The 121,896-nt window shown below is 43.3% G+C and overlaps 2 protein-coding genes and 1 long non-coding RNA gene across 5 annotated transcripts; 2 read left to right on the forward strand and 1 right to left on the reverse strand.

The window, feature by feature from the left end:
- Nucleotides 1–40,299: 40,299 nt before the first annotated feature.
- Nucleotides 40,300–47,233, reverse strand: LOC142144618 (uncharacterized). Its single transcript, XR_012689751.1, has 2 exons — nucleotides 47,196–47,233; nucleotides 40,300–41,311 (listed from the first exon to the last, which is right to left on the reverse strand). It is a non-coding gene; the product is annotated as an uncharacterized LOC142144618 (long non-coding RNA).
- On the forward strand, nucleotides 47,159–58,003 carry RDH13 (retinol dehydrogenase 13). The gene is made up of 7 exons (XM_075203706.1): nucleotides 47,159–47,412; nucleotides 49,707–49,825; nucleotides 50,512–50,667; nucleotides 53,740–53,844; nucleotides 54,760–54,972; nucleotides 55,941–56,042; nucleotides 57,707–58,003. The coding sequence occupies exons 1-7, from the start codon at nucleotides 47,348–47,350 to the stop codon at nucleotides 57,931–57,933; spliced, it is 987 nt and encodes a 328-aa protein (XP_075059807.1). The 5' UTR covers nucleotides 47,159–47,347; the 3' UTR covers nucleotides 57,934–58,003.
- Nucleotides 58,004–70,467: 12,464 nt separating this feature from the next.
- SLC30A6 (solute carrier family 30 member 6) lies at nucleotides 70,468–102,407 on the forward strand. Of its 3 annotated transcripts, XM_075203707.1 has the most exons (14): nucleotides 70,468–70,612; nucleotides 71,364–71,450; nucleotides 74,332–74,416; nucleotides 75,011–75,053; nucleotides 76,590–76,655; nucleotides 78,611–78,691; nucleotides 79,214–79,249; nucleotides 79,602–79,696; nucleotides 85,149–85,197; nucleotides 88,138–88,257; nucleotides 90,893–90,995; nucleotides 92,066–92,113; nucleotides 93,759–93,827; nucleotides 101,538–102,407. In XM_075203707.1, exons 1-14 carry the CDS (start codon nucleotides 70,559–70,561, stop codon nucleotides 102,048–102,050), a joined length of 1,449 nt encoding a protein of 482 aa, XP_075059808.1. In that variant the 5' UTR covers nucleotides 70,468–70,558; the 3' UTR covers nucleotides 102,051–102,407. The 3 variants fall into 3 exon arrangements, with proteins under 3 accessions (XP_075059808.1, XP_075059810.1, XP_075059809.1); XM_075203709.1 differs by lacking the exons at nucleotides 70,468–70,612; nucleotides 71,364–71,450; nucleotides 74,332–74,416; nucleotides 75,011–75,053; nucleotides 76,590–76,655 and adding exons at nucleotides 77,317–77,502; nucleotides 77,597–77,765; XM_075203708.1 differs by lacking the exons at nucleotides 70,468–70,612; nucleotides 71,364–71,450; nucleotides 74,332–74,416; nucleotides 75,011–75,053; nucleotides 76,590–76,655 and adding an exon at nucleotides 77,317–77,502.
- Nucleotides 102,408–121,896: the final 19,489 nt, after the last annotated feature.

The raw sequence follows: 121,896 nt of genomic DNA on the forward strand, positions 1-121,896 counted from the left end.
TTATTGCAGACCAAGTGCACCCCTTCATGGCAATGGTGGCCTCTTTCAGCAGGATAATGCACCCTGCAAACTGCAAACAATGTTCAGGAATGGTTTGAGGAACATGACATTAAATGTGTTGACTTAGCCTCCAAATTCCCCATATCTCAATCGAGCATCTGTGGTATGTGCTGGAAAAACAAGTCTAAGCAATGAAGGCCCCACCTCGCAACTTACAGGACTTACAGGATCTGCTGCTAACATCTGGTGCCAGATACCACAGGACACCTTCAGAGGCTTTGTGGAGTCCATGCCTCAACGGGTCAGAGCTGTTTTGGCATGAGGGTGACCTACACAATTTTAGGCAGGTGATTTTAATGTTGTGGCTGATATGTGTGTATATACTCTTGATTCTGCGCCTGAAAGGGTGTGTTTTTTTTTATCCTAAACCATAAAAACAATCACCTATTTATAGTGATAATATATATATAAAATACTTTAAGTGCATGTAATCTATTCTCTCTTTTCTTCATCTGATGTCTCCAGTGCAGGTGTGTGGGAAGCGGTCAATCAGTATAACATTTGTCCTTGCAGGGAAGAGATATATTTTGAATCTGGAGCAGATTAAAGGCAAGTATTGGGAGTTTGTATAATATTAAATCTGGGTGTGAGTGAATCTGGGGAACGTGTGTGTAATGGTGAATGACACCCTAACCAGCTCGCTCCTGATCTAGAAGTTATTTGTTATTTTTGTGAAGTAAATTATTTTGTACTCTGTTTGTGTGTTCATGATAGCTGAGAGAAAGGATGTGGTACATTGTGGTGAAGTTGATGATAGATTTGTGTTCATATAGTGATTGACAGGTAAAGGTGGGTTATTTAGTGTATTTGCTAAGAGATGTGTTTTACCTAGGTGGAAGAGCCTGGTGGAAAAAAGGGAAGTCACATGAGTAGCTATAACAGGCTTCTCATTGGCACACACTAGGCGTATCAGTGGAGAAGCCCTAGATAGCACAACCTGATGGTCAGAAGGTTGTCCAATAAAAATGTCTCTTAGAATATCTGTATTGTAAAGTATTTGGTGATGCACTTGTGACATGAATTAAAATTGTGGAAAATGTGCAATTTGTAGTATTGTACACTCCAATAATTAAATATTAATTATTGAAAGTTATTATTAATTTGCAGAGCACCTTTATTAATGCATCCCTACCAGTGGTCAATGTGGAGATTCAGAAGTGCTGGTATGGAAATTTCAAGTGAATGGGCGGTTACCTACGGACCACCCAGGCCCCCAGAAGCTTTAGTGATTTTGATACTTAATGTTCTATGCTTTTTAACACTATATAGTATAATATGAAACATATTAAATGATGCAAGGTTAATTCCCTGTGTTTCCCACCTTTCCTGTGTCTAATTACATAGTAACATAGTAACATAGTTGATGAGGTTGAAAAAAGACACCAGTCCATCAAGTTCAACCTATATTGGATCTCCTGCGATCCCTCGCTTATATTTGAAATTGATCACGATTAAGCAACCGCCAATCTGTTTCAATTGGGAAAAACCCTCCAGACTCAATATTGCAGTCCTATTTTTTCCCTATATCCTCTACTATCCTTCATTTTAATTAATGGTCGTATTACTGGATACACTTTTCCACTAAAATTTTGTCTCTTTGCTAAACATATCTATTGAATCTGCCATCACAACCTTCCCTGGCAGTGAATTCTATATCTTGACTGCCCTTACTGTGAAGAACCTCTTCCATTGTTGGTTGTAAAACTTCCTCTCCTCTAACCTTAGGGGGTTATCGCGTGTCCTGTGTATAGTCCTTGGGGTAAAAAGTTCCCATGAAAGTTCTCTGTATTGACCCTTAATGTATTTGTACATAGTAATTATATCTCCTATTAGACACCTCTTTTCTAAAGTTAACATGCCTAAACTGGCTAACCTTTCCTCATAACTTAATGACTCCATACCCTTTACAATTTTGTCGCCCTTCACTGAACCCTTTCTAGTTCCAAAATATCTTTTTTATAGAGTGGTGCCCAGAACTGTGCTTCATATTCAAGATGAGGTCTTACCAACAGCGGCAAAAATTACACTGTCTTCCCTTGCATCTATGCCCCTTTTTATGCATGCCAATACTTTATTTGCCCTTGCAGCTGCTACTTGACTTTGAGCACTATTGCTAAGTCTACTGTCTACGAGCACTCACAAATCCTTTTCCATTGTAGATTCTCTTAAATTAATCCCATTTAATGTATAGATTGTGTGCTTGTTTTTGATCCCTAAATGTATAGCCTTACATTTATCTATGTTAAACCTCATATTCTATTTGGCCGCCCAATCCTCCAGTTTATTTAAGTCCCTCTGTAGAGAAACTACATCTTGCTCTGATTTTATCACCTTAGTGTCACGAGCCGCGGCGGTACTCACGGCCGGACGCTTCTACAGTAGCGCTGCTGTAGCCGGGCGCATGCGCGTAACAGGCAGCCTGTGGGCTGATTTAATGAGGAGGCTGAATTACAGACATTAGCCTGCAACTGTGTATTTCAGGGACAAGCCCTGATTGGCCCTGCTCTGTACTAGTAATTAGCCTGCAGGAGTGTTTTCAACTCCTGATTGGTCTGTGTCTGTATTTAAGGCAATGAGGTCTGCTGCCTCATTGCCGGTTATAGCTTCTGTTGCCAGTCTGCTGACCTGCTCTGTGCCTTGTTCCTGTCTGTTGAATATTCTACTGATTACCCGTGTATGACCCTTTGCCTGGATTTGGACTTTGCCCGTGTTTCTCGTGACCCTGACCTCTGGCTTGAATACTGACCTCCCTGTCTGCTCGTGACCCCTGACCTCGGCTTGTCTATTGGAACTGCTATCTGCTGCCGGCCCTTGACTTCTGCTTGGACTCCACTCCGCTTGCCTGGGTTCTCCCCAGTCGGCACACATTTCACAACCCTCTGTCAGTCTGCAGCCCAGCTTGTCCCCACCATCAGGGGCTCCAGTGAACACCTGACTGGCAGAGTAGACTCCGGGTTGTGTTGTGCCGGCTGGAGGGGTTCCTAACACTTAGAGAGTTTAGTGTCATCTGCAAAAATGTAAACTTTACTCTCTAAGCCATCACCAAGGTCACTAATAAAGATATTAAAAGGAGTGGCCCCAGCACGGAACTTTGAGTTACTCCAATTAAAACTTTTGAACAATTAGAAAATGTTCCATTTATCACAACTCTCTGTTTCCTGTTCTCTAACCAGTTTTCGATTCAAGTACAAATGTTGTTTCCTAGACCCAGTTCCCTTATTTTGTAAACCAACATCTTGTGTGGCACTGTATCATAGGCCTTTGCAAAACCTAAGTAGACCACATCTACTGTGCTGCCCCGATCTAAGTTCCCACTAACTTCCTCGTAGAAACTAATTAGATTAGTTTGACATGACCTATCCCTCACAAATCCATGCTTATTCTCACTAATAATCTTATTGTGCACCAAGTAATCCTGAATACTATTCCTTATTATACCTTCCATTAGTTTCTCCACTATTGATGTCAGGCTAACAGGTCTATAATTCCCTGGTTGTGATCTCGTCCCCTTTTTAAATAATGGCACCATATCTGCTAATTCTCCATTCCTTTGGTACTGAGCCTGATGAGATTGAATCTATGAAAATTAAGAATAGCGGTCTAGCTATTTCTGAGTTTAGCTCCATAAGAACCCTTGGGTGTATGCCATCTGGACCTGGAGCTTTATTTATCTTAATATTCTTCAGTCGCCTTTGGACTTCTTCCTTTGTCAGCCAAGTATTAATTAATGGTATGGTTTCATTTCCGTTTTTATGTATTATTCCTACCATTTGATCCTCTCTAGTAAATACTGAAGAAAGTGTTTAATACCTCTGCTTTTTCCTTAGTATCATTTATCAATTCACCGATTTCACTTCTTAGGGGTCATATACTATCTTTTTTAATCCTCTTGCCATTTATATACTTAAAAATCTTTTTAGGGTTTGTATTACATCTCCCCTGTGTTCTTTCCAGCTCTCTCAAATGTCCCCTGTTACTTCACCTTTCCCTAATGTCACCTGTGTTCCCACATCTCTCTCAGGCCTCCTTTGTCTACTTACATTTTCCCTCATATCTTGTGTCTCTTCAACTTTCCAAAATGTCTTCCCTATGCTTCTTCACCATATTCACCATATTCTACATATGAATATATTCACATATGTTAATTTTAGAGTATTATAGCTATGACGTTATGATGTTATAGACTTGCAAATTGAACTTATTAGAACACTCACATGCAATTTTGTTTTGTCTAGATTAAAGCTATTGAGATCTTTATTATTTATAGTAATTAAAAAATTATAATTTTCTTAACCTACCTGTTTGCCACTGTATTGTGTATATTGGTAAGAACAGTTTTAACACTTGTTTTTTTCTTTATCTAGATGGTTATTTTTAATGGGGCATTCAGTGATTTATTGTAGAAACATTGGCCCTGTGGCTTCATAAATGAACATTGTTGCTTTACTCTTGTAATCAAGTATTCATTGGTAGGCACCTCCATTTTATTTTTTATCTTTCTTACTAGACTTTCTCTATGCATAAAAATATGATCACATGGATAGTGGTAGCTTTAATACAATATGCTGCAACTGTGGCGATTATAATATATAGTATGCCTCACAGTTGTGGCTGTGATATACATTATGGTGTATGGTGGTGACTGTAAAATGCAATATGATGCATGATGGTAGCATTATGGTATCCTGGGAGGGGTTGGGTGCGCATGAACAATGAATAGAAATCCGACAACGACAAGCCCTACAAATAAAATTCGAATTTATGAAAAAATGATTTAAAAATAAACAGACTTACCTGAAACCCAACGCTGCAGATCTCTGATGGGACCACCATGCTGACAACAAGTTATTCCGAATTGACAGGTCTTCGGCACTACAGTTTGACGTCATTGCGACGTCAGTCAATATTAATTTAAAGCGGCAATGTCAAGTTAAGTGTTTAAACACATAACCTGAGGGGTCCCGACATTGCCGCTTTAAATTAACATTGACAGATGTCACGACTAACAGGGGGGGCCTCACGGGGGAATGGGGGCCCCCTTAGCCCAGGGGCCTTCATTCCCTTAATCCGGCCCTGGGTTTCAGGTAAGTCTGTTTATTTAGCAATCGGTTTTTCATAAATTCGGATTTTATTTGTAGGGCTTGTCGTTGTCGGATTAGTGGTAAAAAAAAAGAACACCACGCTTGAGAGAACAAGTAGCTGTATAGCAGGGGTTGGCAACCTTTTTTCTATTAGTGTACTAAAATCTAGTCAATATAGTCAATATATATATATATATGCATTTCACTATGTCTTATTTTATGATGCTAATATCATATTTATAGTAATGGGACCAGCAAATAAACATTCATGTTATGCCACACAGTAGTGCCCCCACTTTGTATTGTGCCACATAGTTGAGTCCAGAATTCATATCATGCCTCATAATTAATAGCAATGGGGCCAGCAAATAAACGTTTATGTTATGCCACATAGTTGTCTCCCCCCAATTTATAGTATGTCACAGTTGTCCCCCCAAATTGTAGTATACCACATAATTCGTGGCATACTATGAATTGGGGGGACAATGTTTGGCACACGTGCCACGTCTGGCACGGCCCCGATGGTTGCAGACCCCTGCTCTATAGAATGGGCACTGCTCACCTCTTCTTTAGATACTCTTCCTTCCACATGTCCAGCAAGCAATTTATACAAAATATGCAACTATTACACGGAACACTGGTGGCTGTGCTGTATAGTTTGCTGCTCAATGGTGGCTGTGATATATGCTGCATATGCTTGATATTTCAAAGAAGTGCAATCAAATAACAAGCAGCCTCATTTGTAAATATTACAAAATATTGCTATTAAAATTACTTCTCCACTATCCTTGCCCAGGTCATGACAGGGTTTATCAATAAAATCTTGAACGGAGCCTCTTTTGATGCTGTGACGACCTTGGCCAATATCATTATTAGACCAAACTGGGCAGAGATCCCGCTTCCTGTTCTTATTGTAGACCAATATCATTATTAAATGTTGATCTTACAATTTACAGAAATAAATTCCCATCTTCCCTCCTTAATACACACAGATCGGGTCGGGTTTATCCCTGGCTGTCAGGCCTTGGATATCACAAGACAAGCCATTGACTTAATTATTCTCTGTGCTCAAAACACCATCTTTAATTATGCTGCCTGGTGCTGAAAAAGCTTTTGATCACTTCTCATGGACAGTCATGTCTAGAATGGGATTCACTGGAAAATTCCTTGATGGAATATTAGTTTTATACTAATTCCCAAGGGTAACCATATTGACCAACTATGTAGCTTCATCTCCTTTTCAGATCTCAAACAGCATGCGTCGGAAATGTCCCCTTTCACCCTTAATATTTGCACTATTAATTGAGCCCTTAGCTGCAAAAATATGCTTGAACAAAGCTATTTAAGGAATTAAAGTGTAAGAGACACTACTTACCTGTCCCTCACTCCAGCTCCCGGTATGTTGGCTGCAGCAGTTCTTTTCTTCCACTCACGCTGGCTGTCAGTCAGGCGAGCGTTTTTTGATTGGGGTTGCAGTCATGTGACCACAGGGAAGGGAATTTGAATCCCTGCACTACATAAGATGGTTCTGTACACTAGATCAGTGTCAGAGCAATAGGTTTACCCACTTGGCCTCTTGCTCTCTTGAATATGTCACGCTTCAAAGTAAATCACAGCAATGGAGCCCGGTATGTGATGAAGCATAAAGGTGTTTATTGTTCAGAAAATACAGGTACATGGTATGAACCAAATATAGCTGAAACTGCACAGTAAATTCTGCAGACGAAAGTAGAATGGAAGGTAGAGAGATATCCAGAGCAGTTGTGTAGCAGCAGGATGTGGAGTCCAAGAGCACAGAAGCAGCAGGGAGAACAAACCATAAGAAAGACAAAGAAACAATTATGACCAGCAAGGTATACTAGAAGTGGCAGATAGAAGTAGAGACACCCAGGTGCAAGAGATAATTGGTGCAACAAGTTAACCCCTAGTGATGAAAGGAAAGGCACAATAGCAGCACCTCTGGTGAACAGAGGCACTGATGATAATACATAAAAGCACAAGTCCAAGGTCCAGGAGGCAGGAGCTGCCAATGCAAGCAGAATGCAATGCAGAAGGCTGCAGATCCTGACAGAATTCTTGTTACCTGCAGTGAACAGTGTGCTTTCAGTGTATGACCCGGCTCATTTCCTGACTCTGGCATTGGATACTCCTGTTGTACTTCGCTTCCCACTAGTATTTGTGGACTCAGATTGCCGACTAAAATTACAGACCCCCCTTGTATCGTTTTAGCCTACATGTGTACCAGACCTTGGCTTATTGACTACATTAAATGGAACTTGCTGCTATTCTCAAACCATTATCACGTTAGAAGGCGATCCTAAGGGCCATGACCTGCGAACCTTCGGCAGCCAGAGAGTTCGTTAGACTCTTCTTTGCCGCAGGGGGCATGACAGTCTGCTCAGACTTGAAACACCGACTTGTAATGAATCCGACCAGTACTCCCTCTTCTCGAGGTCTTCTGGAACAATTAGTGGAACGGGTGGGGTACAATATGCTGACGCTTGGGATACCGACACCTACAAAAGAAACTTGAATAATTAAATAACGACATGATGAAAATATACACTTACTTTTATAGTGACAGTATTGATTTCTGAAGGGTCTGGTATGCGATGGCTGGTAATTCTGAAGATGCTGCATGCAGTCGCTGGATTGTGACTTCAGGTAAGTAACGGACGTTTTGTGCAGCCAAACCCTAACCATAACCATATGATTAATATACCTCTTTAAATGTCTTCGGTGACGTCACAATCCAGCGCTGGCATGCGGCATTTTTGGATTTACAAGCCGTCGCATACTAAACTCTTCGGAAATCAACGCTTGGCCCATTGCTTACAAACACCGGCCATAGCCACCGAAAAACCAATGCAATTGGGGCACTCTCGCATTACTCCAGAAGAGAGAGAGGCAGAAGGCTTAAAAATAAATAATGCCTTTAGTGCGCTGAGTCTGGCCATCTTCTTGGAAATTGACCCAAGCACCCGGGAAACAGCAAGGCCTAACCAGGTTTGGAGAGGCTGTGTTAGGCGCCACCTATGGCTCTCCTTCTATCATGAAAATGATGCTCCAGTTCCCTTCTGGCCAGTCATGCTCCAGTTCCTTTCAGGCCAAGCTTCTCTTTCTGCCTTTGATTCTGGAATGGCTGGCAATATTATTTCGGCTGCCACAGTTGCAAAGTTTCTGCTACCCACTGTTCCCCTCAATCACCCCATTTCCATCACCGCTATTGATAGCAACAAAATAGCGGGAGGAACTGTTCAACTTTGTACCTCTGCTCTGTCTTTGCAGATTGGGGCATTACATATGAAATCCATTTATTTTTTAGTTATCCCCAAAGCTTTCAATCCTATTGATTTGGGCCTAACGTGGCTAAGGGGAATGTTAGAAAAAAGTAATCATTCATTACACCATTCTTGTAATTAGCTTATCAAACCTATTACAGTGAACTTCCTCAACTACATCAGCTGGGCTCTCACACTCACACTCAACATAATCAAAATACATTTTTTTTACATTGAAAAGATTTATCTTGGAATTCTTTTTTTCTCCTGCAATCCACAATGAAGAACTGCGTGAATTTGCATTGCCAAGAAAAACATATATATATTTTAGGGCCAAGTTCCCTGCACCATATGTGCATATGTGCCCTGAATTAGTCATATAAATGCAACAATGGTAGGCAACAGCGGTCCTCCTGACAATAATAATCTACTCCCCTCATAGATCTCTTCTTAGTAATTCTGATGTCAGAGGGACACACAGTCTATGTATACATTTAGGGCTAGATTTACTAAGCTGCGGGTTTGAAAAAGTGGGGATGTTGCCTATGGCAACCCATCAGATTCTAGCTTTCATTTATTTAGTACCTTCTACAAAATGACAGCTAGAATCTGATTGGTTGCTATAGGCAACATCCCCACTTTTTCAAACCCGCAGCTTAGTAAATCTAGCCCTTAGTCTATGATTGGATGGTGATGTATCCTCACCAGTTTGACAATTCAGTCTTAGGTAGACCTACTGTTTGGGCTGTTGGTGTTCTGATCTCATATTGTGATATGATGTTTCCTTGCTGGACTGAGAGCTCATTTACACTTATACACATTAATTGTTATTTTCACATGCAAATAAATAAAAAGATGATTAAAAATAGGACAAATAAGTTGCAATGATGCCATTTCCACCATTTCGCACTAAAGTTTGAAAATTTCAGAATGCAGCACAACCTGTTTCTCATGCATAAAGCCTAAGGCTACATCTACACTGGTGGCAAGATTATGTGTTTACGATAAATGTGTGTAAACCCATCATTGTGCCAAATGAAACAGTAACTTATTTTCATTTACTCGTGTTGCATTGTTCTATTTCAGTGTATCTTACTCGTGACACTGTACTTGAAAACTGACATTCACCTCCATGTGATTGCATTATAAATGCAATGAGATGTGGTTAAGAAACGTTTACTTGATAAAAGATAACATCTTCCTGTTTTATCACAGATACATGATTAAAAAGACACAGACTGTGGGGTGGATTCAATTTGGCGCAAGGTGCAGCTGAACGTCACCTCGATGTTCAACTGCACCTATTGACGGATATTATGGTAGGAATCTCCGCTTATTTTCTTGCGCACTTCTATGGGGTGCAAGAAAAAATGAGCAGGGATTTCTACCACAACATCAGTGTGATGTGTCTCCATGGACATTCCGGAAACACCTTGCACCAAATTGAATCTGCCCCTAAATGTACACATCTAAACACATACTGAACATATATTAAATGCGTACATGCATTAAATACTCATTCAAAAAGCAGTTTGTACAAAGCCTAAGGGGTATATTTATCAAGCGGCGGTTCTGAAAAGTCAACGATTCTCGGCGGAGAGAAAAGGAGGGGTGGCAGTTTTCTTAAAAGTCTCCAGAGACATTCTACTGAGTTACAGCTCACACACAAACAGGAGAGGTCCATTGCTCCATTGCTAATAGTCATTGCTGAAATAGAAATAATAGGGCTGTCAGAGTTATTCAAAATCTGCAGTCACATTGTACTGTGTTATATAGCTCACACAGGAGAAGTCCATTGCTTCATTGCTAATTGTCATCGCTGAAATAAAAAATAATAGGGCTGTCAGTGTTGTTCAAAATCTGCAGACATATTGTACTGTGTTATATAGCTAACACACAAACAGGAGAGGTCCATTGCTCCATTGCTAATTGTCATTGCTAAAATAGAAATAATAGGGCTGTCAGTGTTGTTCAAAATCTGCAGACATATTGTACTGTGTTATATAGCTCACACAGGAGAGGTCCATTGCTTCATTGCTAATTGTCATGGCTGAAATATAAATAATAGTGCTGTCAGTGTTATTCAAAATCTGCAGTCACATTGTACTATGCCATAGCTCACCCAGAAACAGGAGAGGTGGTAGTGTTCAGTGCTGAAACAGAAATTCAAACAATAGGGCTGGCAGTGTTTTTAAAAGTTTACCATGACATTTTACTGTGCCATAGTTCACTCAGAAGTAGGAGAGGTGGCAGTGCTTAGTGCTGAAACAGAAATTCAAATAATAGGGCTGGCAGTGTTTTCTAAAAGTCTCCAGTCACATTGTACTGTGCTATAGCTCATACAGAAACAGGAAGGATGACAGTGTCCTTGTCACTCTCCAGTCTTCATCTTCATCATCATCATCATTTATTTATATAGCGCCACTAATTCCGCAGTCTTCAGTCACATTGTTCTTGTCACTCAAGTCTCATTCATGATGATACTAATCCCTCTACCTCATGTGCTAATGCCTATGTTCAAGTGCATAGTGGTGTTAAGTCAGGGAACAGAAATGTAAATAAAAAACTTGCACCCTTTTAAAGAGGGCTGACTCATCTGCATCACCACTGGGTGTCTTGTGAAAGCTAAGTTTTTTCCTAGCAGCAGTTTCCAGAGAAACTGAAGGAGGAGATGTCGTTGTGTCATGTACAACTTGAACTGTCAGCTTGCTGACCAGGAGCTCATTGCATAACTTGAGATCTGGGTCAGTTGGAAAGAAAGAGAAGACATAGCTCTTAAACCTAGGATCAAGCACAGTTGCCAAAATATAATGATCCGATTTCAAGATGCTGATAACGCTTGGATGCTGGTGAAGCGAATAAAGTACTTAATTTACAAAGCCAACATAGTTAGCGGAATTGCTTTCTTTTTTAATTTCCTCCTTTAATTTCTGTAGCTGCTTTTCAAAAGTCTAATTAGTTGAATCACTTGACTCAAGCGAACAGTGCCTGCACTCTCTTCACAGGTGACTACTTTGAGTAGTTTCAGCACCTTGCACAACACGGAAAGTATTCTCCAAGTACATTCCCCCTACATTCTAATCTTCTTGCAGCTGCTGCATTCTCCTACATGCTGTTGCAGAATGCCGAAAATAACCCTAAATATTTCAGGGCACAGACAGCATTTCCTGCATGTCACTGTCATTTTTTAAAAAGTTCTGTACCACTAAGTTGATTGTGTGAGCAAAACAGGGAATGTGATTTGAATTCCCCCTGCTGTAATGCTCTAACAATATTGATGGCGTTATCAGCAATCATATATCCTCAGGTGAGTCCAAGTAGAATAAGTCATGTTGCAATGACATCCCTTAGTTTTTCAAACAGGTTGTCAGCGGTATGTGTGAAGCAGATAATACACAGAGTAGCCTGCCTCTGAAAGATCTGGCGTTGTTTGTTAGATGCTGCTGCTGTTCCTGCTGCTGAAGGCGGTTTGCCAACCCAGTTGGCTGTTACAGTCATATAATCTTTAGTTTTCCCAGTTTCACTTGTCCCCATAACTGTAGTTAAGGTACAGTGGGTAGAATGGCATTTTGTAGCCCAATAATTTTCTTTTTTGTAACCTCCTGCTATAGGTGAGGAATTTCTTGTCTAGTTAAATGGTGTTGAGATGGAATTTGGTACGGGAACACAGAATCTAAATTAACTGTCTTATTCCTGCTGCATTAATAGTGGATATTGGACGCAGATCTAATTCTTATATAGCCGCCATGGCGCCTGTGATCGCTTTGCGACTGGGTGACAGCTTTCATACTTGCTTCCTCTTGAAAAGGATTGTTTAACAGTCAATTGTTGTAAACTAGTAGTAGCCTGTCACTCACCGTACCGTGAGTGCCTCTTCCCGGACATTTAGGAACCGTGGTCGTCCTCCATCCTGAGGGTCTGCGCATGCGCAGCCCTTTCCTATACTTCTGTGTATGTCCCTTTAACTCAATTGGCAGATCAGGCAACACTTCCTATATTAAGCACCTGTGGTCAACACCACGTTGCCTGATCTTGGAGTCTCATTCCCTATGAGTCTCTGAAGGTGTTCCTGTATTCCTCGTGTTTTCAGCGCTGCTGATTCCTGTGGTTTCCAAACCACTTCTACCTCTGTGGTTTCCAAACCACTTCTACTACTGTGGTTCCCATACCACTTCTACCATCAACTGTATCATCGTGACTGTTTGCTGATTCCTATCCGCTGCCTCCATGCACTACAGTCTTCCAAACCACTTCAACGCTACTACTTATTATTGTGACTGTTTGCTGATTCCTATCCGCTGCCTCCGTGCACTTCAGTCCTCTAATCCACTTCATCGCTATTATATTTCACTGTGACTGTTTGCTGGTTCCTACCCGCTGCCTCTGTGCACTCCAACCGTTACCTTACATCCACTCACCTGTTCCTCATCAAGTCAGTGAGCTGATTCCTATCCGCTGCCTCCGTGCACTACAAGCCTTCAGCCTGCAACTCGCCTGTGTTCATTATCCTGACTGTTAGCTGTTGTCTATCCGCTGCTTCCGTGCACTACAGCCTCCAGCCTACAACTCGCCTGCATTCATCATCGGGATTGTTAGCTGATGTCTACCCGCTGCTTCCGTGCACTACAGCCTCCAGCCTACAACTCGCCTGTGTTCATCATCGTGACAAGTTAGCTGATTCCTATCCGCTGCTCCTGTGCACTGCAGTCTCTTCTCAGCTCTTCTGTGTTTCCTCGAGACTGCTGCTCTCATTGCCATTGGCTACTCTCCGTGATCAACAGCTCCTGGTCTGCTCTGCTATCCCGTGTGCCATCGCTACTGACAACTATTGGTTGCTACTGGTTACCTCCGTGTACCGCAGAGTCCTGCTGCTGCTGAGCGCGCTATCATCCATCTACTGCTGATCCGCTCACCACGCCTTAACGTGTCCCGCAGGTCTACCCTCCTGTCTGCATTGGATTTATATTTCATCTACTACTCCTCTGCTGGATCATCTCCACTCTCCTGGGTTCTGCGTGAGTCCAGTTCCACGTGTTATTGATTCCTGTGGATTCGTGTCCCTGTTGGTCTACTTATCTGTGCGCTGCACCTACTGACCGCTGCCTCAGGTATCCCTGCACTCCTATTTGACTACCTGCTTCTGAACCACGGTATGCATACTTCTCATTGACTGTGCTGGTGTATTGCATATCTTGCTGGACTGTGTTGGTTCTCCTCTGGAGTCTGCTATACGCTGAGTCTATTGCCATCATTGACTGTGTTAACTTGTGCTGGACTGCTTCAAGAGACTTCCTATATTTGCAGACCTGTTCAGTCATTTATATATATATTGTGCATGTTACTGTGGATCGTATATAAGGTGCCTGTGTATATCCTGTGTTGCAGTCTCTCCCCGTGCACCTCCTCACATATATATTCAGTGGTACAACTTGCTAGTAGCAGACCACTGATCCCTGTTTCCGGTATCACCTGTTCCAGTATCCTCTCACATAGCAGTGGTACAACTTGCTATCGCAGACCACTGACTCCCCGGATACCTCCACTTGGATTCCATTCCTTCACTCAGACAGCGGTACAACTTGCTATCCGCAGACCGCTGACTCTCATCACCTCCTCGTTTCTGTTGGACATTCCTCCTCACTATAGCAGTGGTACAACTTGCTATCGCAGACCACTGACTACCTACACGTGTCCTTGTCCTACAGTTCCTCGTGTACTATTACCTCCATATTACCAGTGCTGCTAGTCATAGACTTTCCTGAGCATCTCATCATCTGCTGTTTCCTGTTCCGTGATCACCCCGCTACCAGAGTACCCTGTTACCATCTACATTGCTCTGGTAAGCCTACCACCTGGTGATCCCTGGGTAAAGACTCCTAGTGCCCGTGACAGTAAGATCAGGCCATGACAGACCCAGATACGGAACCTACAGCCAAAGAGATGCTGCAGCATCTGGTCAGCCATGTAGAGCAACAGGATGCCCGCCAACAGCTGTTACTTCAGTGTTATCAATCGTTAACCTCCCAAGGAACATCTGGACAGACAGTGACAGCTACTACTGAGGCTCCTGTGCTTTCCTCCGTTTCCCCAGTGCCATCCCAGGTGTCTACAGCTTCTACGCTTCACCTGCCTACTCCGTCAAAGTACGATGGGGACCCCAAAACTTGTAGGGGTTTCCTTAACCAATGTTCAGTCCATTTTGAGCTCCAACCTCAAAATTTTTCTACCCATCGTTCCAGAGTGGCCTATCTTATCTCTTTGTTTTCTGGACAAGCCCTGGCTTGGGCCTCCCCTCTGTGGGAAAGAAACGACCCAATATTGCAAGATAGTGCCAAATTCATTGCTACATTTCGAAGTGTGTTCGATGAACCAGGTCGTGTGACCTCCGCTGCTTCCAGCATCCTCCGTCTGCGACAAGGATCTCATACAGTAGGACAGTACGTCATTCAATTTAGGATCTTAGCCTCTGAACTTCAGTGGAACACTGAAGCTCTAGTTGCCGCCTTCTGGCAGGGGCTCTCCGATAAAATTAAAGATGCACTGACTACCCAGGAGCTTCCTTCGTCACTTGAAGATCTGATCTCTCTTTGCCATCGTGTTGATATGAGATTTCGTGAAAGAGAGGCTGAGAAAACAACTTCGGCTAAAACACCTCTTCGTTCTAACCCTCAATTTCGTCCAGTTTCACCCTCTGTGATTCCCATGGAGATAGGACGTTCCAAATTATCTTCAGAGGAGAGGAAACGAAGAGTAAAGAATAGACTCTGTATCTATTGTGCCGATTCCACTCATATGCTCAGCTCTTGCCCTAAGAGATCGGGAAATGCCAGGCCCTAACTAGTTCTGGAGAGGTGAAGTTAGGGTCCCTGGAGTCCTCTCCATCTTCCATGAAATCTAAAGTCTGTGCCTTTGACGTTACGATTTCCTGTGCTACCAAAACCTTTGAGTCACAGGCATTGATTGATTCCGGAGCAGCAGGAAATTTTATTTCCAAATCATTAGTAAATCAATGGTCTCTACCTGTGATTATCTTAAAAACACCCATTACTGTGACGGCTATAGATGGATCACGTCTCATCAACGGTCTCATCACTCAGAGTACGTCTCCAGTAACCCTTCAGATTGGTGCCCTGCATCATGAAGAAATATCGTTTTTAATCCTTCCTGTTACGACAAGTCCAATTGTCTTAGGCCTTCCATGGCTTCAGTGTCACTCTCCCCAGATTGACTGGCGCACCCCTCAAGTCACGTCTTGGGGGTCTGAATGTCACCATCGTTGCCTTTCCCAAGTCATTCCTCTCAAAGTACAGCAATCTTCCATCTCATCTACCTCACCGGGACTCCCTCCTCAATATGCTTCATTTACCGATGTTTTTGATAAAGCTCAGTCTGAACGTCTTCCTCCTCATCGTTCTTGGGATTGTCCGATCGATCTTCTACCTGGCAAGACTCCACCCAGGGGCCGGGTCTATCCACTCTCGTTACCTGAAACTCAAGCTACATCTGAGTATATACAGGAGAACCTCCAGCGTGGGTTTATTCGACCTTCCACCTCTCCCGCTGGAGCTGGGTTCTTCTTCGTTAAAAAGAAGGATGGATCTTTACGCCCTTGCATAGATTTTCGTGGACTCAATGCCATTACTATCAAGAATCGGTACCCCATTCCGCTGATCACTGAGCTATTCGATCGCATCAAGGGAGCCCGTATCTTTGCTAAGTTGGATCTTCGTGGTGCCTACAATTTAATCAGAATTCGTTCCGGTGACGAATGGAAGACAGCGTTTAACACCAGAGACGGGCATTACGAATATCTGGTAATGCCTTTCGGGCTGTGTAATGCCCCCGCTGTTTTTCAAGGATTCATTAATGAGATCTTCCGGGACTTATTATATGTATGTGTCGTCGTCTACCTGGACGACATATTGATCTTTTCACAGGACCTGCCTTCTCACCACCAACATGTGGCAGAAGTCCTTTCCAGGCTACGGAAAAATTCATTGTTCTGTAAATTAGAAAAATGTTCATTCGAATTACCCCAGATTCCATTCTTGGGGTATATAGTTTCCGGAGTTGGCCTGAAAATGGATCCCGACAAGGTGAATGCTGTACTACATTGGCCCCAGCCAACTACTCTTCGTGCCATCCAGCGTTTTTTAGGTTTTGCCAATTACTATAGACGCTTCATTCAAGACTTTTCTTCCATTGCATCTCCTATTGTGGCCTTGACTAGGAAGGGGGCTAATCCTAAGCAATGGTCACCTGAGGCTCTTCAAGCCTTCCAAATACTAAAAGAGTCCTTCTCTTCGGCTCCAATCCTTCGACAGCCTGATGTGACACTCCCCTTCTTCCTGGAAGTAGATGCCTCTAATGTGGGCTTAGGAGCTATTCTCTCCCAACGCTCGGAACAGCAAAAATTTCATCCTTGTGCCTTTTATTCTCGGGGTCTCCTGCCCGCAGAGAAGAATTATACTATCGGAGACAAGGAGTTACTGGCTATCAAAGCTGCATTAGAGGAATGGAGATACTTACTGGAAGGAGCTCGCCATCCGGTGACGATCTTCACAGATCATAAGAACTTGTCATATCTCCAGTCTGCCCAGTGCTTGAACCCTCGTCAAGCAAGATGGTCTCTTTTCTTTTCCCGTTTTGAATTAATAATAACCTTCAAACCAGCTGCCAAGAACAAAAAAGCTGACGCTTTATCTAGAGCTTTTATGACGTCCTCTGATATAGAAGAGGTTTCCAACCATACCATTCTAGACCCCAAATGTATCTCACTGGCTGCTTCATCCACCAAAACGCTACCATTTGGGAAGACCCTCGTGCCTCCTACTCTAAGGAGGAAAATCCTTTTGTGGTTCCATGCCTCTCGTTTTTCTGGGCACGCCGGTGAACACAAGACCTTTGAGATTCTCTCTCGAAGTTACTGGTGGCCTTCAATGAGGAGAGACGTCAAAGAGTTCATTGCTTCCTGTGAGCTATGTTCCCAGTTTAAATCCTCCCGCAGAACTCCAGCAGGGTTGCTGCGACCACTACCCATTCCGTCCAAACCGTGGACCCATATTAGTATGGATTTCGTTACTGACTTACCACCTAGTAAGAATCATAACACTATTTGGGTGGTGGTGGACAGATTTTCGAAGATGGCTCATTTCATTCCTCTGGCTGGTTTGCCTTCCTCATCCATTCTGGCTGAACATTTCATTAAAGAGATCTTCCGTATTCATGGATGTCCGTCTGAGATTGTGTCGGATAGAGGAGTACAATTCGTTTCCAGATTCTGGCGAGCCCTTTGTAAAACCTTGGGCATACGATTAGCACTCTCATCTTCTTACCATCCGCAATCTAACGGACAAACTGAACGTGTCAATCAAGATCTTGAGACTTTTATAAGGATGTTCTCATCAGCCAATCAAGACAACTGGGTAGAGTTGCTCCCTTGGGCTGAATTCGCCCATAACAACATGTATCATGAGTCATCATCCAAAACTCCATTTTTTGTGGTCTACGGTCACCATCCGTCTTTTCCGGAATTTCCTGCCCTCCCGCCCACCCAAGTTCCTGCGGTGGAGATTGCTTGTCAGACCTTTAAAAATATCTGGTCTCAGGTCAAAACCTGTTTAAAGAAGTCATCTATCAAATATAAATCTTTCGCAGATAAGAAGAGGCGGGCTATTCCACCACTAAAAATTGGAGATCGTGTCTGGTTATCTACTAAAAACATTCGTTTGAAGGTTCCATCTATGAAATTCGCTCCTCGTTTTATTGGTCCATATAGGATCATTCAAGTAATCAATCCAGTATGTGTGAAACTTCTTCTTCCTAAGAATCTTCGGATTTCCAATGCCTTCCATGTGTCTTTACTCAAACCTCTTATCATCAACCGTTTCTCAACTCCTCCCTCAGCTCCGCAGCCAGTTCAAGTTCATCAGGAGGAGGATTTCGAGATTACTGAGGTATTGGATGCAAAAATTTCGCGAGGAGTCCTCCGTTTCCTCGTTCATTGGAAGGGCTTTGGTCCTGAGGAGCGCTCTTGGATCAAAGCTGAAGATCTTAATGCTCCTGCCCTTTTGAAGAAGTTCTACTCCAAAAATCCGGACAAGCCCGGTTCCAGGCGTTCTGTGCCCACCTTTAAAAGGGGGGGTACTGTCACTCACCGTACCGTGAGTGCCTCTTCCCGGACATTTAGGAACCGTGGTCGTCCTCCATCCTGAGGGTCTGCGCATGCGCAGCCCTTTCCTATACTTCTGTGTATGTCCCTTTAACTCAATTGGCAGATCAGGCAACACTTCCTATATTAAGCACCTGTGGTCAACACCACGTTGCCTGATCTTGGAGTCTCATTCCCTATGAGTCTCTGAAGGTGTTCCTGTATTCCTCGTGTTTTCAGCGCTGCTGATTCCTGTGGTTTCCAAACCACTTCTACCTCTGTGGTTTCCAAACCACTTCTACTACTGTGGTTCCCATACCACTTCTACCATCAACTGTATCATCGTGACTGTTTGCTGATTCCTATCCGCTGCCTCCGTGCACTACAGTCTTCCAAACCACTTCAACGCTACTACTTATTATTGTGACTGTTTGCTGATTCCTATCCGCTGCCTCCGTGCACTTCAGTCCTCTAATCCACTTCATCGCTATTATATTTCACTGTGACTGTTTGCTGGTTCCTACCCGCTGCCTCTGTGCACTCCAACCGTTACCTTACATCCACTCACCTGTTCCTCATCAAGTCAGTGAGCTGATTCCTATCCGCTGCCTCCGTGCACTACAAGCCTTCAGCCTGCAACTCGCCTGTGTTCATTATCCTGACTGTTAGCTGTTGTCTATCCGCTGCTTCCGTGCACTACAGCCTCCAGCCTACAACTCGCCTGCGTTCATCATCGGGATTGTTAGCTGATGTCTACCCGCTGCTTCCGTGCACTACAGCCTCCAGCCTACAACTCGCCTGTGTTCATCATCGTGACAAGTTAGCTGATTCCTATCCGCTGCTCCTGTGCACTGCAGTCTCTTCTCAGCTCTTCTGTGTTTCCTCGAGACTGCTGCTCTCATTGCCATTGGCTACTCTCCGTGATCAACAGCTCCTGGTCTGCTCTGCTATCCCGTGTGCCATCGCTACTGACAACTATTGGTTGCTACTGGTTACCTCCGTGTACCGCAGAGTCCTGCTGCTGCTGACCGCGCTATCATCCATCTACTGCTGATCCGCTCACCACGCCTTAACGTGTCCCGCAGGTCTACCCTCCTGTCTGCATTGGATTTATATTTCATCTACTACTCCTCTGCTGGATCATCTCCACTCTCCTGGGTTCTGCGTGAGTCCAGTTCCACGTGTTATTGATTCCTGTGGATTCGTGTCCCTGTTGGTCTACTTATCTGTGCGCTGCACCTACTGACCGCTGCCTCAGGTATCCCTGCACTCCTATTTGACTACCTGCTTCTGAACCACGGTATGCATACTTCTCATTGACTGTGCTGGTGTATTGCATATCTTGCTGGACTGTGTTGGTTCTCCTCTGGAGTCTGCTATACGCTGAGTCTATTGCCATCATTGACTGTGTTAACTTGTGCTGGACTGCTTCAAGAGACTTCCTATATTTGCAGACCTGTTCAGTCATTTATATATATATTGTGCATGTTACTGTGGATCGTATATAAGGTGCCTGTGTATATCCTGTGTTGCAGTCTCTCCCCGTGCACCTCCTCACATATATATTCAGTGGTACAACTTGCTAGTAGCAGACCACTGATCCCTGTTTCCGGTATCACCTGTTCCAGTATCCTCTCACATAGCAGTGGTACAACTTGCTATCGCAGACCACTGACTCCCCGGATACCTCCACTTGGATTCCATTCCTTCACTCAGACAGCGGTACAACTTGCTATCCGCAGACCGCTGACTCTCATCACCTCCTCGTTTCTGTTGGACATTCCTCCTCACTATAGCAGTGGTACAACTTGCTATCGCAGACCACTGACTACCTACACGTGTCCTTGTCCTACAGTTCCTCGTGTACTATTACCTCCATATTACCAGTGCTGCTAGTCATAGACTTTCCTGAGCATCTCATCATCTGCTGTTTCCTGTTCCGTGATCACCCCGCTACCAGAGTACCCTGTTACCATCTACATTGCTCTGGTAAGCCTACCACCTGGTGATCCCTGGGTAAAGACTCCTAGTGCCCGTGACATAGCCTTCTTCTTGGTCTGCTTCCAGGTTGAAGATCCACCCCCAGCAGCAGGAGCAGCAGCAGTGGGCCTAACACTCAAGGATTCTTCTGATGAGCCTGGATAGGGGAGGAGTCATCTTGCCTTAGCAACTTGGATGCAGGACTAACTCCGATCACTTGTGAGGATATTGATGATGAAGGTGTTGGGAGTGTAGATTGCATGTGATGGGATCTAGCTGAGAGAAGGGACGTAGCTGATGTTGCTTGTTGTTATTTTTTAGCATAAGTTTCTGATTTTCACAAAAGCTTTCCATGAACTCTCTTCAAATGGCGTAACATGGATGAGGTTGCTAGATAGTTAAGGTCCCTACTTCTACTGACTGTGGCTTTACAATGCTACAAATGGGTAGACAACTGTTGTCAGGATTTGTGTAAAAATAATTCCAAAGATAAGAGGTGGATTTTTTGGTCTTATACCCGAGCATGACAATGGCTTTCTTCTTATCACTGGCAAGAACTGCTTCCACTGGTGCATGACTTGCCAGAGTAGAGTTCATTAACAGCACTGTTTGCTTAGGTGCCTAAAGCCCATTGTTAGCTTGTTTTGTGGGGGGCCTAACAAACTTCAGCCATAAAGTTGTACTCCTTGTCGCTGGAGCACTTACTTTCTTAAACTGTACATGTCCTTTTCAATATCTTACATAAGGGTGGGTGGGAGGGCCCAAGGACAATTCCATTTTATACCACTTTCCTTTTCTGCCACTGCTGTGTGGCAATGTTTCCTAGATGTTGTATGAACTGCTGTGTGTTTGTGTTGTTGCTCTTTCGCTTAGCATCCAGCCAGCATGCTGCAGTCTTTGTTTGAAAGTGTATGAAAATAATATTGTGACCTGTCAGGTGTTCAAAATTGATTGTAAATGATTGGAAATTAGTGAACAAAAAAAAAGCTAAATTATGTAATTTTAGCATATTTTAGCTATTTTTTCTAAAAAATACAGATCCAAAACCAAAGCCAAAACATGCAAGGGTGGTTTTGCCAAAACCAAGACACAAAGTTAATCCATATCTGAAACCAAAACCAAAACACAGGGGTCAGTGAACACCTCTAATTGAAATACAGTGTTATGATTATATTGAAAGCCTGCCACCTAGTGGTCAAATATCATAACTTAAAAGTGAATTTGTACTGCATGCACATTACTGTAAACATACACGTTTTTCTGTATCGGTCATTAAGTTGGTCACTAGCATTTGCAATGTGCTACTTGCTCACCGATTGGGACAAAGATGTTCTGATAGCCCTCAAATTGGAACTGTAACACCTTATTTGGGAGGTATGCTGTTCATCCCCAACCAGCCCAGGCTATGAGTGCTGGTGTTGGAAGATAATGATTGACATCTCTACCTCTTGATTATAAGCTTATGAGCTTATGAGTATGCTGCAAAATATGGGTGCTGCACTATATCCTTTATAAATGAAGGATAATATCTAAAAAATAAAAAAATATGTTTATTTGAAAGAAAATAGCCTATATAAAAAATTTTCATGCCATTGTTCCATATGAAGAAATCTGGAGGAATATCATCATCATCATCATTTATTTATATAGCGCCACTAATTCCGCAGTGCTGTACAGAGAACTCATTCACATCAGTCCCTGCCCCATTGGGGCTTACAGTCTAAATTCCCTAACACACACACACACACAGACACAGATGGAGACAGACAGACAGACAGACTAGGGTTAATTTGTTAGCAGCCAATTAACCTACTAGTATGTTTTTGGAGTGTGGGAGGAAACCGGAGCACCCGGAGGAAACCCACGCAAACACGGGGAGAACATACAAACTCCACACAGATAAGGCCATGGTCGAGAATTGAACTCATGACCCCAGTGCTGTAAGGCAGAAGTGCTAACCACTACGCCACCATGTTGCCCTACCATAATAAAACAAGGTGCAGGTTGTCATAGCCAAGATAATTTTTAGCCATATAATTTTGTAAATATGTGTTTGTGAATTCATTCCTAGAAATAGTGTGACATGGCTCAGAGGAGCTGTTTAAATCGATCTGTTTGATTATGTTAAATTCCCCAGAGGGTGCTGGTAGATAAGAGCCCAGATCCATTGTAGAACCTTGTATCAATTATGACACATCGCAAGTGAAAGCCTTTGAAAATATCTCTTTCAGGACAGTGAAATCTAACACCCATCTGGGAAACCCAGACATGCTGACTTCACAGACAGGGTTATATGTGAATGACAAATTCAAGCTGAATAGGGTCACATGAAAATATGATATCATTTTATCCAATATCATACTTACAAGGAGCATGTGGGGTATGCAGATGAATGGGAACTTATGACCTGTTGTGTGGAAGTAAAATCATGTTTGTGTAAAGATGCCCCCGAAGCCGGTGCCCGAGAAGAGGGCGAAGATGTCCGACTTTGCTGCGCCCCTGGAGGGGCTGAAGAGTCCCCTGGTGGCTGAGCCCTACAAGCGGGTGAAGAAAGAAGGTTACTCACCCGCCCAGCGCTCCCGCGGTGAGTATCGCTTCTTTTCCCCAGGTTCTGGCAGCGGAGGAAGGATGAGCCAATCAGGGCTCATCTTTCCCCGCTGGCCAATCGGCGGCCGGATACGCGAGCCAATCGCGGCTCGCGTCCGGCCGCTTAAAAAGATTGGCGCAGCGGCGAGCCAATCAGCACTCATGGCGGCGCCTGCTAAAGACGTCGCGCCGGCGACTATATAAGTCGCCGGCCGGCGCCATTTTGCCAGAAGTCCGTCGGCGGAGAAGAAGGAGGACGTCTCTTCAAGACATCCAGCACCAGGAGCAGCGGCAGTGGCGACAGGGGGCCCTGGTGAGGGCTGCGAGCTACCCTGCCACCCGAAGACTCCAATCAAGCCTCTGGAGCAGTGATCGCCGGCGGGGAGCCCTTGTCAGAGCTGAGAGCACCCCCGCCTTCAGAGCAGCAGAGGAGCCAGCGCTGAACGGGAGAAGAGGCGCCGCCGGCTGGAGGGTCTGGAAGACCCGGAAAAGAAGGCAGAAGACGGCATGGCAAGCTGAGATTCCTGCGCGGAGCAGGTAAGTAGCCTCAGCATCAGGTCGGGCACTAGGCCCGTGGCCACGGTCGAGCATAAGGCCCGTGCAGCATGTAATAGGGGCACAAGGCAGGGAATTGGGCATTAGGCCCCTATATAGTAGTGGGCCAATAGGCCATAAGTCTTAAAGGGCACAAGGCCCTGTTAGAGAGGCAGGGGGGCTCAGAGCCCCAGTGGTAAAAGGGCACAAGGCCCTTAGGTAGTGGCCTAGAGGCCATAGGAGAGGCCACAGGGCCTGGTTAGGGGGCTGAAAGCCCATAGACTGAAGGGCACAAGGCCCTTAGTTAGATAGAGAGGCCTCAAGGCCTAAGTAGGCAGGGGCTAGTGCCCCTAGGTGGCAGGGCACAAGGTAGTGGGCTCAGAGCCCTGAGTTAGAGAGGGGGCTAAGGCCCGTAAACAGAGCACAAGGCTCTGTATGTAGCTGGGCAGAGGCCCATGGTGTGTAGGGCATAAAACCCTAGTGGTGTGACACTGTATTACTGTATCTTTGGGTGTGCTACATAATTGTGTCCAGGGGCAAGACGTCGGGCCCCCATTGGAGGTAGGCTCTTGTTTTTTTTCTGTGTTTTCCTGTACTAACCCGTGCTGTGGGGGACAAGTGTAGTTACCAGCTTACACATAGTCAGGGAAGAACATGCGTAGTTTTCCCGTCCCTTAGGTCCCTGGGGTCACGCTGGTTCCCAGAGGGGGTGACTGAGTGAGTCGGTGGCAGTGCAGCACACCTTGAGGCAGTTCCAGGGGCGGACCATGGTTCTGGTTGAGGGTCCCCAAGCCCGAGTTCCGTGCAGGTTATCCTGTGGTTCTGGGTGTAAAGACACGTGTTCGATACCCGAGTACAGGCAGTCGGGCGGTTCAGTTCGATCGGCTGTTCCGTGCGGCAGTCGGCCCGCGGGTTAGTGTGCTGTTCCAGCGAGCCTCAGTCAGGCCTGGTGCAGCCGGTCCTTAGGGTCCGTGGGTGACCCCATAGTAAGGAGACAGTTTCCTTGGTTAGACCTGGGTGACGGGGTTAGGAACTGCCCTCCGGTATAGTCCGTGAACACCGGCTGGTGTTCCCCGTAGTGCTTAGTGAGTAGTTCCGTTAGTGCACCACACCTAGTTAGTCATAGTTGTTTGACTTAGTTGCGTTGCCGACCATTAGAGCGTTGTTAGGGTTGGGCCGCTGTTGTAGTCAGTTTAGTGTTTGTGGGTGCACACCTTTAGTCTCACGGTTAGCGCAGAGGGAGGCTGTGTGTTCCTTGTCATCTGCAGGTGTCGGGGAGGTGCAGGAGAACCGGATCGGAAGTGGGAGTGTCCCGGTGAGTATCACGCTCGATTCCCTCTTTTGGTTAGGCCCTCACCGGGAGGTGTACGGGGTACTTGAGGCGGGACTGTTCATGGTCTCAAGTGACTGTAGTCTCCTGTGCCTTGGCGAGAGCAAAGTGAGGAGGCGGCAAGTGAGCTTGGACTGAGAGTGTCCTTGTTCATTGCCGTATTCTCGGACAGCCCTTACCTGGTAGGCACGGCCGTAATCTCTGTCTCTTTCTTAGAGGGACGTGGTTGGAGGTGACAAGGGTTGCGGCTGCTGATCTTCTGGGATCGAATCGCAGCTGGGATATCGGAAGCGGACTGGAGGTGACCATCGTTTACAAGGTAAGTTCTTTTGTGTTGCGTCTGTCCTGGTCCCCGCAGGCGCTACATTTGTATGCCATACTGGTGAGAAGTTAGGACAGGATAAATAAATCCTGACTAGAAAAGGTTTTTGTCAACAGGAGTCATAAAACACTAATTTGCATTCACAAAGGCCCGTTTAGTTCTGACATCACAGGAAGGGGGGCTGTGGGCCCTGCAGCCTGGTCTTAAAACTGCACTGTAACTAAGTTTTTGTTCACTTTTGGGAGTCAATCTGATATTGAAGAGTGTCCCACTTTCCTGCTTCTCCCAGCACCAGAAACTTGATTATACGTGAGTTATCAATTCTGTGTTTTTTCCTTTTTTTTTTATAAGAAACAATTGCATTATATTTGTATGTCATTTTACTGTTTTATTTTAAGCATTGTGGATGTATTTTGTTATATGTAATATATATATATATATAAAATTACACTTAATAAGTTCAAGTCTCTGTGTTCTTACGAATTCACGCGGCAGTTTGATTAACTCTGATTAAAGTAAATTGTGCTAGATTAATTCTAAAGCACAGTTGGTACGGCAAAGCTAGTGTGTGCCATAGATAGGAAAGGATTTAATCATTGTAGACAGACCAGGGGGTAAATGTATGAACATGCGGGTTCTTCAACACCCGCGTGTTCAGCGTGTTCGGCGATTAAATTTTAAGCGGCGCTGCATTGTAAAGGGAAGTTTCCCTTTACAATGCAGCGCCGCTTGAAATTTAATCGCCGAACACGCGGGTGTTGAAGAAACCGCATGTTCATACATTTACCCCCAGGTCAGGGGCAAATGCAGGATTTTTAAGGGGGGTTTCCAAATAGTTGAAATCGGAACAAAGCAAAAATAAAACATAAAAAATACTGTACATTAAAACAATCTAAACCCATCATTAAAATGAGTATTGACACTCCACATTAAAACTAACATTGCTAATGGACATTAAAAAAACGAACAACGAAAATAAACAAAAGACATTGATACCATGACACAAGTTTGGACTATATATATATATATTATATTCTATATTTATATATATATATATATATATATATATATATGGGCTAGTGGTTAGCACTTCTGCTTCACAGCACTGAGTTCGATTCCCGTCCATGGTCTTATCTGTGTGGAGTTTGTATGTACTCCCTGTGTTTGCGTGGGTTTCCTTCGGGTGCTCCGGTTTCCTCCCACACTCCAAAAATATACTAGTATGTTAATTGGCTGCTATTACAATTGACCCTAGTCTGTGTCTGTATGTATGTATGTATGTATGTATGTGTCTGTGTGTGAGTGTGTGTCTATATTAGGGAATTTAGACTGTAAGCTCCAATGGGGCAGGGACTGATGTGAATGAGTTCTCTGTACAGCGCTGCGGAATTAGTGGCACTATATAAATAAATGATGATGATCATGATTATATGTATATGTATATATATTAGTTATTGGGCTACAGGGTGAAACCAGGTACTGCCCACAAGCAATATTGTATAGTGCTTTGATTAATAGACCAAAGACTCAATTTCTGGTGAGTCTGCAGGGTATGCAGAGCTGTGCGATTATATATAAATATTGTATTATAGGATTAAAAAAAGTAGAGGATTCCTCTACTTTTTTAATGATTGTATCCTCTAATGAGGATATATTAAATGATTCCTTGCCTTGCGCTTTTCACCTTCTAGGCACGCCCCCAATGACACACAGACAGACCTCCAATGGTATGGCCACACCCCTTTGGCAGTGCGCTGCTGCTGCGACACGTGATTTTTCCTTCTAGTTGACTATAGGGGGGCCCCATGAAGTTGCTGTTCCGGGGCCAAAAATTTCTCTTGGTGGCCCTGTGTACAGGTCTCTCTCCCTACTCTACAAGTGACACCTGGTGCACCCCAGTATTCCAATATACCCCAATATTATTATATCTCCACCTTACACCCCAATATTATAATACACCCAGCTTACACCCCAATCTAAGTACACACCTTACACCCCAATATTATAATATACCCTTCTTCCACCCCAATATTATAATACCTCCACCTTATACCCCAATATTATAATACACACACACCCTACAGACCAATATTATTATACCTCCATCTTACATTCCAATATTATTATACACCCACCTTACACCCCAATCTAATTGCACACCTTTCACCTCAATATTATAATACACCCACCTTACACCCCAATCTAAGTACACACCTTACACCCCAATATTATAATACACTCACATTACACCCCAATCTTATTACACATCTTACACCCCAATGTTATAATACACCAACTTTACATCCCAATCTAAGTACTCATGTTACATCCAATTATTAGAATACACCCACCTTACTCACCAATCTAAGTACAAACCTTCCACCCCAATCTAAGTACACACTGTACACCCCAATATTATTATACCCCCACCTTACACCCCATTATAATACACCCACTTTACACCCCAATATTATAATACACCCACCTTACTTCCCAATATTATAATACACCCACCTTACACCCCATTCTAATTACACACCATTGTCCTATAGATTGTAGGAATTGAATGATCTCAGAATGCAGGACCCCTACCTGCAAGGTCACTGGAGATGTAAAACAGGAGATGATGCCACCAGGGATACGACTCCCATCTACAGCTGTTAGAAAGATGGGTGGAGACATCTGGAGCAGAGGAATGGCTAACTGCTTGACTAACTGAGCCGACATGAAGTTTCCTGCAGCTCCTGAGTCCAAGAGAGCAGAAGTGTACACAGAATTTTGAGACAGTCTCAAAGTCACAGGGAGAACACAGTCTCTAGCTTGAGGAGGACAAACCATAACTCCTAACAAAACCGCCTCACTTTTGGTTAGGAGGGGGCCTTTCCTGACCTCTGGAAGCAAGATTTCAGATAGTGGCTGGAAACACCACAGTAGATGCACAGTTTCAGCTTGACCCTCCGCTCACGCTCGGTGGGCGAGAGCCGGGCTCTGCCCAATTGCATGGGTGCTTCTTGAGGAGGAGAACGAGATCTGATTTGAGGAGTCTGATGTGGTTTGATATACTCTGAACCCCTTTTCTCTAAACTTCTTTCTCGGAACCTCAGATTTATCCAATTGCACAACGTGATCAGTTTATCTACATTGGTGGGCAAGTCTCGTGTGGCAAGCTCATCCTTGATACTGTCAGAGAGACCTTGCCAAAAGGCTGCCACTAGTGCATCATTGTTCCATGAAAGTTCAGATGAAGGGGTTCTGAATTGGACTACATATTGTCCCACAGACGATTGGGCCTGTCGCAACTGCAGGATGTCAGCAGCGGCAGATGATGATCTCCCAGGCTCGTCAAATATTCTCCGGAATATGGTTAAGAACTCATTGACGTTGGACAAAATGGGATCAGACTTCTCCAGGCTAAGGCTTGCCCTGATAGAAGGGAGATAATATAGGCAGTTTTAGTTCGATCTTGTTAGGAACTCCCAAGTCAGTACAGTGAAACTCGGGAACTACTCTGAAGGCCAGGTGTTCGCTGGAGCCCCTAGTGGTGGGGACAGACTGGGCTGCGGGCCGACCGAGGGTCGAGTGACGTATACTGACTTAAAGGAGTTCCCAGAAGTGGAGTGATTGGCGGACTGTAGTTTAAGTAGAATCCTAGGTCAAAGGGTCACAGGCACAGATGCAATATCCAAAGACAAGCGAAGGGTCAAACACACAGGCAGAGAAGCAGAATCCGAAGTCCAGGCAAAAGGTCGAGGTCAGAAGAGAAGGGTCACAGGTCCAATAACAAGCAGGGGTCAAAACACGGGTAGTCAAATCCAAGGTAGCAGGAACCAAAACAGATAGCACAAGCAGGCAGCAGGACTGAGGACAGAACGCTATAACCGGCAGTGAGGCTGCAGACCTCACTGCTTTAAATACACAGAGGGACCAATCAGGGCTTGCCCCTGAAGTATACCCACTTGCAGGCTAATGCCTGCTAATTCAGCCCACAGGCTGAATTCAATCGTAATTTACAAAATGCGCGTGCGCGCCTGGCTCTCTATACCGCCGGGACGCCGCGCTGCAGGAGCGTCTGACCGTTGCCTTAGCAACGGTCGGGTGCTGGGTGGAAGTGACGTCCCGGTCGTCAAGGTGACGGCCGGGACGCTAGAGGAACCAGGAAGCGAGCCGCGGCGGCTCGTAACAGATCTGTAGGAAAATTAGCCGGCTGTAGCTCAAAGTCAATACTGCATTGGTTCAGGAACCCTCTACAGTTCTTTGGGTCTCCATTGTATTTGACTGGCATAGGAAGAACCAACCGAAACAGTGGACTTGGTACAACACTGGCACTGGTACTCTCTAAAGGGATTTGTATAGGTGTCCGTGTCAATGCAGTCTGAAGGTTTGCCATACAAGCAGATAGCTCTTGCAAATATTTCATCACTTGTTCCTGAATAGTTTCCTGTTTTTCTATGCGTTCAACTAGACTTCAGACTAAGTCTGTCCTTGGGGTATGTTCCCCTGTCGGATCCATTAGGCTAGTGCAAACTGTCACGGCAATAGGGTTTCTGGGATCCATTTCGGGACCCCAGGGACTAGCTGTGGCAGGAGTGTAGAGGAAACTGGGGGGCTGGATGAATGTTTTGCTCATAGAGCTTGCTTGAGTCCTGTATACAGGATGGAGGAGGATGAACCATACAGAGGACAACCACTGGACTCAGTACACAAGCAGGTGCAAAGAAGGTGAATCCACATGAGGAATAACTAACCAAGGAATTTATTTCAGCAGGGAATGAAACTGAACTCACACAAATGGTCAATGGTTGTAATTCACATAACATGAAGTTGAATTCACATGAATGGTTAAAGGTTTGCAGTTCATATAGTAGCAACAGATGAAGTTGAACTCACACGAATGGTTAATGGTCACTGAGAGATGTCCATAACATAGCAGCAGGTTGAGGCAGAATACACACAGAGGTAATGGTGGAGATCTGTACACAGCATGAGGAGAAGCAGTAATCAGGATGAAGCTGAATACACACGAAGGGTAGAGCTCTGTACACAGCAGGTAGTTTGGAGCAGTAAAACAGCAACTGTAGATTTGGAACTAGGAAGTGTTGCACTGGCAGCCTCCAGTGCTGCAGACAGAAGTCATGCTTGTCCCAGGATAAAATGTTGCATACGACCAGGAGGAAGATGTACGGTAATATGGTACCGCCGAGTGGTGTAAGCAGGGCTAAGACCTCGATTCGTGACAGTAGGCTTGTAAGCAGGTCTGTGTGTATTACCCAGTATTGTTTTATTGTTTTGCTCCCAATTGTAAAGCGTTTCGGAATATGCAGGTGCTATATAAATGATGATGATGATGATGATTTAGTCCGTGCACTCGCACGCATACAACTATGTATGTATCCTCTGACAGATTAGGTAGCTACGCTGTGTTTATTCCTAAGTCTTTGACCATTAGTAATTTCTGTATCCGCAGGGCACGTATTTTACCCACAGCTTATGTACACAGAGTGCTGGGAGAGTGCCTACACCTGAGACGTTTCCTCTCGGCATTTCCAGGGGGCACTGTAGGAGTACATCACAATATGTCACTAAACAAACAGCATATAACGCCATGAGCTGTATGCCACAAATACACTACAGGGGCCGCATGGCGTGGCCACACTATATCTCTCAGTAATAAGCAGTAATAAGATGAAACTTGACACAGATCTGTAATAACAAAGCAGCATTATACACGTGTTACATGCTATAACAAGCATATCTGATAATAGCACAGGAAGAAGGGCTGCATATTGCCCATCACTGGTCTATAATTTCCTCTTCTCACAGCTGTAGTGGAAAAAATAACTTTCTCTTTATATTTCTAGATACCCCACCCCACTCTGTGTATGTAAGATACAAGCTCTCGATCAGGGTGCAGTTATGAAACTTCTGCCAACTAAAAGTGAGGAAAGTTTTGTTGTAGCTTAAATATGGAGAATTCAGCAGTTTATCAGCATAAATTATCCAAACTCTTTGTATGCACTGGCAGAGCAAAGGGTGATGTTGTTCCAGGCCTTCCACCTGTCCTACACGGGGGCTCTGTTACAGGTCCATCTTCTGCAAGCTCATCAATATTTCATGAACTGATTTGTGTCCTGTTACTTTCTCTTTTCTCATGTTCCAGCCCTTGTGTGATGGTTGGAGAACACTCGGTGCAGTGGCAGCTCAATTGAAGTATAAGAATCAATGCAGTGCCAAGCTCGATCTTGCTAAGATCATGTGAGAACCGAGACATGTTGTAAGGAGAGGGAAAGAGTGGTACAAGCAGATGGTGAGGGGGCAAGAGGGGTACAAGCAGGTGAGGAGGGGGCAAGAGGGACAAAAGAAGGTGAGGACGGGGAAAGAAGGGCAAAAGCAGGTGAGGATTAGGCGTATGGGGGATGACAATGTAAGGATGGGGCAAGAGGGGTACAAGCCGGTGAGGATTGGGCATTTGGGGTAAGAGAATCTGAGGATGGGGCAAGCGGGGTACAAGCCGGTGAGGATGGTGCATGTGGGATAGGAAAATGTGAGGATGGGGCAAGAGGGGTACAAGCCGGTGAGGATGATGCATGTGGGGTAGAAAAATGTGAGGATGGGGCAAAAGGGGTACAAGCTTGTGAGAATGGGATGTTTGGGATAGGAGAATGTGAGGATGGGTAAAGAGGGATACAAGCGGGTGAGGATGGGGCATGTGGGGTGAGAGAATGTGAAAATGGGGCAAGAGGGGTATGTGTGGGGAGAAGTCATTGGAAACTTTGTGAGGACATCTCGGCACTGAAACAGGAACATCTCATGGACTAAACCTGCTTACTACTCACATCAGGCAGTGGTAGTCATTATTCTGACGATGAACGCCGACAAGATGTACCCGACATGATGACACCGAAGCTGTAGTTCCCGACAGAGTGCTCATACTGACTGCTTCAAAAAGACACATGAATCGTTTCCAACCAAAGAAGATCCGGGCAGGCTAAAATGAGGTCACTTCAAAGGGCGACACCATGATTTGCGCTGTTAAGGTGGTAAGTTAGGGAGGTGCCGCCTCCCTAAATTGCCACATTAACAGCGCAAAATTATGTTTTTTTTTCGTCAGAATCGATTCATGTGTCTTTTTGAAGCAGTTGGTATGAGCACTCTGTCGGGAACTACAGCTTCGGTGTCATCATGTCGGGGTACGTCTTGTTGGCGTTCACATTGCCACAAAAAAGTGTAAAGTCTACTGGTGTATACCATTTGTGTACCGGTGTATACCATCTGTCTACTGGTGTATACAATCCGTCTACCGATGTACACCATCCGTCTACCTGTGTATATCTCCGGAGGGCTCTCCTTTCTGACTTAGTCTTCCTAGATTGTGGAGCAGGAGCTGTGTGTTTCAGCTGAGGGACTGATGTTGGGTCGATGTGTGATCGTTTCCACAGAAGAATTTGGCTGCCTGCCTGGTGGAGAAGCCCCTGCTTGTCATGATTACAGGAATCGGGGAGTAGACCGCAAAGAGGATTGAGAGGTAATTTCCTGCTCTCTACAGACTGCCCCCGATCTCTGACAGAGCCTCCTCCTGTCCATGCAAGTCTCATTCATATACACAGTCTCCAACTTCTACACCAAATTAATGTACACAAGGACACACACACACACACCTCAGACTAACTCTTAATGCACATACATCTCCCCTCCTCCTAATACACAGACCTCAGACTACCTCCCAATACATAGACATTCCCCCTTCCTATACTACACAGATCTCAGACTACCTCCTAATACCAAGACATCATCCCTCCTCTGAATGACTGTCTCTGTCATCCTATGAGTTTGACTATCACTCTAATAGTTAGTATGTCTCTCACCATCATTTTATGAGCTTTTCTCTCTCTCTATTTAGACAGTCTTGTGTGTCCATTGCAATAGCACCTATTGGCTCTCTCTATCCCTGTTTGTCTCCCTGTCTGTCTCTCTAACACTCTATGTCACTCCTTCTGTGTAGATGTCTCTGTCTCTTTCATATGTATCCCAGTAATCAGGACTGGCATTCTGTCATCAGCTCAGTGTCTCCCCAGGATCTAACCTGGGCTGAGAGTACATATCATTAGTGTTCAGGTATGTGTATTAGGATCATGGGAATATGTAGGTGATCTGCCCCTATCTGCCATCATATCCCTGTACAGTAAGATCTCAAAGGTCAGGTGCTGGGAGGATGTGTGAGGGTATAATATACAGGAAGACATTATACACCATAGTCTATGAGAACTCTCCATTCACTATGCAATAAAGGGCTTGCGTAGAGATGTAAGCAGGAACAAGCGCATTTTTTACGTGAATCTGTTCGGTCGGGCACAGTCGCGTATGCACCGAGATTACGTCACCAGTAATGTGGGTATACTTACGCACCACGATAGTCTAGGAAAAGAGTTGATGGACTCATCAGGTATGTCCTCAGTCCCTCACATCTTCCACTGTTGGTGAATCCACTGCTTATGTTCTGTTTAATCTATATATTCGTACACAACTTCCTGTAACAATTGAGATAGGATAAGGAATTCTGTTTATAGGATCTCATCGTTACATGGTGATTTCTCTGGTCGGAATTATTCTTTGTATAAAATTAAGTTGGCAAAGTGAAATGTGTTACTGCATTGGGAAATTACATCTCAGGGGTAAAACAATTCTTAGAAATGGGCATTTTATTGTACATGCGTCATCTATGCTCCATGCCTGGGAAAACCCTTATAACCTTGTCGGTTAGCATTTGGGTGTATTGCACTTTGTAAAAAGAAATTCACCACTTTGTATTTACAATTCAGCTTTATTTTTTCTTTCTAATAACATGCTGATAATTCAAGTAACAAAGATTTAACAGAAGTCTTCCCCAGCTCCAGCGAGAATCTGTGAAGTTAATAGGCCCCGACGAGATTAACTTGCCACAAACCAAGACCGGAGACAAGAAGCCCAGTCTTATCCCTCCAGCACGCAAGACAACCAACATTTCCAGCCTTCCATTAGCTGGAATGAAATGTAACTTGCCAACTGTACCTGGCAGTAACCCATCTCCAGCAATAAAATTGGTCCACATTGTTTAGTTGACCACAACTAAACAATTTGGCACCATTGCTCATGCAGACCCTGTGGGTAAAATGACTCAACATGATAAGTCTGAGAGCAAATTGCCTTCAGCAAATGACCCCAAGATTAGCCAATACTCCTCATCTATGGGAAACATATGATTAACAAGAACGCCTGTGAATCTCAGGGTCTTATTTTCAAACTCACAAGACATTTTTCTGAATGCAAGAAAGAAGATCATAAACCAGATGACGGCTTTTTGTTACCACATGAGCAGGCAAAGGAGACAGAGTGCAAATTATCTCCTGTCCTGGCAAAAGTAGATGTTTCTAGCAAAACTCAAGATCAGAATCAAAGAAGCGCCTCAGAAATTGAAGGTGAAGAAAGATTCTTGTATGGAGACGAGGAGAAGAACACGGACTCTGAGATAGCACCATCTAGCCAAACACCCACTGTACATCCTGACAAACAGGAGTTTGAAAAGATCCATGATCTGCTAAAGACTATTGGACTAGATATTGGTGTAGCGGAAATCGGCAAGCTTGCCGTCCGAACACAAGAACGGCTTCATGGAAAGAAGTATATACCTAAGATGTCACAAGCTTCAACACAGCAGCCACAGGGTGGGACTAACGCCAGTCCTGCTGCTGACCCCAAACTGAAAAGCCTCCTGCTAAATCAAAGAATAAAGATAGTGACCCTGCTCAACCATCAACAAATATGGAGCAAACTGCAAAGCCAGTTAAATTGCTTAAAGAGCAGACGCCACCAGTACCCCAACCCTCAGGACCTACCGTCAAGGAGATACCCCCTCATTAATGCAGATGCCAGTCCCCAAAGAGCAGACAATTTAAGATGTGAGGTATAGTGTGAGGTACAATATAGGATGTAGGGTACAATATAGAATGTGGGGTACTGTATAGTGTGAGGTACTATATTGGATGTGGGGTACTGTATAGTGTGAGGTACTGTATAGTGTGAGGTACAATATAGGATGTGAGGTACCATATAGTGTGAGGTACAATATAGGATGTGAGGTACCGTATAGTGTGAGGTATAATATTGGATGTGAGGTACTGTATAGTGTGAGGTACTATATAGGGCGTGAGGTACAATATAAGATGTGGGGTACTGTATAGTGTGAGGTACAATATAGGATGTGAGGCACGGTATAGTGTGAGGTACAATATAGGATGTGGGGTATTGTATAGTGTGAGGTACTGTATACTGTGTTAGGTACAATGTAGGACATAGTTGCCTACTCTCCCGGAATTTCTGGGAGACTCCCGAATTTTTGGAAGTCTTCCCAGACTCCCTGTAGACCAGGGCAACCTCCCGGTTGCTAAATACATCTATATTAAAGTGGCGGGGCTTACAATGCGAATCCCACACCATCATGGCGCCCTCTGCTGTAATTGGACAAAAATTTGGCCTAATGACGCAACCCCACTGGGTCTCGCTCCCAACATGCCCACCGGCCCCAGATCTACCGGACCACCTCTTGCCAAAGTTGGCAAGTATGATATAGGATGTGGGGTACTGTATAGTGTGAGGTACTGTATACTGTGTGACTATGAGAACATTACCCAGAATCCCCGGCTGCAGCGGTAGCTCTGTATACTGTGTGATTATGAGTGTAATACCCTGCAAATCACAGGTATATAACTGTATGTAGTCATTCAGAAAACTGTGGTTCCCCAGAGTGCCTCTGGGAAGTTAAATGCAAATTGTGTCGGCCATTTTTGGGTGGACAGACTGTAAACCAACTCTCCCGGAATATCCGGGAGACTCCCAAAGTCTAGGTAGGTCTCCCGGACTCTCTGGAGAGCAGGCAAGTATCCCGCATACTGCTATTTGATGGCCAAAATGATGCCATTTTGGCTCCGTCCCCCGCTACAAAATGCAGTTTTTGTCGCCGAGATGGGGCCAAAATGACACGATTGACCGTGTCATTTTGAATCATCAGAAAATGATGATTCATTTTCTGTCTCTCTCTTTTCCTTCTCCCCCTATGTGTCTGTTTATTCAATACAGCCTTGGGCTTGTGTTTCCCCCTCCAACCCATTCCCCCATTACTATTTGAAGTTTTATTGAATGTCTTGCCTTAATTTATGGACCCTTCCCTATTTTTGTGTCTGTCCTCAATAAAGCTTTGGGCTTGTGATCTCCCCACCCTAACCCTCTCACCTACCGTACCCTCACATCCATTGCTTGTTTGAATATGTTATATCGTTTAAGTTTGTATGGTTAGTGCAGTACTTGATGTATAGTATATGATGTCATATCTTGTACTACAATGTATGAATGATTGTTTCATGGTCTACTGTGTACACTTGAATGTAATGTATCGTGTGTTTTTTGTACCTTTATACAAATAAAGATACTTTTTCAATCAAAAAAGTAGCTGTTTACTGTGATTATGAGGACATCAGCAGTAGCTCTGTTTACTGTGTGATTATGAGGTCATTACCCAGCTGCAACAGTAGTGCTATATACTGTGTAATTATAATATCATTACCCAGTTCCCTGGTTGTAGAGACACAAGACAGTTACTACGTAGAGTAGACAGTGACATCTATGGACGGATTTACCGGTTTGCCTCGGGCACTATCCGATTGTAAGAAGAAGATACCTGTGGTCACCTACAGAGAAAAAAGCATGGATCAGACAGTGAGAAACACTGCCCTCCTCAGTACACTACCCCCACTGCACAAACACCCCCTCCTCCTGACCCCCTGCACAAACACTGCCCTCCTCAGTACACTACCACCACTGCACAAACACCGCCCTCCTCCCCCCTCTTCCTCGATATACTAGCCCCCTGCAACAGCATAGGCACAGACACCACCCTCCTCCTCCTAGTCCACAACACCAACAGCCCCGTCCAGCTGGCCCCCTGCCTCCACAGCCAACTCCTCATGTTGGCACCCTGCGGCGACACCACCTGCACCTACATAGATCTCCTCCTCGCCCACTGCACCAACAGCCACCACCTCCTCCTGCGTCGACACCACCCACGCCAACTCCCCACTCCTCTTGCTACTTCTACCCAGCTGCAGCGGTACTTGTACTGGTACCACCACCAGCCTCCACCTCCTAGCCCCGTGCACCAACAGCCCCCTCTCCACTTAGCCCCCAGCACGCTTTGCACTGGCACCCATACTCCACTGCTCACTCACCTCCTTACTACACAACATGGCGTACCGATTTTCTTTTACTAATTTTATTTTTTGTCTTGCTGTTTTTTTGTTTCCCGGGGGGAGGGGTGTGGGGGTGTCTTTTAAGAGTTAATTTCTCTTGTGGTTACTCAATGATTCCTATGGATGTGTAGAGATCTAAAAACAAGATCATCTTAGAGTGAGAAACTGAAAATACAGGGTCATAAAATGGAAGTAACAGCAAGAAATGCAAACTGAAAGGTCAGCTCAAAGTAAAGGATAATGTGTAGATATTATCCCATGAGAAAAGTTATTTACAATTATTATTCTGTGGTAGAACCTTAATGCACATCAGCATGCATTAGACATATATGAAAAACCTCCTCCCCCTCTCTGTTCACAGAACTTGTTTCCATTAGCAGACAATACTAGTTTCCAGCTCATTTGTATGGTGTTACTTAGTATTCTCTATGTCTGGTGCATGTAGATTTGTTTACAGGAGTTGACCATACTACTTGTATGCTTTGTGGTGGATGCTTTAGGTTATGTTTTAATCAAACTTGCCCTACTTCTGCATAGATCTCCCGCACTCCCGGGAGAGCAGTTGGTTTTTCTTCCTAGTGAAGTGGGCAGGCTGGGGTCCTCCATGATGTGAATCAGGGCAAACCGCTTTGCCACCTGGGTGATATTGACGCAGCTGCGTAAATGTATTGTTTGGGCTGTACGAAATAGACACGATTTGCCGCCCCCCTTCTTCCTCACACTTAACCACCCCTCCAGGATATGCACAGATTTTAGTGTTAATTAACATTTTAAGTTAAAAAGTACTTGGATATACCCATGCTGTATATTTTGCTCAAGGGGTGCTTATGTGGCATTATTTACCAACAATGGGTCTGGTAACTCCCCAGTCATTGTCTCCTGTCCATGTACTAGGATACCTCACCCCTATCTTTAATTCTACTGGAACCATACTCAAGAAGGGCACTGGGAGTAAGTATAGCAATTATCATAACAAGAGTGCAGAATGTAGAACAATGTAAGTAAGGCAGACAAGAGGTAGAATGATTCTGACCTATGACAGTAAAATCTTATATATAAAAATCATTGGTCTGCTTGTCTGTCCAGTTATACATTAGGCCACCCCTGCACCGATTGGGATGAAACCACCGCGAGATGGTCCAATTGGATCCTGGCCAGGTTTTAGGGGGGTTTAGTATCGAGTAGAACCTCCTGTTGGTGTACGCTGGGCAGAACTTTGACCTGGCGAGCCTGTTCTGGGCTTTCCAGTAGATGGATTTCAATAACATTTAATATAAAAACAAAAACGAAACTGGGCAGCCACCTAATGGGTATGTTGGAAGACCTGCTAAGCTGCTAATTATTTTTAAAAGGTTGACAGTTACATCCAACTCATTGATAACTTAATAGCTTGAAGATTTAAAGCCAGGCAACGCCGAGTACTTCAGCTAGTAATTAATAAAACAAGATCTATATTCTTTCGATTATTTGCAGAATTATCTTTTTTTTCAATGCAACAGCTTTTGTCTCTCAGGAGTTATTGTGGTGGGCACAACGTGCAATGAAAATTAGAGTGCACCACGGTTGTGCACAGCAAATTTAGACTCGGACACACACATAACTTATAATTACCTGCACTGAAAAAAAGATGTAGTTAGTGACACACTATACAATTAACCGCTGGTGGGATTATGATGGCTCAGTTGCAAATTGCATTACAAGTTACTTCATGCTGATATGGGTGCAAAATTAAGTTTATTATGCAGGGACCCTTCTTATTATCAGATGTGGTGTAATAGACGTGATGCTAGATGCATTTTTTCCCCCCAAATTTGGACATTTTTTTAATCATAACAACTGTGAATATGTAATAATTGTCAGGCTAAAAGAAATGTAGGTGTTCAATAAAGCAATCCTAATATATAGCACATGGTTCCCATAATATATTGGCAAATTATGTCATTACCTTTTTTTAAAAAAAAAAGTTAAGAGGATAGAAGGATATCATTTGTTTTACAATGCTCAGTTCAGCGGGTATACTTTATGCATTTATCTAATATTTTGACATGCTTGTAGGACACAAGAGGAAAGCGTGAAGGTCTCTTCCACACAGGTCACATATAGACATGTAACAAATATCTAACATACACTGGGATAGGGGGGGGGGGGTTGAGTCGAATCTTATCTTCCATGTCTGGTGGCTTGTAAACAAAAAATGTGCAACATAGACATCAGTGTGTCTGCCCAAGTAGTGGTCCTACACGTGTAAGTTACTGTACATTGTGAATTATTGTGCACCAGTTTCACAGAGAGGCTTATGGCATGGTATCAGCACTAAACAGATTATTGAATCATTTACTTAGATCACTTGCAGTGCAAGACAATGGGGTATATTTACTAAACTGCAGGGTTGAAAAAGTGGAGATGTTGCCAATAGCAACCAATCAGATTCTCGCTGTCATTTTGTAGAATGTACTAAATAAATGATAACTAGAATCTGATTAGTTGCTGTATGCAACATCTCCACTTTTCAAAGCCAGTTTAATAAATATACCCCTATGAGTGTGCTGGTCCAGCAAGCTGCCTGGATCAGTCACCCCCTCCTGGGTCCTCCATTGCTGGGGAGGAACATTGGTTGACATAGCAATTACAGGTAAAGTTCAGACTTGATATACTAAAAATTGAGATGTTTTTGAGAAAATATCGTAGGCAGAGCAACAATAAGATGTAATAATTTTAGTGGTGAAAGATATAACTAGTTTATAACAACTCTTACCTCTCAAATATACAAAAAAGTTGCTTTCAGTAGGTTTTGTTTACATCACAATATGTATTTCTTATAATATATTCAATTATTATTATAATTTAATTGTTAGGCGCCCCAAGGTTTCCGCAACGCCTTACATAATACAAACAGTAGACCATACAGGGTAAAACATTACAGAACAATAAACACAAAGTACCAATGCTTCAGAAACTCCGGGCAGACATATGGAGTGAGGGCGGAGCAGAAGAGTAGGTATGGAGACAGGAGGGGAGAGGGGCCCTGCTCATGCGAGCTTACATCCTAAGGGAGGGTGGACAAAACAGGCACGAAGGGAGGCAATGCATGCAAGGGAGAAGAAGGGACCAGGGGAGAACAAGCAGAGTGGATGAGGAGTTAAGTGGATGGTTGGTAGGCTTTCAGGAACAGGTGAGTTTTGAGTGCCCGTTTGAAGGAGTATTATACAGTATATCACAAACCTCAGCCATCTGTGGTATGTAACCAGGGTCGCACTGGCCTGCCGGGGAGCTGGGATATCCCCCAGTAGGCCCCGACCCCTGTAAACTCTGCCCTCTTCGTTGGTGGGGGGGGAGCAGGTTTTTAAGAAAAAAATTTGAATGTCATCATGCCACGCCTGACATTCAGTGAGGAGCGGCGCAGAGATGATCCAGTACGCAAGAAAGAAGACAGAAGAGAGAAGACAAGAAGGGAAGAAATTAAATAAGTCAATAGTAAGGTAAGTAAAAGAACGGAGACAAGGGGAGGAAAGCAGAAAGGCACAGAGTGATGAAGAAAAGGGGCTCAGCTCTGGGAGATGTAAGTCACAAGCACTATTTTAACTTTTCGTTAAACAGTTGCGCTTTCAGCAGGGCCCTGCAGTTAGAGACAATACTTGACAGACAGACATTCTGTTGAAGATTTCCACGGGCAGCATTCCAGAAGGGTCGTAGTCCTGAGAGCGGAGGCAACCTGGGAGGAAAAAACAAAAACGTCAGTGTGAGCAGAGGGTTGGTATGTAAAGAGATTATGTTAATAGATATAACAAGTGGAAATGGATAGGACAGCACTAAATACTTTTGTAGTGAACAGATAATTAAAATAGAAGACAAGATGATTTCAGTAGGAGAACAGTAATTAATGATGGAGAGTAGAGGTTATTCCTGCAGTGGCTATTTGAATGGATTGTAGGGGACATGGCGACTGGACGCCTAGCAGACGAAACAAAAGGAGAGAAACCTGGGCATCTTAGCTTTTGGTACATTAACAGGAAGGAAAGCACTTTTTCCTCCTGTTGCCTAACTAATAATATTGTCTAGCTACGGCCCAAACACAACACCCACAGAAAAAAGAAGCGACTCAAGAATCTGTGGGCAGCACAGTGGCCTAGTGGTTAACACTTCTGCCTCACAGCACTGGGGTTGTGAGTTCGATTCCCGACCATGGCCTTATCTGTGTGGAGTTTGTATGTTCTCCCTGTGTTTGCGTGGGTTTCCTCCAGGTGCTCCGGTTTCCTCCCACACTCCAAAAACATACTAGTAGGTTAATTGGCTTTGTCAAAATTGACCCTAGTCTCTCTCTCTCTCTGTCTGTGTGTATGTATATTAGGGAATTTAGACTGTAAGCTCCAATGGGGCAGGGACTGATGTGAATGAGTACAGAGAGTACAGCACTGCGGAATTAGTGGCGCTATATAAATAAATGATGATGATCTTCTTAGACTCCATATCAGCTTCCAACGAATAATGCCAGAGTCCAACAAGCCAAAATCACAGAGCCAAATATCCATGCCCCAATCAATGCATTGTACAGGACCACCTCTCCCAGATACTCCATCTCCATCTGCTCTGCCAACAGGAGCAATTCAGATCACGTATTGCCAGCTAAGAAGCCCTCAGTAAGCAGCATTTCACAACCTTGGTCACCCAAGCAGAGGCCAAAGTGGGCCTTAAGGAGGCTTCTGCTGTCCCAAAAAAAAGTACTTAAGGTTGCCCTCGACATTATGGTTCGCACCATCTTTAAGCATGGCTGCATTAGGACTTGGGATGGTAGTTGTCTTGGACAACCGTGCTACAGGTGCGCCCACCTTAGGAGGTGTTTCACATTTACCAATATCCTCAGAGGGAAGAAGTAAACAGAACTGTAACCTACGGGGAATCCTGGGACTTCCGGTCTGGCAAGTTACAAACCTCACCCAAGAAATCATCCAGCGGAAGAAAAAGGACAAAAACCTGTGCTTTTCGACCTCTGCTTAAACAGAGAAGGCTTTGCCTATCTCTGGGAAGTCTAACACCTGGTGCACAGAATGCATCAGCTCCTTCACCCCCTGACAGTAAGTGGTAACTTAATGCCCAAAGCAGGAGTCCTACAGTGAGAACAGTCAGAGACTGGCTCATACTCAGGTTGGGGATGTCACCACAATCCTGCACATACACTTAACAGATTCCAACATTCTCTCCAAAATTGAGGAAACCAAAACCAGGCTGCCGCCACAGGAAACGCAGGACCATGGCAGCATGTCAGTAAAATGTGTGATGGGCAGCATGTCAGTAAAATGTGTGCGTGTGTGAGATGGGCAGCATGTCAGTAAAATGTGTGCGTGTGTGAGATGGGCAGCATGTCAGTAAAATGTGTGCATGTGTGAGATGGGCAGTATGTCAGTAAAATGTGTGCATGTGTGAGATGGGCAGCATGTCAGTAAAATGCGTGTGTGAGATGGGCAGCATGTCAGTAAAATGTGTGCGTGTGTGCGATGGGCAGCATGTCAGTAAAATGTGTGCGTGTGTGAGATGGGCAGCATGTCAGTAAAATGTGTGCGTGTGTGAGATGGGCAGCATGTCAGTAAAATGTGTGCGTGTGTGAGATGGGCAGCATGTCAGTAAAGTGTGTGCGAGATGGGCAGCATGTCAGTAAAATGTGTGCGAGATGGGCAGCATGTCAGTAAAATGTGTGCGAGATGGGCAGCATGTCAGTAAAATGTGTGCGAGATGGGCAGCATGTCAGTAAAATGTGTGTGAGAGATGGGCAGCATGTCAGTAAAATGCGTGTGTGTGTGAGATGGGCAGCATGTCAGTAAAATGTGTGTGTGTGAGATGGGCAGCATATCATGCCCCCCCCCCCTCCCGGGTCAAAGAGAAGAAGTCAATTTTGGCCCGGTTCAACGGCCCAAGTCTCAAATGCTTGGTGACCAGCCACCTACTATCAATGACCGCAGATCCTCCCTCTCTCCCCCCCTCCCCCTCCACTCTTTATCTGAGCCCCGGTGTCACATGGAACACGCACCACGTGACAGGTGCCATCCCATGAGGAGCAGTGCGCGGATGAATAAGCTAAGTGATGGGCAGCAAGTGTGCGTGTGATGGGCCGCATGTCAGTATAATGTGTGTGTGTGTGTGTGTGTGGGAGATGGGCAGCAAGTCAGTAAAATGTGTGTATGTGTATGATGGGCAGTATGTCAGTGAAATATGTGTGTGTGAGATGGGCAGCATGTCAGTAAAATGTGTGTGTGTGTGTGTGTGTGTGAGATGGCCAGCAGTAAAATGTGTGTGTGTGTGTGTAAGAGATAGCCAGCATGTCAGTAAATTGTGTGTGTGTGTGTGAGAGCTGGGCAGCATGTCAGTAAAATGTGTGAGTGTGTGAGCTGGGCAGCATGTCAGTAAAATGTGTGAGTGTGTGAGCTGGGCAGCATGTCAGTAAAATGTGTGTGTGCGAGATGGGCAGCATGTCAGTAAAATGTGTGTGTGCGAGATGGGCAGCATGTCAGTAAAATGTGTGTGTGTGTGAGATGGGCAGCATGTCAGTAAAATGTGTGTGAGTGTGTGTGTGTGAGATGGGCAGCATGTCAGTAAAATGTGTGCGTGTGAGAGATGGACAGCATGTCAGTAAAATGTGTGCGTGTGAGAGATGGGCAGCATGTCAGTAAAATGTGTGCGTGTGAGAGATGGGCAGCATGTCAGTAAAATGTGTGCGCGAGAGAGATGGGCAGCATGTCAGTAAAATGTGTGTGTGAGAGATGGGCAGCATGTCAGTAAAATGTGTGCGTGAGAGAGATGGGCAGCATGTCAGTAAAATATGTGTGTGTGAGATAGATGGGCAGCATGTCAGTAAAATATGTGTGTGTGAGATAGATGGGCAGCATGTCAGTAAAATGTGTGTGTGTGAGATGGGCAGCATGTTAGTAAAATGTGTGTGTGTGAGAGACGGGCAGTATGTCAGTAAAATGTGTGTGCAAGAGAGATTGGCAGCATGTCAGTAAAATATGTGTGTGTGAGAGAGATGGGCAGCATGTCAGTAAAATGTGTGCGTGTGAGAGATGGGCAGCATGTCAGTAAAATGTGTGCGTGTGAGAGATGGGCAGCATGTCAGTAAAATGTGTGCGTGTGAGAGATGGGCAGCATGTCAGTAAAATGTGTGCGTGTGAGAGATGGGCAGCATGTCAGTAAAATGTGTGCGCAAGAGAGATGGGCAGCATGTCAGTAAAATGTGTGCGCGAGAGAGATGGGCAGCATGTCAGTAAAATGTGTGTGTGAGATGGGCAGCATGTCAGTAAAATGTATGTGTGTGTGAGATGGGCAGCATGTCAGTAACATGTGTGCGTGTGAGAGATGGGCAGCATGTCAGTAAAATGTGTGTGTGTGAGAGATGGGCAGCATGTCAGTAAAATGTGTGTGCGAGAGAGATGGGCAGCATGTCAGTAAAATATGTGTGTGTGAGAGATGGGCAGCATGTCAGTAAAATGTGTGTGTGTGAGAGATGGGCAGCATGTCAGTAAAACGTGTGTGTGAGATGGGCAGCATGTCAGTAAAATGTGTGTGTGGGAGATGGGCAGCATGTAAGTAAAACGTGTGTGTGAGATGGGCAGCATGTCAGTAAAATGTGTGTGTGTATGTGTGTGAGATGTGCAGCATGTCCGTAAAACGTGTGTGTGAGAGATGGGCAGCATGTCAGTAAAATGTGTGTGTGAGATGGGCAGCATGTCAGTAAAATGTATGTGTGTGTGAGATGGGCAGCATGTCAGTAAGATGTATGTATGTGTGAGATGGGCAGCATGTCAGTAAAATGTGTGTGTATGTGTGAGAGATGGGCAGCATGTCAGTAAAATGTGTGTGTGAGATGGGCAGCATGTCAGTAAAATGTATGTGTGTGTGAGATGGGCAGCATGTCAGTAACATGTGTGCGTGTGAGAGATGGGCAGCATGTCAGTAAAATGTGTGCGTGTGAGAGATGGGCAGCATGTCAGTAAAATGTGTGCGCGAGAGAGATGGGCAGCATGTCAGTAAAATGTGTGTGTGTGAGAGATGGGCATGTCAGTAAAATGTGTGTGTGTGAGAGATGGGCAGCATGTCAGTAAAATGTGTGTGCGAGAGAGATGGGCAGCATGTCAGTAAAATATGTGTGTGTGAGAGAGATGGGCAGCATGTCAGTAAAATGTGTGTGTGTGAGAGAGATGGGCAGCATGTCAGTAAAACGTGTGTGTGAGATGGGCAGCATGTCAGTAAAATGTGTGTGTGTGTGTGAGATGGGCAGCATGTCAGTAAAATGTGTGTGTGTGAGATGGGCAGCATGTCAGTAAAACGTGTGTGTGAGATGGGCAGCATGTCAGTAAAATGTGTGTGTGGGAGATGGGCAGCATGGCAGTAAAATGTGTGTGTGTGTGTATGTGTGTGAGATGTGCAGCATGTCCGTAAAACGTGTGTGTGAGAGATGGGCAGCATGTCAGTAAAATGTGTGTGAGAGATGGGCAGCATGTCAGTAAAATGTGTGTGTGAGATGGGCAGCATGTCAGTAAAATGTATGTGTGTGTGAGATGGGCAGCATGTCAGTAAGATGTATGTGTGTGTGTGTGTGAGATGGGCAGCATGTCAGTAAAATGTGTGTGTGTGTGTATGTGTGTGAGATGTGCAGCATGTCCGTAAAACGTGTGTGTGAGAGATGGGCAGCATGTCAGTAAAATGTGTGTGTGAGATGGACAGCATGTCAGTAAAATGTATGTGTGTGTGAGATAGGCAACATGTCAGTAAAATGTGTGTGTGAGATGGGCAGCATATCAGTAAAATGTATGCGTGTGTGAGATGGGCAGCATGTCAGTAAAATGTATGCGTGTGTGAGATGGGCATCATGTCAGTAAAATGTGAGCGTGTGTGAGATGGGCAGCATGTCAGTAAAATGTGTGTGTGTGTGTGAGATGGGCAGCATGTCAGTAAAATGTGTGCGTGTGTGAGATGGGCAGCATGTCAGTAAAATGTGTGTGTGTGTGTGTGAGATGGGCAGCATGTCAGTAAAATGTGTGCGTGTGTGAGATGGGCAGCATGTCAGTAAAATGTGTGCGTGTGTGAGATGGGCAGCATGTCAGTAAAATGTGTGTGTGTGTGTGAGATGGGCAGCATGTCAGTAAAATGTGTGCGTGTGTGAGATGGGCAGCATGTCAGTAAAATGTGTGCGTGTGTGAGAGGGGCAGCATGTCAATAAAATGTGTGCGTGTGTGAGATGGGCAGCATGTCAGTAAAATGTGTGTGTGTGTGAGTGAGAGGGACAGATTAGTCACTCATGCCCCCCTCTCTGCCCAGCACCTTCACAAATGTACCCCCCCATATGCCCTGTAGCTTCAGTCACACATGTCTGACTCACGCACTCTAGCTCCTGTCACATTACCCCTTCCTCTACACCAGTGACTCCAGGAACAGACAGAAATGCTGCAGCTCCTGCACTAACTACCATAGGATTCCAGCAGCCCACCTACACTGTGTACCATGTGACCGCAGCTGACCGCAGCGGTCACATGACCCTGTGATGTCAGAGTGATGTGTGAAAGTACCTAAGCTGAAGGGGATTTAGCCACTACCATACAGGAACGCACAGGCTGCATCCAGGATTCCGGTCACTGTGAGAACCAGGTCATGTGACTGCTGCAGTCACATGACACAGTGCAGTCACATGACACAGTGCAGGCACCTCCCAGTGACCTCTGCCTGCTGGTTACATAGAGCTCATTCATATTAGTTTGCAGATATGAATAAGTATGTGGTAGCTGCTTCCGTGGTCGGGACATTGGTGGGGGGATCGATCCTTATAAAGTTAGTATTGTTTTTTTGTACTGTATTATTTGCATGTTAAGCATCCACTCTGTTCAGCACAATAACCATGTTTACTAAGGGACGTAGTAAAAGGAATGACAGCTACAGTCTGCTAAAAGGAATGCCAATAGACTACTATGATAGCAAATTGAAATTTTATGTATATTTTAAAAAATCTTCTACTTCTTAATTATATTTTCCACACACTTATTGCTAAGGTATATGGACATGTTTTACATGTGGCATTACAGTCGATTGCTATGGAATGACAGCTGTTTTATACGCCATGTCAATGCAGAAATATCAGTAAAAACTTGCATTTCTCAGAGCCTATCACACACACACACGCACAGACTTTTACTGACATGCTGCCCATCACTTATCTTATTCATCCGCGCACTGCTCCTCACATGTAGGGCGGCACCTGTCACGTGGTGCGCGTCCCATGTGACACCGGGGCTCTGAGGGATGCAAGATCCAAGCATGTGGGCAGTTCTGTTTGCATTACATTGCAATCTTATCAGAAAAGAGAGCCTATGTTGTACTTGAGATAATATAACCTTAATCTAGCAATTGAAAAATGACAAATCCAAATATGTTCTGCCTCCTGATGTGGAACTACAAATCCAAGCATGTGGGCAGGGCGTGCCATGGAATTATCGTAAAGTTTAGGATAAACCTTATAAATGTACATATAACTTGCTACTGTGTTAATATATCATATTTAAAGTGTAAGAGTCCTGTGACTCTGATGTATAATATTAACTGTACAAGCCATGTTTTTGTGAACAGGATTAACTGATGTAGTGCTTTCTTTAGAAAAGACCCATTACCCAATTGTAGTATAATACAACTGACTGTCTGACCCAAGAAATATTTTTTATTTGGGACTTTTCATGACTCTGATGTACCTATGCAAATTGTAGTAATGTAGTGGGGTACGGGTGTTGGGGAGTGCAAAGGGATTAGTGTGTATGAGTAGGGGATCTGGGAAAAATGCAAGTTTTTACTGATATTTCTGCATTGACATGGAGTATAAAACAGCTGTCATTCCATAGTAATCGGCCGTCATTCCACATGTAAAACGTGACCAAGTACATTAGCAGTAAGTGTGCGGAAGATATAATTTAGAAGTATACGTTTTTTTAAAATATACATACAATTTCAATTTCCTATCATAGTAGTCTATTGACATTCATTTTAGCAGACTGAAGCTGTCATTCCTTTTAGTATGTCCCATTTACTAAGCATGGAGACTAAACTATGTTATATGCAGGCTTGTAATGCATGTCACATAAGTAATGGTTACATTTGACCGAATTTTGTAACAAACCTTGTAACACTTCTATGCAACCTATTTCAGTAACTAAGCTATTCATAGGAAGCTCAACCTAGTTATACCTGTTCGCTTGACACTTTTTCAGAGTGCGCTAATCAGCTAAATCACATAAGGGGAGTTAAAAACATCTTAACTCCACTGGGTACACACTACAGGGTTTTCAGACGATTATCAGGTCAATCACCCGATAAACCACTGGTCTGCCTGATATTGGATTAGTGTGTACACTGCCAGGATGATCGATTGCCGTTCCAAAGCACATCGAATCATTTCATTTGATTTTTAAACTGAACTAAAAATCTTGTACAGCAACGGAACAATATTGTTCCAATCCTGCAGTGTGTATGCACTCACTATCAGGATCTCCATAGAGTTTACAGTCATGATTTCACTATCGCCATGATCGCATAACCACTACACAGCATAACATTCTCTACTACTCCCCTCCTATGCCACTTTCTAGGATGGGTATGCAATGCCCATCCATGTATTATCAACCTTAAAGCATTAAACAATTGTCTTTTATCGAAATTAGTTGAATATCACAACAGTGATTCAATTAATTCTGTTGTTTTTTGGGGGGGTTTCTTGTTCATTTGTTAACTGTATATCCCTTCCCTAAAACCTTGTTAAAAAATTCAATAAACAGTTTATTTAAAAAAGGAAACAAAAAGCATTCTAACAGTAATCAAATAATTCATTCAAGTTATATTTCATGTGTCATGCATATGTTGGAACTTTAAAAATAAAAGTTTACCATGAAATGCTTTCCAATATGATGTCTTCAATAACAATATAATTTTGTTCTCATTGAGCATAACAATATTTTTCTTGATAACTTGAATTTTTTTTTTTTGTATACAATTGTTATAATTCAATGATGAGCATTGCTTAGTGAAAAATGCTTCAAGGATAGTCAAACCCATTTGTATGTTCTTGTATTTCATTTTCTCAGAGACTATACAGGTGGTGGTCTCTGCCCAAGCAAAGCAACGATAGTAGGGAAGACGGTCATAATAACTGGAGCTAATACAGGCATTGGTAAAGAAACGGCTTTGGAACTTGCAAAAAGAGGTAATAAGTTGTGTAGCTGCCCTTATAGGGGATGTACAGAAGTAAAAATCGGCGTACCAAACATTCTGTTACTCTACTATATTTATAAGGAGAAAGAATGCCATGTCTCAGGAAGCTCCCTAACTGCTAATCACTTCATATAGTAGAAGCACAATTAATTATTATTCATTGACAAAACATTAAAGATGTTGTCCAGTGGGTAAATTATAAATAACATGGACAGTGTTGGCTATGTGTTATGTCATTACCGAACAGCAAAAGTCCAAGAAAATATATATCTTTGTTTTACTTTGCAAAATGCAGTGATCTCAACATCTCAGAAAACAATAGTTTTTAATTTTAGTCTGCAGTGCAAGTGTAGCAATACTTTGGGATCTTTTCTCATGGGTACAGATAATGTACCCACCAATTTGGCCATGGACTAGGAATCCGATTCAGAAACTATACTGTTAGAGATCTAGGGGTAAATGTATGAATCTCCGGATTCTTCATCTCCGGCGTGTTCAGCCTCTTCAGCGCTTAAATTTTAAGCGACGCTGCATTGTAAAGGGAAACTTCCCTTTACAATGCAGCGCCGCTTTAAATTTAAGCGCTGAAGAGGCTGAACACGTCGGAGATGAAGAATCCGGAGATTCATACATTTACCCCCTAATGTTTGTTTTCTCTTTCTTGACATCAATGTAAAGGTGGAAGAATAATTATGGCATGTCGGGACATGGGAAAGTGTGAAGATTCTGCAAGAGAAATCCGAGGAAAAACATTAAATCACAACGTGTTTGCCAAACATTTGGACTTAGCATCAACTAAGTCTATCAAAGAATTTGCAAAGAGCATACTGAAAGGTAACATCATTTTAATAGCAATGATTTTGTACAGGCAGAATATACTATTTTGATCAAAGTAATACACTAATCTTTTCTTCACATAGAATAAATAACACGTTGTTAAATTCTGGGAAGCACTTGTATATATGAGAAATTCCTAAAATGGCACTATTACAATCAAGAGTATAAAATATAGTTTAAGAAAGTGTCGTGACATTATTATTAAGCACAAGATAGTCAGATGTAAATATCAGCTCACTGTTTAGAAACAAAATTAAATATCAAAACTTCAATAACTAATCTACATCTCAGGAGACTTTAGACACAACATTTTGGTGATTATCCCCTGTGATTAGCTCAAAAGTATTCTCTATCACAGAGGCCTCTAAAATGACAGATGACACCATGTTAGTGTATTGCTTCTCAAAATGACATCATAAATCGGTGTATTCTAGCACACCAGATAACCATAGACCACAGATTCAAGAAATATAATATTATGATCAATAAGATCAACATTATATTGTTGTTGAAGATGTCATATTGGAAAGTAACTTGTGGTCAACTTTTAATTTATTGTCCAGTTTTTATGGAATCCCAAAGCAGTACACAGTGAGTAATGTCATACATCGCAGCAGATAGTAACATGAAGCAATATATGTTGGTATAATGGCACATGACATCATATGGCAATATACGTATAATGCGGTATACCATGACACTAAGCAGCATATTGTGCCATACAGCAGTATATAGTGACATCATATGGTGTAAGTGTATGATCTGCCATAATATAGAATAAAATTATATAAAGGCATTAAGGCATCACATAGCAATATGTACTGGCTATGGTACAAAGGATATGTCAGGATGGACCTTGCTGGACTCTGCACACATTGGTTTTATTTGTGCATGGGGACATAGCTTGACATGGGAATGGATTGAGGATAATTTGGGGTGGAGTCTGAACAGTTGTCCTGTTAAGGTTGGGGGCACAGGTGAAAGTGTGTTAGACATTAAGGTCCATCCTGGTCAATATATGTGGGATCTGTCAACAAACTGTGTTTGCAGTCCCTATTAGAATAAATCATTTAAATCTGGCACAGCTACATCTTATCAGCATCATCATTTATTTATATAGCACCAATAATTCCGCAGCGCTGTACAGAGAACTCACTCACATCAGTCCCTGCTTACAGTCTAAATTCCCTAACATACACACACACACACACACACACACACACACACACACACACACACACACACACACACACACACACACACACACACACACACACACACACACACACACACACACACACACACACACACACACACACACACACACACACACACACACACACACACACGTCAATTTGTTAGCAGCCAATTAACCTACCGGTATGTTTTTGGAGTGTGGGAGGAAACCGGAGCACCCGGAGAAAACCCACGCAAACACGGGGAGAACATACAAACTCCTCACAGCTAAGGCCATAGTCGGGAATTGAACTCATGACCCCAGTGTTGAGAGGCACTTTTTTTAAAACTTACCTTTTCCCTGATGATACTATTCACACTAATACACTTTCACAACTGTCCCAATCTCCACTCTAAGCCACACTCACTCCTCTTATTTCAGCTGTGCCTTCTTCCACTTAGAATTTAAGTTCTCCAATGAGCAGGGTCCTCCATACTCTTTGTTTTCATGTCTGTATTTATTTTATCTGCCTTGTATGTCCTTGTTTTATGTATATTCCTGTTTTATGTCAACTCTACATCTCTTCTCCTGATCTCTCTTCCTCCCTTATCTCTCGTGTATCTGACTGCCTCTCTGCCATCTCCTCCTGGATGTCCTCCCGCTTTCTCAAAATTAACATCTCCAAAACTGAATTCATTGTCTTTCCTCCCCCCAAACTCCACTCCCACCACAACCTCTCTATCGTTGTTAACAACACCACCATCTCCTCTGTTACCCAACTCCGTTGCCTGGGTGTCACCCTTGACTCCTCTCTCTCTTTTGCCCCCCATGTCCAATCCCTTGCCCAAGCCTGTAGACTCCAACTTCGCAACATAGCCCGCATTCCGACCCTTCCTCTCACAAGACGCCACCAAAACCATCATCCATGCACTCATCATCTCCCGCCTCGACTACTGCAACCTTTTCCTCACTGGCCTCCCCCTCTCTCATCTCGCCCCCCTCCGCTCTGTACTCAATGCGGCTGCTCGACTCATCTTTCTCTCACGCCGCTCCTCCTCTGCCTTGCCCTACACTGGCTCCCCATCCCCTACAGAATCCTCTTCAAACTCCTTACCACCACTTACAAAGCTCTCTCCCAGTCTACTGCCCCCTACATCTCCGACCTCCTCACCATTCACACTCCTGCCCGATCCCTGCGCTCTGCCACTGACCGTCGCCTCTCTTCCACTCTCATTACCACTTCCCACTCCAGAATCCAAGACTTCTCCCGAGCTGCCCCCTACACTGGAATGACCTCCCTCGCTCCATCCGTCTCGCTCCCAAGCTGTGCTCCTTCAAATGAGCACTTAAAACTCACCTGTTCCTTAAAGCCTACCAATCATCCACCTAACCCCTCACCTACTCTGCTCGCTCTTCCCTCTCTCCCCTGGTATCACCGCTCCCTCTTGTGTCTGTTTCGTCCACCCTCCCTTAGGATGTAAGCTCGTTTGAGCAGGGCACTTCTTCCCTCGTGTCTCCACTCCTGTTCTTCTGCTCCGTCCTTACTCCATTTGTCTGTCCCGGAGTTACTGAAGCACTGGTACTTTGTGTTTACTGTTCTGTACTGTTTAACCCTGTATGGTTTACTGTTTGTACTATGTACGGCGCTGCGGACACCTTGTGGCGCCTAACAAATAAATAATAATAATATGTATGTTCCTGTTTTATGTATGTCCTATTCTCCCTACTCTACAGTGCTGCAGAGCACTGTGGCGCCCTAATCTACGCTAATAATAATAACAATAATATGCAAAACTGCAGCTATGGGTTAACAGCAACATTTACTAACAACATTGTGTACCAAACTTTTAGTTATGATATTTTATTTTAGTTACTCTTGTTGCTTTTTCTAGAGGAAGAACACATAAACATTCTCATAAATAACGCTGCGGTAATGAGGTGCCCTCACTGGAATACTGATGATGGCTTTGAAATGCAGTTTGGAGTTAACCATCTGGGTAAGCCTTTGTAAAGTCTGATGTCAAAGTATTTGAATCGGGTTTGTATGAGGTTTGAGTTTATATTGTGAAGGTGCCATAGTACCGAGATCTGTGTAAGAAGTATGTTAAACTATAACCTCCAGCCTCCTATGTCAAGTATTGGCTAGCAGTGCATGCTGGGAGCTGTGTTATAAAAAATGTCTGGAGAAAAAAGTGCTTTCTGCATCTATCTTTGGCTTTTCATATAGGAACAGCTACACTTTGTTAAATTTTTACACTACATCTGCTCATTCAAACATTGTCATGTTAGTGTTTTTATTATTCAGGTTACTCCCATGTGATCTGAGCTTCAGAAAAAATGTGAATACATGTTTCTATTATTATATTGACACAATTATATTGTATTTTACACAACACCTAATTTCATATGGTAAATGTTTTCTGCTGCATCCAATAAAAAAGCATGATTCATTTTTCAAAGAGAGGCTATACCAAATTCTTGCTATATTAAATTGAAATGAGGTTTGCAGAGGTTTATAAAACAAGAAGATACAATGTCCTGCACAGATCCCCATTTCCCTACATATTACCATAAGTGGGAGTTATCGTCTTTTAATTTTTTGTTGAGAGATAATCAAATATTAGACGGAGGCTTTGATGGAACGGAGCCTGTATTGGAAAAGTATTTTGAAAACTGGTATAATACTTGTCATTAAAACTAAAATACACTTGACAAATCCTTTCTTAGGCATTAGAGTAGCTTTGTTTTAATTTGAAAGAGGCATTTATATTGTTTTTAGTATATAAAATACTTTGTTCTTATAATGCTTTGTATTTTTTTATGTTACTGTTTGACAGTTTAAACTTTGAATTATAATAACATAGCTATTTGACGCTTATTGACACTTGCAATGTTCTCATTGCTGTCCACAGGTCACTTCCTCCTAACTAACCTGCTGCTAGATAAGATGAAGGTCTCTGGACAGTCCCGCATTGTTAATGTATCTTCTTTAGCTCACATAGCAGGAGATATGGACTTTGAGGATTTAAATTGGGAGAAGAAGAAATATAACACAAAAGCAGCTTACTGTCAGAGCAAGCTTGCCAATATTCTGTTTACAAATGAATTGGCAAAGAAACTACAAGGTAATGTAATGTAAATGTCGGTACAGGAAGGAGGTGACAATCCTGTAACCTTTAGTCTCTATACTGAGGCAAGAAATGTGGAAACACAAATAGCATTGGGACAGTCCACATTTGATCACACCAAAGGGTACCTCTTGGTCCACACATCTGTTGATGGGACAAGGATGTGATCCATGGGAGCTTCATCAACTGTGTACAGGTAGTAATTGTCCTTAAGTTGTCAAGAAACCCAGACAATTCTCCTTCTTCACAGAGATCTGGTAACAGCTATCCTGTACAACCCTAATTTTTATGATCTATGAATTTAATGCATTTAAGCAATATATGAATGATTAAATTAGGTACTTTCAATGTGCCACGCTTCCACTCACAAAATATATTTATTGAAGTGACTTTTCTTAGATTAATTAGCTTCTCCAAATGGAATATTGGTTGTTAAATTTTTAAAGCCTCTGTTTATTTGTTTTTTGTTATTTTCCCACAAAACTATTTTTATTATAGCATTGAAAGGAAAAAGAAAGGAACACTTCATATGTGGTAATAAGAAACATGATATGAACATAGTACATAGGAACAGAATGTTTCTCAATTGTCGAGGGACAATCTGAGCATGGTTATACCGGTGGGAGCACATGGTCAGGGTCCCATTTGTATACGAAGACAATACATATATAGGAAAACAGTCCAGTTTCAAAATCCGAGAGGATGAGGAAAAACAAGACTAAACCTACAATTAATAGATAACAATAACTTCAACCTAGACCTTAAACTAACACTAGGGGTTAAATGTATGAATCTCCGGATTCTTCATCTCCGGCGTGTTCAGCCTCTTCAGCGCTTAAATTTAAAGCGGCGCTGCATTGTAAAGGGAAGTGTATAGAAAATATGTAGAAAGAGAAGAAAGTTAACGTAGAGTAATGGGCAGTTGTGTTTCTTTGTTAATAAGTTTAAATAATCTTTCTGTATAGGAACAGAAGTTACGGCTAACTCTCTACACCCAGGAGTTGCAGATACTGAACTGGGCAGGCATACAGGACTGCACAGATCTACATTTTCTAGCACAGTATTAGGTAAGATAAATTGTATGTTTTTTAAACAATGTGCACGTCATTAAAAAACAGTCTGTTTTTATTTTTTGTTTTTGTTACATAATACACACGTCCCAACGAACTAGTAGAACCAAGTTAAAAAGACAAACACACACTGCCTGTGCCCCACTTTCAATTTATTCTCTAGGCAATAGAGCCTGGATAATTTTGAAAACAAATGAGCCAGGGTTTCGTTGGAAGCTGACTGGCAAAGCTGTGCCTACAACAGCTCACTTCTCAATTCTCAGTTTTTAAATTCATAGGATAACTATCAGACATATCATTATCACGATTTATTTATTAACCTACCAGTATGTTTTTGGAGTGTGGGAGGAAACCGGAGCACCCGGAGGAAACCCACATAGACACGGGAAGAACATACAAACTCTGTGAATGTGATCTGAAGGTTGGGGGGCGCTGTCAATCTTAAATGAACAATTAAATAAAAAGGAACAGCACAAACCTCCTACAGATTCTATAACCAGCCTGCACTGATTATTATAATGTTAAAATTAGCAACATAAAGTCCACTTTTTTGTAATGATAACCAGGTTCCAGACTGGTTAATGCAAAGTAGGTGCATCTATTAGTGCTGGGGATCTTCCAGAATGAATGGGACTCATGGAGTGATGACTCTGCCAGCCCTGTGGTCCCTGTATAATGACCATGGAGTCCATACAACCTTTGTGCATTACACAAAAAAGCTAAACACACCTGCACCTCTTATATTTACTATTTTAATTGAACATAATACATACACTCCACACTGCCCTTATTAAAAAAACACTAAAACAAAATGTGGCTATAGTCTTCTGTTCTTGATCAGATGTAGACCGGCTCTTACTGCTTCCTAATCCAAAGTAGAAAAGAAAAATAGTATCTCTCCTACTGTGGAACTAAAAGTCTAAGCACAACAGCTGGAGAGACACAGGTTACCTAACTCTTCTATACAATACCTTTAAGGCAATATGTGGCACTCCACCTGTTATCAAACTACAAGTCCGAGTATATAGCTTACCCCAAGGCACTATGGTATTATTACTCAGAAGACTATGATCGCTTCCTGCTCTGGCATAGACACAAAATGTGCAAAAGGCTGTCATGTTCATGCCCTCCTCCACAGAGGAAAAGTCTTTTATCCCGAAAACTGGAGACTGAAAGCTAGGGGGTCCTTTTACCTGTATATAGCTTACCCCAAGGCACTATGGTATTATTACTCAGAAGACTATGATCGCTTCCAGCTCTGGCATAGACACAAAATGTGCAAAAGGCTGTCATGTTCATGCCCTCCTCCACAGAGGAAAAGTCTTTTATCCCGAAAACTGGAGACTGAAAGCTAGGGGGTCCTTTTACCATTAGGGCAGTCAAAGTTTTTCTCAAGGAACAAAATGGTCTAGCTCCCCTAAATGGGATACTCAGAGGGTTGGGCAGGGAGGTGGAAATATAAGGGCCGTACCAACTCTCCTAGATCTGGGTGGCAGAACACATAAAGTCAACTGCACCCATCAGTCCAAGAAAAAGACTCACAAAAAACTGTGGAAGTAAACAGGTGGTAGTATATACATGAATAAGTGCTGTGAAGAAACTGCCCCAGCCTCTGCCTGGAATAAGGCTGTGTACTAAACCTAATCTAACATATATTTCAGGTCCTATGTTTTGGTTCTTAATAAAAACACCGAAACAAGCCGCACAGTCAAGTGTCTATCTGGCTGTGGGTGAGGATCTCCAAGGGAAATCTGGGAAATATTTCAATGCATTGAAAGAAAAAGAGCCAGCCAAGCAAGCTTTGAATGGAGAGACTGCAGAGAAGCTTTGGAAAGAAAGTGCTAAACTTGTGCATCTTGACGAAGCATTACAAGAATTGAAATCCTAATAGATCTTATTGTTAAATGTTTTACTGTTTCATGTAATAATAAAATTATAAGTTCAAACTTCCCGTAAAACTGTTCTGGACAAAAGTGTCATTCATTTTATCAGACATAATCCTGGTATATGCTTGCGTAAATAGTGGTCAATATTTGGTCAAGTAATACACTATTAAGAAACCCAGTAATAAGAGTTCTGAACGTAAAATTTAATTTTGGGTGTAATTTATGAGTTGTAATGAAATGCAAAGAATTACCTATGGTGTGGATCCTCTGATCCAGTAAGGACCCCCAAAGGTTCCATGTGGCCAGGTCTGATCTCCTCTTTGTCAAGATGGTCCTTTTCAAACCCAGCACTGATGGTCCCTACTCGTTGAACCTCTCATTCATGTGGGTGAGACGTTCATGAGAGAGGGGCATCAACAACAACATTCATTGTTTGAAAAGGCCTGGCATTGAAATAGCAAGAAGAGCAGTTCTGGACTCAAGGAGCATTTGGTAGACCAGATGGATCACAACAATCCCACTGCAAATCTAAATTATGAGGAAAAGTTCTGTTGTAAGGAGAATTAACACCCTATATATAAGTGGTAGGTTCCAGAGTTTCATACATTTATGTGCAAGCATTGTTTCCACAATCCCAAAATATGCTTAATAAAAAAATGGATGAAATATGTGCATTTGTTAGACATAATACACCAATCATTTGTTAAAAACAACTGTGAGATATTCTTATATCTGGCACTTTCTTATGTCAGAACATGCCAAAGATAAGCTACTGTTTGCCTCTCCCATTTCCCTTCCTCTACTTTACATTGCTAACTTCTTTGGTTCCAGTTGTGGCTCTATCTGACCTCTGTGCTGTGACCTGTTTAATAAACAGTATGACACCATAGTGTGACTTCCTATCTACTGATTAGTGGTTAACCCCCTTACCTATGGACATGTGCATAGATATTCTGCCAAACAATAAGCAAGGAATTTGGAACTCAATTTTAATTGAGTGCTAGTGTTTATAAAGCAGGTAAACCTATTAATAGATATTACAATGACTACTGATGTTTTGTTTTTAAATCATTTATCTTCAATAGTAATTTGATTTTTTTCAGGCACCTACTTTGCTTCTTTGGTTTTTGAGAAATAGCTGTTCATGCTCGGCTTTCAAACCCTGTTCTCTCTGCAGCCAGGCCAAACTGATCAAAAGAACATATTAGTTTATTACATAGAGTCAATTTATCATTGGGGCATCATCATTTTTCATTTATAAAACCCTCCAGCACTGAACAGTCAATACAACAAATCATACCAAAAACAAATCATACAAAAAACAAATCATACATAGAAACAGAACAAGGACATGAGTCAGAGGGAAGAGAGAATCCTGCTTATAAGAATTACAATCTAAGGAGTTTTATACTAAGCAACTCTCCTAAAAGAATGACAGTATCAAGTAGTAACATTTCAGACTGCACTATCACCTAGGAATTGTTTTTTCCTAAGGTGTCCTAGCCCAAGCCGGGCCCTGAGGGCTGCTGCATACAGCCATTCTACCCGGGGCTCTCAGTTCACCAATAAAGGCATTGTGGAATAATTTTCTTAACCACCTATAAATGGTAGAAGGGAGTGTAGGTTTGAGCATAAGGACCCCTCAGCCATCTATTGATTGTGGGTTGTGACTCTCCTCCAGCTCCCCTCCCCTCCCTCCCGCAGCCCCCAGGGCTTTCTCAGCCTCAGTAAAACAGCTTACATAGAGCAGGTCCGAGGGCTCTGGATAGTTGGAGAGGCACCCGTAGAATATAAATTCCTAGCTGTGAATGCAGGTTTAATAGTAAATTCTCTACATGTTCAGAAACGCTGATTAATTGGGCACACTGCAAATTTGTACAGCCATGGCCAAAAGTTTTGAGAATTACACAAATTTTATTTTTCACAAAGTCTGCTGCCCCAGTTTTATGATGGCAATTTGCATATACTTCAGAATGTCATGCAGAGTGATCAGATGAATTGCAATTAATTTCAAAGTCCCTTTTTGCCATGACAATTAACTTTATCCCAAAAACAACATTTCCACTGCAATCAACCATTTATTGGATCATCAAGAACTGCAAGGAGAGAGGTTCAATAGTTGTGAAGAAGGCTTCAGGGCGCCCAAGAACCTCCAGTAAGCACCAGGACTGTCTCCTAAAGTTGATTCAGCTGCAGGTTCGAAGCACCATCAGTGCAGAGCTTGCTCAGGAATGAAAGCCGTAAGGTGTGTGTTCGCATCTGCACGCACAGTGAGGCGAAGACTTTTGGAGGATGTCATGGTGTCAAGAAGGTCAGGAAAGAAGCCAATTCTCTCCAGGAAAAACATCAGGGACAGACTGATATTCTGCAAAAGGTACAGGGATTGTACTTCTGAGGACTGGGGTAAAGTCATTTTCTCTGATGAATCCCCTTTCAGGTTGTTTGGGGGATCTGGAAAAACGCTTGTCTGGAGAAGGAAAGTTGAGCGCTACCATCAGTCCTGTGTCATGCCAACTGTAAAGCATCCTGAGACCATTCATGTTAGGGGTTGCTTCTCAGCCAAGGGAGTGGGCTCACTCACAATTTTGCCTAAGAACACAGCCATGATTAACATCCTCCAAAAGCAACTTCTCCCAATCATCCAAGAACAGTTTGGTGACAAATAATCCCTTTTGCTGCATGATGGAGCACCTTGCCCATAAGGAAAAGTGGTAACTTAGTGGCTCAAGGATCAAAGCATTGAAATTTTGGGTCCGTTGCCAGGAAACTCCCCAGACCTTAATCCCATTGAGAACTCCTCAAGAGACGGGTGGACAAGCAAAAATCCACAAATTCTGATATCAGTCAGTATGTGGCCCAGAAGTTGATTGACAGCACGCCAGGGCGAATTGCAGAGGTCTTCAAAAAGAAGGGTCAACACTGCAAATATTGACTCTTTGCATAAAATTATTGTAACTGTCAATAAAAGCCTTTGACACTTATGAAATGCATGTAATTTTACTTCAGTACACCGTAGCAATATTTGACAAAAAGGTCTAAAACCACTCGAGCAGCAACCTTTGTGAAAACCAATACTTGTGTCATTCTCAAAACTTTTGGCCATGACTGTACATAACAGAGTCAAGACACAGGAAAACGCAGGGACTTTTGTATTTATTTATTTTTAGAATTGAGGAAAAACAATGGGGTGACTGGAAAAAAAAGATAATACAATAGTATCTGGTTTCGATATAATTTTAAGTAACATTGTACAAATAATGTATAGCTCTACCAAGGATGCTAAAATAAGCTATAAATTAAAAAAACATTAGGCCGTTGTTTCCAGTTCCAGCAGAGGGAGTCCAAGGCTTTTCATTTTTTCATAGAAATACCATATGCTGCTAATAGATGTGCATGTCTCTATAAAAATGCAAACAAAGCAGATTGGAAGCTATTTACTAGTAATCCACAGCAACTAATCAGACATTTGCTTTCATCTTCTAATTTGCATTTTATCAGTCAAACCTAATTACTGATTGGTTGTTATAGGTTGTTGCACATTCGCACTGTTCGTAAAACACAGCCGGTGTGTATATTCCATGTCCGCAAAATGTCCAGCCACTACTGTTTGAGCTTCACACTAAGTCAATGCAGTGGGTTCTGAACAAATATTCATGGGGGTTATTTTATGAAAGCCACAGAATTAGTAACATAGTTGATGAGGTTGCAAAAAGACACCAGTCCATCAAGTTCAACCTATTTTGAATTTAGAAGAGACAACCCACGCTTGGGAACGGGAGGTGCTGACACATTTACTTATTCCCAGGGTACGCAGTCCTCTGATGCCCTTCCCTCAGGACAGGCATCTCAGTTGCTACCCGCTTCCACTAGCTCCTACCAAAATCCTCCTTGGATGTAGAATCTGGAGAAATCAGTCCAAGGTCTGACTAGAGTATCTGCTTCACTGGAGAGAGTGTTGCAGACCGCTTAGGCCTCTAGGTTGCGCAAGTGCCTGGGCCAGCCTACTTTTCAGTATTTAGAGGATTTCCCCCATCTCCCCAGTTGTTAGATATTTGGGGAGAGGCTAGAACTAGACCAGATGGAAATTTTCTCATACCCAGGCGGCACCAGCTTAATTATCCCTTTTCTGAAATGTAAATTGGATCCTGGGAGAATCATCCATGTGTGGATGCTCCCATCGCACATTTGGCTAAGAATACTGTTATCCCGTTGCCCAGTGCTGCTTCTTTAAAAGACAACACTGATAAACTGTGCAAGGGTATTCTTAAATCTATTTATTTGGCCTCTGGAGCTTCCCTGTGCCCCATTATGTTGGCAGCCTGGGCGATGAAAGCAGTAGAAAAATGGGCTTCCACACTGAGTGAGGGTATTCAGGCGGGGCTTCCCAGGGCTGATTTGTTCCCTTTGGCATATCGCATAAAGGAGGCTGCTGAATTTTTGGGAGATACAGTAATAGATGCTGGCCAGGGATTGTCCCGTACGTCTGCCTTGGCTATTGCGGTCAGACGTACAATCTAGCTAAGTCCTTGGGAGACGGATGCTGACTCTAAAAGAGCTCTGGAAGCTGTCCCATATGATGGTCTATTTCTGTTTGGACAGGCATTAGAGAAGTTTATTGCCCAGGCTACAGGGGGGAAAAGACCCGTTCTGCCTGTGGCCGCGTCCAATCCTAAAGGGAGATGTTTTTGTTCCTTTCTGTTCGTGGGATGAGACAAGGGATTACCGCCCTTCGGCGGTGTGTTGGCCTCGTGGGGGTAATCCCTTGACTCACAGAAGTAAATACCTTGGAACAATTGCTCCAAATGTGCAAACATATGACAAAATATGCAGAGTGAGATCTTCAATCCTGCTACCATTCATCTTATTATGACTAACATAACCCCTTATAACCTACAGCTTGCACAAATCAGCTGTATCACCAATTGCAATGAACCACACCTACTAGCTCTAACAAGGGCAAAAAAAGACAGTAAACACACAGGAAAATGAACCCCCTTCAATTAGCACTCTGATTAATTCCTCAATGAATCTCACTTTCTCCACACAGTGGATTCCAAACTTTTTCAGTTCAAGGCACCCTTAGGGTCTCCAAAATATTTTCAAGACACACTTAAGCCAAAATAATTACCAAGTAGTCCCCCGTCTTGCTTACCACTGGCCCTGGCCGAGTCACCCCTGTGAGATTTCCAATAGAGCCTAGGCGCACAGTTTGCGAACCACTGGGTTAACCCCTGCAGCTTTCCAGAGAAGAGATTTGTCTCCAGTGCAGCAATGCTTAATAGGGAGAATGTATGCCAGCCGTGAACCAGCAAAGTCTCCCTGTTCTTATGTATATAGTCAGTTCAGTGCTACCACAGCCCTTTATCTCCAGCGCCAGAGAGTCAAGAGGGGGTGCTTTGAAAAGGACCCTGTGTGATTTATGTACTAGATTAATGACAGCTATAGGGCCACAGTGTGGTTGCAGTAGGGACCACTCACTCCATGACAGGCAGTATGCAGGGATAAGAGTGTAGTCACCTACCCTGCTCTGGTGGTGTAGGTCTATGCTTGGGTCTATTTGTGTGCCAGGTAGAGTTTGGTGGTGCTAGAGGGCTCCCAGGCCTCAGACCGGGGGTCTCGTTTCCTATAAAGGTTAAGACTAAATCCCCTTATCTGAAGGTACCTTTTGGCCCCGTAATGGCCAGGTCATGAATTGGAAGGGGATTTAGCCAGCCTCAGTGATGTGTCTAAATCCCCTTCAGCGTAGGTACCTGGTACATTCACTGCATGGGAAATGGGATTTAGCCAGCTCTTAGTCACACTTGTACTGTCTTATATTACTGAGGTTGTTTTTGGTGATGGTAGTAGTACTAAATAACATGAAAATGGATAGTATAATATCTGCATTTTGTCTTGAATTTGTTTCCAAGTCACTCGATAAAATAATATTTATTTCGACATTTATTATTTATTGATAAAATGTACATATTAGGACAACCTTTTAAGAGTTAATTTCTCTTGTGGTTACTCATTAATGATTCCTATGGATGTGTAGAGATCTAAAAACATCATCTTAGAGTGAGAAATAGAGAAACTGAAGATACAGGATCATAAATTGGAAGTAACAGCAAGAAATGCAAACTGAAAGGTTAACTCAAAGTAAAGGATAATGTGTAGATATTATCCCATGAGAAAGTTATTTTCAATTATTATTCTATGCTAGAACCTTAATGCACATCAGCATGCATTAGACATATATTAAGAGCCCCCCCCCCCCCCCCATCTCTATTCACAGAACTTGTTTCCACTAGCAGACAATTATAGTTGCCAGCTCATTTGTTTGGTGCTACTTAGTATTCTCTATGTCTGATGCATGTAGATTTGCTTACAGGAGTTGGCTATTATACTTGTATGCTTTGTAGTTGATGCTTTAGAATATGTTTTAATCAGACTTGCCCACTCTCCCTAATTCTGCATAGATCTCCCGCATCCTGCCACTAGTGAAGTGGGCAGGATGTGGTCCTCCATGATGTGAGTCACTGCAAACTGCGTAATGTAGGCTTTACCACCTGGGTCATATTGATGCAGTTGCGCAAATTTATCGTTGGGGCGGTACAAAAATGAAGATTCCCTGCCCCCCCCCCCCCCCTCCGTCTTCACACTTAACCATCCCTCCAGGATATGTACAGATTTTAGTGTTAATTAACATTTTAAGTTAAAAAGTACTTGGATATACTCATGCTGTATATTTTGCTCAAGGGGTACTTATGTGGCATTATTAACCATAATGGGTCTGGTGACTCCCCAGTCATTGTCTCCTGTCCATGTACTAGGATACCTCATTCCTATCCTTAATTCTGCTGGAACCATACTCAAGAAGGGCACTGGGAGTAGGTATTGCAATTATCATAACAAGAGCTCAGTGTCACGGTTAGCTTATGGAAAATTGATCCCTATGCTCTGCTGGACATGGCTTAGCCCACCCACAGGCACGGAGTCTAACAGGCAGGTGGTTTTCACCAGGAACCCCCACAAGGAGGTATGGATTTAGCGGCACCAAACCTGCAGGTCACGGTCCTGTGAGTGGGTGAACAGCAGAACGGTGTGGAGGAGCCAGATAACACGGGTAGAAACAAATGAGGCACAAGGAGAATAGATGTCCTGTGGTACAATGAGGAAAAGCAGAGGCTGTCACAATGGTGTATCTAATGGTGATTGGTAGAGATACTGCAACAGCGGGAGTACAGCACTGGAGTATGCTGAGCACACACGGGAAAGCAGAGGTAGCTGGGGGAGAACAGCCAATGAGTCACCAAGACAGTTGCGGCTCACAGTGATAGCGGTTAGAGAACTGGAGCTGTCACGATAAAGTACATGAGAGATGGTATAGAAGTACTAGAGCAGCAATAGTTCAGTACAGCAGGAGACTGATAGCAGACTGAAGTAGTGGGGGTAACTCGTAGTAACAGCTGATGAGTCACAGGTGTAGTAGCAGCTCTGAGTGGTAGCGATGAGAGAACTGAAGCTGTCGCGATGAAGTACACTGGGGATGGTAGTAGCAGTGCTGGAGCAGCAATGGTTCAACACAGCAGGAGACTGAGAGCAGACTGGAACACAGGCAAACCACGAGGAGAACAGGAACCAGAATCACAGGCTACAGGAAGTGAGCTTGAAGAACAGGCATCAGACAGGTGAATCCAGGAGGTTTAAATAGTGCTCCAGAAGTGCTTAGCCAATGAAAAAGAGGGAGGAGGTCCTGAAGTGCAATAGGCTTGCACCTGCACAGATCTGAATATAGCTGAATGAATGAATGAATTTAGTCTGATGCTAGAACATGGCAGTTTCCAGATAAATTAAATTCGGGTAACGGGACAGGTACTACTTGCGGGACCGAAGCGTTACAGTACCACCCCCTTTAAAAGTGGCCACTGGACACTTAGACGAAGTCTTCCGTGGAAACTTAGCATGGAACTTTCGGAGCAGAGGTGGAGCATGGATGTCGGAAGCGTTGACCCAAGAGCGTTCTTCGGGGCCAAAGCCCTTCCACTCTATCAAGTATTTGGTGGTACCTCTGGAAACCTTGGTATGCAGGATCTGTGTGATTTCAAATTCTTGTTGCTGAGAAAATTTGGGAACAGCAGAAGTGGAAACTGGAACGGAGAACCTGTTGATGATGAGTGGTTTGAGAAGATAAACATGGAATGAGTCAGAGATATGAAGGGAAGCGGGCAGCTGAAGTTTATATGATACTGGATTGATGAAGTATTTTATAGGGTCCAATGAAACGAGGAGCAAACTTCATGGATAGTACTTTGAGACGAATATTTTGTGTCGATAGCCAGAGCTTGTCTCCCACCTTGAGTGCTGGAACTGCTTGGCGCCTCTTGTTCGCAAAGGTTTTATAGCGTGAGGAGGTCCTTTTAAGATTAGCAACTACTTTGGTCCATATGGTGGAAAAGCTGCGAATAGTATCTTCAACAGCCCGGACATGGGTGGGTGGGAGAGGAGAAAACCTGGGAAGCAGCGGATGAAGTCCAGTAACAATAAAGAATGGGGTAGCAGCAGTAGACTCATGGAAGAGGTTGTTATGTGCAAATTCGGCCCATGGCAGGAGGTCAACCCAATTGTCTTGAGAGGCGGAAGAAAATAGTCTGATGAATGTCTCCAGATCCTGATTTACCCTTTCAGTTTAGCCATTGGACTGTGGGTGATAAGCCGAGGAAAAATTGAGTTGTATACCAAGGGTTTTACAGAGGGTGCGCCAGAATTTCGAGGTAAATTGAACCCCTCTGTCGGATACAATTTCCATGGGACAACTGTGCAGACGAAAAATTTCTTTTATGAAGTGTTGAGCAAGAACTGATGAAGACGGCAGACTAGTGAGAGAAACAAAATGAGCCATCTTCGAGAAGCGATCCACAATGACCCAAATAGTATTACATCCTTTACTGTGTGGAAGGTCAGTAACGAAGTCCATACTGATGCAAGTCCAGGGCTTGGTGGGTATGGACAATGGTTGTAATGGACCCATAGGACTTGCACGAGGACTTTTGTGTTGGGCACATACGTTACAAGCGGCTACAAAATCTTTGACATCTGGTCAAATAGAGGGCCACCAGTAAGAGCGAGAAACTAATTTGTAGGTCTTGAGAAACCCTGCGTGTCCGGAGAATCTGGAGGCGTGACACCAGTGGAGCAGTTTTTTCCAAAGAGAGACGGGAACAAATGTTTTCCCAGGAGGAGGAGAGTTGGTCATAGTGAGTCCTATTAAACATTTAGGATCCAGGATGGGACGACTGAGAGGAAGGTCAGAAATCAGATCAGAACTGAAGGCCCTGGAAAGTGCATCTGCTTTTTTATTAAGATGGCCTGGTTTGAAGGTTACGTGGAGGTTGAAACGGGAGAACAGGGACCAACGAGCATGGAGATGATTTCAGTAGGAGAACAGTAATTAATGGAGAGTAGAGAGGTTATTCCTGCAGTGGCTATTTAAATGTATTGTAGGGGACCAAGATATCATTACAGCAAGATAGAGGTTACAGCAGTCTGGACAGTATGTAACAAAAATTGCTTTGTAGTACAATTTTTCTTTTTATTTCTGAAAGAGTAATCAGGGAAAGAAAACACAGAAGAAATAATAAGATTTTTATATATCCGATAAATCCTTTTATCTTAGTCCACTGGGAAACATTGGGGTATAGTGTAGGGACCAGTCATGTGGACACTTTAAGACATCCTAGAAGTTCACCGTAGCTCTACCCCCTCTATACCACTCTCTCGATAGGCTTTCAATTTATGTTTAACCCTGAAGAGGCTCAAACATCAGCGATCGTGGGTGGGCAGTACACCATCATGCCAATTTCTTATCAACAGACTTGGCGACTGGACGCCTAGCAGACGAAACAAAGGAGAGAAACCTGGGCATCTTAGCTTTTGGTACATTAACAGGAAGGAAAGCACTCTTTCCTCCTGTCGCCTAACTAATAATATTGTCTAGCTATGGCCCAAACACAACACCCACAGAAAAAGGGACTGACTCAAGAGTCTTCTTAGACTCTATATCAGCTTCCAACGACTAAAGCCAGAGAGTCCAACAAGCGAAAATCACAGAGCCAAATATCCATGCCCCAATCAATCCATTGTCCAGGACCACCTCTCCCAGATACTCCATAGCTCCCTGAATCTGCTCCGCCAACAGGAGCAATTCAGATCATGAATTGCCAGTTAAGAAGCCCTCAGAAAGCTGCTCGGACATGCATTTCACAACCTTGGTTACTCAAGCAGTGGCCAAAGTGGGCCTTAAGGAGGCTCCTGCTGTCCCAAAAAAAGTACTTAAGTTTGCCCTCGACCTTATGGTTCACACCATCCTTAAGCATGGCTGCATTGGGACTTGGGATGGTACTTGTCTTGGACAACAGTGCTAGAGGTGCACCCACCTTAGGAGGTGTTTCGCATTTACCAATATCCTCAGAGGGAAGAAGTAAACAGAACTGTAAACTACAGGAAATCCTGGGACTTCCGGTCTGGCAAGTTACGAACCTCATCCAGCTGAAGAAAAAGGACAAAAACATGCGCTTTTCAACCTCCGCTTAAACAGAGAAGGATTTGCAGTCTCAGGGACTTCTATCTCTGGGATGTCTAACACCTGGTGCACAGCATGCATCAGCTCCTTCACCCCCTGACAGTAAGTGGTGACTTCATGCCCAAAGCAGGAGTCCTACAAATCTAGCACTCCCTATGGGGAGAACAGTCACGAGTCTGGCTCATTCTCAGGTTGGGGTGTCACCACAATCCTGCACTTACACTTAGCGAATTCCAACAACCTCTCCAAAATGGAGGAAACCAAAACTAGAAAAGAGCTTCAACTGGAACAGGTAAACTTCGTCATATAAGTTACCCCAGCCATAGCCCTCGAGTATCAACCCCCAATCTGGCATAAGCACATATAGAGGAAAAAATAGAAGAACAGACAGAAGCAGCACACAATCACAAAAAAAGTGAGCCTGCAAGGCAGCCCTAGAGCCCAATAAATATTTGGGACTAACCACTTAGTAAAATCCAAAAAAACCTATTATCTTTAGAGGAACAGGGAAAAGGAGTTCTGTCTGGTGATCGCACACATGAAGTGACAGACCACTGGATAGAAGGTGCAGGGAAAGGAAAAGGCACCACCCCCAGAAATGCATTGGTAGCTGTTCAAAAGGACGCACCCTCCACCAGTCCAGTGCCTATTGGGGTCTTGCATATACCCAGTATCCCCCACCTGACCCAGGCACCTTAACGAAACATGAGGCGTGCCCCAACACTAAGATACCCAATTCCTCTGGCTTGCAGCAACTTGTTAAACCTATCTTCCAGAACTGCAGTGTGAAAGGTTAACACTCACAGTCCTGCCGTCATACTGAGCACTGTGAAGCAATCACTGCCTGGGAACCCCTGTAGTGACTATGGCCGGTTCCTGCGGAGGAATCCAGCATTGTGAGTGGGGGCATTAGCGTAAGCATCACCTCATTACCTCCGATCTCCTGCTTTGGAGACCACCCCAGTAATACAAAAATATGTCCTGCCACACTGGGCACTTAATCTAAACTGAAGGCCTAACAGTAAAGTGGTATAGAGCAGGAGTGTCAGTGAACTTCTAGGATGTCTTAAATTGCTCTTTCGTCTGGTCCAATGGTTTCTGGTGTTCCGCAATCAATGCCTGAAGAATATCAAAATTTAAAAGTAATGGATAAGTGAGAAGGCTGAAGTAAGCCACCTAAAAAAAGGGTGTAGAAAACTGGATGTTTTGTTATTTTTATGAGAAAATTGAGATAAGAATTTTATGTACGGTGTTGTGACAAAAGCAATTATACTCATGGCTTGTAATGATAATATCTGAGTAAAATGTGACTAGATACAGTATTTTAACAAAACAAAACCACAACATATATGGCAATAACGGTCTCTGTATTATCTCATTTGGTAGTAAGGCTCTCTCTCCTCCTCTTTCAAATTTCAAATAAAAGGTGTCTCTTTTCATTGTGAAGTGATGTGAGGGAAAAGCTGGCAGGCAGCAGTGAGACATGATTGTGGGCAGGGGACCTGTGAGGGGAAAGGATAATGAGCACGTTATGGGGAATATCAATGAAAAGCTGGTGAGTGTTATATGGGTATTGTTGGTTGAAGAGGGAGTGTGTTGGGAAGAGGTTTCAATCACACATATCCAATGTGCCAGAGCAGCCTCAATCACACATGCTCCCCCAGTGCCAGAGCAGCCTCAATCACACATGCTCCCCCAGTGCCAGAGCAGCCTCAAACACACATGCTCCCCCTACGTCCAGCACTTTTAGTCACATATGTTTGAGTCACACAAGCTAGCTCCCTGTCACATTACCCCTTCCTCTTAACTTTTTCTACATGAGTGACTCCAGGAACAGACAAAAATGCTACAGCGCTGGCACTGACTAGTCTCCCATAGAATCCAGCAGCCCGCCTTCACTGTGTATCATGTGACCGTCACATGATCCCATGATGTGAGTGACGTGGAAAGGTACCTAAGCTTCCATAAACGTGGACCGTAAGTAAGATCCCGAAACCGGAAGTATGTGTCCGAAAACCGGAAGTGGTTGCCTGCGGTCCACTTACTGAGTTGCAGCCGCAGCAGACATGCACAGCAGGCGTGGGGAGGATCCGGACTATGATGGGAGGCATAAGGACCCGGTAAGGCAGCGCAAGGAGGCGGGATAAGTATCATCTCATACCTCAACCACTCAGTGGCGAATTTCAGTGCAGGGTGCCTTAAGGGCAGTCAGAATCGCAGCAGCTCTGGGGGTGCCTGGTGCATTTAGACACCACACTGGGTGGAAATATTTGGATAATGAGCCCCAGAAGATGGTATCTAGGGGACCCAGGTCACAGAGCTTCAGGTCCAGGCGTTTGCACTAGATTGTCCGCTTTAGTGGTGCAGGGACTGATGTGAATGACCACTACAGGTGGTCAGGTGTCCATGGATCAACATGCTGGAGAATTCTTAAGGGCTCATTCACACCTGAAAATGACATAAACAGTGGAATGACGTGTTTCTCATGTGCTTGTTCCAACCATTTCTTTCTAACATTTTAATACTACATTTAAAATTTAGATATTATATACTTTTAAGGGTATGTTATGTGTTCCTGTTTGATTTGCTTTACTTAAAATTCCACTGTCACAAGGGAAGAAACCCAAAATTTTGTTTTTGTTCTACTGTTGAATCAAATGTGTTAATTATTGGAGACGTTCCCTTTAATGTATGAATTATAAGCTAAATGCTTTAAAAAAAAAAAGACATGCTGTCATTGTGTCTTAATACTTTATCTGCCATAGAATAGATTGTTAAAATTAAATCGCATGTTTAGTTATTTGCCAAGTATTCTAAAACAGCAACCATAATTGCAGTATATTTTACAGATTTTTTGTTTCATTTATAAAGGGGACAATATATCTGTTCCGGAAAACACAACGTTCTCTTTTGGGAAAATTAACTCAGGAGTTTCGACTGGTGGCAGCAGACCGTAGAGTAAGTAGACCCTAAGACCCTTATTTTGAAGACCCAGGCTTTTGGTGTGTGGTTTAGACCTGTTATACAAAGCTTAAAATCTCTGAGATACTGTTAAAATATTGTATTTTTCACTGGTCTAATAGTTTTAATAGCCCCAAAGCCATAGAAAAAAAAGTTTGACGTATGTTTCCAGCGCTGTGATTTTGTCCATTAAGTAATCTAATTGCATATTTGAAGTAAACATGATTTCTAATTCTGACTGGTAGCAAATTATACAGGCTCATGAAAAGTGCACTATACACATTCATTTGCTTTGCGTTGGTGGCCCAGTCACTCTGAGTGTGATCACTACAGTTTCAACAACTTGAAAATAGAAATAATTTTGTTCTAAAGCGCTCTCCTTGGCAGTACATGCTAAAACTAGATGTACTATGGACATGTGTAGTCATATTGCTTTAAATATAGAGACCAATGATTTCTCTTCACAGCATTTACAGCTGCATTGACTGTAGCTCAGGTTGCTAGTACAACAGACACACAGTAAACTGAATTAATAACTTGTCAGATATCTACACATAAGTGCATTGTGTATACAGTGTGGTTTAGCCATATTGATTCCATGCATGTCACACTGACAATCCAACAGTTATTGAGATCATGGACCCTGATGCAAACTGCCTTAACATAGTCTTTACATTGGTCATTCACAGGTAAAACATCATTGTAGCGTACACAGTGTGATGACTAGACTATGACTCTATTAAAGTAATTTGACACCTCTATGAAGGTGTATATTGAAATGTTTCTGTTTCGAGTCCTACCCCCAGAACCCTCCTCTCTTTATTTGCTTTCAAACTACTTGAGCAACTTATGTACAACGTTTATCTCCTCTCACTACGTTTTCGAATCTCTGGAAATGAGCTTCCACCGCCAACATTCCACTGAGACTGTCCTCGCAAAAGTGATCAATGTTCTACTTCAGCAAAGTCTAAGGGTCACTTTTCCATACTTGTCCTTCTGGACCTCTCTGCTGCTTTAAGCATGGTTGATCACCCTCTTCTCCTGGACACCCTTCAATGTATTGGCTTTCGTGACACGGTTCTTTCTTGGTTCACTTCTTACCTATCGAACCAGTCCTTTAATGTCTTAGCCTCTGGCACACACTGCATTCCCGCTATCTTTGGGTCCACAAAGGCTCTGTTCTTGTCCTATGTTTTTCTCACTGTAACCTCTTCTCTTGGGGAACTAATGTGCTCATTTAGCCTCCAGTACCACCTCTATGCTGATGACACCCAAATCTACTTCTTCCGTGACCTTTCCCCTTCTGAATTATCTTGTGTAATCAATTATCTCGCTGCTATCTTCACATAGATGTCCCAATGCAACCTAGGGCTAGGTACACACTGAAGAATTTTCCGACCGACATGTTTTCTCACACGATTGTACCAACGACTGAAGTTCCGATCAGTCAGGTGATCCATACACACTGATACAATTTACCTTCAGATATGTTCTCTTCTGGTCCTCTAGTCTTCAGAGAATGACAGCACAATATTCATTCATTCTTGTCACACTGATTAAAACTGCCTTGTTATAGCTATCCACATATCCTAACGAATTTCATTTACTTCTGTGACTTTGAAACGCAATATTCTGTCTCTGAACAACCAAATTAATTATTCTTCTACACCACTCTCTACATTTTTTTCACCAGGACATTCATTGCTAGCATCGGCTGAAAAGAGCCAGACCTTGTAAACTCTATGGAGATCGTGAGCATGAGTGTATACACACTACATGATCGTTAGGTGATTGGTCGGAAAATATTAAACAGTACTGCCGACAATCGAAACTTTGGAATGACTTTCGGCCGTCGTGTCACTATACACACTAACCCGACTTCCAACCGAACAGACATATATTGGCTGATTTGCCTGATTTTTGGACAAAAATGCTCCAGTGTGTACCTAGCCTAAATATCAACCTTCCCAAAACAGAGGTCATAGTGGTCCGTAACACCACTATGTCCTCGTTCTTCCAAACCCTCTTCCTTGGTGTTATAATTGCCGTATGTTTTATTCTTCGTATCGTGTCTCACACGTTCCTGTCATCTTCGAATACGCCCATTTCTTCCCAATGATGCCACCAAAACTCTTATCTGTCTATCCATATCTTATTTATTTATATATCTCGTCTTGACTACTGCAGCCTCCTACTATCTGGCACATCCCTACTAAAATCCATTTTAAATGCCACAAGAATTCCGATGGTCTTCTCTCGCCACTCCATATCAACCGTACCACTCTGCAAATCTTTACACTGACTCCCTGTGTCCTCCATGATCCAATTCAAATTACTCACCCTTACTTACAAAGCCTTCAACACCACCACCTATTCATACATCTGAAATCTAATATCAAAACACTCTCTCGCTGGCCCTCTTGACTCTACATCTGTCTCATCCCATCAAATGCTCCCACAGTTTTCAAATATTTAAGCACTCTCCGATAGCCCATCTCTTTATTAGAGCTTATGCTACTCTCACTATACTACCCACACCAAAGCAGCCTTACAACTGGCCGAAACTCCACTCTGAGTCAAATTAGCTCCTCTTGTTTCAGCTATGCCCTTTTCCAGTTAGACTGTCGCCAATTCCTGCCATTTGTTTTCGTGCTTGCATTTATTTTGTCGAGTTTGTATCTTCCTAGAAGGTGCGGTAATATCAACCATTTATTTAAACTGATCGGTCTAATTCACAACAATATTTAAGCATTTGCCTGTTGCAAATAAATGTTTAAAAAAAAAAAAAGTGAATTAGCCATTTTTATACAAGGTAGTGAATTTAAATAATGCTCTGCCTGTCATATTGTTTAAACCGTATTCTGCTTTCTGTTTTCAGTCATGGAAGATTTTGCTGTTTGGTGCAATAAATTTAGTTTGCACAGGATTCTTGCTCACATGGTGCAGTTCTACAAACAGTATGGGTATGTGATTATTTAGATAGTTATTTGTGTCTGTTTAACTTGAACTTCTCCTAACAGAAGTGCGTGTGGTTCAAGGGTCAAACCAATACTCACCTTCTGAAAAACCTCCTAAAGTACAGGTATTCTTGTTCAAAACTTTTCCCTAGTTTCCAAACCTTCAAGAGTTTCCTAAACAGTCACCACAGGCAAGTTTATCAAATTCCCGAACAATCTACTTAATCTTGGCTATTCTGCCTAATTCCCACCCCGCTGCACAGTTCAATCACAATTTTCTATACTACTCAAACAACCTACTGAGCTTCCAAACCAACATTGCAGTGTGCGTGATCTGGGGATGGACCAATAGACACTGTGTGACACTTAACCTAATGTATCACTGTTCCAATAGATTGTATGCCTACAAGCAGGGCCCTCTTACCTCTGTTTAATACCCAGTCTTGTTTTATTACTACTTTGTCCCCATTCCCAGTGTTGCTGAGTATACTGGTACTATATAAATAAATGTGAATAATAATGTATAAGGATGCCCCTATAAGATATCTGATTACATGCACCTAATCTAAAACATTGTGATATGAGTTATTTCTTTTTCAGCTCTAACTGCTTATACCTACCTGACCATCTTTGACCTCTTCAGGTAAATCAAATATTGTTAAAAAATAAATAAATAATTGTTTGTGTTTTCTTTTTATTTACATAAAAAATGATTTAACTTTTTATTTATTTGTAACAGTGAAAATAGTATAGGTTTCCCTCTTCCTCCCTACTAATCTCCAATTATTGGGGCTCATGCTGAGTTGGGCATATTCCTGTTAGTTTAGTGTATATTATGCAAAATTTTACTGCAAATTCTCTTATAAATAGTGTACTTCTAAGTTTGTATGGAGATTTGGTGCATCTTCTTATTACGCTTGGGGAGGGAACTGGGGTGCAAACGTAGAGTACAGTAGGGGTGTGTTCACGTAACTGCAAACTGAGTCAGACCCACACAGAGACGTAGATACACCTGTCCGTAGCCATATCACTTGCAGGTGCCTGAGGACTGGTGCAAATATATGTAGATGATGACTGTGCCAGCACTGGTAGCCACTTCTAAATTCACCTCTGGTGCTGATAGTGCTTCATGTATTGCTTGTTCCTATATTATGTGTGCTAGTTAGGTGTATGTTAGCCGGAATTATTAGACACAACAAAGGTTGTCCCTCCGGTACTATAGGTTTTTATTTAAAAATGTGTTTCTTGCGTTTATCTCCTGAGATCTGGTGCGCTCGGGAGCAACAACATGTGAAACCGGTTCTATTTGCGTTAATTGTGCTGCCGCCTCTCCCCTATTTGCTGTGTATGGTGTTTAATAGCTGTGTTTAGGAAGCCTAGCTCCGTATTCTGGCTCAAAAGATGGTTCCTACGATGAATTTATAGTGGGGTTGAATGTGGTAAGGTGTCAGTCACTCTGCATGCTTATTTACAGGGAACAAACAAAACTACACTCCCATAATATATCCTTACCCGCTTACACCTAGCCAGTCTGCAGGCAGCTCATCCACCTGTGCATGCATGTATTATGTCATTACTTGTTGTTATGCCTTCAGAACACTATGATGTCTATTAATATTCTTTGTTGTTCAGCATTTCCTACAACAGTGTTGTCTAACCTGTGACACTCCAGGTGTTGTGAAACTACAATTCCCAGCATGCTTTGTCAATATATAGTAGCTTATTACTGGAAGGGTATGCTGGGACCTGTAGTTTCACAGCACCTGGAGTGTCACAGTTTAGCCAACACTGTCCTACAATAATGAGAAAATACTAATATACACACTTGATGCAAAAAAAGTTTTTAATCTCCTTTTGAGCATGCATTACATGAATTTAATTATTAGATGATGTTGGTGCAGTTACAGAACATTCGCAATGCACTAATGTATTGATTTAGTTGTAAGTGTATCTGGCGCATACTCGTCATGTGATACCTCTGACTGAGCATATGGGTGTAAGTTCGCTATTTTTATGTGCATTTGATTTGAGCAGGGTTTTTTATATGCATATGTGTTCATCTCTGCATTCAGGCCCATTGTAAGAAGGTGAAGGGTTATTGTTTTCACTTTGACGATCAGCCTGCAAAGATTTGCAATGGCCTTTAATACTAAACCAATGTTTTGTCTATTTTTTCTAGTATAATAACGTGTTTGATAAGCTATTGGGTAATGATGAAAAAACACAGTCCAACATATTCTTTTGGGTATGTATTTATTACTTTAATGTATATGAATTTGGGGGCATGATAGACTTTTACATGCAGGTATCGCCATTACCTATAAGGTTCTCCTTCTTGATAACAATGATGTTTCTGAATATTCCCACTTCTTAAAGTGCACCCCAACTTACATACAGCCATGTTTTTTGTCTAAATCAAAATGGCTTCCTCCATTATGCTTTGCAGGGTGCACTTTCAACAGTGATTTTCTTTTTTTCCTTTTCTTTTCTTACATGGCGGACTCAGTGTTCTCCCCAGAAAAACTTGTAAGCCAGGTTTCATCAAGAAGTAGCTAGGTGGGGACCTTTCTAAATAATAGTTGAAATCCTGACCTTATATTGAGAAGTTATTAATAACGGCGCTTCTCCTTGAAATGTGAACCTGCTGCTAGAATAAAAAATAAGAGTAGTATGTATAAATTCCCAGCGCATGGATCACTGACGTGAAATGGGACATAGGATCTTGCACATACACATGAAACCATTATGTTTATGCTCTTCTATTGAAGATATATAGGTGTGGAGCATTTTAAAAAGGATTGAACTCTTACCCTATTCTTTCCCTGTTAGACGTAGCATGAACTCCTCCACATCGTCTCCCAATATGTATATGGAACTCTTTCCAGGGGAGATCTTCTTAGAGGGATAAAGGGTAGTCCAAAAGAAAAGAGTGTCTTGATCCTGTTTCTTCCGCGTCCTCCTCCATCCGTGCATGGAACGCAGACCGACGGGTACTTCCTGCTTCTACGGGTACCAATTGTCCTCAGACAACCTACATTCAAAGCGATGCTAACCGACGCGTTTCGTCCTAAAAAGGACTTTCTCAAGGATAGGTATTACTTCCCTTTGATGTTCTTTTTATAGTAAAATTTTTATATTTATTTAACCTCCAGATTAACATTTTATATATTCTTCTTTTCTTCTTAGAGGCCCAGTTGTGAGCAGCTTTTTCATAATCAAAGTCTATAGGATATGGTCCCTCTAGTGAAATCGGCATCAGATTATTTTAGTGTGCTTTGCTTCATGCAATTCCTTAAACAGGTTTTAATTCGTTTTAGCGTAGAAAATCCTCTTTCGCATTCAGCTGGGCTTACAGGTATGGTCAGTCCAATAGAAGCTAGTTTTGTTAAATTTGGAAAAGATTCTTTGAGCTTAGAGGTTGTTGAAATTGCGTTATTTGTTTTGAATCTAGTTTTTTGTAGGGCAATTTTGATGCAACTGCCCATTGTAGGTTACTATTTTCATAGATTAAGATTGCAGGACTTCCATTTTTAGAATAATGCTCAAAATAAATCTAACATGCTCTATTTTGGCTATCTGTATCGAAAATAACTGGTTAATAACTGTGCCTATGTATTTACCATAGATATTAGTCTTAAAACCAGTAGCATTAGCATCAAAGCAATTTATGTGAAGGTCTTACCATTCACCAGCAAGATGTAGATGGATATTTTTAAAATGAGTAGCAGGTGTTTTTTTTTTTTTAATTCCATAATGCATAGTTTTGTAGATTCTAAGATGGGGTCTATTTCTGTTAAATTGACATCTTGCCTTTGCCAAACTTTAGACAAATGAGGCAGCACATCTGAACGCATCATAAGTGAAGCTGTGGAATTGTATGTTCTCATATATTTGCTTAAGCTTTCAGCTGTGAAATCGCTTCGTTCATTGGAATCTTGGCCGAGTCACTGTGCCGAGTAGCAGGCGGGTTTTGCAGGGCAGAGAGCCCGACAAAGCGTGGGGAGAACACTGGGTATTTTGTTTTACTGAGCAGGAAATACTCTAAACATCTATATTGTGTAGCAATTGAAAATCATTTTCACATCTCCTATTTTGTTTTGGCTTTCTCCTGTCTTATGATTGGACATAACCACCTTTCAACCATATATTTACAAATAATTGTCCTAAAAAGCAAGATGACATCTTGTCATTGTGTTGCAGGTTTGAACGGTTAGAAGTACTCGCAGTTTTTGCCTCCACGGTTCTGGCCCAACTCGGTGCACTCTTTATACTGAAAGAAAGGTAGATGATTCAAATGAACATGTCATAATGTTGATGCCAGTCGTGATCTCAGCAGTGTGACTTATTTATAACCATCTTTAAAGAGTTTACTTACACATTAACTAGGTAATATGAATGTGTGAACCCAGCCTATAAGTTTATTTATTGTGTTTTTTTTCTGTTGTTATTCTTAACATTTTGTCTAGTAAAATATTAAAGCACGACTAAATTAAGTCACTAAGCCTAATGGAGCTTTTGGCATTTACACACAGTGAAGGCAGCCATTTTGTGCTGAACCGTTCTGTACACTAGAGGTCAATAACGTCACGATTATGTTTCATATGCATGTTATGTTTAATATCCTTGGTCGTCAAGAGATGGCAGCACTATATTGTATTTTGTGCAATACTTGTGGTGTAAGACTTAACTGACTTGCTTGATTGAAGTTGTGTTGAATGACAAAGGAAGATCCCCTTTCCCCCCCCCCCCCCCCAACACACACACAGAACATGTTTAATATGGGCATTCTATTTTATTTTCTAGCGCTGAAAGATTTTTGGAGCAGCCTGAGATACACACGTAGGTGTTTTTGTCTATTTTCTTCTAAACCTATTACTGTATACTTATAAATACTTGTAAATACCAGTGCTAGCATCCGACATTGCGACTAATGTCCAGTTTGGGCATATTCATAGTTTGACATCATTCGTAGTTTGGCTCATTTGTGGCAAGCAGTGGGATCACTTTTGGCATGCCTGGGACCTTTAATGCAGTTGGTAGATGGGCTGACAGCGGTGATCTGCTGTCACCTTTGAATTACATCTAACTACATGCATTGTTATAGTTAGTACCTTTTCAGAAAGCAATCCCTGACTGTAAAATGTTAGTATAAAACATGTGAATAACAAGAATAATATCTTCCTTATTCCAGAGGTCGTCTGCTTGTGGGAACGTTTGTGGCCCTATTTTTCAACCTACTTACCATGCTTTCTGTTAAAAATAAGCCATTTGCCTACGTTTCAGAAGGTATGTTTTTTTTATTTTTATTTGTTTCTATGTGCAATGGGTACACAATGAGTCTGAACACAGGCTGAAAAAAAGCTCTTCAACAATTGTAATATATTCAGACTTGCATACAAGGTACTACTTTGCTATAATTAAGTTTCTGTATTTTTCACCTCTTGGGGAATGCTATTTATGATGCTTCGTTTCTCAGTAGTATTACAGTTCAGTGTTGATTCCTGCACCCAGAGTTCACCAGCAATGTGCAGAGATAATAAATTGTAATGATGACAGGAGTTTTATTGGCCCATGGCCAATGGTGGAAATAAAAGGAGGAAGCTTAATAGATGAGAAATAGGATGAATAACTTAACTGACAAATGTTCAGGTAGAAAAGAGGTGACTGGGGGTACTGGAGTGTGTATTTGTATTTTGGTTAGTGTATTGCATTTGGATTGAGTGGTGTTGGGGGGTATGTCATGTCTATAGACAGGGTTGTGTTTACATTAATACTCTGCTTTTAATGTGTGTGTTCATAATATATATTAGAACCATTATTGACCATCTTTATCCCAAAAAAATCTTTTCTTTCCTGCCATTGGGGGGACACTGCGAGACATTGGGGTATAGTAGGTGGTCATGAGTTCTTGTCACTTTAACTGTTAAATCCTTGGACTCCTCCCCTGCTATGCCCCTCCTCTCCAGAGAGATCCTCAGTTTTTTCAGTCACTGGAGTACAGGCTCCTGCCTATACTCAGTTTAGTTATAGTTATCATGTTTTTATTTTATCCTTTATAGGTGCAGCGCGGGATCCTAGTAGCCCAGCAGAGTGAGCAGGACTTGGCTCTACACACTCTGGATCCCAGCGCAGGTAGGTGAAGCCTAGCGCTCATGTTACCAGCACCTCTGCCGGCAGTCATTCATTAGGGGCCATTACTTTATTAGGAGATGACATTTAATGGACAAGTGTTGGTGCAGACTGGAGGACATATTCGAGCTGGCACAGTTTGAGTCATAAGCAGCACCGGCGGTGAGTAAGGCGGCAGCAGCCTCTCCTTCCCCGTAGAGACCTCTGACCGGCAGCTTTGCTCCTCTAGACAACGAGCAGAGGGAGAGTACAATGCAGGGCAGAAGCAGCGCTCACACTCGTTGAGGTGAGCGGCTGCTCTGCCGGACAAAAGCGCTGGGCACACTGCAGGAGGAAAGCGCTGGCACAGTTGACTTCTCCGCGGTTTTCACTCCTGGCGGCCATTGGAGGATGGCGCCAGCGAGTACTCGGGAGGCAGAGAGTGACACAGCAGGAAGGGGAGGAGTGAAAGCGCTCCTTCCGGCGCGGGCATAGGAGACTGGCCGCCATTACAGCGTGTAGCTCTGCATTTATACCAAGCCTTTGCTCTGCCTCTCTTCTCCCGGAAAGAATCTAGATGCCCTAATCGCTACACTGTCATTAGTGAGCATTGGGGGGGATTGTATATTGTGGGATTGTATGATCTTGTGAGTTATTTCTGTTAAAAGAGACTTTCACAGACAGTACTATTTTGAACTTGCTTTTATTTGGAGTGGTGCTCTTTCAGAGACTGCCTAGCACAGATCTCTTCTGTTTTGTCGCCTTAAGTTGTCTGCATTACTTTTAAGAATTATTTTAAGAAGCAGAACAATGGCGGAGAAGGGGACAGCAAAAGGCAAGGGTGCTTCTGTGCCTGCTGCAATGCATTTTGCCTGTTCAAAATGTAACAATAAACTTTCGGTTGCCCACACAGACCGAGACGCCCTTTGCTCAGCTTGTACTGCGGATGCTCAGAGGCGTGGCTATTCAGCCCAGGAAGGATCCTCTGCAATGGTGGAACCGCCCTGGATGCGGTCCTTTTCTTCGGCTATGGAGAAAATGACGGCCGTGATGCTGCAGGCAATAGAGGCACGTGACAACACTACCACACTTACACTTGCAGGCAGCCAGTCTGTCGAGAATGCTTCCACATCACAGGCAGGGTCCACTCACGGAGAAGATAGGCCAGTATCTATTCCCCAGAGGGGTAAGAGAGCCGTTACTGAGGCAGATCTGGAAATAGATAAGCTTTCTGATTACTCATCAGCCGAGGAAGGTGAGGTAGATATTGACCCTGAAGGGGAGGCTATTTATAATACTGACTCTGGTTCCACAAGTCTGGATAGTCTTATTTTGGGTATCAGACATGCCTTAGGGTTAGCTGACCCGGAACCCCTAGCACCTAAGGGTATATCCTTGTTTAAAAGACCTAAGGCACAGTTAGCTTTTTTCCCGCATTCCCCAGAAATGTTGGAGATTATTTCTGAAGCTTGGCGCAAGCCAAATAAACAGTTTATGATGCCGGAAAAGTTTAAGTCCCTTTATCCGCTGCCTCCCGAGGATACAGTGAAATGGGAGACTTTGCCTAAGGTGGACACCCCGGTAGCCCGGTTAGCTTCATCTTCAGCTATACTTGTCCAAGAGAGGATAACCCTTAAGGATTACATTGATAAGAAGTGTGATCTGGCTCTTCGCTCAGCTTATACCGCTGTGGGAAGTATGTTTAGGCCTAATATGGCTGTAGCATGGGCCAACAAGACCGTACAGTTATGGATGGAGGCTTTGATAAGGGGCCTTAGAGATAACACTCTGCGTACACAGCTAGTTGATCTAGCAGAGCATGTACTTGAAACTTCGGAGTACTTAGCGAACGCTGCCATGGATGCAGTTTCGGTAAATGCTAAGGCCTCGGCTCTGATTATAGCAGCTCGTCGTAACCTATGGTTACGAACGTGGTCGGTAGACGCAGACTCTAAGAGAGCTTTAGAAAATTTACCTTTTTGATGGGCTAACTCTGTTCGGGGCGGAGCTCGAAAGGGTTATTCAGGAGACCACGGGTAGTAAGAGTACGGCTCTACCTACGGTTTCAAGCAGACCCCGTCGGTAGATTTTGTTCCTTTCGGAGTTTTCCCCGAGGGGGAGGTGCCCTTAGTAGAGGGCATCCCTCAGCGTCTAGATCTTCATTAGAGGCAGAGGAGGTAGAGGTTCGGCAAGGAGAGGTTCTGCTCGTCCAGCGGACAAGCCCTCCGTGTGACTTAGTTCTCCAGGGGGCGCATCTGGTGGGGGCACGACTTCTTCAATTCAGGGATCAGTGTTGGAAATCCACGACGGATCTCTGGGTCCGAGGAGTTGTGTCCCGGGGCTATGTAATAGATCTAGCCCACTCCCGCTCCCCCCCCCCCCCCCCCCCCCCCATTCTGGAACTCAGAGCAGTGTACAATACTCTGATAGGTGCACAGGAATTTCTAAGGGGAAAACCTCTTCAAATTCAGTCCGACAACGCCACCACGGTAGCGTACATAAATCATCAGGGGGGCACTCGCAACGTGGCCGCTATGTGAGAGGCCAAACGCATACTAGCGTGGGTGGAACATCAGGTCCCGAGGATTTCAGCCACCCACATTTTGTGGGTGAAGAACTGGGAAGTGGACTTCCTCAGCAGACACACCCTTCATCCCGGGGAATGGGCTCTAAACAGTCAGGTATTCTCCCTGCTGGTGGAGTGGTGGGGTTGTCCGGAGATAGACCTGATGGCGTCCAGTCTGAACCATCAGGTGCCGCGCTACGGTGCAAGAGCACGAGACCCAGTGGCAGAAATAGTAGATGCCATGTCAGCTCCTTGGCAGTATCAGATGGTGTACATTTTCCCTCCCATCCCAATGATTGCGCGGGTGCTAAAGAAGGTGAAGAGGGAGAAAGTTCCCGCAATCTTCATAGCTCCATTCTGGCCACGCAGAGCGTGGTTCTCAGATCTGCGGTTGTTAGCAGGAGCTCCTGCATTTCGGCTTCCCATGCAGGCAAATCGTCTGGTTCAGGGTCCATTCCTTTACCAAGGTTTGGATCAGCTGGCTTTGACGGCCTGTCTGTTCAAACCCTAATACTTAAGGCTAAGGGTTTCTCGCAAAAAGTCACAAACACCATGATTAGGGCCAGGAAGCCTGCGTCATCTTCCATTTATTATAGAGTATGGAAGACATACATTGTATGGTGTGAGTCTAGGGGTCTTCATTCCTCAAGATTTAAGATTTCCTGTGTCCTGGAATTTCTTCAGGACGGGGTTCAGAAGGGGTTGCGGCTTAGTTCCCTCAAGGGGCAGGTATCCGCCCTTTCTGTCTATTTTCCGAAAAAGATTGCTGAGTATGCAGATATCAAGACTTTCCTACAGGGGGTGTTGCGTTTACAACCTCCTTTTTGTCATCCTGTGGAGCCTTGGGACCTCAATGTGGTTCTTCGGGCTCTTTCCAAGCATCCGTTTGAGCCGTTACAGTCTGTTGACTTAAGGTAGCTTACGTGGAAAACAGTGTTTTTGTTGGCCATAGCTTCAGCACGAAGAGTGTCTGAGCTTGGGGCACTTCGCTGTGACCCTCCTTTTCTTATTTTTCATGCAGACAGGGCAAGCCATCTTTTGTCCCTAAAGTGGTTTCTAGATTCCACCTAAATCAGGAAATTGTTGTCCCTGCTTTTAAGGCAAAGAGGGACTCTTCAGAAGGGTCTATGCAGTACTTGGATGTGGTGCGAGCTCTACAGGTTTATGTAGATCGTACAGCGCAGGTTAGAAAGACCAGAGATCTTTTAATTTTATATGACGCAAATAAAAGAGGCTGGCCTGCTTCAAAGCCGTCAATTGCTAGGTGGATTACGTCCACGATTCGTGAGGCTTATGTTTCAGCTTCTCTAGCCGTTCCGCAGACTTTAAGGGCACATTCTACTAGGGCAGTGGGTGCCTCCTTGGCGGCTAGGCACTGCGCGTCGGCAGAACAGTTGTGTAGAGCGGCGACTTGGTCTTCCGTCCACACATTTACTAAATTCTATAGACTTAAGGGCTTTGCATCGGCTGATGCAAGCTTTGGTCGCAGGATTACGTGCAGCTGGTCCAGAGCATTCCCACCCTTGAGGAAGCTTTGGTATATCCCCAATGTCTTGCAGTGTCCCCCAATGGCAGGAAAGAGAAAAGGGGATTTTTACCGTAAAATCCGTTTCTCTGACTCCATTGGGGGACACTGCGCACCCTCCCTTGCTCTGTATATAGTTCTGTGTGTGAAAATTTTGATTATGGTTCTTTATTTTTAAGACCTGTCTAGGTTATGTTACCTCCTTAAGTTCACTCTTGGTTAGTCAAAACTGAGGATCTCTCTGGAGAGGAGGGGCATAGCAGGGGAGGAGTCCAAGGATTTAACAGTTAAAGTGACAAGAACTCATGACCACCTACTATACCCCAATGTCTCGCAGTGTCCCCCAATGGAGTCAGAGAAACGGATTTTACGGTGAGTAAAAATCCCCTTATTTACTCAATTTATCTCTAAATGAAAAGGGGGGGGGGGGGGGGGCTTCCTTTGGAGCGTTTGGCCTGGAATGGTACCATACTATTACTAGTCCATTAGTATATGTAGTAAGTTATTCCAGGTCACTAAGTGTTTTCTTTATCTTACAGCTGCTAGCACAAGCTGGCTTCAGGAACATGTTGCAGATCTGAGCCGAAGGTAGGTTCATTTTGTTGACTGCTAGATTAAACAAAATATAATGACTAGAATTACATGAAATGCTGAAATTTCATCTCTTATTTGGTACCTAATTGATTTTTTTTTTTTTTTTTCTTTAAAGTAAAACACAAATGTATTCTGGCTATGGACTAAAATCTGGAACCTGGGAATGAAAGGTTCAAAAGTCTAATAGAATTACCACTATGCTACTACAATTATCGCTTTTACTTATTTCTAGACTCTAGAGACTAAGGCATTTCAAAATGCCTTAGTCTCTAGACTCCATTATTCTGTCCTTTCCCTGCACAGTGGCTTAGTGGTTAGCATTTCTGCCTCACAGCACTGGGATCGTGAGTTAAATTCTCGACCATGGCCTTATCTCTGGAGTTTGTATGTTCTCCCCATGTTTGTTTGGGTTTCCTCCCACAATCCAAAAACATACCAGTAGGTTAATTGGCTGTTATCAAATTGACCCTAGTCTCTTTATGTATGTTAGGGAATTTAGACTGTAAGCTTTTCTGGGGCAGGGACTGATGTTAGTGCTTTCTCTGTACTGTGCTGCGGCATTAGTGGCGCTATTTAAATAGATGAGGACGATGAAATGTCCAAATTGCATTCCACCATTGTTCATTCTAAATCAGGCCTGTCCAACCTACGGCCCTCCAGATGTTGTGAAACTACAAGTCCCAGCATGCCCTTCCAGCTATCAACAGGTTGTCTACTGGCAAAGCATGCTGGGGCTTGTAGTTTCACAACACCTGGAGGGCCGCAGGTTGGACAGGCCTGTTCTAAATGGACCAAACCATAATCAATTTTCTTGGTGGTAAATCACGAGCATTGATTTGAAGTTCAGGCAGATAAATCGGAGTTCTGCTTTTGCTTTGCAATTCTGCTAACTACCATTCTGTGCTGTATTTGGAAAGACTTATTTTGCAAACATAATCTACAAAATAGAGATGATGCCTTGCTGAGGAAGAGGAGTGTCTCTATTCTCATTCATTCAATTCATTCAGCTCTGTGGTGTGGTTAGAAAAAACACGTTCTGGCAAGTAGATGCACAATAGCTAAAATTCATACAGTTTATTTGATCTTGCTTAATATTGATTGTACTACAATCAATATTACAGCTGGTATTTTTTTAATTTTTTTTTAGTCGCCATACCAATAGTGGCTAAAACACATATTGATCGTTCTGAGAATTGCTCAAACCTGTTCCATTTATTAAATGTCTTTCACAAAACTATAAAGTGATGTCTGGTTGTGCTGTCTGGTCGTTAGTCAGACTGTGTGCAAAGCATACTGTAATTTAGTACTGCCAGTTCAGGACAGCATAGGTATAAAGCTGCAGCACAGCTGTATAGCAGCTGAAATTAATACAATTTATTTTAATCTTCTTTCCGTGAGCCACATTTTAAAATTGTACTACTAATGTCATTTTTATATTTTTGGCCCACTGCTAGTATTAATACCTATTGATCACTGTATGAGTATTGTTGTGTCCTTTTTGTATTTAATAATTCTCTTTCACAAGCTTTTAAACTTGGGTTTGTGGTCAGTCGCACTTTCAAGTTGCTGGTCAGACTCATTATCACTGTCTCTGTTTGAGAATATGTGCACAATTTACTGCAGTTTGTCAATTTTTCCAGTTCAGGACAGCATAGGCACAGCTGCAGCACAATTATAGTACATCAGGTGAAATTCATACAATTTTATCTTTATTTGATGTACCAGAGGGATTACTATAATGGAAAGTGGCTAACACACTTATTGGTCATTCTGAAAATTGGTCTGTCCCTGTTCTGCGACATTTCATAATTTTCATTGTTTTTGTAATTCATTAAGTGTGATATAATGAACAGACATTTTTCACTGTTTTGGCATCATCTTATATATTCTTTTGTTTGCTCTTATGTTTTATTTATTAAAAGTAGTCTTTAAACCTGCATAAATGGAAAAACTGTAGTAAAAATGCAGACCAAAACATGGCTGTTAAGAGAAGTAATCGACTGATATTTAAGCAATCATGTTCAAAGGGATACAGCTGCTTTACTAGTACTTTGAGCAGTTGTAGGTGGAGTTTTTAATTACTACACAGCCCCTTTCTTGGAAATTGCTTTCCCTCCCTCATGCTTTTGTTTTTGTCCACTTCCTGTATGCTAGAATTTATCATGTTTTATACAATTTATTATTGTAATATATTTGTCATTTGTTCATAAAGCTATCAGCCAGTTTTGTGTTTTCAAACTTGCAAGTTTCCAATTACACAACAGTAATTATTGGTCCATATGGGATATTTATAAATGTAGAGAAATACATAATTGCAGACATGGGTTTTTGCTTACGGCTGGGGATCCGAATTGTGCTCATTCTGTTGCTAGGCACGTTTTTGGGAGGGGGATAGGTGTGACACAGTTCACCTTCATCACCTCTTTCAGTGATTTCAATAGTGTGGTGACTTAGTAAGTAGATGTGACGGGAAGGATGAGACAATATTCTTCTTTCTTTATTGCACCTCTTTTCATGCTATCAGTCACTGCCCTACTAATACAGTGAATTCAAGAGGAAGCTATTTCCAACACACTGCGCTCTCTAGCGTTAATTGATGAGCGGAGTGACATTGTTATCAGCCGTGTTAGATCTGAGACGCACAGTATAGTGCTTATCAATTGTTTTAAAGTGCTAGAAATCGGGGGTGCATGGGTAAAAAAAACCTTCACCAGCAATCGCTGATTTATCATGAATATCTTGAATTCTGATATGCTTTTGAATCTTTTACACATGCATATGTGAATGTTACAAGTGGCTATTGTATCTAAGACAACATTTATTTAAGGGTTAGTGAATAGTCTGTACAATCAATAGAACAGTATTTTTCCTAAAACAATGTGTGAAATGCGCAGAGATCATCCAATAATTGAGTTTCTTCTATACCTGCAACAGTTTATGTGGCATTATCCCAGGGCTGAGCAGTATTTTCCTACCTCGGATGAACCCCTTTGTGTTAATTGACATCGCTGGAGCACTAGCACTTTGTATTACCTACCTGTTGATTGAAATTAAGTAAGTATACTTGTGCTACATTTTTGTGACATTCGTGTAAATGGTTGGAAATGGAAGCCGGGTGCTAATTGTAGTGTTAAAATGTAGTGAATGATATATATATATATATATATATATATATATATATATATATATATATATATATATATATATATATATATATATATATATATATATATATATATATATATATATATATATATATATATATATATATATATATATGATGGTTATGTGAATTTGACACATTTCTTCTGAATGGAAGCTGCCAGAATAATCTCTAAATGGGCAGTACTGTGCTGCATATACACGTCGACCAATGTCGATTTAATAATAATAATGGGAATGCGTAGCTAATTGTTTTTTTTTAAAATGCAATATGTGCACAGATAGAGAATGTAGCGTAGTCTGGTATTGCATACATTGGTGTTATGAAGGTAGTTTGATCAGCTGCTGACTCTCCTAGATGTTTAGTGGCAGCTGAGCAACTATTGAATGATTCTCTTGTTAAACAGAGCTTTCTTAAAAGAAAGTTTGAGTTTATTTACAGCTTACATACACTATATGGACAAAAGTATTTGGTCACACCTGTTAATCGTTTTATTGAGGTGTTTCAATCAGACCCGTTGCCAGAGGTGTATAAAATCAATGCCACCTTTGCAATAAGACTGTTTGGGAAATTTTATCCACAGTCAGGATATTCCACAGTCAACTGTAAGTGATGATATTAGAAAGTGGAAGTGTTTAGGAACAATAGCAACTCAACCACGAAGTGGAAGACCACGGAAAATCACAGAGTGGGGTCAACAACTGCTAAGGCGAATGGTGCTTAAAAGTCGCCAACACTCTGCTGATTTCATAGCTGAAGGGTTCCGAACTTCCACTGGCATTAATGTAAGCACAAAAATTGTGCGGCTGGAGCTTAATGGAATGGTTTTCCATGGCTGAGCAGCTGCGTGCAAGCCTCACATCACAAAGACCTATGTCAAGCGTCGGGTGGAGTGGTGTAAAGCACACAGACACTGGACTGTGGAGCAGTGGAAATGTCTTCCGTTGAGTGACGAATCAAGTTTCTCTGTTTGGCAGTCAGATGGGCGAGTCTGGGTTTGGTGGATGCCAGGAGAACATTGCCTGCCTGCATTATGCAAACTGTGAAGTTTGGAGGAGGAGGGATAATGGTATGGGGCTATTTTTCAGGGTTTGGGCTAGGCCCCTTATCTCCAGTGAAGGGCAATCTTAAGCTTCAGCATACCAAGTCATTTTGGACAAAGCTATGCTTCCAACATTGTGGCAACAGTTTGGGGAAGGCCCTTTTCTATTCCAACATGACTGTAGTCCTTGCTTTGTGTACTGGAGCACAAAGACATGGTTTTAAGAGTTTGGTGTGGAAGAACTTGATTGGTCTGCACAGAGCCCTCACCTCAACCCCATCGAACACCTTTGGGATGAACTGGAACGGAGATTGCGAGCCAGGCCTTCTCATCCAACATCAGTTCCTGACCTCATAAATGCTCTATAGAATGAATGTGCACAAATTCCCACAAAAACACTGCAGCATCTTATAGAAAGCCTTCCAAGAAGAATGGAAGCTGTTATCGCTGCAAAGGGAGGACCAACTCGATATTGAAGTAAATGTAGTTGAATAACATGTCATTACAGTCCCTGCTGGTGTAATGGTCAAGCGTCTGATTACTTTAGTCCATATAGTGTATGTCTCCTTATGTTGCTGTGAATGTACAGTGTTGGTAAACATATCCAAAAAGACAGTTGCTGTCTGCAATTGTCCTTTAACACTGCATATTTGTGTATCTAGCAGAATGAAAATATCCCAGCGTCAAGGGTATCTCATTGTACGCTGGTCCTACACTGACCTATGTGCTGTAACACTGTGAAAATAAAGTTCTAATCAGATGCACTCACCTCCATGGTATATGGACTTACATCTAGAAAGGGCATGCTTGTAAGGCACACCTTTAAAAGGTCTTAAATAGGCTTGTTAGACGACACAAGGTTTGTATACTCAACAAAAATACAGTTGTTGTCAGCAGTGCACATATCCGATTGAAGTTAATCCATATCTTTTTATATATATTGTATAATATGGCTACTTATATTCCTAATATTCCTCTTATAGACCTAGTGGTGGTGATATTGTTGCTGTTTCTGTCAGTGACTATCCCAACTCACTCCCATTAAGGCATTTATATGACTAGTCATATAGGTGGGTAAATGTGCAGTAAACCCATGGACGGAATAGGCTATATGTTACTGTCCAATTAAAGTATACTGCACTGTCTCTTGTGGTAGGGTGCTTTGCACTCTGTTTACCAAGAATGGTTCTCTGTTTGATCTATGAGATTAATATGGGTGTTCCTTTTAGAATGCTTTTCAGACAGAATAATTTGTTCACTATATCTGTATAACACTTTACCACAAACCACCTATTTTCCATTATTTGTTCAATACCTTACACTTCCTGGTACTGAGTTTTGTTTTGTCACATTTTTATATGGTATAATTAACATTGCAGAGGTTTTAAATAAACCTACAAATCTTGGCATTATTTGTTCCTTGTCTATAGTTGATGTTATAAACCAAAAGCAAACCATCTAATCCTCTGCTCATGTATTTGCAGCAATTATTTTGCAGTGGATACGGCATCCGCTATCGCCATTGCTGTAATGACATTTGGCACCATGTATCCAATGAGTGTCTACAGTGGCAAAGTTCTGCTCCAAGTAAGTGTTGTGGTTTGTTTTTGTATTTTGTGTTTTTGTTTTTTCAAATTACGTTTATTTTAAGGTTTGAAATGTAACTTAATATTAAGATTTGCATTTCAAACACTGAAAATTAAAAGTTTTAATAACTTTAGTTTTACCGCCAATTTGGGACATATGGCAAAGACAAACCTTTTAAAACTAGGGCTAGGCAAATCGCAGCCAGATGCCCTACAAATCCTGCTGGCTCTCGAATCAAACATTATTTGTCCACCACTGATATGAAATATGATAAATGTCATTGAAATATTTGAAAGGCGTTGGGAGATTTTTAGAATGTAGTTGTTGGATAGGAAGCACATTCTTGCATTCCACCTTCTTTGGTTCACCTACATTTTAAAGGGGGAGGTGTAGAAGGGGACAGGATGCAGGTTTTGTCTAGAAGTCATCGCTGTTACGTATCTTTCCAGAAATGGCCCCAAGGCTCTGGTTTACACTCACTGAATGGAAAGCAGCAAGCCTGATAAATGTTTGAGACATTACGATTTCCTAGTATGTTATGTGTATCATTGCTTTGACAGACAGACGGTTGTGTGGGTGTAAACAGTGATGTTGATGGAATGCAATTCTGTAGACTAGACTAAAGTAAATTGTTCTTGTTGCACCATTCTCTGCATATATTAGTGTTTGTGCCTCTTAATTATGAACAGGGCAGTTTGTTGGTTGGCGTATTAGGGAATATTCAGGGTGAGAGGCAGATTTGATTTGACAATGTTCACTAGAGCCTTAAGGCTTATGTTCACTTTTATACCAAGCTGTGGGTACTGGCAAATTGAAGCAAACTCTTCCAGGGTGTTTATAGTCATTTGTATATGCAGCTTCCATTAACACTGATTTATGCCGATAACTCATATTAACATATGGGATTTTGTACCAATAAATAATAGTACTTTGAAAAGCTAGGGGGTATATTAGTTGCTAGTTAAGCCATGTTAAGCCCCTTTTTTTGGCGACCAATGTTATTATAAGTGTAGATTAGAAAATATTTCACTTGTATTCTCATATATTTTAACATGTTATGCTTTTTCAAGACAACACCACCTCATGTCATTGGCCAACTTGATAAGCTTCTCCGAGAGGTAAGCAAACATACAAAGTGATGGGAAATATAGAGATATAAGTATAATCACGCATTTTAGATCTATCCATTTGAGAAACCATTTTCAGAGAACAAGTAAATATAAGGCGGCTCTTCTTAAAAGAGCCCCTGCTGTGTGTGCACAGTGGAGGCAGCTATTTTGTAGACTAAACCAATATTCAGTTCACTAGGAACCAGTATCTCATGTATACTGGTCATTAAGTGCTTTGGTGTGACCTCACTGTCTTCTAGTGAATTGATAGGATGCAGTTTCATGAATATTGATTCAGTTTGAGACGGACAGTTGAGGTGAGTCGTGAGGACAGGGCTAAGAAAGACTGGTTTAAGGAATCGTGATATCAGTAGACGTGTCTGTGACCCATGACATGTAATATGTCAATTAATCATGTGGGATCCTTGTATTCGGACCATTATTTTAATTAATATATCTATTAGGTTGTGCTTTGCCGTTATCTACATTATCTCCTCAATAATTTATTGGAATTCATCGTTTTCAAAGTGCATATATAGTTAGTATAATGGAAATTTGTCATTAATAAATAGGAGGAAGAAATTGCCATCTTCAAGAGATACTTAAAAATGGGAAAAGCAAGCACAGCAATACTACACTTATTTTTATCATTACACCTCTGGGTGAGCTTTTTTCATTAAGTTCACTCATTTAAAATCAATATATCTGTTTTAAAGAAATAATACACTGCCCTAATCATACTAACAGATACCTAGCCATAGTAATACTACCCATACTATAATGGTTGCTGTACTGAATAAACTGTGGAGCATCCATACTGCATTTAGTATGCAAAAGGAAGTTATTTTTGTGTTTTGTTTTTTTTTTTTTTAGTTTCTATGGAATTAATCCAATCTTCTGTTTACTAAATAAAATTCCAGACCTACCGTTGACTGCTGTATGGGGAGAGCAATCTGAAAATCCCCATACTTGCACATCAGTCTATTCTAATCATAACCTTTGCTTTATATACAATGTATGTGCAAACATTGTAATTGTCAGGCTAAGTAAACTTGTCCTCAGTGTTTGTTTGCTTGTTGAAGGCTAATTCCATATTTAAGGTCATTTTATTATTAAACTTTTGAGTTTAGCAGGTACAGCTGCCCTTTGGACTATGTAAAGGCTGGCTGAGTATTTGAGCATGGGTTGGACAAGTTGCTAGAGACATCTGTACTGTTCAAGCAAACTGTTCATCTGGACCGCCCTCCCCCGCTCAGCCAAAGGAATTCAATGTCCTTGGGCAAAAACTGTTCACGTTGGAGCTTTCTGCCCTGGTTTCATTGAATAAAACAGGCCGGGAATGTTGTAAGCAAGGGAAAGACACTTTTACCCAACCATTTGTTACATAGAGCTTAATGATATCTGTATCCTGGTGAAGTAAAGTAGCCAAATGAGTGTTTCTGTTCAACAAAATGACATATATGATGTGTGTAATTGTGTCGCGTAAACTTTAATGGCGGGTTTATTCATTAATATAGTTGTAAGACCATAAAGCATTAAAACTGTCGTGAGCAAGTCGCAACAAATTGCATCCAAATGTTCCTGTATGGTAAAGTTGCCATTGTGTGCTTAAGTTGTTTTATTTGTATGTTAACTTTGATGTGTCTTTGCTTAGGTTTCCACACTAGATGGTGTTCTTGAAGTGCGCAATGAGCATTTTTGGACTCTGGGATTTGGCACCATGGTATGTAACTTGAATGACTGTTTCTGTTTATTGAAACAACATGCCAAAAATTTGTATATCTTTAAAAATGTTAATACATAGCTCATGCTCTATTGTGTCCTCTGTTTTGTTTTTCAGTAATATGAAGGCTATGACTTCTTACTCATATTTTAGAAAGGTTAGCATAGAATGTTATAGTTAACATACAATAAGTGAAACCATGGTAGCTTCATGTATTCTAAATCCTGGTAACAATCATGTCCATGCTGAGATGCTAACCATCCAGGATTTGTTTACATTTAGTTGTTTGGGCCTTTATTGCTAATTAATATTATATGATTTTAATGTGATGTATGTGTAAAATATGGTTTAGTAATGTAAAAAGCATTTACTTAACTCATGTGAAAACTTCATTATGTTATCTCCCTCATCTCGCTGTCTGATTTGCAGTCTTAACAATACAAGGATTCACACAAAGTCATAACACATACACAGTGTTTAAAAAAAGTATACGTGTTTCTGTAGATATGTGTACTTTAAAATCTTCATTATAACTGTACTTGTTATGTAAAGCAAGAAAAGTACATTAAAGTTTTGCATTACAGATCTAAGTTTTTAATATCACTTCAGTGTTACATATATAATTTTAATCTAGTTTTAATTGCAAAGTACTGCAATTTTTATTAATTACATGGATTCCCTCACAATATGTGTATATATTATACCCATCATCAGCTAATTATATAGCGTCACTAATTCCGCAGCGCTGTACATAGAACTCACTCGCATCAGTCCCTGCCCCATTAGAGCTTACAGTCTAAATTCCCTAACATACACACACACACACACACACACAGATCAATTTGTTAGCAGCCAATTAACCTACCAGTATGTTTTTGAAGTGTGGGAGGAAACCGGAGCACCTGGAGGAAACCCATGTAAACACTGGGAGAACATACTAACTCCACACAGATAAGGCCATGGTCGGGAATCAAACCCGTTACATACAAATATAGTGCACTCCAGTCTAAAACAATAAACACCCCGAGTACACATTCTAAATTTGATGCAAAGAAAGAAAATAATGATTGGTACTCACAGGACTTTGGGGAAAAAATGCAAAGGTGCATTATTATTATATATGATATATGAACGTTTTGGTTCCCATTGGAGCCTTTCTCAATAGCTCGAACAACTGAAAAATACATTGATAAATACCCACAATGGGTGTGGTTGAACACACATGATACACACATCATTATAGCGTGTGAGTCATACAATCTCGGACAATAAGGGAATCCCTCAAGTAGGACAGATAAGTCATACAAATCCATATAAATTGCACATTCATTACATAGCAAATTGAAAAGTACATTATAGTTCGCAATATATTGACAAATGTGCAAAACAGCTATGGGATTCTTTACAGCTTTATTTTAATCCATCGTTATTTTTTTAAAGTAATTTGTTTTGATATTTTTTGAACCAATAATTTCTCTTTCATCAAATCTGTGGGACACTGCTACCATGGGGTTGTATGAGGGGAGCGTGGCGTTGGCACTTAACTATAGTTAACTTGCTTAAAGTATCAATGCTGACAAACCCCTCCCCTCTGCAACCCCACATAACTCCTCAATTTAGCTTGTGCCCAAGGGAGTTGGGCTTGTTTTTTGTACTAGGATAGTTTTTTACTTTTATTGTTTTATTCCTTTATTTTTTTTAGGAAAGGTTTTTTTTAATCAATGGATATTATCTGAGGAGTGTGCTCTAGTGATAGAGAGTACACTTCTTTTTAAGCAGCTACACTACACTCTCTTGTGAGAGCCGAACTGCTCTCTCTGATATCGCTGGCAGTGTTTACAGTGTGACAGGCCGTTTAATGAAGCCGCTGGCACACTAACAGCTTCCTGACATACCGGTGCTGCCTTGACAGGCATAGAGTGCTGGTACTCGGAGTGATGGCAGCCGCCATCTTGCGGGGCATACCAAGTTCCCCTCGGAGAAAGGAGGTGAGAATCTTGTGGGAGCTGCAGAATCTTCAGTCAGAGTGACTGAACACAAAAAAATGTCAACAATATGTGGTGGCCTGTTAAAATATAGAACAGCCACACAATTCAAATAGTAGGAGCAGGAAACCTGCAGGGGCGGAGCTATGAATATAGAGCTCCCCCACCTCATCTGGCATACTTGGACTACCCCCATCTGCGTGCCAAGACATTGCCTGGGAAGACAGCAGAATGTGTGGCTAGTAGTTTAAAAATATATTGTATTCTACTTAGCCATATTACATCTTTTCCTTATTGCTTGTTACAACATACAACTTTTACTGTCATAGATTAGCTGTATACTTGTATCAATTTCAAGCTATCTCTTGTGTGACTGAATTTTCTATTGCTTCAGTGTGGTTTCCCTTTTAAAAATATGTCTGATAAGGGGAAAGCACCACTTATAAAATATTTCACTTGTTCAAAGTGCCAATTGGACAAAAGGACCCGGGGCATTTTGTACAGACTGTGACGCAGGGGGACACACTATGCAGGCCCAGATTAATGTACTACCACTACCAGAAGAACTGGCATGGGCAGCTTCTCTGGCGCAGTCGGTTACTACACTGGTTACTAAGCCAATGGGGCTAACAGTGGTTTCTGATGTTCTCCGCTACTGTAGAAACTGCCCTACCTGTAACAGTAGGGATGCCAGTGACCGCCGGGGCATCTGAAGTTGCTTTGGAGGCTGTCATCCTCTCTCACTAACCCATGCCCTTCTTCTGGAGAACCAGCCTGATCCTCATCCTTGGTCAGAAGCCTGGAAAGATTAAACCGGTTTCTAGAAGCACCGAGACCTATACCTTCTAGAAATGGGAGGTTGCAGTCGGCAAATCCTCTCCTATCCCTCTCTGATTTTGAGAGATCATCATCAGAGGAGGGTGAGCCTATTTTTGACTCTGGCTCTGCGCAGGTCACCGACCCGGAAGAATCCTAGATATATAGAAATGAGAAGGCGCGCTATCTGTTTTCCAACGTCGGTGGAATTAACAGACATTGCAGAAGCAGCTTGGTAGCAACCGAACAGGAAGTTTACGATTCCAAGGAGATTCCTTTCCCTGTACCATTTACTGTAGAAGTATCTGGCCCGCTGGGAACAGATCCCAAAAGTTAACACTCCGGTAGCTCGCTTAGCTCGTCATACTACGCTTCCAGCGCCAGGAACAGCGGCCCTGCAGGATGCCACTGACCGCAAGCTAGAGGGTCATTTCAAATCTATATGTAGCAGCAGGCACCTCTTTCAGACCCATGTTTTCATCGGCGTGGGTTGTCAGATGGAACATGGGCAGAACAGTTGGCTGAGTGATTTCAAGGCTCAGAATTGCTTCCTCTTGCCCTGCATCTAAAGTAGGCGTCTGGATACTTATATGAGGCGATCCAGAATGCAGCCTCTATTTTGTCCTCCATATCGGCTTCAGCAGTGACAGCTATAAGGACCCTATGGCTAAGGCCCTGGAAGCAGATACAGAATCTAAGAAATCTCTTGAAACATTACCTTATTCAGGCACAGTGCTTGGGCACGAATTGGACAACCTCATTTGCCAGGCCACTCTTACAAAGGTAGGTCCTCCTTCTCTACAAGACGGCCGTCCGCAAAAGTTCCGGGAAAAACCGGCATTCTGACGGTCACCCCTTTTTGCGACAGCAGGAGTGTGGAGAGGGGGGCGCAATTTGAGTCTGTTCATGGAGCAGTGGATAGCATCCTCCCAAGACCTTTAGATTTGTGGGATCATGACGAGAGGGTACATGATAAACCTGTCAGGTCCGGCCCAAAGTTGCTTCTTTGCAACATCTTTACCCCGCGATCCAGGAAGGAGTTAGGTGATGCGGCTCTTTGTTGCTTCTCTTCTTTCTGCAGGAGTCATTTGCATGGCAATAGACAACCAGAAAAGACAAGGTTTATATTCAAACCTGTTTCTGGTCGCAAATTTTTAAAAATGTTAAATCTACACCTAAGGGTGGACAAATTTCGCATGGAGTCCCTCTGATCAGTAATCAATGGACTGGAGGCAGACAATTTTTTAGTGCCAGTAGATATAAAGGACGCTTATCTTCACGTCCTCATTTTGGAGGGACATCGGTCACTTCTCAGATTTACGGTGGGGTTAGCACACTACCAATTCCGGGCACTCCCCTTCGACCTTTCCATAGCGCCCAGAGTCTTAACAAATATCATGACCATGATGGCAACATGTCTTCGTTCCAGAGGGGTCAAAATAATACCATATTTAGATGACCTCATCAAGGCCACATCATCGAATCTGGTACAACAGCACCTGGCTCTGACCAGCAGGATCCTGGAGGACCACGGTTGGTTAATAAAGCTAAAGAAATCTCGATTACCTGCCAGCGGATGACCTTCCTGGGGCTCATCTTGAACACCAGGGAGGACAAGGACATGGCCAGGTCGATACGAGAAGTAACTACACAGGTCTTGGCCACTCCCAGTCCAACCATTCACTTATGCATACGTCTCCTAGGGAAGATGATATCGACCTTCGAGACAATTCCTTACGGTCGGTTCCACTCCCGCTGCTTCCAGTGGGCCCTCTTAACGAAGTGGTCAGGTTCCCATCTGCAGTTGGAATGCAAGAGGATCCGTTTGTCTTCCAAAGCTCTTCAGTGGTGGTTGGGCCAGAATCACCTGGCGGTTGGCTGGTCCTTTGCCCCGTGGTCCTGGATCATAGTGACCACAGATGCCAGCTTGAGGGGCTGGGGGTTGTGGCCCGTCATTTACTGCTTCAAGGCCTTTGGTCGACTCGGGAGTCTTCCCTGTCTATCAACATTCTGGAGTTGAAGGCCATGCTGATGGCCTTTCGGCGTGCCCAGACCATACTTCGGTGTTTTCCGGTCGGGGTACAGTCCGACAATGCCACAACATTGTAAACAGACAGGGAGGAACCAGAAGTGCAATGGAAATGGCAGCTCAGATCTTTGCCTGGGCGGAACAGAATTCCCACAATCTCAGTGGTGTTCATCCCAGGCATCCAGAACTGGGAAGCAGATTATCTAAGCCGTCATGCAGTAGTGCCAGAGGAGGGGAGTGGTCACTTCATCCGGAGGTCTTCCAGTCGCTGATCTAGAGATGGGGTATCCCAGCCCTGTACCACATGGCGTCGAGGCACAACAGGAAGGTACCAAGATTCTACGCAAGGGCAAGGAAACCCCATGGCAGCAGCCATCGACGTCCTGACAATGCCCTGGGACTTCCAGTTGGGATATATGCCCCCCAAACCCATGATTCGCCGCTTTCTCAGACGAGTAATACAAGGGGGACTCCCAGTGATACTGGTGGCTCCCGCCTGGCCACGAAGAGAGTATGGTGTGTAGACATTATCTTGATGGCAGTAGGTCAAGGAGTGCGTCTACCACTGCAAGACGACCTCCTTCTCCAAGGCCCATTCCGACATCAGGACTTGCTTCGGCTGACTTTAATGGCATGACTATTGAAGTCAGCATTTGGCAATCTAGAGGATTCTCTCCTAGAGTCACGAACACGTTGTTGCAAGCTTGTAAGCCAGTTTCGGCTCGTATCTTCCACCGCATCTGGCGTACTTATATCATGGTGTGAGAATCAACCTTGTTATACATCGTCCTTTCGTCTTTCTCTGTTCCTGACGTTCCTCCAGAATGGCTTGGATGCGGGTCTCCGGTTGGGCTCTTTTAAAAGTACAAATATCAGTCCTTTCGGTTTTCTTTCATCTTCGACTGGCGGACTTGCCGGATATTAGGATGTTTCTACAGGAAGTCTTGCGTATCCAGCCACTTTATGCCCTGCCTAGTGCACCATGGGATCTCAAACTGGTGCTCAATATGCTTAAGAGGCCTCTTTTTGAACCGTTACATTCAGCAGATCTAAGGTTAATGTGGAAAGTAGCGTTCTTGCTGGTGGTTGCATCGGCTCGCAGAGTGTCAGTTAGGAGCCCTTTCTTGTCGTTAGACATAGGGGCAGTTCTACTATTCCTTTGTTCGTAGCGAAGGTGGTTTCGGCATTTCACATGAAACAAGAGATTGTGGTTTCAGGCGGGGCATCGTCTTCCGACCAGAATTCGATGGAGTGTTTAGATGTGGTCAGGGCTCTCCGAATTTGTGAGGCTGACCTCCCTCATTCGACGCACCAATTCTTTATCCTTTTTGTTTCACATAAGAGGATGGCCAGCCTCGAAGCAATCCATTGCAAAATGGATTACTGCAACCGTTAGGCAGGCTTACATCAGTGCTAACTGGCCTGTGCCAGGTCGACTTACTGCCCATTCCACCCGTTCAGTGGGGGCATCTTGGGCAGCCTCAGCGGATCAGCTTTGCAGAGCAGCCACCTTGGTCCTTGGTTCTTACTTCAGACGCCAATTTTGTCCGTAGTGCTCTCAGTGCCGGGCTGTCAGAGCGGTCCCACACTGCGTTCCCTCCCTTCTGCTGTATGTTGTTTGGCCTATCTTCCTTGGGGCTTTATAATTAAACTGAGGAGCCACAGGTGGGGGGTTGCAGAGGGGAGGCGTCTGTCAGCATTGATACATTAAACAAGTTAACTAAGTGCCAACTCCACGCTCCCCTCATACAACCCCATGGTAGCAAAGTCCCCCAGATGGAATCGGAGAAACGGATTTATTGTAAGTATAAAAATCCTCTCATTTGTTGTCTAAAAAAAAACCAGCTAAATTATCACTAGAGAAAATTGAAAAATAACAGCCTTTTTAAAGAATTATTGATCCTTTGAGTTGCAAATATAATATTATTGTAACTATAAATCTCCATTGGTTCATGAAATTCGTGATGTAGCTGATTCATGTATAAGTAAACAGTAATCTTGTATCAAAGTTGATATTATACTCAGAAATGTTTTTATTGTGTAGTGTGGTCATCAATTCAATTGTATCAAATGTGCAAAAATGATAATGAACAAATTTTCAGGATGGAATTGAAAACAGGTGGATAAGATAAAATAATTAGGTTTGTTACTGCCTTTGAGTGCTACTGAACTCAAATCATAGAAACAATAACATGTAAGTAAAAAAACATATTTAGTATCTAGGGTAAGAGTTGATCGAACGGTAATAATTTGAAATTCAGCAAAGCAGTATACTCTAATAAGATCCACTTCACCATTCTAAAAATAAATAAAAAGCAATCTATAAAGTGACTGTAATAAGTGTTTTTTGGGACATTATGGAGGATCCCAAAAAATCTCTTCTGTCTTGTGCATGTATGCATTCACGTACTCTGACACCGTCGCTGTTTCCATTGAAGTCCCAGATGTCTGTAAAAAATAATTGACCAATAATTTCTAAATATTCACTTGTATATGGAAGTTCCGCATTGGTTCACAATGATCTTTTCAAAGCGACATAGACTGCAGTAACTCTTCACCCTAATATAATGTGTGGCTTGTTAAATACTTATGTTTAAACCATGGATGTGCTCATTTTGATGACTGAAAAATATTTATTACTTGCTTGGTAATAGATTGTTCCATACTTCCATGACAACGATTTGCTACTCTTCTATAGATGATATTGGAATCTATAGATATTATTTCATGGTATCTTGATAGACCACACACTCCTTTTAATATACGTACAAATACATTTGCATGCAAATAATATAATTGCTTAAAGGGGTTCTCCAGGTTTGCTTTATAAAGCCTTTTCAGTATAGGAACAAAAGTAATTATCATCTTTGTACTTTTCAGGCTGGGTCACTTCATGTCCGGATTAGAAGAGACGCTAATGAACAGCTCGTACTTGCTCATGTTACAAACAGACTCAGTACTTTAGTTTCAACTCTGACCGTTCAGATCTTCAAAGATGAGTGGACAAGACCGGTCTTATCTTCTGGTCCCATGCCACCGAACATGTTAAACATCCCGGAACATCACATTATTCAGATGCCACCCCTGAAAACTCCAAATGACGAATTAAGTCCGTTGACCTCCACACCATCCAAGCCCAGCAGCCCACCCCCAGAATTTGCATTTAATACACCAGGTAAAAATATGAATCCTGTCATCCTTTCAAACACTCAAACAAGGCCATATGGCCTAGGATTACATTATGGATCTGCACCATATGGTTCAACGTTTAACCAAGAACTTGGAGTGCCTGGCATTGGCGGCAGCACACAAGGTTTGCGGACTGGTTTCACAAACATGGCCAACCGATACGGAACATACACTCCAGGACAGTTCACCCAATTCAAGCAATGACATTTTTGTATGGTATTTTCCCTTCCTCCTTTGCCTGCTCTGTGTGTTGAAAGTGTCAGAATTTTCGGATATCGTATTTTGGGGATTCTTCTTGGACTTGTCACAATCTACAATGATCATGCAATTGGATACCACTGGTACATTCCTCCTGGAAACGTTCTTTTTGTGACGTTCAGTTCCTTTTGCAATAAAACTCTTGCAAACATTGGAGTGATGAGGCAGCAAAAAAAGAATTTTTAATAAAGTAAACAAAGGCAATTTTGTTTTTCCCCCTTCTTTCCCTTCCCACATTTACATTTAATGTATAATGATGTGTTATGGAGGGTGTCACAGAATAATATACATGTTTTAACTGTTGCATGGTCTCTGAAACCTATTGTTCAACAACAGGCCTCATTTTATGTTTTCGCGCTAGTAAAAATGCGCTTGATATGCTTTTTTTTTTTTTTTTTTTTTAAACACTACAGTTTTAGATATTGTGATAGACTCCCTGAAATCTTCTGGCACAAGTATGTTACTGATGTGTGTGCATGCACTTACATGAGTTCAAAGCATATGTAAAATTTATTTAAAAAAAAAATGTCAGTACTTATGAGCCCTTGCAGAGTAGATGCTGTTTATCCTTTTTCTATCCAAAAATAGTATGTTTTCATTTTCATTTAGTGAGCATTTGTAATCTAAACCTTATGACCGTGCACACACATTTGTACATACTCTCCTTACAGATTAATAGGGCAGCGATACAAGGGTGAAGAGTACATTCACTCTCACTAAAGACAAATGAAGGAGATATATCACTAAATTTAGGTTTGTACACCACTCAACAATATATCCTTTTTACATTTTCTGCATTGGAACACTAAATAGTCTGACCCTGTTTGGAAGATCATTTTGTGATATTTACAATATGAATTTAGTATAAAATGATGACTGCAAAATGTTCTGCTTTGACACTTACAAATATTACTATGATTTTTTTTGATATTTTTTTTTTTTACCCAAGTCTCACAGGAAAATGTTTCACAGAAGTTAAATTACCAATTTTTAACTGCAGGTTGCTTTGTATATGAAAGAGCTATCAATGCCTTAAAGAGATGTAAACATATTTCAGATAGGACTGTGATCACAGGGGGTTGGGTTTGGGTCCTTGCATACCAGACTTAAATGCTTCTCATTAGTTTAACACTTTATGTATAACTCTAAAACATTTTTATATTGGAACAACTTGTATTTTCGGTTTAGTGGCCTGTTACATTATTTATTACTGTTGTTGGTGGTTTTTTACATAGTGCCACCATATTTTTCAGCACTTTGCAGATATTATCATTTACCAATGGACCTTTAAAACAATATTCTAAATACTCCACCACACAAACACTCACTAGTGTCCATTTTTTGGCAGAACCCTACCTACTAGTATGTTAAGTCACTTCTCGTAAACTAATGTCTTCATCGCAAATATTCTTGTTTATGATAATTTAGGCTACAACTTGAGATTTGTGGTTTCCAATTATTTAATTTTGTCTGTATGGCAGTTCTTGTTACCCTCAAACAGTGCAGAAAAGCCACAACCTAGTGTACATCTGTGATATATTTACTTCCAGTAGAAGTTTAGGTTCAACCCTGGGGGACTGTTAATGTTTTGTCTCTTTAGACGTAGGTGGCGGAGACCCCTTTTCAGGGGGTTTACCTTGTGCTTGACTTGTGTGTTCTGAGGGTTGTTGCTGCAGTTACGGATGATCCGGGTGTTCCAGTTCCCGTGATTTCTGTTTGTTTCGTTGTTTCTGCCATGGCGCAACCTGGGGTGGAGAGAAGAGGGGAGAGGGAAAAGAGGTAGGGGAGTGGGGAATAGCAGTATAGGCGGTACAGACAATATACTTATGTGCTATTGAATTTGGTAGTGTTAACGTTTATAAAACGTTAACATCCCCAGGGGTATAAACTAGTGTTAATGTTGAACAGCGGTACACAAAACCACGCACAATATACACTGCATCAGAGCTATAAACATTAAGCAAAAGAGCTATAACATCGAAATTGCAAAAAAAGCTATATCTGCTAAATTCAATAGCACATAAGTATATTTTCTATACTGCTATTCCCCACTCCCCTACCTCTTCTCCCTCTCCCACACCCCTCTTCTCTCCACCCCAGGTTGTACCAATGTTTTGTCTCTGTACACCCTGACAACACTTTCTTTCAAGGGCTTGGGGCAGCAAAACGCTTCCTGTTTTTGGTGTCTTAAGTGACGACCGTACAGTGTAGTAGACAGAGAATTACAGTAGGGCAGACTTGCATTGCAGCAAATTGTTTTTGTCCCTCTTGTAATCTGAAGTTGCAGACTCACCTTTATCAATGTTTGGGACTGTTATTTTTTTTAAGATGTAATTAAAGTGCACAGTAGGTTTTTTGTATTGTAGCTGGAATACTATTTAAAAAAAATAATGGTTGTAAGCTTCAGAAGAGCTCAGCCATGGCATATAGTAAGAAGTCAGATTAGAGTTTAGTCCCTGTTGGCGTATTTACTACCAAGATATCATGAAATAATATTAAAGGACTGCAACAGAATATAAGATTTTAAAGTTTTTGTCCCTGTTTTTGAATATTTACCAATGGCTCCATACTGCAAGTGACTACAGTACAGTCTAGCGGACAGGAGGAGTTTTGCTGCCACATTGTCTTGGGCAATTCCACGGTTTCTAGCTTTGTGGGAGGTATGTGTTTCACTAATTATGCTCTGTTTTAAAGGTTACAAGAACTGCTGTACAGTTGAGGGGTGTGACCAAAGGGGGAGAGGGAGGGGGAAGCAAGAGACTATGGAGTAAAACAACCTGTTTCCATGTATTTGGAATTCTAAGAAAGTAGATCAGGTCCTCTTAAGAGTGATTCAGCTTACATGTGAGGGGCGATTTACTTTTTTCGGTTTATATTTGCGCTGGGGGACCCTTATTTTTTTTTTTTAATTTGACAATTCAGTGGAGTGAATCCAGGGAACCTCCTCACTCCTCCAGGCTTATGTGACTTGGGAATAAAGAAAGACTTTGTTGGTGGTGCCAGTTAGAATATTTATCACTTTGTTGGCTGAAGATCTTGTGACACGGAATGCATATATGACAATCAAGAGCTTACCTTGTAAGCTGGAATACGTGCTAAAGTTTGATGACTGAAAGTTTCTCAGTAGCACAGTGAATATGACTATACATGGGCTGCTGAATATTAAAACCTGCTAAAATATCATGCAGCCATATACAAAGGTGAATTTAGAAGAAATAATACAGCTGCACGTACTGTAAATGTATCATGTCTGTTCAGACATCTGTTTAACACATAGCGTTGACCATCGAACATACATATAGCTAACGCTTCAGTCCATTTACTAGTATTTACAAATGAATAGAGTACTAGATAGCCCCAGAGCTTGAATTGGACCTTAGCACTCCCTTACTGTCGATTGACTACATCATTCATCCTGCGCAGAACAATATCACCCAAGGTACGGCACGCGACGAGACTCTCGTCTTAATATAACTCAGGCCATGCATGTGTATATGCCTCAGAAGGCCACTAACTGGACATTGTAGGGTATCAGCCACAAAAACAAAAACTACAAAAAAAAAAATAATGTACTAGAAAAACAAATTAATCTTTCCTACCATTGGGGGACTCTGCGAGACATTGGGGTATAGTAGGTGGGACTAGGAGTTTAGGTATCAACTTGTTTGTTTATCACACGCCTCCCCTACTATGCCCTCTCAAGCGCAGACCTCAGTTTTGTTCTAAGTGCATATGTGTTATGGTTCTGTTCAAAACCAATTCCTTAATTACAGCCATGGAGCCAGACACGTGATATAAAAGTTTTAAACTGTTTACTGTTTATTTTGCCTACCCTGAACTATACTTTTCTGCAATAAACAGTTCAGGCTGAATAAAACAATGAATTTACAGATCTTGGCAATCAACAGGTAAGTAATAATGAAATGCAGCAAATAACTTAACTGAAACCAGGAACAGAAACACATTCAGGTAATCCAGGAACAGAGGCACATGAGCAGGCTAGGAACTTCAATGACCAGCAAAGGATTCTGAAAAAGGCAGGCATACTGTTACGAGCCGCGGCGGTGCCCAGCCGCCGCAACTCTCCTACATGCGTCCCGGCCGTTGCTATGGCGACCGGGACATCACTTCCGCCTATGACCCGGCCGTTGCTGGGGCAACGGAGGGACGCTTCAGCGCTGCGTCCCGGCAATGAGAAGCCGGGCGCATGCGCCCATCAATATTACTAGCCTGCGGGCTAATGAATTTAGGTGCAGGGGGCTGGGTATTATCAGAGCCAGGCTCTGATTGGCTGTCCTCACTATTTAAGGCAATGAGGTCTGCCACCTCATTGCCGGTTATAGCTTCTGTGCTCCAGTCTGCTGACCTGCTAGTTCCTGTTCCTGTATTCTGATACCACTACTGTCTCCCCATGTATGACCCTTGGCTTTGAATTGGACTTCGCTCGTATTTCCTGTGACCCTGATCTCTGGCCTGTTTACCGGTTCTGCTATTCGCCTGTGACCCCTGACCTCAGCTTGTTTACCAATACTGTTGTCTGCTGCCGGCCCTTGACCTCTGTGTGGACCTGACTCTTCTTGTCTGGGTTCTCCCCAGCCGGTACACACTTCACGACCCTCTGTCAGTCTGCGGCCCAGTCTGTCCCCACCATCAGGGGCTCCAGTGAACACCTGATTGGCAGAGTAGATTCCGGGTTGTGTTGTGGCGGCTGGAGGGGTTCCTAACACATACATAGGCCACAGACATGTGTGGATGATTAAGTAGCACTGCTAGTTAACCCCTGATAGGAAAGGCCGAACAGCAGCACCCCAAGAGAATCACAGGCACTGCAGGGTAATATGCACACAGGGAAACAAGGCAAAATATTACACAGGGCAAAATGCACACAAAGATACAAGGCAGATCATAACAATATGAGATAGGTCACTTCAGTATAGGCTCCTGCCTATACCCTTAATAGTTATAGGTTTTCCCTTTTTTTATTTTTATTCCCTCTATTGGTGTGGCGCAGGGATCGATCCAAGACCGAGAGCAGTGTAAAGGCCGAGGCTCCCTTCCCTGCGTAGGAGGCAGCTGCTTCTGTACTGACTCGCCCCTCGCACAGCTTGCCGACAAATCTCGCCCTAGATAGACAAGCAGCTGCAGGATCATTATGTAATTGGTCTGCCTGAAAAAAGGAGGCAGACAAATCAGCTGCACTAGCCGGCATTTCTCCACATAGACAACGAGCAAAATGCACTGCCAAGGACGCGGAAGCCATTAGCAGGTCTATGTCAGCGATTGCACTCCATAGGAAGCGATGCGCTGACAGGAGAAGCGCGGCTATACAAGGAGACAGACATGACAGATATGTATGTATGTATGTATGTATGTATGTGTGCCCAAAGGATAAGATACAGATTTATTCTGGAACACCTGTCTTTCCATTGTATTGTGTCTAAACCACCAGGAGTAAGACACCCGCTGGTTCGTCTATACTGCTTTATATATGTACCAAAATGACGAGATTCGGTTTTTTTAAGTGACGGCTGGCAGTTTGTTTACACCCAACAGGGTCATAGCTGGGTTTTGAAAAAGGCCATTCAGCCATGGTCAGAGCAGTTAGTCAGACGTGTTCTGGAGGGCGTTCCAAGAACAGAGCTCACTTTTGTAGAGTTGGTGTAGTTTCCAGGGGCCACTGGAGGTAAGAGTACATCTCTTCCCATTGGCTCCACTATGCCACGTCAAGGGCCTAGTGGAGCTGAGCTTCATTCCTTTTTTTCCCCGGGGTCGAGGTGCCCCATTGCGTACTCACTTATTGGCATATAGTCCTACACAGGTGCAGTTACTTAAGGAACCTATCTACCTCTGCCCCGCTGTCCCCGCCTCTGCTCTCTGTCCCCCTCCTCTGCTCGCTGTCCCCCCCCTCTGCCCCGCTGTCCCCCTCCTCTGCCCCGCGCCAGCCATAAAAAATAAAAAAATACACAGAAACTTACCAATCCGTCGGGCGCCGGGACCCAGCAGCCTCCTCTCTCCCACAGCTTGTTACTGACATCGATATTCAGTGACAGCTACGGGAGAGAGGAGGTTGCTGGGTCCCGGCGCCCGACGGATTTATAAGTCTCTGTGTTCTTTTTTTTTTTTTTTATGGCTGGCCCGGCCTGCGGCACCCCAGTGACAGCGCCGCGGCACCCCTGGGAGCCGCCGCTCTAGTCTGTTACATTGAGGCGGATTAATAGGATCCTTAGGGTTCCATAGTCTTTTGGGTCATCCCAAGAAGACTGTTATTTCAAATATGGTGCACAGGATGTAGCGTCAGACCCAGTCAGGAAACTTTAAAACAATCAGTCAGATAATGCCACGGCTGTTGCATTTCTGTAGCATCACAGGGGAACACTCAGCCCGAGAGCAGTGTGAGAGACGACTAGGTTATGGCCTGAGCAGCGTGTCATATTCCCTTACTTTTGACCATTATCCCGACATGAATAAGTGGGAGGCCGAGAGTCTCACCAAGCAAGCAAGCAATTAACTAGGGGAAATGGTCTCTCCACGGAGACGTCCTTTGTCCTCCTGGGGGAGTCTTGTGTGGCACTCCGGACTTAGTCCCCAGGACGTACATACTTATTTCTCAGGTCACCCATTTTTTGCTTATAATCAAGAGACCCTTAAGTGGAATTTTCCGATGCCAGGATGTTCTTTGGAGCTTCGGTTTGGTGTACCTGTTGCTTCCATGTCCCAAGTTCTCAAGGGTGATAAAGAGTTATAAAGGAGTGCAGCTTCCAGCTATCCTGGTGGCCCTTCATTTACCTCGCAGAGCATGGTTCTCAGACATTGGCGGCTGGTGTTGACACCTCCCTCCCACCACCCTCTGTGGCTAGATCTGAACGGTCGTGGGCCTCTTTCTGCCACTCTTTATATCGTCTAGCTTTGTGCCGTGGCGTTGGAGACCCTACCCTTAGGGCCAGATGTGCTTTGCAGGGAGCTGCTTGTTACCTTGAATAGAGTCTGTAGGGCATTTTTTCTGGTCCGTTCTCCTTTGTTTGCAAACAGTACAGCATTTGGTGTAAATCCTAGGGTTTTCACACGTTCCAGTGCTGGCTCTCTAAATCACTTTCTTTAGCAAACTGGCTCTCATATGAGACTCCTCATAGGTTCCCGCAAGGTGCAGCTCCCGGTGCTCTACATCAATTTCAGCGCTGGTTTACAGTATCATGGTATCTTCAGTCTTTTCTTCAAGGGGTCTCTTCTGGTTCAGCCCCCCTTTGATTGGTCAGGTGAGGCCATGAAATCTAGTTTGGGTGATCAGAGTGTTTGTTTTCGTCACTTTTGACTTGATGATTCTGGGAAAATGTTAATCCCAGGGCAGGGGTGTTTCCTTGGATATCTCTCCTGTTCGCAGAGGTTCAATGGCGGTAGAGTGGATTGCATTCCCACATTTTACTTTTCCAAGAGGAGAGAGAGGTGCGTCACTCCAGCCAATATTGGTTCAGAGGATAGTATCTGCATTACACTTGACTCAGGAGCTTGTGGTTAAGCATTCTGTTATTCTTCCTTTTCGTGTGAACTCTTCCTCGGCTGGATGTGGTTCGTGCTCTTCGGTGCCAGATTGACCGCAGGGTCTCTAGCCGGGAGACTAATGTCCTCTTCATCCTTTCGGACGCTCAATAGCGGGGCTGGTCAGTTTCTAGACAGTCTCATGCCCGCTACATTCCTTCCGGTTGGAGCTCCTTGGACGGCACGTCAGCGTGCTTCGGTAAAGCAGTTGTGCAGGGTGACAACGCCCACATCTTCAGCAGAGTTTCTTGGTTGCATGACTTTGCACCTGCTGATGCTAGCTTTGGGCTCAGGATGATGCACGCAGCCGTTCCAGAGTAATCCCTCCCTTAGAGGCAGCTTTGGTATGTCCCCAATGTCTCGCAGTGTTCTCCCCAATGGTAGGAAAGAGAAAAGAATATTTTTACTAACCGTAAAATCGATTTCTCTGACTCCATTGGGGTACACTGAGCACCCTCCCTTGCTCTGAAAGTATTGCTGTTTTTGGTGCTATTTTCTGTATTGCTTCTCCTGTCTTCCTGGCTTCGTTATACAAAACTGACGTCTGAGCTGGAGAGGAGGAGCATAGTAGGGGAGGAGTGTGAGGAACAAAGAAGTTAATAAATGCCTTAATCCTAGTCCCACCTACTCTACCCCATTGTCTCACAGTGTCCCCCAATGGAGTCAGAGAAATTGATTTTACGGTGAGTAAAAATCTTCTTTTCTCTTTCATCCTATCTGGGTGGCACTGCTACCATGGGTTGTATGTGGGGAGATTGGAGTTGGCACTTAACAAGTTAATTAATTTGTTTAATACAGCTCAGACGCGGGGGAACTTGGTACAATCCATCCAAAAGGTGGGCGCCATTTACAGAGTACCGGCGCTCTTTGCCAATAATGGCAGCGCTGATACTCTTCACTGTAGTCATCTGATGGTCTCTATGTATGGAAGGTGCTGCTGTGTGACAGCGGTCCCCAAGACCGCTGGCAGCATCTGTCATGAAGCACTGGCAGCGAGAACCGTCCTGCTCTCACTGAACTCTGTCGGCTGCAGCTGTTTTCTGCATAGGAGGCCCCTGTCTATTCTGCATAGTATACTAGCCAGTGTTTGTGCTGCAGTACAGCATAGACACAGTTTGTAACATAAATGAAAATAAAATAAAAATAAAGATCAGCCACAGTGAGCCCAAATCCTTGAACACTCAACAAAGAAGGGAGAGTTCTGTCAGCCAGTATTAAGCAAATTAATTAACTTGTTAAGTGCCAACTCCAAGCTCCCCAAACACTCCAAATCCCTGCAAAGTTGCTCTAGTGAAGATTCTATTTTTCTTTTAGAATTTTTGATATCAGAAATATTTCTAATCAGGGTCCCCCTCTGAAAAGTTTTAAATGCATCCCAACTGATAGTAAGAGTTGATGACATATCATTATCAGCAAAGAACCCTTCCCACCTGGTCACAAGGTCCACCTCAGTACCCATTGCATCTAACCAACATGGGTTAAACTTCCAGAATCTCACCCCTCTATCCTTTGTCAGTTCAATACACATGAGGACAGGGTAGTGATCTGAAATACCCCTAGGAAGGTATTCAATAAAAGTAACATACAGTGATAAAGACAGGTAGGTCAAAATTAAATCTAATCGTGACAAGGTGTGGTAGCTAGAAGAGTAGCAGGAGAATTGTTGTTTGTCAGGATTTCTACTCCTCCACACATTGACCAAACCCATCTCATCAACCAGATGGGAAAAATGGGTGGGACTACCCGAGAGAGGTGCATTTGACACTCGCCATCTATCTAATCCTGTGTGGAGAATGTTGTTAAAGTTCCCCAGGCACACCACTGGAGTGCTCAGGGAGAGCAACATGAAGGAAAAAGATTTGTACAAAATATCCCATTATATGGGGGCGGTATATAAATTGCCAGGATTATAAATGGAGAAAAGTTAATAACCTCCCTAAGAAATACGTATCTCCCATCGTGACCAGTCTCCACATGTTCTATCGTGAAAGTTAGTGATTTCCTAACTACTATAGAGACTCCTCTAAAAGGGAGAGAGTGTGTGGAATGAAATTCCCACCCCTCCCACTGACGCTTTAGAGCTAAAACTTTACTACCATAAAGATGCGTCTCAACTAAACATGCTATATGTACATTGTATTTTTGGAGCTGGGGCAACACGAGAGAACGTTTAATCTTTTTATTTAAACCCCTGATATTCCATGCAAGCAGGCGGAGCCTCCCCAAACATTGGTTACTTACAACCATGGAGAATCATGCACAGTTGGAGTGCAACAAACATAAGATAGGAGGAAGGAAACTGCTGAAGAGAGGAGTTTGGAGACCCGTCGCGTGTACACATATAACGGTCAAATACCTGAGTCACAAGTAAATATAAAGGCATTGTGGTGAAAACAAAAAGAAAAAAAAAAACCAACAAATTCTACCCTACCCCCACCCCGTATACCACCACAAATTAACTAAGGTATAATTCATCCCTAAACAAATCCTTAAACACTATAACTTTAGAACAAAGAAGTTATGAGGAGGAACTATACAATCCTAGCTATACCTAGCATGAACACTCCTATGGAAAAGATTGTAGCCGAATCCCCGCCGTCAGACCTGTAAAAATAAAACAGCAGGGCCAACAGCGTAAGAGCATTTAATGGATAATAATAACATGAACCCTCAGTGAGTAGTCATCACAGTTACAGCTTTTAAGGCACATTTCTTGCTCTCTCAAGTGCAGGTCTTTCCAACCATGCCATGGCCTCCTGTGGTTTGGAGAAGAAGTGGTGTTGACCCTGTGTCTCCACCCCAAGTCTTGCCGGGAAGAACATAGAATAGGCATGTTAAGCTCTCGTAACTTTTGTTTAACTGAAGCAAACTGAGTTCTGGACTTTTGGACATACAATGCGAAGTCTGGAAATACAGAGACACTGGCGTTGTCAAATTAAAGAGGGCCTTTCTGACGAATTAGCCTAAGAACAGCGTCTCTATCCTTAAAGTGCAAAAGTTTTGCTATAAAAATTCTTGGGGACAGGGAAATATCAGCTTGTTCTTCACAAATCTTATCAGTGACCATCTTTTCAGAAGCTGTGATAGCGGATAACACCTGCTGAATAGTTGGAGAATCTACTTGATCCCCTGTATTAGAGGTGGATTTAGAGCTAGCTGTGGGAGCTTGCAACTCCTCAGCAGAGGTGGTAGAGGATTGGCGAGCAAATCCCTCAAGCCTGGCAGCAGGTGTCTGACCATGTTTCCCCATATTTAGACAAATTATGAGACGAAGCCCAAAGCGGTGTCATCTTCTTTGGCCAAACTATTATGCTTCAGCATCTATTCCAGGTCAATGATAGCCAAACAGAATGCCCAGATAAACAGATTTCTACTCCAGAGGGGTGCAGATGGTATACAGAATTGCTTATTATAGCGATCTTTTATTCACTATCGCTAGAAGCTGTTACGAGACTCACTCACCTGCGTCCCGGCCGTCACTATGACGACCGGGACGTCACTTCCGGGTTCCGTCCCGGCCGTTGCCTAGGCAACGGTCGGGACGCTGCAGTTGATAGCGCCGCGTCCCAGCACTAGGTACAGCCGGGCGCACGCGCTATTCCTCAGGTGTTTTCTGTTATGACAGCCCTTAGGGCTGATTAGTTCTTTCCCCTCATTGGCCAGTTCCTGTTTATAAGGCAGGGAGGGCTTAGCTTCCCTGACGGTTATAGTTCCGTGTTCCAGGTTATAGCCTGCTCCTGTACCTTGCTGATTTACTGTGTATGACCTATTTGCCTGTCCCTGGACCTGAACCTGTTTGCTCGTGACCTTGACCTTCCTGCCTGTCTCTGGACCTTGTTACCGTGCCTGTGACCGTTGACCTCGGCTTGTGTATTGGATTTCCTGTCTGCTGCCGGCCCTAGACCCTTGCCTGGACTACACTCCGCTTTCCTGGGATCTCCCTGGCCGGTACGCACTTCACGACCCTCTGCTGGTCTGCGGCCAAGTCTGTCCCCACCACTAGGGACTCCAGTGAACACCTGACTGGCAGAGCAGACTCCGGGTTGTGCTCTACCGGCTAGAGGGGTTCCAAACAGAAGCCTGGACTTATATTAACTTGAATGCAGCAGTAATGCCAAGCTTAACAGACAGTCACACACTAGCACTTATGAAAATTTGGGGACTCAAACCAATGTGCCTTTACTCATTAATCACCAACATATTGGAGGGTGAATGTTTCTCCAACTATATCTCCAATTCTTAGGGCAATTCAAATAGACACTTCACGTTGAGTGCTGCATACAGAATCAGGAAGCTCAGAATAAAAAAATGGCGGTCGCTCCACCGCCGGAGCCTGCAAAACAAAATGACAGCACAACACGACTTTCAGAGTGCAGTCACCCCCCGGACCAGCCTGATGAGGTAAGTGAAGGTATCGTCTCTATTTACTTCTTTTCGAGGACCGACAAATGAATAGTGCTGATCACTCACTTATGGATTCTGCTTCACCCAGCTCATGCCGGCATATGCAAGTAGGATGCTGGATATCACGGCATTAACAGTGTTCCCCTTGCTGGTGTTCTCTTCTGTAGCTAGAATGGGTGACCCCGGGACCACCACGCTGACGGGCCTCTATTTGCGGTTTAATGTATAAAATTTAGCTCCCGGCTTTTGGAGAGGTGTAGGCCCTGATAAGCAGACCAGCAAAGAAGCCACACAGAAGCCACCACTATTCTATATTTTCCTCCACAAATAGTCCACAGTGTGCAGCCTGCCTTCCACACACAGTAGTGTGTGGGCATCTGGAAACAGCCACAAACAGGATAAATAGTCGGGTCTCGGAGGAGAGTAGAAACAAGATGTCTTACTCTATGCTATTCCAAGACACGCCCCCATATATCTACATTTAATACATATAGTTACGCTACCCACCCAGCGCTGCAGCGCATATTTAAAATACATTTTTATTACTAACTTTTCACACGGTGCCTGGTTCCAGTGATTTAACCCCTCTGGCGCTGGTTATTAACCCTCCCGGGGCTGGAGTCTATTTCAAGATGGACGCCGCACTCGATACCGGTCTCACTCTTCTTCCTCTAGTCCAAGCGGGCCACCAGTGGGCCATGTCCCCACGATTTGGCTCCTGGTCCCGCAGTCTGTTAGGGTTACCGGGGGTGACCTGGGGGATCCAGTTCTTCGCCCTGCCGAGACAGTCCATCCGCATTGCCATTTTCCCCTGAGGTGTGTTGTAGCCACTTTAAAGGATTATGATCAGACACCACAGTAAAATGTCGTCCATACAGATAAGGTTGAAGTTTTTTCACTGCCTAAACAACGCCAAACATTCCTTCTTAATTGTGGCATACACCACCTCCCGGGTTAAGCAGTTTTCTGTTCCAATAGGCCACACAGTGCTCCTGTCCATCTGGCCCCATCTGGCCAAGTACTGCTCCCAGTCCATACTGTGATGCATCAGTTTGCACAATAAAATCCTTGTCATAATTGGGCACCAACGGTACTGGAGCATGAACCAGGGCTTCCTTTAATGACTGAAATGCCAGCTCACAAGTGGGTGTCCAGTCAACTACTTTGGGGAGTTTCTTCTTAGTGAGACCTGTCAGGGGCTTTGCTACAGTGCTAAAGTCTGGGACGAAATGTCTGTAGTAGCCTGAGGTCCCTAAGAAGGCCAGTACTTGTCTTTGGGTTGTGGCCCGGGCCGAGTTTCAGATTGCCTCTACTTTAGCTGGTTCTGGCTTAACCCTACCTCACCCACACAATGACCCAGGTACTACAGCTCTGACATCCCCATTTCACACTTGTCTGCTCTGATGGTCAGGCCTGCCCACTGAATTTTCTCCAACACTTGCTCTAAATGTTTCAGATGATCCTCCGAGGATTTACTTAAAATGGCAATGTTATTCAAGTACGCAAAGCTTTTACACCCTTCCAGCAGGTAATCAACTACATGGTGGAAGGAGGCTGGTGCATTCTTCATCCCAAGTGGCATGGACTTAAACTCGAACAGGCCAAATGGGGTGATGAATGTTGATCGTTCCTGAGCCTCAAGGGTCAGCGGTATCTGCCAATACCCGTTGCTCAAATCAAAGGTGGAAATATACTCCAACTAACTCGTCTAACAGAACGTCAATTCAAGGCAGGGGATAGGCATCAGACATAGTCACCTCGTTCAACCGGTGGTAGTCTACGCAAAACCGCATTGTCTTGTCCTTCTTGGGAACCAATACAACGTAGGACGCCCTTGGACTTTGCGATGGCTGGATCACCCCTAGCATAAGCATCTCCTGTAACTCCTTGTATATATTTTCCTTGGCCTCTGTTGAGACCAGTTAAGCGGGTTGCCTAACTGGCCTATGCTCAACAGTGGCCACATGGTGCATCACCAAGGAAGTCCGATCGGATTTCCTACTGAACTGAGTCGCAAAGGGCCACAACACTGCCTCAAGCTGCTCCCTCTGACAGGCACTCAACTGCTCATCCCAGCCAACTTCCTCTACACCACCTTCACTTCTGGCATCCGCGAGGAGGTCAGGTAGTGGGTCACTTCCTGGTTCCTCATCAGTAATCGGCAAACCACAGCTACCGATTCCACACGCTCGTGGTATGCCTTAAACATATTTGAAGGGATGGTAGGGGGCAGTATGGAGTTGCCGCACTTTGCCCAGAGACACTGGACCAGTTTACTCATGAACTGTGTCCCTTGATCAGTTAAAATCTCACTATTCTGCTAAATACACCTCGCAGCGCATCCACTACCTTTTTCAGCAGTTATGGAGGACAGAGCTACAGCCTCTGGATACTGGGTAGCATACTCCACCATGGTGAGGATGTACCTCTTCCCTGATCTACTGGGCACAGGCAGGGGACCTACTATGTCTACAGTCACTTGCTGAAAAGGTTCCTCAACTATTGGCAAGGACCTGAGGGGAGCAGGAACACTGGGGCGCCCGAGTTGCTGACACTCATCACAGGACTTGCAGTAGTCCTGGACATCATCTGACATTCCAGGCCAGAAAAAAGTTCTGTGTCAGGTGCTTCAGTGTTTGGTCTCTTCCCTGGTGTCCCGCCATAGGGATTTTGTGGGCAACTGACATCAGTTGCACGCGAAAGCCCCATGATACCACCCGTTGAACTTGTTCCTCGACTGGTCTATCCCCATCTACCTTCCTAGCTACATGGTACAACAACCCTTTACGCCAGGTCACACTCCCCACCTCCATCGCTGGAAGGCTGCCGTCGGCCTGGCTCCTCGTGCCTTTCAGTGAGGGATCAGAGAGCTGAGCTGTCCTGAACTTTGCCCTTTGGCCCTCACTATCGTCTAAGTCAGGATACGCTGCAGGGGGGGGGTCAATGTTGGGGTTACTAGGGTCAGTCAAAGTGGGGTCACTGTAGTCCGCTATACTCACCGTTGGAGCTGGCATACTGTTAGGGACAGGAACATCCCCGGGCACCCCCACGAGACCAGGTTGGCAAAAGACAACATCCTCTGCGATGCTGGGGGACGTAGTCTTTTCAGAGGCAAAGGGCTGGCTGTTTTCTGAAGAAATAGCAGATGTGGTCTTTTCCTCTGGACTGGGTGGTGCAGGTGTAGATCCTGAAGACTGTAGTTTAGCAGCTTGGCTCCGTGTAATAGAGTTGAGAAATGCGGTAACAATTCCAGCCCCAACATCGTTGCCCAAGATCACGTCAGTTTGGGGGCCATCCATAACGGTAACATCTCACAACTCTCGACCATCTCCCAAGTCCAGATACACCCTTACTGCAGGCACTTCCTTCTCCAGTCCATCTGCCATGGTAACTTTGGCAATGCGACCCTGCAGTACTGCAGCAGGATAATTAAGATGGCGGCTCAGTACAGTGATTGAGGCCCCTGAGTCTCAGTCCTTCTCCCTGCAGGTGGACCGGCTGCAGGTTCCTCCACGTTTTTGGAGGGTCTTTTGGACACACAGGTGACTCTTGCCTCCAAGTCACCTTAAGACACGCTTGCAGGGGTGGTAACAGTCTCTAATGGCTCACCTTCGCCAGTTAAGCAAGTCAGTTGGATCCCAGGACTTGGATTAGTGGCACGAGTCTGGAATGCTGGGGCTGTGGGACAGTCTATCCTTAAATGACCGGTTTTCTCGCAGTTGTAGCACTTCTTCTCCAGCCTGGGCTCTGGTGGTCTCTGATAACTCCCAGGGATGGGGCGTTGGTTGGTGAATGGTATACGAAGGGTTAGGTACTTGCTTTTGGGGGTGACTAGAAGAGGGGTGTCCCCCTAATTGTACAGTCATTTGGGGTTGGCTGTTTGCCTGGCGCTTCTGCCAGTGTGGCCTCATTGCCACATACTGATCCGCCAACTGGGCGGCTTTTTCCTGGGTTGCTGGGCTATGGTCCAATACCCACTTCCTCAACTCCGGTGCGCACAGGCGGTAAAATTGCTCTCTGCAAATTAAGTCCACTAATTCTTCCCAGGACTTGGCGTCAGATCCCTTAATCCATCTTATTGCCGACTGCCGCAACTGGTTGGCGAATTCCTCATGGCTGATATGGGTGCTGTTTGCTAAGTCCCAAAAATTGTATCGGTAGGTCTCCGGGGTAATAACATAGCGCTTAAGGAGGGCCCAATTTACCATGTCGTAGTCCGCAAAGTCCTCTGGGGCCACTCCGTGATAAACTTCCACTGCATGACTTTGTAGCGTGGGGGCCAGGTACTTTACACACTCCTGTTTGGGCAAGTCATGGATGCTACAAGACATTTCGAAGACCTGCAAATGTCCATCAATATCTCCAACAGTGTCATCAAATTTGAAGTGAAGAGCTCTCATTCTGGTTGCAGCAGATAACTGTTCACGGGCTGCTGCAGGAGGCGGTGCCCACCGATTGCCACACAACTTGATGATAACCAACCACTCCACCTCAGTGGTTTTGTCTCCCAGGGACCCCAGCTGCTGCATTAGTACAGAAAAGTTACCCTCATCACGCTATTGAACGTGCATTACCAGTTCACTCTGTGGGAGGGAACTGTTGCTGGAAACAAGTGCTGTGTTCTGGAATGTTACTGCAGGTACCTCTAGGTTTGAAGTTAACGTCTTCTCTAGGTCACTGTCAGCTTCCTGCTGAGCCGTACTGCGCATTCCAGGCTCTCAGCGCCTTTTTCATTTCGCTCCTTGTTGCTGTGTAAGGAATTTCTAACTTCTTTGCTTGGCACAGTATCTCAAGGTCCGCCTTGGACATTTTACTGTACTTCTACATCCTGTGTGTTCTCCTGGCTGCAGTCATTCCTCTCCTGAATAACTCGGCTCTCCTGACTGGTGCACGAAAAGCCGCCTGCGGTTATCCCACCGCTTGCCACCAGAAATCTGTGCCACCCTGTCTGTTGCTGCTGGGAATTGGCTGGGCTTACTTTGCCACCGTTCTCTTTTGTTGTCCCAAGTGCACCCTCCTGCCGCAGTAGGAGGGGCTTACAATGCTGCCACCACTGGACTCCGGCATCCAGAACTGGGTTTCTTCTGGGTAGCTGACATTGCGGATGTACCCCGTTACTGGTGTACCTGGACTGGTACCCCTGACGTCTTCCTAAGTCTCAGGATTGCTGTGGATTGATCCCCCCTAGCCTATCACACTGGCCAGAGCTGCTGGTACTGGGTCCAAACCTCAGACCAGCTGGGAACGGATTAGAGTTGGGTCTAATCTGTTGGTCACAGGAATCAGCATAGAGAAGTTTCCAAGCAGGGCTTTGAAGCAAGGGATGTTTATTTGCTCTTCACTGGTTAAAGGTACCAGTGGTCAGGTCAGATGAGACAAGAAGAACAACTTTTAATACAAAACAGAGCAGTTTTATACACATTTGGAGACTTGTCTTAGCAGGAAGTAAACCGTCCTCCTGTCCCTTTAACCAATCTGGGTTGATTCATGCAGCCTGCATGTGAATCCGGTGGTAGTCAGTATATCGATGCTGACTACACCGACAACACTTACCACGACATCTGGAGTCCACCTGGCTGCTTCCACGACGTGGATCCATCACGACTCTTCACTGAAGCAACTTCAATCAATCCGTAAGACAGAAAACGCCGGCTGCACCGAATGACGTCACTGACCTTGCAGATGCTGTTCACGCTGCTCTTAAGGGGGTAATGTAACTATGGGGCCATGTACAATGTACAACCCTTTGTAAAGTACATTGGGTAGACTTTTGTCGCAACAGTCCTGCCGAGAAAGGAATTTCTGCACGCAGAGCTTCAGACGCTGTGCCGGCAGTGGATTGCCTGATCTCAAGGTGTCTTGCCAAGGTCACCAGGACCCAGACTCTATTCAGGACCAGGGCTCCTATTATTGAGGTTGCCGTCATGACCATGCAGGGGAACTTCCAAATGAGACCCCTGTTCCTTCCAATGTGCAGGGTGACCAAAGACATTAGGTATTCATTCCTTACCACCATCATTGAAACATCACGTTCAGCTGAAGTGCGGTTGCCTCATGGTAGTGGAGATCCTTGACCAAGGACCTTGGTGTGGGTATAAGGCCAGAGGTTGGCTGCTAAACAGACCATCACCACCAGGAGCACACTGTCCTCTGTCCGGCAGGCTTTCTCTGTCAAGTCGGCCTATATCAAATTGTCTTGGCGCCAATTCCACCCATTCTGTGGGCAGATCTGGGCTGCATTTAATGGTGTTTTGGCGGATCATCTTGGCTGAGGTGTGATATAGTCCTTTGGCTGTCATTTCACATACATAATCTAGTTACTGTTGGCCCTACAGCTGCCGGTTTTTGGCCGCAGTGTTACTTTCCGGCTTTAAGAGCAGTCCCTCCCTACAAGTGGCTGCTTTTGAACGTCCCTATGGTAGTGTCCCCCAGATAGGATGAAAAAGAAAAGAGTATTTTGATACTTACGATAAATCCGTGTCTCTGATTTCATCTGGGGGACACTGCGTTCCCTCCCTTCTGTTCTTCTGCTAATTTGTCTTCAGTAGTGGTTTTCCCTTCCTTGTGGCTTTTTGTATTACACTGAGGCTACAGGGGGTTGCATAGGGGAGGAGTTCTGTCAGCAAGTGTTAAACAAATGAATTAACTTGTTAAGTGCCAACTCCAAGCTCCCCACATACTACCCATGGTAGCAGTGTCCCCCAGATGAAATCAGAGAAACAGATTTATCGTAAGTATAAAACTCCTCTTATTTTTAAAGGTGATAGTTCCAATGTACTGCAATGATAACTAGTCTTTTGACTACCACGTTTTCAGCCCGGACAATGTTGTCATTCTAACTTTTTGGAAGATCTGCTATTAGTGTATGTCTGTATGGTGTGTATGTTAGAGAGTTTAGACTGTAAGCTCCAATAAGGCAAGGACTGATGTGAATGAATATTCTCTGTAAAGCTTGTGTGTGTGCTATAGTGTGTTAGTTAAAGTGGGCCCATTAATAGTAAATGGTGACTGGAATACATATTTACCTTTCCACATATAGCTTCCCCTGCGCAAACGATAAATTATTGTGCATTAAGCATGTTTCTGTTTCATAGAAAACAATTGATGCCCAAGAACTTCTGTCACAAATGCTCTGGCTTGGAACCTGATTTGTAGCATTTTCAATCTGCTCAATCATTAAACATTTTTGGGAGGATATGGTGATGTTTCTCTCATCATTGTTCCCAACCCCTCCCTAAATGTTCCTTTTGGCCTACTGAATGGTGGAGGAATAATCACACCAGCCTCTCTTACTATTAATTTCTGGAAATTCCTGATCAGTTATACTTTATCATAAAGTAAACTATAATTGATCTGGCAAAGCTAACATTTAAATGCTGCACAAACCCAGACACATTCTTCAAAGTTTGGGATGTGTGGTTTGAGTCAACCTTAATGATTTTCCAGGTATTTAATTATGGTTTTTATGGTGTTTAAAATATATGCATGGATATGTATAATTTTTGTATCAAACCTGAAGTTGAACTTGGCAACGGTGTCTGACATATTTATAATGGTGCGTTAAAATACATTAATTCCATATATTGTACTTTTTTTTATTTGCAATTCAAATGCTTTGGAGGTTTTTTTTTACTTTTTTTAAAAAAATTTGGACATTGCATAGTATTTGGTGTTGATTAGTGGTAAGAATTCCCAAATAAATTCCTTTGCCTATCCCTAGTGGTGGTACACTTTGAATTTACAGGACAAGAAATATTTGCACATTACTGTGCTGTAATGTTGAATGATTTATTAAATTAACCTAGATTCTTGAGTGATAGTGTTCATACCTGCTGTGTTATGAATAGGGATGAAA

Source organism: Mixophyes fleayi, chromosome 3 (genome assembly GCF_038048845.1).
Source record: "Mixophyes fleayi isolate aMixFle1 chromosome 3, aMixFle1.hap1, whole genome shotgun sequence".
Lineage (NCBI taxonomy): Eukaryota > Metazoa > Chordata > Amphibia > Anura > Limnodynastidae > Mixophyes > Mixophyes fleayi.

What these genes read in the sequence shown, in the direction of transcription:
- SLC30A6 (XM_075203707.1), top strand. Translation starts at nt 70,559, where the DNA reads ATGCACAGCAGGCGTGGGGAGGATCCGGACTATGATGGGAGGCATAAG. An exon ending in CTCTTTATACTGAAAGAAAG is followed by an intron (nt 78,692 to 79,213) that starts GTAGATGATTCA and finishes TTTATTTTCTAG; the next exon opens with CGCTGAAAGATTTTTGGAGC. An exon ending in GTTGCAGATCTGAGCCGAAG is followed by an intron (nt 85,198 to 88,137) that starts GTAGGTTCATTT and finishes TACCTGCAACAG; the next exon opens with TTTATGTGGCATTATCCCAG.
- RDH13 (XM_075203706.1), top strand. Translation starts at nt 47,348, where the DNA reads ATGAATAAGTATGTGGTAGCTGCTTCCGTGGTCGGGACATTGGTGGGG. An exon ending in ATTGGCAAAGAAACTACAAG is followed by an intron (nt 54,973 to 55,940) that starts GTAATGTAATGT and finishes CTTTCTGTATAG; the next exon opens with GAACAGAAGTTACGGCTAAC. An exon ending in ATTTTCTAGCACAGTATTAG is followed by an intron (nt 56,043 to 57,706) that starts GTAAGATAAATT and finishes CATATATTTCAG; the next exon opens with GTCCTATGTTTTGGTTCTTA.